At 41.0% G+C, this 144,179-nt stretch overlaps 3 protein-coding genes, 1 long non-coding RNA gene and 1 pseudogene across 7 annotated transcripts in view; all 5 read right to left on the minus strand.

Annotated features, from left to right (window-relative positions):
• Positions 1-6,779: 6,779 nt before the first annotated feature.
• On the minus strand, positions 6,780-19,208 carry LOC147800565 (bone morphogenetic protein 2-like). 2 transcript variants are annotated; one of them, XM_087145039.1, is made up of 3 exons: positions 18,680-19,208; positions 10,255-10,622; positions 6,780-9,884 (listed from the first exon to the last, which is right to left on the minus strand). In XM_087145039.1, exons 2-3 carry the CDS (start codon positions 10,613-10,615, stop codon positions 8,965-8,967), a joined length of 1,281 nt encoding a protein of 426 aa, XP_087001165.1. In that variant the 5' UTR covers positions 10,616-10,622; positions 18,680-19,208; the 3' UTR covers positions 6,780-8,964. The 2 variants fall into 2 exon arrangements, with proteins under 2 accessions (XP_087001165.1, XP_087001167.1); XM_087145041.1 differs by lacking the exon at positions 18,680-19,208 and having other exon boundaries at positions 10,255-10,939.
• A 9,032-nt stretch (positions 19,209-28,240) lies between these two features.
• On the minus strand, positions 28,241-32,363 carry LOC147800566 (univin-like). The gene is made up of 2 exons (XM_087146966.1): positions 31,495-32,363; positions 28,241-29,914 (listed from the first exon to the last, which is right to left on the minus strand). Exons 1-2 carry the CDS (start codon positions 31,811-31,813, stop codon positions 29,055-29,057), a joined length of 1,179 nt encoding a protein of 392 aa, XP_087003092.1. The 5' UTR covers positions 31,814-32,363; the 3' UTR covers positions 28,241-29,054.
• Positions 32,364-46,296: 13,933 nt separating this feature from the next.
• Positions 46,297-118,490, minus strand: LOC110978378 (uncharacterized). The gene is made up of 21 exons (XM_087141133.1): positions 118,013-118,490; positions 116,465-116,733; positions 88,748-88,816; positions 88,569-88,617; positions 85,011-85,183; positions 83,844-83,949; positions 83,219-83,314; positions 81,592-81,695; positions 80,264-80,338; positions 79,932-79,992; positions 78,175-78,222; positions 68,786-69,006; positions 64,682-64,738; positions 63,820-63,895; positions 62,822-63,047; positions 61,945-62,147; positions 59,588-59,802; positions 58,703-58,786; positions 56,793-57,007; positions 54,973-55,110; positions 46,297-53,830 (listed from the first exon to the last, which is right to left on the minus strand). Exons 2-21 carry the CDS (start codon positions 116,660-116,662, stop codon positions 53,350-53,352), a joined length of 2,895 nt encoding a protein of 964 aa, XP_086997259.1. The 5' UTR covers positions 116,663-116,733; positions 118,013-118,490; the 3' UTR covers positions 46,297-53,349.
• LOC147800567 (uncharacterized) lies at positions 69,016-78,168 on the minus strand. Of its 2 annotated transcripts, XR_015426421.1 has the most exons (6): positions 73,608-78,168; positions 73,251-73,332; positions 72,823-72,946; positions 72,305-72,384; positions 71,209-71,435; positions 69,016-70,896 (listed from the first exon to the last, which is right to left on the minus strand). It is a non-coding gene; the product is annotated as an uncharacterized LOC147800567 (long non-coding RNA). The 2 variants fall into 2 exon arrangements; XR_015426422.1 differs by lacking the exons at positions 69,016-70,896; positions 71,209-71,435 and having other exon boundaries at positions 71,457-72,384.
• Positions 118,491-134,091: 15,601 nt separating the features above from the next.
• Positions 134,092-144,179, minus strand: part of LOC147800568 (uncharacterized) — a 12,167-nt pseudogene continuing 2,079 nt past the window's right edge. Inside the window, exons 1-6 of the transcript XR_015424843.1 lie at positions 139,391-144,179; positions 139,036-139,336; positions 138,271-138,960; positions 137,153-138,060; positions 135,761-135,892; positions 134,092-135,648 (exon numbers count right to left, since the gene is read on the minus strand). The exon at positions 139,391-144,179 is cut by the window's right edge and continues 2,079 nt beyond it. The product of XR_015424843.1 is annotated as an uncharacterized LOC147800568 (transcript). The remainder of the gene's footprint in view (positions 135,649-135,760; positions 135,893-137,152; positions 138,061-138,270; positions 138,961-139,035; positions 139,337-139,390) is intronic.

The raw sequence follows: 144,179 nt of genomic DNA on the forward strand, positions 1-144,179 counted from the left end.
ATGACAATTGGTGTGGATCGCTGCTGCTACACCCATGCATTCGTACCGGTCAGACATTCCTGTTCCTAGATTGGTTTTGAAAAAAGTCGGAAAAATTCTTCACAATCTGCCTAATGTTTTTGGTCGCCACAAAAAATGATGATTCAAAAGCCCATTCCCCAGTCAAAAATGGAAGATATATACCTCCAACCCCAGGATCTTCACTCATGGTTTGAATTCCTTGACTTTGCGTATTGACAAACCATTTTCTCTGTGCATTTCTGCAATACATGGGTGTTGGGTCATGCGCCTTCGTGCCAGCCCAACCGATCTTACTTAAAGCTGTGATCATGCAGCTATGTTAAGATGCAGCAGTTTGATCATAAGCGAACTTAAGTGCAGGATTGACCTCCGTCACTCCACTGCCTTCAATTCAACTATACATGTACATTAGTTTGTCAAGTGCGCAGGTCAAAGGCATGCATATACCAAGATCTCATCTAGCTGGCCAAGGTATTTTTCACCTACAGATGTCTTGGATTAGGCATTTCTGTGGCAACTTATATGAGAATTACCAATGCCAGAAGGAAATCGCCTTTGGGTTTTTTTTTTATTCGACGTGGACAACAGAGACATTGCAGAGACGGCAGTTGCCGTATCTGGGTCGCATAGGAAAGTGGAAAAGGAAGAGGGCCTGGGGCCCATCACAGCTAGAAAGCCCCTAGGAAGAGGGTGTCGGGGCTAAACACGAAACAAGACCAAAAGAGGGATTGGTAATGAACTGAACCGAATAGCAGGTTAACAGTGAACTCATCACAGACTGAGAGGAAAGAGACGAAAATGCAGGACAGACTCGGGGCGTATCTTAACTAGACGGGCATGGGTCAAGGCTCCCCCTCCCCCTGCACCGCTGGTGCGCCACCCTACCCCACCCGGCCAGGTCAGACATTGGAGAAGACAAAAGAGAGCTTTACCCTTTGAAACATGGCGGAAATCTATTAACCCTTCTCAAGAATCATCAGGCCCGAAGTGCACCTTGTTCATCGGGCTATTTTTACGAAACAAGGAATTAACTGCACGATGTCAACAGAAAAGGTTTAAGGACTCAATAGATATTCGTCATTGTTCGGGCATTCTGTCCAAAGTTCTTCTTTGACCATTGAAAAAAATCCACAGCAAGTGTCGACATAGTGCCTTGCAAGGTCCCGATGGGCGGCCGCGAGATCTGATTCATCCTTTCAGCCTTCAAGGTGTCATTCGACTACCACAAGCATTTGTTTAAATTAGAGCAGATTATTTGTTTCAATACCAAGACAGGCCGCTTTTTGCTCTACTTATAGTTTTTGCCGGCCCATTTCAATTTTCAAAAACGTGATTTTCGTCAACACACATTTAGATTCATGCGGATATTTCAATTCTGTTCGTAAAGGTTTTCTTTCTCCCTATCACCTCATTCATTTTCGTTTTCCTGCACACAACAGTTTGGCTTCGACTTTTATAATAGGAAACTACGAGTCAGAAAGCGCATGCTGTACACGAACATAATGCAAGAACTTTTTACAGATTAATCTAATTCTTGATTAACTTCTTTCTAAAGCTCTAGACGAATTCCAATGAACTCATTCATCGAAAGAAAATGCTCATACAACAAACGTCAATGGGTTCTTCTGATGCTTAAACACTTATATGAAAGAGCGTTCAAATCTCAGTGGGCCTCGTGTTAAAATGAACGGTTTTCTGCTGAAATATGCCGCGAAAACATGTATTAGGGCATCCTTATCTCACAAAACACATTCATGTTGTGTATGAAACTGAGTCTCACTAGTGGTGCATCTGCTTATGGGCACAGTGGACTGGCAATATACCCTGGCTGAAATACCACCCTTTTGCCGAAGATATTAAGTTGTCTTCTTGTCCCTTGTTCTGTTCCATCACCAGCATTTTCTTCACCATTAAAGACCGACCTTGTCGATGTGACAAATCAAATCCAGCTAAATTTGTTAGGTCTGTGCCATTTTGTTTTCCGATTACTGTGCCCTATAGAAGGTTCCTGTTAAGTACATATCCATGAGCGATTGTGCTGGAGGATTTCTTTCCCTACTCTCGACATTATACTAAATAAAACCCTCTAAATTAGCGAGGCAATTAGGCCAGGAATCCTTGGATGGTCCTGGGGAGATCTCTCTTATGTCACGGGAATGAACAAAAAACCTTGCGGTGTCTTTTGAAAAGCTACGCTGGAAAAGAACAACACAGCAGCGGCTGTGGGCGTGTAAGCCGTGTGTGAGAGTCTCTTGAGAAAATAAAAGCTGGGGCCATCTGCACAACTTCAACTTAAAATCCCGCCCTTTTTTGCATTTTTTGGACGTAAGTCAACTTCGTGTACAGTGGAAGTGAGGCGGCAAAGACCACACACTGGGAAGGGGGACTCAGACAGAACCGTCGGTATGTGTGCGTTGATACAGGTAACAATGTAATAACAGCGGTGATCTTTCTTCAGAAATTCATCGTTAAGATTAAGAGCCAGCGTTGTAAGCATCTCCAGCTTGGCCATTCTGAGCTAGTGTAACATTTGTTACATTTATTATAGGAGATTACATTTTAAAATGACTGATGCATGACATGCATTCGCATTCAAATTATTTCCCTCATGAGTTGCATTCCTGGCCTATCATCCTTCCAGCCCCCCAGGGGACAGATACCGCATCAAAATCGGGGGATAAACCAAGTCAATCTCACAAAAGCGCCCGCGTAGTTTTCTTGTCAGCTTCGTGCCATTTGGCAGAGGTTAGTCACTTTGGTGGTGTCTGTTTTTACCCACTAAGGCTGGCCCCGTGCAACAGGCCTGTCAAGCGAACAAAGAACACCAGCACTAGTGTTGGTCTGATTAAGAGCTTAATGTTCGATTTACAGAGCCAGCAACCACATGGACAAAGGTCCGAGCCCAAGTCTCGCTTTCCTGGTTTCCTGGGTTGAATAGCCCCGTAATTACCGGCCCAATAGCTGAGCAAGAATCGCCCCAACTGTACTGTGCTTCGCCTGCGATTTAATTGGAGCATGGACCCAGATGGTCCAGAATGTTTTGGGAGAAAGCTTCCAAACTATGCTTTGTTCTTTTACCTGAAACAACAAAACTTCGCTCAACTCACTAAAGTCGTGGATGTTCCTACGAGTGGACGCTATCACAATATTAAAAAGGGAATTCGACACATTGCAAAGAGCAACTTGATCATAAACAACGAAGTCGACATACACGAGGTCTGGGTAAGCGACCTACGTAGTTGGCAAGTACATGTACTGTACATGTACATGTATATCAAATGTTATATTGGTGGCAAGAGAATAACAGTGCGCAAAGTGGATTTGAACTCCAGAGCCCTGAACACGTAAGATGTCCCTTTTCCACACTCTGAAAGGGTTATTCGGCGACCTGGTTGTGACAGTAAATTTGGCTTGGAATGTGACAGGTATTTGTAGGCGGTAAGGGGCCACGCTGTACACCTCTACCTTGCCTGCCCTGTAGTGGACCAATTAGTCCATGCCGAGTCTACCTGCTATGCATGGCAGACATTAGATCCCTTTTTTTTCAATACGCAGTCACAACAACCTTTAGTCATTGCTAAATGCAAACCTTCGCTGGTTGAGGAAACCGATGGTTGCTTGTGATGGATAAAGACCACAACAGTTAACTGCCTGCTCAACACAAAGGGATTTTGCTTCCCTGCATGTTGAAAGACAAAAATCATGAAGTTGTATCTGCCATAGGCCTATATACCAGAAATTCAATCATTTCACGCATGAATGTCTCCGTGTTGTTGAAATTAAGGTTTGGAAACAAAATTTGCATGATGGGGTGAAAAGCTTTCATATTCTATGTGCGGACAGTAAAAGACCGTAAACGTACGAATTTCGTTCAGAATACGTCACTCTCTCCCCTCTCTCTCTGTGTCGGGTGCTACCACAATGCTTTACTCTGCACTATTGTATTGGAAACCCTCCAGGTGATGACACCAAAGTGATACAAATTAAAAGGTCTCTTTATTTCAAACACATTCCTTCGCCTCCGAGTCTTCAATGTGCAAGTCAGAGGGTAAAGTTGCGTCCGAGAGATTCTTGCTAACCACCACGGCCTTTCTGCTGGCATTTATTATTTATCCGTATTCAAACATCACTTGCTTAATGCACAGTTGCTAAAGTATAGTAAAGTTAATAAAGAAGCCAAACCAATTGTATTCAATTAAGAGATAAAAGTTTCAGATAAAGGCCGCAAGAAACACTATCAGATGTTCAGGTACACAATGTGGTATGCGTATTTCAGGTGATTGGCCAAGTGTATGCATTTATTAAAATAATGAACGAAGAGAAACTAGGGCTTTTATGCGTGGTAATGCGGGGTGACTCCATGTTGCTTTTCAAATTGTACTCGGAAAGGCGTCGAAATCTGTTTGGTGATTTTGCAAAACAAACCTTAGATGAAACATTTTTTGTTCAGTTTTCAAACCTTATTTTTGATCAAGTCCACGTACTTCGGAAATATTGATATGTTTCATCAATTTACGTCTTCTTTGTGGTGTGAAATGAAGAAATATAAATCAAAAAATTCCAGATGACGCAGTACAGTTACTGTGTGTTCGTCCACAGTGATACGGTCAGTATACATACATGTACATGTACATCGCTTCACTGGATAAGTTTACAACATATTTGGTAAAACAATTTATGACCTGAGGGAACAGAATTGGTGTTACTGGGATTTTTCTTTATTAACTGTTCCATTCATGCCCAGCACTGTGTGACTTAATATCGTGTGACTCATCTGCAGTCACATTGGAGAAAGCAAGCTTTTGCAGTCTTTTCACAAGAAAAGTGCTCATGATCCTATTCGTTCTGAGCAACAAACAATAGCTGTGGACCCCTCTGTGAAACCCGTTTCCCCATGCAGGCACAACAAAGTGCCGCTTGTTGTTGGCCAACTAATCTGTGCCGCGCACTACCATTCAAATTAGCATCACTTTGCCCCAATCAATCAAAATATCATAGACTACACCAGTGACAAATCGTAAACAGGTTTACGACTTATTGTGGTCCCATGCGATCGGGAGAGGTCCGGGGTTAGTTTTGCGATGGGCCAAATTCTGGCTGGCCCCCTGGGGTCTTGTTGGTGGGGTGGGGTGTCCCGTAGATCGGGTCATTGATGCTTTTTCCACGTGGTCCGTGAAAAGAAAAGTGGAGACACTCTGCGTGTGATTGAAGTGGGTGCGGACAGGCTTCACGATGCAGTTTCAATTTCGGATTCGTTATAGTTCACGTCTCATGTCCATTCAGGATATTAGGTAAGATACAATGCACATTCAGTCAGCATTGATTTCAAGCCAGAGGTTTCTAAGGTGGCAAAGGCATTTAAATACACACTGTATGTTATTTTGCTCACCTACCTATACGAGAAGGCGGCATCACGTCAGCGGTTAACAGAATATTTGGAGGACTTCTCCTTTTCTACCGAAGCCATCAACCAAATTTCTATGGAGATGTCGATCTCACCATCTAAAAGTCGATTCTGGGGCATTCTTTCAAGATTCCAACAGACGAGAGGGAAAGAAATTGAGAGGGACTCCAAGCGGGGGAACCTTTGCCGAGAAAGAGAATAAATCACGCGGGGGATCTCTCTTCGCATGCCAAGTAGGGCAAAGCGGCATGGGCTTCGGCAGCCTTGCACTACATGGGGAAATATACTCCCGGTGTGACCTGGGTCATTGACCCTTCCCCACCCATCAAAAGGTATATATGCCAAGGTATTTGTTATGCTCGATTCACATATTTTAAAGGGATAATTGGAGAGGGAGCTTCAGTAAGTGGTCGCATCACGGAGGTAAGTTGTAGTCGACGGTCTGGCCTGGTTGCCCCACCCGATGTACCCTACCTCGTATTTTACTTGAAATCTGATGCCACGTGGAGAATAGGTTGCATATTACTTGGAACTCGCTAATACTAATAGAATACACTGCAGGGAAATATTATTTCGACGGTCAGTTGGTTTAAATTATCTCCCGTGTATGGTTTGGGTAAATTTCGTCCAACGTCTGGGAACGATTTGATGAAGAGTGACATCACTTGACGAAACAAGACTTTTTGTTACAAGAAAAAGGCTGGAGAAATCATTCCTAACCGAATTCGTTTACAACTGAAATGAAAGAAACTTGACAACACATTTAAAGGCCTGTGAAAAGTTCAACCAATTTCTCAAAGGAAATTTTGGAAATTCCATGCAAGCAAAAATTGAGAGGGACTGCAGCGTAACTTGATTTGATACTTTGGGAAATAGGCATACAATATTCCAGTAATATTTCCAACGCCGAAGAGGTCGTTAAGCTCACCCAATCTGTATGGGTCATGGTCAGTTCAGCATTTTATCGTGAACTTTTTTACACGTGTACGGAAGGCAAAATTATGCACAAAACACTCTTCCCAAATGTGGTGCATGCACAGCTGTTTTAGTTCGCTATATTCGACAAGGATTACAGATTTTGCTTTCAAAGAAAATTTGGTCGTATGTACACGTGTGCTGTTCTTTTTTTTTCCATTTGAAATTTGACCTCAGCGTGATGTATTGGAGGGATCTGGGCACATGGTACGTAAAACGTGACTTTCGAAATTTTGTAGCATCAGCCAAAGCTATAGGTAAGTCTTTCATCGCTTTGATAAACTATGAATGTAGTTTCACGCCAACCAACGGATTGCCCCATTCTGAGTTAATGTAGACAAAAGTAAATTGACAAATCAAGAGAGTGCCGACCCATGAGTTACTATGAACAGAATTTCTTTATGTGTTGTTCGTTTATTCTCAGTCTCTGACAGTTGTTTGAATACAGTTCTCTACAATAACTCAACAATACCAAACTTATGTTAGGCCTAGGCCTAAAAGTATTACTGTTCCCTGCTTATGGCGGTTTAGAAAAATACATTTAATTTAATGCCAACCCCAAAAAACTTAACGAAGAAAGATGTGATTTATAATGTTTCATGACAATGTTTTGTTCTCCACTATATGGATAACTTGTTACAAATGCTAATATATATTGATAACATTATACCAGCTTATACAAGTTTTTTTATGGTACATAAAAAGCACAGATGACTATGTACAAAAAGCATGCCCTTTCTTTAAAATACGGGCCAAATCTATGCCGTAACTTTACATTAAATAATATAAATTAAAAAATAATGTATTCAAATGCAATAAAATAACAGTAGGATACATGCTAAACCAATTCGTGAGGAACATCATCGTCGCATTCTTCTAATAAATAAAATCGAATACACTTTATGGAGAAACACGTGCACATTTCAATGTTACATGACCTACACAATTTATTAACAGCAAATACCAAGAATCCAAATGAAAAAAATCAGTGGACACTACAAAGTTGTCGGTGCTCCACCAAGCAAAATTGATCGTGAAGAGAGTGATTATGTTTTTTACCAAATTCTAACGCGTGCGACAAGTTTTTTTCGCGTACAAATTAAGGCCATATTTCTCCTTTTGACAACATTACTTCCTAAACTTTGTGGACACCCTGTTTAGTCGCAGGTTTACCCGCCTTGTGACTGAAGGATGTTCATTAAAATTCCTTTTTAGAAATATCGGGCGGTTTTCCCAAAGACAGTTATATCAGGTACTTGTTTTACCAGTTTGACTGTTCGACTTTAAGCAAGTTGGACATAAGATCGCAAGCAAAGTACTGTGCACATGTATACGCTGACATGAGAAGTTTGTCACCAAATAACCATCAAAGTTACATGACCCTACTTCCCCATCATGCACATGTACAGAAATATACAGAATGGGTGTTGTTAATAAATATTCCAAATAAATTCCTGGTAAAGGTTACTCCAACAAAAAAGCACAGACTTCCTATAAGTCTCATGATGCTATAGTTAAACGGATGTTATTGCTTGAAATGAAGCAAATCTGAAAATAGAAAAGGAACCAGTGTGTGACATTGACATAAATGTATTGATTAAAACCCGGAAGTGGTCGTGCTGAAATATGTGTCATTTGAGGACCATATTTCATTTCATCCTACAAACAAGAAACAGTAGTTAATATCAACTATGCATTTGTGCTCAAACATGTAAACAAGTCTCAGGCTTTTCAAGCACCATGTTTTCGTCAAGCAAATGTGCATTTGGAAGAGGACAAATTGAGGAAGACAATCGTAAAAAGTTTGCATTATTTCCCAATTAAATTCATAAAAACTATTTTGCATAGGTGTACCTTCCACTTCACAAAAAAAAATGTCGAGATAGATTATAACCAGAAGGTAAGCAACATTTGATGCCTTGCATAGCACTGCTTAAGATAATAAGCACACGCTGTCGATGTTGGGAGACACGCACGCCGCTTCCCATGTCATACATATCACTTCTTCATTAAAAATGACAGAGATATGAAACCTCCACTTGACTGCAGGCATTGAGCAACCAATCCTACGCATGCTGGCGTACCGTTCTCACATTTTTTTTAGCAAAACATCATTTTAGATCACCGGCAAGACGGCACGATTTGAGAAAGCTTGTGAATTCAAGGTAGGATCCATAGCCAAAACATTAAACATGAACAACGAGTGAATCCGTTGTGCATGTACCTTCAGAGCACGTGTTCATCAAAATGCCACAAACTACTTGAACAAAGATGCATGCAGCTTTAGAGTTATTTACAAGTATGTTGTTTTGTGTACCATAAAAGTTATCTTTATGCACGACATATTTGTATTTAGCTCTGGGGCTTGCGAACGAGCTGCACTTAATAGAATATAAGGCATATGAACTGTGAAATATAAATAACTTTATACATCATGTTAGATATTAAACATATCGACAAGTATAATACACTTAAAACTATACACCTGGGGAAACCTCACCTTCTGCTTATCAAACAATAAAAATGTGAGATTTCTTCAGGTTTATAATATAAAAAAACTCTATTTATCGGCAACCACAGCCTTCAACTACCATGTCCTGATAGTTCCTGAGAATGACTGAATCCGAGTCATCCAGGTAAAGCATGCTTATTGCACTCAAATCTGTGGGTACACAGCACGCCTTGGGTGCTAGCTGGGGACTAGCCGAGTTCACTAATGTCTGCACTATTGCATGGTTTGTAGCATTGAGGTGATCCACCAGCGGGAACGGGCATTCACCTTGGCAGTAGAATGCCTGGTAACCTGCTGGTGCTACGATCCAACTGTTCCAGCCCACGTCAGTGAAGTCCACGTACAAGGGGTGGCGACGGCAATTCGGCTTCAACTTCCTTTTTCTCTTGCCGCTCCGTTGTCGGCTGGAGCGCTTGGAAGTCGCCGCACGCTTTCGCCTGCCATCGTCTGTGTATGTTACGATAAGAGGCCGTTCTTCGAACCACGTCTCGTCCTCAGGCTCTTCGTTGTCGCTGACGGAACGCGCAATTCTCAAGTTCCTATGCGCGGTAATTGGCCGACCTCTGTGGTCGAGAACTTCCACCTCGATCCCGTGGTTGGCACGGTGCGATCTTCTCCAGTCTTTTAAAGCCGGTCGAACGTCAAAAGACTGCCAGCTTGCGTTACGAATATCCACCACTTTGGTGTCAATGAGTCGCTTAATGACATCTTTACTCTTCGGCAGGGGTTTAAGGATTTGGTACACATTGACCCTGTGCATGTGACTTCGCTCAGAATGTCTGGCTGAATCTTCCTCGTCCCTATCTGAGAGGTCTCTCTTTGAGACGGAATGGTGGTTCTTCCAAAATAAGCGCAATTCCGCCGCAGTGAGCACTTCGTTGTCTGCTATAGCAGAAACGTTGAAGGTGAGTCTGTGTGCGTGTCCATTTGGACTAGATTCATCCAGCAAACTAGTGTAATCGCCTCCCTGTTCTGAAAAGAAGAAAGACGCAGTACATTGCAACACTATGAAAGCCAGGGGGATTAGTGGTTTTTATACCGGCAGGGCGAACAATGAACTTGAATAGCCGAGTGTGTCAATAGTGAGTTCTCAGTGAGAAACCGACCATAGCCTGAGGCAAGAGCGTAAATGTTATAATAGCCTCACCTACTGCTTTAACTGCGCATAACAGTGGTGTTCCATGTAAAAAGGAATTACCTTACGGGTCTTAAGCTGCGGATACAAAACAACATAACCCGGGTGAACTATCAAGCTAGACACACTCGGCTGCTATGCTTTCTCTGTCCACGTTAATGGACTAATATTGTTGTAGGAATCAGAGCGAAGCCATGTTTGACTTACCTTGATGGTGAAAACTCCGCACTACATTGGTGTATCTGTTTGTTTTTCCCCGGACATTTATGTCCAGATTAGAGATGGGCGAGTCGGTCTGCGCATTGTAAAGATCCAACATGTATTGCGGCACGTGTATTTTCCTGCTGGGATTGGGTTTCGCTTTCAATCCAAACATGTTTAGTAGGTTCTTCTCAAAGGCCCGGATGACTTGGTCGCGGCTCCTGAGTTTTGTATCCCACTCCGGTGCGTCCGGGGAGGAGTCCTCGTCTTTGCCTCCTGCAGCTTGCGCTCCATGTGTACAACTCAGCAGAAGCAGGTAACACACAACCAGCATCAGCAGTCTGTTCATCACGGGGACACCCACCATAATGGATCTGTAAAACGGAACGAGAAATTAACACCCATGTCATGCTGAATTGCACACAGATGTAAGCACGAGATGAGCCGTCCGCTAACTGCCAATCCCCCGGCTCAATTAGTACGGCTCTGGCTCGGGTTTTTTTTTTATTATTATCGTGGGGGTATTTACGTGAGCTGCTGGTGTAAGGTGCATTGTGGTTGCCCTGTAAGTCATTTGCATGTTATTATGAATGGATGGATTCAGCCACAGAGAATGGAGACTATTGCGAAGAGGGCCCTCGACTTTAGTATAGCCAGAACATGACCACAGTCACTGTCTCACTGATTATGCAACGAGTATACAACTACGTACCCTTTCATTTTTGTTGGCAGCGGGATCTGATATGCCCTGGGTACGTGATTATAACTTATAATCCAATACTTGGTCCAAAGCTTAACTGTTTTCGATAAATAATGAAACGTGTATGTGTATGTATCTTTCTTTTCTCCGAACTGATCAATTATTTATGTCTGGAGTGATATCAGCTGGTCAATAGGGCTAGCTATTTCTTTGGTTATCTCAGGGGTTAGCTCCAGAGGTGAAGATCAGTTGCGGTCAAATGACAGCTGCTAAGTTTTAGAGGAGCTCCAGCTCCTTCCTCTGTTTACTTGCTCTATGGTGTGAACGATCTATTTGTTGGCAAAGCAACGGTTGCTGCAAGATGTTGGCCATCGGTGCCATTCTCACAAAATATCCTTTGCAAATACTACAGAATACAATGCCACGGGTGATATGGATCTATGATGGCTTCACGATCATGCACACAGATCATCATCTCAGCTCTTTCCAAAAAAAAGTCCATCTCGGACAAAACGTTCACAGAAACTACGTGTACTATCAAACAGTTCTTACGGGTACGCCGAGTCGAAACCATGAGCGTCTTAAACTTCAAACAAGGGCACGAATTCAGCGCAATGACACTTAACTGCAGTTCATCCCATTAAATTTCAGGGCGAGTAACAAACTTAAAACCCATTTTCTGTAACAACTTTCACAATTGGAAATCTAAAATGAGACTCTGCGGCCTAATCGGTTTTTGATCTCGAGATGACAGTCATTCACAAAAAGTAAAATAGAATTGAGCAGTATTTTAGCTGTCTAGCACAACCGTGAACAGGGAATGCAAGCATGCCTGGCGGCCTTGTGGGGACGGTTCAGTGACGCAACCAGGCGTGAACAGCGCCCTGCTTGAAAGCTCATCCCCTAGATTTCAAAAACTGACACATGGAGTTATCCTTAATCTCCACTAATAATCATAACAAGCCACGGGGGATTGTATTCACACAAAAAACACAAAACAGAGGCACATTTTCACACAATCACAAATAAGCAACTTCCGATCCGACTATTAAAGCGAATAATCCACCAAAATAAAGTCAATCATAAGGTATCGAGAGCAGTGAGTTACAAAAGGATAAGTGAACACAAATCAACAAAATGACAAAAATGCAAAAATGAAACTGCGAAAATCTTGGCAATAAATCAAACCGTCATCAATTTGCAAATTAAAGACTCACTTTTATTTGTCCATCCTAAAATCAACATCAAAATAAGCCTAAATCAGAATATGTGATGTTTGATTGATGAATTAGGTGGTTTTTTAAAAGATTTGTGTGATCAAAATGAGCTGTCGTTTCAGGTTGTGCCTGTCATTTGTAATACACATCGATCCAAATTCTCTATTATGTGGATATTCAATAATTAGTTGACATCCTTGTTTTTAATATCTGTTCTAGAAGATGTTACCGAAAAAGAGAAAGCTTGAGTTTAATAAAAGTCTGGACATTTAGAAGAATAAAACAAAACCCCTAAGAGTGAATTATGACTTTTCGCATTACCAAATCAGATAAGTCGAATTCAAACGTCCAAGTCACATGTTATTGTCAGATGTCGACCCGCTTCCGCCTCATCGCGTCTGTGGTGCCAGCCATGCCACCGACGGGGATAAGGGGGCTGAACTACCGACCAGTGCTGGCAGAGTTTGAAATGGGTTAGCAAAACAGTCGAAATCGTCCATAAATTATACCCGCAATTGATCTTAACTGACGGGCTCCTAAACATGCAGCCACCCAGACAACCGAGACGTCGCAGATCAGTGCCAAAACGGTAACCTGACAAGCTTCGCTATACCTGTGTAAAGTGTTGGAATGGTCATGCGGAGGAAGGAGAGAGGTTTCTGCCCCTTTTCCCCAAACAGCCAGTATTTTATTTGATGGACAGTAGTCTATAGTTTTGTCCCAATCAGAGGCGTGTAGCTGAAGCATAAATTCTCTAGCACGAAGGAAAGGTTTATGTAATTTACAAACGCAGATGAATGTATACACACAACAGGTTTCGACAAACGAGACACATGGATCGTATCACAAAGACACTGAACAAACATTTCATTTACAGAGAAGTCTCACAACTCTTTAGTATCCGGTGTATGTGTAAAAAGACCATTTCAGTATAAGTATTTCTTTCATCATTGTTGACAATGTTACAAGCTAGCTGTCCCTTTGGATTGGAACTCAGCAGTGGAAAAACAATGCAGCATAACTATCAGCTGTTGTTTGTCGTGTTGATAAAGGAAGGACAGAGCACTGTGTACTTGTGGCCAGGCTAATACAAGTTGGTACATCTCCCATGTGATCTGCCAATGGCAGGTTCATCGCGCTCCTCTGCCACGCATCTTGACAAAACTATAATAACGTATGTGACTGTATGATTCCCCCGACAGCATGGTTCACTATTGGGGGGCCAGGGGGCACCACATACCTCCACTGGTACCAATTTTCTGGGTCAACCATACTGTATAAATATAGGCAGGAAAGTAAACGACAAGTCAGTCACCCGAAGTGAGGATGAGCTTAAAGGGGTAGTAGGTTTCCCCTTGTCCGTTCCGATTTCGATCACATAATAGGAGAGTTGATCATCGACGTCTAGTAAAAAGACAAGTATCAACTGGGACGACAAAAAGGGGTTGATTTGAATTCGACCCGACAGAGTCTCACAGACATGATGATGGAGACATTTATCGAATTCATGATCTCTGCAACGGTCGCTCCTATGCCATATTCGCATGCGTTTGGATCGAGTCACTCAGGATTCGACTGTCATATCAAAACCATTCATTCGGCGAATCACCGTCCTAACAATGAGAATGTTGCATAGGTGACAGCAATTACAATGAAACTGCTCGGCGAAAAATCGCTATGCGTCCTTTCGTGGGGCAAATTCCATTTCACTGCCCATGGTTAGGTTTTCTATGTCACGAATTTCAATTTGCTCGCATTAAGCTAAATGTACCTAAATAAAGACATTTTCGGGTTCAAAAAGTAAACCAAGACAAGCCTAGCATGATGGGAACCAAGATTATGCTACTACCCTATAGGCCTACTCAATATTGATGATACCCTCCTGACATTCCTGTTTTTCTTTGATTTCACTGAATGACCGCGTCCCGCTACTGGTGTTTGAAAAAAGTTATGTTACAAATTTACAAGAGTTCTCAGTGTAGCGCATGCGCTCCGATCTTAGCAGAGGACTCGTCACCACGGGTTAAACAGCCGTGTCAGCCCACCGCCAGTGGATCCTTCGGTATTATGGTAGGTACAATAGTGGCCGTTGATTTATAATGACAGTGAGTTAAAGGTGTTCAGAATATATGATCTGCATCTTTACAATGCCAAAGGAGCAATATAATTATCCGCTCTGACATACGGGGAAGGATATTTCGAGCTGCACAGCAACGGTAACTTAATTTGTCATTCGGCACTTCACTTCTTGTAAGTGCCCAGACTTCTATTCGGGATGAATTAATTAGCCCGGTCATGGATTTCTCGCACAATGCTGCCGTGGTTTCGGTGTTTATTCGCTGGTAAATTAAGGGACAAGCCAGCACGTGAATATTCGAAGAAACGGGCCGTCTTACAGCTTCCGTTGCTTGAGGGGAGCAAGACCGAAATGTTTCAACCGAGCGCAGCTTAACAAACAACCCGGCCGTGATAGGGAGTGACTTGACCCGGCAGGGACGGGTGGCAAAATGCATGGTAGCCTGACACGAATGCCGCCGTATCGGTGTGTTGAAGGGAACCGAATTTGTCCTTCAAGATTTCCGCAAGCGCGTCCTCCTACTCAAAATGTGGTGTTTGGTAGGCCCCATTTTGGGCACAATCTGCCTCCAAGTTCCAAGAACCTTCAAAAAGGTTCAGACGTGAATCTGTAATGAATCATTCGACTGACTTCTATCTTCATTTCGTCGATTTCTAGACCATAAGTATTATGCTCGACCGGCAAATCGTAATGTCTAAACTGCAGTGAAGTCTGCGCATGTACTGAATTTCTAAATTTGGCAATGTACAAGCCTGCTTATTTCAAAGGTTCTTCTCATCGGAGTACACGTGGCATGTGATGAACTATGATAATTTCCCTGGACACTGCTTGTTTGAATGCACGAAACCAAGCGCGTTCTTTTTTGCTCTTTCTATCGTGTGATATTTTTGCCACGGAATTTGTCAAACAAGGTACTGTAGTGTCATTTTGTTCATCTTTTCGTTATAACATTCCATTGTGGATCGTTTGAAACAAGGATGCCGTGTAAATCGGGTTGAAGTTGATCTATTTGAATTTAGAAGTTGGCTGTAACTAGAACTATAGTACCAGTCGTCAAAGCTTCTGTTGTGTTAGATCATTGGCAAGTATAGTAAAGCTGTCAAGTAGCACCACATTAACTTCTTTCTCTTACGACTTCCATTCGCATTTCAGTGTAGATTAAAGCCCTTTCCATTGCTCGCCTCTGTGGAGTAATCGTTCCACAGAGTGGGCAAATTAACGACTAATGCGGGTTCCAAAATGCCTGCTTGATTACTTGTTGATGCACTTGATAAATAGGTAATTGGTTACTTAACACTGTACCAAGGGATATGTGCGAGGGAAATCGAAGGTGTCGACAGATTGCCTCAACCATGGAGCTTCGTTTTATAGTTCCTATGCAATGACTACTGCTTTATCCGGAGAGCTGTGTAATAAACCCTGGCGCTATAAAACGGATGGTAAAGCTATGCCTTTATTTGCTGTCCTTCCTACATGTTACTGTGCTATCCAGCGCAGTAAACATCGAGAAGAAACCTCGATTTCAGAGAGAATCTTGTTTGGAGTTTGAGTCGTGACGTCACGGTTCCGCAGTGTGTTTTGCTAAGCGATTATAGTCTTTCTTGGGGATCAATGTCTTCCATGTGGGTCGTCTATAGACGAGGGTAAGACTGCACGAGTGGGCAATGACTTCTTGTCGTAGGGGCAATTCTTTGGGGGTCCCCTGACTTATACTACCCCAGGAAGGAAATTTACAAAAAATAGGAAAAACTCTAAAGAGCATAATCAGAAAAGATCTCATTTTGACGAGAGAGGTGCAGGTTTATCATACCACCCCTCGTGCTTGTTTCTTCACCGTTCAGTGTTTTTTCCTATCCTGAGGCAGAACAGAGTAGCCTACATTATTACCATCTGCCTGACACTGCATGGGCCTTTGCCAAACGTGTCACCCTCCGTTTCAACTTGGCTTTCATTGGGCTAATTGTTGCGCCTTCATTTTCAGCTTGCAATAAGTGACCGTAGCAATGCTATTGCAATTAGTGACTGATACTACCGGAACCGTCGTCACAATGTAACAAGGTGTCACACACAATGTAAACGTACAAGATCACGACATGAAGGAAGGGATGAGGTTATCTATCCCCATACCAATAGGATCTTGCTATTAAGTGTTTACCCCTTCATGCCAATCCGGTTTCGCCATTAGATTTTGTTAACGCCCAATCAGTTAGAAATCCGAAGGCCCATTCAAACATGCATTGATCTTAGTGAGATTCCCTGGAATTCTTATATATTACCGGTGTAGCTTTATGTAATTATAATATTATAATTAATCCTCGAAAAGATGATCTTTACTTTTTATTAACTCGATGCTGTATATTTTTATCAATGCAGAACGATGATCTGGCTACGAGAACATATCTCGAGTGTGTAGGTTTCTTTCTCCCAATTACAACAATCACACACCATACTTAAATTACATGTCGCTTTCAGTACGAATGAACTTGAGGCAACTTGATTCATATACATGTACCACTTTTCAATTACTCCGTAAAGAGACTGAAATGTAGCCCCTCTGGCTGCAAATCAAAGCACGGGTTCTTGCAAAAGATTTAATATCACTAGTTTTATCGCCTGGTTCCCAGAGTCATATTTTATCCATTACTTTGAACCTTGGAAGTCAACTTAGCTCTTTGATTGGCTACTGTCACAAACGTGCCTTTGGTATTTATAGCCTTACGGCCAATCTGTCCTTAAACCGGCAACTTTCAGCAATCGGGCCACTTGGGTGTTGTGCGCATCGACTGCTTACAATTTGCCAACTATCGGGCCCATTTTATTTACCACGCCGAGTTGGATAAGTGTTTCTCCCAGGAGACAGGTCGGCAATGTACACAAGGCATTCTTGTAGACTTCCCTAACCTGTCGTTAACAGCGTTTGGTTGCCGTCACACCGGAGGCCCGGGCAGGCCGCTGATTGAGGGAGCAATGAAAGGGAAAATGAAATGTCAACGGATCACCTGCGGGACTTGTGTTACCAATTAAAGTCCGCTACGGCAATTTTTCCACCCGTGTGCCGACAGTAGAACCGCAGCTTGTTGTTGGGTAAAAGACCGAGACCCAGGGAAGGAGTGAGGGGGAAAAACAAGAAACCTTCGATGAAATTCCCTTAATTCTTAGTATCAAATAGAGTGATGAGAACACTGAAAAGCTTGCCCTGTTAGCATTCTTACGGGCCAGGAAATAAAGTTGGTCGATTCAGAGGCAGGTGGTGGCGATAGCTGCTCCCTTGAAGAGCGAGTGATTTACCGTGATCTGTCCGCGCGTTCTCCAGCTCCGCGTCAGCGCTGCCGGGACGAAACCTAGGCAATTTCAATCGCATTAGTAGGTATCAAGTAATCAAAATATGGAACTCCTGTGGTCTACCTGTATATGGTCATTAAACGCACAAGTAAGTCGATACGGCCTGGGTACTCTCCCGCGTTCAATTGCTACTTGCCGTGGTAGGGTAACAGGGCTTATTTTAGGCTGGGTAATTCTTTGACAATCAGCAGCAACTGAATGGTATTTAGGGTATGCTGCGACTGGTATTCCCCAATGCGTAAGTCAGTCTTGACATTGATTCCGCATACCGGCGCATAACCTTATGTTCAATCAGGTCTGGGCCATTTATTTACAATTTGGTCCCTGCCGTACAGCACGGAGAGTCATTTTTTTTTCACGCAGATATATTTTTAATATTAAGCTGCGGATTTTGTAATGCATAAAATACGGATGGCCGCTAATACCGAAGGTAATGGCGGCCTCTCTAACCTGTCAAGAACACTCACAGTGACTTTAGGGTTGGCATGAATGTAATGAAAAGAGGCGCATCTGCTGAGAAGGAAGTGATCTAACTGCAATGGATCATGTCGTTCTGGGCTGGCCAAGTTGACCTAGGGAATTCTGTAGATCAGTCTCAGTGTCAGGATAAGTGCAGTCGTCAGAACTATGAGTGCAAAGGACAAGTGTTAAGGTTAAATCACGGCGTAATATTATGAGTAAACTTAGGCCACACAACGGGCAAGTAATGCACGTTGTGAGCACACGGCGAAACATGCACGCCATCGAGTATCGTTCAAAAATCTGCGGGAAATCATGTCCTGTAGCGGGTTTTTTTCTCTGAACAGTATCTTTGGATTAAGTAGAGTACACTCTATTCAGGCTGTCTGTGATGAGAGTTGCTGCGGGTAAAAGTTCAAACTTCAAGTACAGTCCGTAGAAGCGGCAATTTCAGAAATCACTTTGTAAAAACCATGCATGCCAGGCTGTAACAGTGGTAAGTAATTCAGCAGGCGGCTGGAGAGAACGGGCAAATTGTTACACGGGCAAATTGTTACACGATCACTAGAAATGCAATGCAGTGGCAAGCTAACAATAGGTAAACTGGTGCTTGTTTTGTAGTTTTTTCTTACTTACTTTGAAGGCACGGTTGTGCCCAACCAAGTCCAGGGTAACACAGTTATGTTCCAAGAGGCCCGCCCGATGGAGCGGGCCAGACAGTTCTCGCTAGCTGATGAGGGCACTGACTCAGAGCCGGCCTGGAAGACGTTCAGTTGCTTGGCTATGCAATCAGTGAGGCTATCGCGGTAATCTCCCAAGTTAACTCCTGCCAGAAGAAGACAGGTGCAACCACTACCTGATACGTGTGAGATATTTCCATTTAATGTTTCAACATCACAACACTTGCGGCAAAGTCGTTAGAAAGAGCGGTGCAGGTGTGGGGCTAGACATGTGGCAAAGACATCTTATATAGGCAGGCCGCAGTGCGAGTGTTGTGTACCGAGGATGTCCGGCCGATCCCGTGTTTCGGCTTCCCCGATGCCAATCAGCTTCGGCCCAGCAGGCTTGCTCGCTTGGAAGTCCACTTATTACTGCTATCACCTATTAGCCAGCTTGCAATCTCCATGTGTGTGCAAGGTGTAGGTACAAGTTACACCGCGTTGGGGCTTGTGCTAGCCGGAGTGTGAGTGCTCGATCAAACGGCACGAACATCCGCGCTCGACTGTACAACACATGGCAGTCGTGTCAGCTCTGATCCAGCGGGAGCATGGCCAGGAAAAGACAGAGTAACTTTGATTTGATTGATCTTGTCCAGTAATTCCGACCCGTAGTGTGGCGTTGGTGGCAGTCGGGATCATCGGTAAGTTGACTTCCTTCAGGATCACGTCGCGGTTTGCTTTATACCGAAACCTGCCGCGCAAGTCCGCCCGATTTGGAAGCCTGGTAGCATGTTGGTTTGCACCCACTGAGCACCACGGAAGCGATTTTCCGACTGTTTTAGACCCGAGACTTCTCCGCCCCGCAGGTGCCTCACCGAGGACATACAGATGCAGATCTAGCAGGCGGACACTTCAGTGAAAGTCACTGGCGACGATATGTCACCCTCACGCAACTTCACCTGTACTGCCTTACCTGGTGCGCCATGAAAGGTAGAGGAAAAAAATCAACAGCGGGACTTACAGCCCCCGTCTCCCAATAGAAAGTTGTGAGATCGTGCGCGAGCTGTGATTGGCCAGCGGGCAATTTGTCCCTCCTCCTCGACTAGCCGGCCGACCTGCCAGTCATCGTTGGCCCCATGCGCTGCAGCTACTGCTGGCTCGAGATTACCATCTCTGTGTACTTTTCTAATGGTAAATCCAAACAGTGAAAGTGTTACACGGTCATGCGATGACAAACGGATCGTAACAAAGCTTTCAGGAAATGACGACCCCCTCTCCCCTCCGCGTCCCAACGGGCTAGAGGATTTTGAGCGCTGACTAAACAAGAGAAGAACCACGGGGGCGCTGTTCAACATTTACGACCTCATGGATATCGCAACCAACCAGGAGAGGGTATAACTGCAGAACGGTGCAACTAAGCGATTTAGACGAATATCATGAGATGAGTTACGTGTCATTAAAGGTGTACTCTTTAAAGCCCTGTAATTCCTGAAGTACGTGTCCCTGATTCGAACCTTTGCAGGTAACTAGACAGGAAAGCGTTATTAAATGAGCTGTTGTGACGATGAAGTCGTTCGATGACGGTTCACGTGACATTAAAGAAGCATTATATAAAGCATTGTTTGCCCTAAAATACGTGTCGTATTTGGATGAGTCTTTCCCAGATAGCTCAAAATGGAAGGTATGTAGCTGAAAATTGGCATATTTTGGATGATGATTTCATCAAGGGATAAGTCATGTGACATTAAAGGTGCCCCCTTTAATACCCTGTACATGTCTTAAAAAGTTAAATTAAATATCCGATTGGGTGAAATTTGACACAGTGCATATGCAAACATAGAAAGACATTAATTAGATTGGTTGTAGATGCGAAAAAGCCCTATGTCCCGTTGCAAACAGACATAGAACCTTTCGTCTTTTATTTTTTCGCAAAGAAAATGTCCCTGATGGGTGTTAACCCACTTTAACGCTTTTGGAGTCCGACTGGTAAGCATGTGCAAATAAATTGTGTAAATGCGAGAAGACTTTCCAAATCTGTGCGACAAATGTATATACGTACGCCATCAACAACTTCCAAAACCCGCAGATGTTGCCGCAGCGGTTGGGCTTTTTCCAGCAGTAATTACGAATCAGTGTCTCGGCTGGATTTCTCTGAAGTTTCCCGTCCTGAGCACGCCCATATGAGCATCGGAAACTAAAATACCCGTTAAATCAATACTGGGCTGTGGACAATAGCACAACAGCCTATGGGGTATTGCCACTCGCTGGTTCGCGCCGACCATGTTGCAGTCACCTGGATTGCCATGTTGGTTTCGGTCGCGCACTGGACCCGCGCAAACTTCACCTCGATCTGCGATCTTAAGGCTGGTACGTAATGCTCTATGCACAAATAACATGCATGCGGGGCGTGTAGACCGCCGATCATCGGGAATTTCTCGAATACTTTGAAAATCAGTAAGCACTTCCCGACGGAAGGACTTGGCCCATAAATTCAATATCACTTTGCTGTCAAGCATTACTTAGCAGAGACTAGTTGCGTTGGCCTTGGTAAGATGAAAACCAAGGGGGATGGGCTGCTTATTTCCCCATGGAGGGAGTTAGTCAAGAAATCAGTCGTGTTAGGGAAAGGTAATTTAGTTTCGTTTAACCCAAGTTGTAATTAATGCGATGAAGGCAACAGACTTCGGCACGATTTTCCAGGTTTTCGGTTATATAGACGTCAAGCTCTAGGGAAATACTGCTCGCCAGTCTCTGCTTTTAAGTTCATCCAGCACTCCCACAAATTTTGTCTGTCAAAACATCAACGACGAACCCTCGCTTACTTGACTTGAAAAATGAGGATAAATTGGGATCAGGGTCGCGCTATGCATCACAGAAATTGGGAACGGTTGCAGCGTGGAGTTCTCAGAAAATGCAGTTTTTAAAAATACGCGATGGGCTGGAGTCAACGTATAGTAAAGCTCATCTTATCTATTAAAATTAAACGCTAGTTGTGGGGCTTTTAACATAGGTCTCAAACTAGCTGTTCACATAGGTTTCTTAGATGCGTCATTGTTCACCATGATCGTAAAAATGGCCGAGGAAAGATGCAAACAAGGAAATGCTTTCCAAAATAGCTATCTGTGACCCTCCCCTCTACTGAATGTCACCTGTTGAACACAGATCAATCTTCTGCATATTTGGATTTTCTTTTAATATCGGTAGCGGGAGCGCAATCCAAGTTTTCGCGTTTAGCTGTGCTGCTTAGGCCTAAAGCTGCTCGTATCTACACGTATGTATGCGCATGCGATCTTTCTTCTCAATGTCACTCTTGCCATTTGACTAGTTTTCAAAGAAACACGCCTCGCTCGCCAAGTGGTATGGGGGACACATCTGAATATGTCATCATATCATCAGACATGTGGAGCAGTTTTGGTCACCGCTAGAGACCAATTTGAAAACCTTGATCTCAAGTCGTACCATCTGCCAACAGCGGTGACAAACGAAATCGTTGCACGTCAGTTTGATTGACTGGACTGGGACTTGCGTCTCATTGCAGCGAATTCTGGAACGTGGCGAAGATGTAGATGCGAGACGCAACAGTTGTCATTACAACTTCCATCCTTCAACCTGGGTCCGTTTCTAATAAGTTCGCAGTTACTTTTAGAAATTGTTTGCATAGTGACATTTAATAGTTGATGAGTCTTGCATCTCGGTTTGGATCTGTGAAGGGGCCAGAGGTAAAAACGTGCAAGATGCCATCGCGAAGATCAAAAAAAAAAACAAAACAAATCCTTACATAAAACAGCCCTCAAATAAAAAAGTGTTAATTACGTAAATGTAAATAAGATCCTCATTAACGAAATGTACGTCATAGACGGACGTCACTGTAGAGGGCGAACCCAGGGTGAAGTGGTTAAGGTCCTCATCAACGTGTACTTTCTTCGCAAGCCCATCTGACAAAAGTCATGAAATGTGGGTAGTAGCGCAAAACCATTAAATGGTTTTAATGGACTGTAACATGACTATTAATGTCGAGTAATATCAACACACCAATCTTCAGGCCAAGGCAGCCAGCTGCATTTCAACCACAAGGCCGCGTTTTAGTTCCCGTATATAGTAATGGACCCCACCATCCATTCTGAACACCACCATGCCGTAGATAGGAAATTACAAGAAAAGTCCTATAATCTCAAACCTCCGTGGAATATGCACGGATTCTCCATGTGATTAAATGGACAGGGGAGTCAGGTTGATGTAGGCCTAGTGGCTCTTTCCTCGCCTTCCGTGACCCCTGCCACCCCTGTTCGAATCCCACCTAGGCCAGCATGTGCACTGGGTTTTCAGTTCCTGCCTAACTTTGTGGCTTTTCCCTGGAATATTCTTCAGTGGTTTTCCTCCCACCCCTAAAACTGAACATTTCTTCATTGTCGTCTTGATTATCACTTCATTCTGTAATTGGCGCTAAATGTGCTGTAGGATGGACAGATATAACTAGAAATGAATAAATAGACAAAAGTCTAGTCAAAGCCGTTGAAATTATTTTTGGTGAAGCATTTCACAGAATGTCCCAAATGTATCGTTTGGCAACGATAGCCCGAACCGTCAGCTTACACATGTAGACGAAGAGATACAACTTCTTTCTGTCTGCTCAGTGACTCAAAGGACGCCCTCTGTTTGACATTTCCTCCTTCCTCCTTCGTTGGTACGGTTGCAATCATACTCCATGTTTTCGGAAATTGGCGAAGCAACGGTTGTGAATACGCGTGCTCCCAGGGAATTATTTTTCTATTCACAATTTCTGCGACTTACGATTCACAAAAGAAGGAAGTGTAGACAAGTACTGGAAAAGAAGAACATGGCGTCTATATAATACACGTATTCAGAGAGTAGAGAATGTGGATATGATAAGCCCCGTATCAACGGCAGAACGCAGATCAAACATTGTTGTAAGTCTGCTGTGGGTTTTGAGAGATTCAAAGAGCTTTCCAGTTACAGAAATCAAGCAGGTTAATTGGACATGTTGATTTGAATACATGACGTTTTAGAATTACATGTACTTTTAGACTGAAAGAACGTATATATTTGAAAGTATTTGAATATAAACAAGTAATTTTGAGCATGCACTTAAATTTATTTACTCTGTTTGTCGTTAAGATATTTTATGGAAATTTCCGCTCCTCTTAAGTCCCTTAAAAATTTTTTTGATCTGATATGGGTTAATCCAATAAATGGTTAATTTGATATTGCAAAGTGTAAGTTTTACACCTTTAAAAATTGGCCAATGCTTTTCCTGGCAAACAAGGGCAGTTTTACTGTGATGTCATTTCAGAAAGACAACTGTTCAAGGGGTCGGGGCTCTATTTAAATGTTGAATCCAAGTTTTTCTCTTGGATATGTGTGCGAATAGAGCTCTCAAAATAGTAAAAATTCTGGCGAATGTTGGTGCTCAGATAGGCGGAGCTAGACACAGTTTCTTTCTGAAATGAAATAATGTTTCTGCCCATAGCCTAGATAGCACAATATATAAACATACATACAGGAAAAACAAAATAACTAAATACCATTAAATGGCAAAAAATTGAAACTGAGGTTTAATGGGACACAGGGATATATACATGGACTGCATGGTGGACTGCCCTTTCATTCACTGCTAATTTCAGAGTGGCGTTTCAAATCATTGGTTTTGCGAACGTGCGCACACACCCTTACATTTGTATCCTTGTGGGGAATTTTCCTTGTCCTAGTTTAGTTTTCTAATTTCTTCCGTTTGGTCAGGATCATTTTTCTTGGCTGAAATTTGGACCAAGCGTCCTTTTTATGAAACACTTCAGTTTGCGATGTATAAGTGCATTTTTAAAATTCCTTGTGTTTGAATACATTCCAAATATCAGTTTTGTGAAATTCTTGTGAAACACCGTTTCAGTACCCCATAAATACAACGAATGTCCCCTGTGGGGTACGTCTATTGTCCTGGTACCCCACCAAGGTACCGCAAACACACACATTAAAAAGGAATCGAATACTCGCTTTCAGTTTATTGAACCAACTTACACCGCATTCAGTTGAGCTAATCCTTTAACCGCTCCTTGGATTAAATTAAAAGATGATAAATGTATATATGTTTTTTAGCATACGAGTATGCTAACCGAAACCATTAGGTTAAACTGAACAAACCTTGTCAGCATGCTTGAACCTGTTACAGATGGGAGTTGTTTTGGGACTTAATCGTATGCTTAGGCATACTCTCGGGTTAAGAGTCGCGCTAGTTGTTTTACATAGTGCCCACACTTTATTTGTTTTAGACTTTGTATACTGTGTATCCAGGAACCTCAAATTGACACAGTGGAGTGTGCAGAAATTAAGTGGCCTGCCCAAAATTGATCACAGCGCGGCCTCAAGATATGTGGGACTGTGCTGACAGGTACCATCGCCTATCCTCCAAAAACACCCTCGTCACAGCTAATTGCACTTTAATCACGTCCAAGTACACGAATTTATCGAGCGCAGCCGAAGACCAATAAACACACCTCGGACGGTGTCAAAGCCAACCGCTGGAGACCTATGGGGTTGGTCGCCCCCCGGCAGGTACAGGGGTTGGGCATGCAATTGTCTCCCCCCCCCCCCCCATCTTGGATGGCAGTGATTGGCACGGTTTCGGACTCGCTGTTCCCATGTCTGTTTGCGTGAAGATAGCTGAGTGCCATTCGGGGCACTATGCTTGTTGCTTTTAAACATACTGTACCGCGCATATTTCAAACAAAAATATGTCCTCAAACCTATTAGTTTTCACGCGTGTTCCTTTGCTTTTAGCATCAATTCATCTTCATCTTTGTCATCAACCAAAATTACTGATTGCCTACTTCATCAAAGTCTTGTTTCATGCCGTTTCCAGCTCCATTACTCACTTGTGAAGAAAATGATACAATTATTCCCACTTCCCATGTATCATACAATAAAACGTAGCTCCGCTCTTCACTTACCATGAAAAAGTCTTGAAAGAACCGTTTAGTGACAAAGTGAAACGTTAGTATACGGTTTATGTATTCCAAGAGTCAACCTTGAATCCTTCCCAGCTGACAAATGTCCAGGGTAATTTTTCTCAAAAAGAAAGCTCTGTCCCAGTCATTGACAGATATTATTACATTTTCACATCCAGAAACCTCCCGTGTTGCATTTTGCGTTTTACTTGAGCCTCAGCATCAGCCATGGCACATTTATATCTTTTTTTACATTCTTCAATGTGGTGGAACGAATATTTCATTGTACATGTGACGCTTTCTATTGGATGGGAAAGTGTAAATCGACAGACTCAGACAACTACATGTATTAGTAACGATGCAAGTCCACAAGGATTTTCAGCCCAAATTAACCTTACAAGTTACATGGACGATACAGTCGAATTTAACACAAAAGAGCTAATTTCTGAGACACATATTTTTGAGATATTATATCGGACGCACTGATGTACTCCTTATTGGTTTTTGTTGTTATTTTTGGCGTGTTTTGCGGGGGGGGGTTATTCGCAGTAGGCCTAATAGTATCCATTTTTCCCTTGATGACTTCAGTGCGTCGTTAAAAGTACCAGTAATAAAAGCATTTTGGGAGTACGCTCTTTAAAACAAAACTGGAAATGTTCTCTTAAAACCGGATGTACTTATTTTCAACTCCCAAAATAATCCAAGGTAAAAGGGGTGGATTGTCAAAATAACTTCGTGGCAACCCCAACTTACATTTGACGACAAATGTAGCTTCGAAGAAAGTTGTCCTTTTAAATTAAATATCAAGATCATTGCATATTTTGGGCAAAGGCTTACGATTTCAAACCCAAATGAAAAGCCTTCTTATTAAGTAATAAGAATAGAATAATTCAAGATGTATCGCTATCTGTCGACAATTAAACGACGAGATCCCACTTCCATTCTCGTAAATGGAACCAATCTGAGATGGAAGACTAAAGCATGTGTCGGACGAGGAAAAAAACTCAGGTGACAAAAAGGTAAAATGGCTGCATGATTTTGCATAACTTGGTTGAAAGGAGCTTTATTGGCTGGCTTCGGTAACTTCAACAGCCAGAGGCAACACACACCTACCTTTCTATGGAAGTGCCTGAAGCCGCTACCGGTAGCTAGCTACCGGCTGCCTTATACATGTATATGTATAGGTGGTACACATGTTATTTTTGGCTGCTACCGGAACTTTCAGACACGGCTTAAAAGTAGAACAAATTATTCAGCACGACGTGAGGAAACGTCTCCATTTTACCAATACCTCATCGTGATCATTTGTAATCAGCAAAGGGTAAGTTCGAAAAGCATTCGGGTTTGATTGAGCAGCGAGTCAATCACAGGCATGCGGCTCCTGGTGGTCAGCAAGAGGAGGTCCAGGGGCGCGGATGCCGACTTTGACAGGCTCGTCTCCCCATGCGCCCCAACCCCAGTACGGATGATTGAACTTTTGCGAGGTCCCATGCTGGGCATGCACTTTTTGGTATTGCGTGACATGAGGGGAGCAACACATGTGGAAAACATATTTAGAAGAAAACAGCAACTTATCATGATATGGAAATATTGCACAGTATAATTATGTGCAATCCCCTAACAAATCGAAGAAAACTTTTTCAATGTCTCTTTGACAGATTTTCGTTATCTTCTCGTGCTGTTCAACTGTGTTCAAACTGTATTCGCAAAGTCAGGCCGTTTAATTCACGGAGGATCGAACACAGTCCCCACTTTTTTATAAATGCGTCCCCTCTAGTCGTTGATAAAAAAATTGTTCACGAAAAGGTCATAATGCTACCGGTTCGAGAGTAAACCTAACAGACACAAAATATTATTCAAAATTAATTAAACAAACGGCATAGTTGAAGCGCGTTAGGCTGGACCATTGAGAGCATGGGAACTCTCTGCAAAGAGCGAGAGAACAAGTATCTTCAGTCCAATCTTGACTCGTCAACATTGTTTGGAACCGATGGGAAGTGGTGACAGTGTGTTCATTTCATTTCAATCATTTTAAAAAACTCACCTCATATTACGACATGACAAATGTAAAAAGGTGAAATGCATTTGCATTCAACTCACTCTTAAACCCCCCCCCAGGATGATACAAATAATGTAATTCACTTAATGACGTTTGAGTATAAACTGCTCGATACTGGCGTGAATGCTTTCATTGCAATTGTTTGCAGTCCAAATAAAGTACCAATAAATCCACTTTCTATTTTTTTAATGTTCTCAATATGTTTGGCATTGTAGTTGCCTGTTTTTAACAAGTGGGACATTTCTCTCGTGCACATCTAACTCAAACTGGCGTGAAACCCAGGTCCTAATGACCTTACTCTCCGATATTGAACTGCAATTGTATACATGAGACCATCAGTATTTGACCAAAATCCGAAAAGAAACATTCAAGCAAAGCGAACAAAGAACACCAATGGAGAAAAATTATACATGTACTGGTAAATGGAAATCTAACGATTGGATAATTACTAGAAAGTTCTGAGTACTTGCGTTCAAAGCAAGATGGCAATTCAGCAGCTCAACTGAAAATCGAAGCAATGTTTCCAAGTTCCTTCACGTATTCCATTCATTTTATTTACACTTTCATTCAATCACTGTACAGACGAAATACATCCGTTGATACACAGAGGCATACTTTACACAAAAACAATTGCAACATCATTGAAATATGGGGATGAATTCAATTATTTCATGTCTCATACGTTAGTTGGAATTTTTTATGTTCTTGCTCTCAGTTTACTTAAACAGAAACTTTTTAAATTGTCCAAATTCACTGAAATTTGTCAAGCTTTCACACTAAACCGAGAAACAACAGTTGTAATATTCATAGGCCTAACATCAAATCGGGGAAATATCATATGAACCTGCCAATTTGTTGATTTTTTTAATATTAGTAACCCGAGGACTTTGTTTGGTCTTCTGTTTTTAATGGCCATGTCGTGTGCTCAAAGATGATGTATATCCATTTAAACTTTTTGACTCGTATTTACAATTGAACACATTAAATAATTGATTTCATAATTTACATGCATTTGAGCATATCTGTACAGTATACGAGTATAAGAAATAACATATAAAACATTTCTAGAAGATCGCTTAGCGTGTCTAATAATATTCATTTCATGATAAACAGAGTCCAAAATGTTTTGAACTGACACGAATATCTCCATCAGAAGTTAGCATGAGCTTAAAAAATGCACACTGAGATGATTTGATCTGGGGAACTTTCATCACGGGAATACTTTCTTTTTTTACGAAGGGCTTTGACCTTAAAACTTCTCCATGGAGTCAGATTCTCAACATTGCAAACTCTGTTTAATACTGATATATTTAACGGCTTTTTAATTATGTTCATTAGTGACATCCGCAAGACTCAACTACCATATCTTCGTACTGTCTTAGGACCACATTGTCTTCATTGTCAAAGTACAACATTGAGATCGCCGAGAGCTTGGTCGGCGCACAGCAGACCTTTGGGGCCGACTCCGGACTGTTCGAGTTGACCATCGACTGGATGATGGCGTGGTTCGTGCCGTTCAGCCTGCTGTCTAATGGGAAGGGGCAATCCCCACCGCAATAGTACGACTGATAGCCCATGGGCGCGATGATCCAATCTTGCCAACCCACATCACGGAAGCTGACGTACAGGCGGCGTCTCTGGCAGTCATTTGGGTGAGGCACGGGGCGGGCAGTCCCCTCCTCCTCGTCAGCGCTCCTTCGGAAGCGGTTCCGGCACTTCTCGCCGTCCACCGACACCACCACCAGCGTTGCCGTCCTCCGTCGAAGTTTACCCAGCTTCTTGGCCAAGATGGCGTTGGCCTTCCTCTTAGGCAGGCCCTCGGTCTTCTGAATGTCCATGGCTACGTACAGTCCGGTGTTTCCATTCAGGCCCGCCCTCCATTCCTGTACCACGGGCAACATGTCGATTGTCTCCGGTGAAGCCTGCGATACGTCAATGACCAGCGATGCTAGCAAACGGAACGAACTCCTGGTGCCTTCGACGCTGGCTGACCTCATCTCATCCACAGCCTGCGTGATCTGGTAGAGTTTCAGGTGGACTGTCGAAGAAGGTCTCACTTTTCTAACCACGTCCAGAAACTCCAACCTCAGATGTGCCCCCGTGATAGTCTCCGAGGAAGGGATGAATGACAAGTTGAAGTGCAGGATTTGACGGAAGCGCCGGTCGGATTTTGCCAAAGCCTTAAGTTTTGTACCTAAAAAGAAACAAAAAACGAGAAATAAAGTGGTTAAGTTTTTAGTTACTCTTTAATCAAGTGGAAAATTACAACACTGATTTCCCGGTAAATACACTTAGCAAGCAGACATTTTAGCCCAGTCAATAAACCTGAGGAAACAGCACCTACTTTGAAAAAGAAAATGTTGAAATATTTGATAAAAAAACACACACAAATACCCATTCCCAAATTAGCCTAATTCTCAGATAGATCGTTTTCCTATCCATATGAATTACTTGATCTCTTAATCAAAGTGTTTGGCCAGAAGATTAGCTCCTGATAACCCAACAAACATTTCACAGTGAGTAAGCAGGAATTACCTAAGGTGATAAAACCATTAACAGGATGATCCAAAGGTGTTAAAAGCCAAAGGGCGCTACCGCACACCTGTAACTTTGCATAGCATAAAAAAGAGCAGAAGAGAGCTGGCAATGTGGCAAGCGTTTTTACACCGCATTCTAGTACCGGTTAAATACCTCTCGTTTAAGTTAACAAAAGCAAACCCAAATCCCCTAAAAAGCTCGCTGGATCTGCAAGATTTGGCAAATCACGTTTGGAATGACAGGGTCAACCTTTTTGAGAGGGGAGCACACGTACGTGTGGTGATAAAGAACGCACTGGCAATATCATGCATTGGTAATCCGCAGTTGTAAGAAAGCGTTAGGGGCATCGATGGTTTAAGTATATACATGTAGCGGGGACTGAAAATCCTCTCTACAAGGCATCGCTTTCAGGAAAAATCCCTAGGGGAAAGTAATAGTAAAACAAAAAATCAAAATAAAAGTTTTAAAAATGGGTTTAATGATTTCAAGTGAAAGTGGTGCAGATACATGTATATGCAATGAGCAGCATCCAAGCAACAGCCTAATTAAAAGTCACGTGATAAAACCGGAAACCACGTTTAGCTAATTTCTCAGAGGTCAGATGTCGACGACTGCGCGCCACAAAACGATAACATTGACTCTGTGGAAGGGCTGAACGGCCGCCCTCCCGGACAGATATTTCAACATGCTTGTTAGTGCCTGGGACTTTTAAAAGGAGGATTGGTCTGAGCTGGAGCAGTGTTTTGTTTTTGTCTGCCGGCAGCTCATTACTCATCCTACATCGGTAAAGTGCAGTCTAAATAAACGACAGCGGCATGAGGTTGGTGCTTGCCTTGACACTGGGTGATCTGCCCTCATGGAATGTCAGTCAATTCCCTGCTGAAATTGCTCAATATCTAGGGGTTGCGTCACTATGTGGCAATTTGTGAGTCAGCGATATTTTGACGTTCTCAAAACTCTCACAGTAAAGTAAAATATCTGCACGCGTGCTCTAACCGAGTTAAAATACTAAGTTCCCTTTCTGCACAGAAAATAAAATCAATAAAAATATAACTATTCAAAACGTCTTCAGAACGTATTAGCAATCTTTAGCAGAAACGATGAAAAAGATCAGTTATTGGGTTTTTATATTCTTGCGTAACATATCCTTGCACTGTTTATTCCACGTGGAGTCAAACTTTAGAATTACGATGACGAATAATTTTTTCTAGATTTTGAAAGAGAGAGGATGTTTACCTGCATTTGGGACACTGCGGACGATGTTGCCGGGGAAGGCTGGGTCGGGAAATGAACATCGTCCGGCTGTATGTTCCGAGTTCGACCTGTTCTGCAATTTGTCGTACAGGTCCAACATGAACTGCGGAGCGGTGGCGTTGGGTCGCGGTCTGGGCCTCTCGCTTAAGCCTAGCATGCTGAGAATCTTGCTCTCCATCCGCGAGCTGAGGGGCGTAGGCTGAGTATTGCTGCTGGTGCTGCTGCTAATGTCAGCCCCGAGAATGACTTGGGTAGCTGCTAAATAAGCAAGAACGAGGACGAGGCCCGGAATAGTCGTCATGGTTAGTTCTGGTATGAAAGCTGTCAGGGGGTTGTATCTTCAGTTGTTGGCCCACTGGCCACGATCAGTCTGTCAGGAGGCAGGTGCGAATGTCCACACAAAGTAGGTTTCCTTTAAGAACCAGTTGGGAATGCGTTTAGCTCGGGGTGAGGAAACGGGGAAGACGGAGACGTTGAAACTTGCGAATGGACTGCGAAGCACGTCTTCCTCTGCAACTTGACGAGAGAAGTTCGCGATGCGGTTCACTCAAGGACAAACCACCAGGGGCGTTCAAGGGCTGTGTCAGGAAATAACCTGGTGTGAGGTTGCCAAATCGAGTGAAGTTCGCTGACGACTACGGAAGGTCCAATGAGTCTAGTGTTTGCTTTGGGAAATGACAGATCGTAGACTGAGCTCATGGTGTGCGCACTGCCACCAATTATAACGCGACTCGTCTAGTCGGGCTAATTGGTAGGGTGGAGCGCGGGTTGGGTAGCTCCCATGCATCCAGACACGTTTAATTAATGACACAATTACCTTCACTCAGAGTTTGACTACAGTGATATCCGGGCACTGGCCTCGCTGTGCAAACAGGTCTGATCATGTACACTGGTCGGGGTGGAACCATCCAAGCGTGCGGGTCTTCTCTTGACCAATGTGGGCAGTCGGCTATTGTTATGTTAAGTGCATCTGCCTTAGAGATGCTGCGTTAACATCTGCTTTTGTTCCCACTGCGTATACGTCCCGACTCAAGTTCATTTGCGAGCATGGCTACCTGACTTGAAACAAGAAATTTTCCCTCCGAGTATGGGTCGAAACATTCAGCATTTTTTTATTATGCAATGAAACCATGATGGATAGAGAAACTCATAGGGGATTCATACGAGTGAAAGGGTAAATCGGTTCGGTTCTCCAGCCGTAACAATATAGGAAACAGACCAATTACGTCGTCTGCTCTTCTACTGTCTATGACTGAGACCGATTATATTGATTCTATTCACCGAACGCTAATTTCTGGCCCGTTAACCGTCGGGATGGGGGGTGTGAAGCCATATACGTGCAAGACAAAAATCTTCGCACTGAAACCGACATCAAAACGTGCCTGATTTTAGAGAGCTGCTAATGTCTAGACCTCATATAAGCTTTATTGCCAAGTTGTCGCCCAATTTAGGATAAATGTTCCAACTGTAGTGTAACCAAATGCCTGTGCAGTGTGCGGTGTATTTGAAAAAAAGACTTTAATTAAATAGATTTTATGAATTTTGGAGAGAGCTGGGGTAATTTTTGTCAGCGAATTCTTGGCCTGTTATCTAATATTAAGAGATGGCAAATCTTTTGTAAAATTTAGTAAATCATACAAATGATCGGTTGATGTCGAAAATATACCACTAACTAATAAATTATGGTGACAAGTTGGATAGGGCCGTGGGTTTATGATGGCGACATATTTTGAAGGCTGGAACAAAAAATGATTTAAACCATGAAAAGCAAACTCTAAATGATGTACAATGAAAATATCCCGGCTTCCACAAACATCAGAAAATGATCCAGAGCTTCTTACGAGGGAGCTGAAAAACACGTCATTTAGAGCTTAATACTTGTAGGGTTTCGGAAGACCATTGGAAAGACGGTGGCAACTCTCCTGAAACAAAATTCTGGCTTTTAAAAAGATTCCACTGGATCGAGGTAAAAGCCTATCTTTTGCATAAAAGTAACACGAAGGACAAAGTGCATCTGTTGCCCCGCCTTCCTGTAGCATTGAGGAGATGTTACAGACTCCAAAAATAAAGCCATGAAGTGAGTTGGAATAGAAAGGAAGGACACTTCCCTTCTTAACCTCGACAACAAATCACTTGGTCTCAAAATGGATTTGAGTCACACAATGTCGATTTCAACTTTCAACTGACTGACTTCGTGTAAGTCATGGTATAAGGAAACAATTTCCTACACTCTCTTACGACTATGATCACGTGCAAGGAACGGATAGTTGGATTGGATTCACCGTTAATACCGCATGTCAAAGCTGAATAAGCATATTATTCCTTCCAGACAGACAAGCCAACATAAACACGTTAATTAAAGGTGTTGACCACAGTAAGTGTCTCAATGATCAAGTTGGATGCTTGTTTCTAAACACTTGGCTACATCTTCTGTGCCCGCTGAGGTTGAGTGAGCAACACACGGTCGCGGAATGACCGTTTAACAGACGTAGTGATACAGTGTAACCTATACTGTAGACGCACCAATTTGGCCTGCAGAACGCACACAATGGTGTTTGTTACGCTACAAATTAGACGCATGTCTGGGGGAGGGGGACCCATAGAGGCGACTGATTACCCTCGGGCAGGATTCAACACGTTCGTAAACTGTAATGCCGTTTAAATAAACGTTTTCATGCATTCCAGAAAAAAATGAGTATTTTGAACTGTTTCTTGAAGACAAAGTTATACACTAAAGTTGGTAATACCGACGCAGGGAAAATCTAACAATATAAAACCACCCAGATATGAATGATTCTTTACTTTGGTTTGTCATTACATATTTTTTCTTATAATGTAGCCACGTATCATATAATGCAGCGCACAGTCATAGTTTATTGCTGTGTCCTTATTTATACTTGCTGGCTTAATTTAAAAGCCCATTGAATTTCAGATTTTTTTGCCTTTTGTAGCTACTTTTTTAATGCTGTATTGATTCTGTACAAAGTTAGGTTGGCGGATTTTGCTTATCTCTCACGTCTGTTGTTCGCAAAATGTTTAAGTCATTTCTTCGGAGGTTCCTCTTGCTCTTGCATTTTGGTCTTCACATCAGCTCCCTCTCTCAATGAAAAGTATTCATTTGATATGTTATTTTTGTTCAAAGGGATAGGCTGGAGACTGTAGAGAAGGGTGGATGACAATTTCAGATTTTGGCAGTCTACCAACTCGGAGGGTGGTGCTTGCCAAAATTCACTGGAATCTGCGCTAGGGCACTGGCGACTAAATGAACTTGTCGAAGCCCCCCCCACCACACCCCACCTCTCGATTTATCATGAACCCACCCCCAGTGGAGAGTCAGGAACGAGGCCGAATGCTATACCTCCCCTCCTTGTTTTGCTCCATGCTCCCTTAGCCTAAGTCCCCTGGTTAAAATTGTTGAAGAAGCTGCGTTTGTTTCAGTAAATGCAGACACCTATTCAGCTCAACTGGTCTTGCAGGGTCATCAAAATAATGGCTTGAATGGCATGCCAGTTCCCGTCTGATGTTTTAGAACACTGAGTACGAGCATAGTCTGGGTATACCGCGGTTAATCTTCTAAGGGAAGTTTGTGTGAAATATGCGGATTTAGCCTCTTCCCAATATATAGCCAATTAGCTGAAGTGATTTCCAGCTTTGCGTCTTAGGCTTATGTCACTCAACGGATCTATTTACACAAGTTCATAATAGCGTCAACTGCAGTTGTGTGCATTGCCAAGTGAGCTAATTGTCGGATTAAAGGGCCCATGTCAATAATTTTGTACACCTACGTTTTGTTTGAATTTTCGACGCCCATTAGCACTTTCCGATTCCGGCTTGTACAAATCAGGGCCACGCTTTTTTTTTTTATTTCTCAAACTTCATCAGTGGTGTTTAAGAAAGAGGGATGTATAAGTTAAAATTGTTTTGCTCGAAATCATGTAATTTCCCCATCATAAGTCATACTAATAAAAGGTGCAGCTTCGAGGTGCAACCCTCACATCCGATCCGACTACCTACCGCAGTTAATGTACACGAAGATGTTCAATGCCGGCCAGAAAAGCATTATAATAGGCACATGAATTGCACTTGTAGCTTCAGATTATCATATGTCGTGGGTACAAAAGATGGAAGAGGGGATTCGCTCGAGCTGGTTTACGTAGTGTAGTGCATAAGTGAAAGGATTAACGTTCAGAATCTCCGTGGTCCAAATCCTAGAGGATAATGTTTTCTTCTTTTTCAGTCAGTTTCCTGTTCGAAGAGATCAAATTTTAAAGTTCACTTAATTTGCTGCACCAATTTGTAGCCTTATATTTTTTTGCAACAGTACAGCTTTGATTCGGGTTGCGCTTCGGCTCTTATGAGGCAACTATCCGCTGAACACATATGTGCAGAAACCGCTGAGTTGGTGTTAACATGAACTTGAACTTACATTTGAAATTTTCTTTCTTTTGCATGTTCTCATCTTCTGTATCCATGCGCGGCCCACGTTTTGCTAACGGCCAAGGTGATGCGGTGTAGGAGGCCATTAGTTGAAAACTTGGAAATGTTTGGGTTTTTTTCTGACTTGGTATGTATTAATGTTACTAGCTCAGGAAAAATCTTCCCACCTCATCCACATAATAAAATAACAGTTGCGAAGGAGCACTTCCACAGCAAGTTTAAGTTTTTTCCCAACGTACAAATGGTTAGATAAATTAAAAGGTAACGCAGCTCGTGTCACTTGTAAATCACCACAGCTACCAATTAACATAAACAGAATTGTTTCAGATAGAACACGTTTCGATGGGTTGACGTTTAGCTAAACTTTGGGAAGTGGCTGTAAGTGGTTAAAGTGGCGGTCTAAGCAGCCAGCATCGACACTGTGTATATTAACTCGGCAATAAATCAGCGTGAAGGGCAGGCTAGGGGATATTTACACTGCAAACAAAGTAACATGCCGGCTGCTTAAATGGAGCGGCCTCTGAGGCCGAAAAGAGTAGGCTTTTGGGTTGTGGTTGCTATGGCAAAACAAACCGTGACAATCTATTGAGGGAATGTGAAGAGCAGAGGGGTCTACACCGGACCACGGTAGCCCTGGAGAGTAACATGTCCGTCGATGAGGAATGTTTTAGAGAAATCGGTGGATGTGCTGCCTACATATCTACTTCTCCACACCTCAAGTGTGAAAATTGTGCTGAGCACACTAGACAGTCACTTGCAAAAGTTTAAGACCACCTGGAATTTTACTGGACTGTCACTGGGCCATTGAATCAGTATAGTGCTGTATACCCATTTGAATTAATTTTTTTGGGGGGGGGGCAAAGGCAGGTCTTGTATGACATTTTGTATGTAAGACAACATGGGTTAAAAAGCAAGTCTAAGTAATCAGAAATAAAGGAGAGCTCACTAATTATTGGGCTGTTAACTTTTCAAATCATGGAAAGGTAGTCAATTAGCTATGTAACCAAGATACAAAGGTTACACGTTGAAAATAAACATGAGTTGCCATAATTGATTGCTTTAAGTTTGGTTTTTCTTCATTTTGTACTGGCGGTTCTTAACTTTTGCATGTGACTGTAGTTCAACCATTTTAATCTTGAATTCTGGGGCACGTCGCCATGATATTTTCCCTTTTATTTAGCATGGATTGATGCATGACTACGCAAAGGGGGACATAAGGTAGAATTTTTTAATACATTGGTTCAATTCGCCTTATTTTACAACTGCAACCACGAAACGGGGCCGTTAGGCTGTATTTTGTACCATAACACAAGTTTGGTACATGCCCGGGTCCGGCGTCCTACATAGCATTGTGTCTTAAGCATGAATTCGTCACGTACCAAGTATGCGACACGTTCGTCGATATACAAGTATATGCAGGTTACATTCACCCGCTCTGCATGTGTCCAAAGCGGTCCCAATGGACCGGGCTTAAATTTGGTGGACGGACGGGAGTGGAACCAACTCTTACCAAGGTGGGATTCAGTGATGGTTTCTGGATTTTTTGTTTGTTGTTGTTGTTGTTGTTGGTGTTGTTGTTGTTGTTGTTGTTGTTGTTGTTGTTGTTGTTGTTGTTGTTGTTGTTGTTGTTGTTGTTGTTGTTGTTGTTGTTGTTGTTGTTGTTACTTTTTCTCAATATGAGTCGGTGAATTTCCTATATTAGCATCAAACTACATGCAGTTGGAATCTTTTCGTTTTTTCCTGTTTATAAAATTATGCAGTATCGTAACTAAGGCGAGGGCGTACCCTTAGGGTGCACAATTTTTTTTTTCAAGAGGGCAGAGAAAGTCAATTAACTTTACATTGCAGCCGGTGTGTACATTTCAAACTTTGAAAAGGGGACCCTGGGGGAGACGGGAGACGTCCACTGGGGGAGGGGCACGTGCGGGGAGGGGACTAACACCACATGGCACCATAGGGGATGATACTCATGAGACACAGATGTACATGTATTACATTCCTGCAGAATCTCACATCACTGAGAACAGCATGTTCAGGACTTTTTTCTCCCTTCTTTTTTGAGTGCTAGGCCTATTGAATATGTTGTGATTGTTGTGAAGTCCAAAAAGAAATTTGTGGGCAGAGGGATGATTCAATAGGCTCGTCTTACCCCCAAAGAAAGAGGGGATAATATATACACCCCCATTCCCAGGGATATAAGCCCATGCATGGTTCCTGGGCCAGAAACAAAATAGCCGAATGGGGCCGAAGCGGCAGTAGCCGGGTTCAAAGCCGAGTTTTGGGAAAGGCTCCAAGGTTGCCCCCAGGTACGTGACACACCTTGCCCTTACCTTGATAATATATTCTACGTTTTGGGAGCTTGTTGAACACGTTGCCCTCTGCCATCTCGATTAAAACGTTAAAACCCATGCAGCTTCTTTCCTTCTCACGGCCGAACCACGTGACAGTCGCAATGAAGCTAGCGTTGCATGCTATCATTCTTAGCGTACTGTTGTTCTAATTGCTAAACCAAGGGATATCGTTATCAACAGAATACGTCCACTGATATTTGTTCTGCCAATTAGAAAACAAGGAGTAACATCTGTAAACCAAATTAATGGAGTGGATGCCCTAAAAAAGTGATTTTCGTTGCTTTTTTATAGTTTACATGAACCATCGGCGAGAGTGCAAAATAAAATAGATTAAAGGAAACAGGAAACATTGGATTTAAGCAGACTGATTTAATAATTTATTTTATCACTTTGCTGTGGTTTTATCTTGTTAATCTATTTGATCTTTTTCCCTTTTCGAGCGAAAGAAAATTTCCTGAAGTTGAAAAGTTGGCTCGGAAACCTTCGCACTAAGCAATGTGTGTTTTTCCTCCGTGAATTCTTGTGTAAGCGATTCCCCAGTGATCTGACGTGCGTTATCGTTGCAGGGCCGGGTCAGGCAAACAGGTCAGTAGTGTTTGCGTAGTGATTTGCGACAGGACGGGGTGCAAATTGGCCAACACCCGAGCGGATTGCTGGAAGAGTTATCGTTGCAGGGTGTTAAATGCTCGCTCGGAGCGTTTAACGCATTAATTACCTGGGCGAGGTTGCCACTCAACTACGCTTTCGGCGCTTTCCACAGACCGAGTCGTTCCGTGACAACAGAGGGCAGTAATCGAATCAAATGGTCAGAGCTGTTGGCAAGTGACTAGTCGCTCAAAATTCTAAGGCAGGCCCCCAAAACTGCATCATACAAGCAACAAATTCATACAGCAGTCATTGATATTAATTTTTATTTCAATATTTTCAAAAGCTGAAAACAACTGAACCGTTTACGACTTGTACTCCCAGAATGAGGAATGTTTTCATGTTGGGCACTCCCCCACCCCCACCACTAAATGAGAGCAAGTCATGTCAAAGCCACCTTTTTATTTGTTCCTGCCAGAAGTAATATACTTTCAATCCACTGCAGCAGAGAACTCTGACGTATTTATGATCTGAAAAATGTGCAGCGTGTCGCGCAAAATTGCCTCATATTTGTCCTCGAATGGCAAACTCTTATAAAATGCATTTGGGAATTGTAGGCATACCACCGTGCCGTTGTGGAATCTTGTGTCATGGCCAACAGCTCAAACGAACCAGATTGAAAGAAGGCAGTGAGATGTTATAACAGGGACAACCAATCACAGCCGATGTCAGAAAATACTGAAACTTCCTCCTCACGGGGTTCTACATTATATAGAATGCAGCTAGGCCTAGTGGTGATCAGTGAATGAATTACTCCGACTATCGATCATAACGGTAAATAGAAGAACTCTTAAGTATTGTGTTAATACCGAGCTCGTTGTGCACAATTGCGTGTTGAGAAATTCGCCCTTTAATTTTTATGCGCCAAGAGTTAAAGTCGTGGCTCGTTAATAATGCACATTCCTGTCTCTTCCGAAGTTTGCAAAATAATCACCTCACTCTCCAAAGAAGTGGGGCGATGACAACTCGGCACAGGTGTGACACCTCAAGTCCAAAAAACGGAGGAGAAAGCGAGAGTGATCGGAGAAGGGGGGGAGGAAACCAACCTCTGGCCAAACAAAGAAACGTCACGCACATGAGGCAGGCTCGGTAATGCCATAAACACGTCGGCAACTACTTGCGGGGGAAAAGATTTACCGGGTCCTCCGGCAGCGCGGTAAAGAACAAACGTGGCCGGGGGAGACAGCGCCGAAACGGGCGCTTTGGGTGGGCGATGAGGCCGACGATTGTATAACGTTAGGTCGTCAATATGAATTGCAATGTTGCAGTGATGATTTTCACAATTCGTTTACTTGAGGCAGGGGAAAGGACTTTTGCAAACTCTACTTTTTAATGCAATGCTCAGAGGTATAGAGATAGCGCCCTCGGTGTCTTTCTCATCAAGCGTATAGGGCAAGGGTTATTAGACCGGTAACAAATATCAAAATTGTGGCCATCCTTTGACACTCAGACAGTGGCGAATCCTGATCTTGGTTCGGAGGGGGGTGCCAATTTTTTTGTCTTAAAACGACAGTCCACTTTTTCCATTACCGGTACTCAAAGAAACAGACCCCTTGCACACACAAAAACAAAGCAAAACAAACAAACAAACAAACAGATCGTTCCTGAAATGCTTGTGGTTTCGATTCATTATAGAAGAACTTCAACATGTCTCCAGGGAAGAACTTTGCTGCCAAAGATATAAAATCCGGGAAACCGTTTAACTTTGGTTCAGAATAGTATGACCCAGACACTCTGGAATCTTTATAAAGAACAATTGGTATGTAAGTAAAGTGATGCCGTCCAGCCCAAGTGAAGAAACGTTGCCGTTGAAGGAGAGTCGCGGGGTTAAAGGTCAGGAGGTTGGTATCTTGGGGGTAAGGTATCCTGACTAGCTTGACCCTGGCGGGGAACCAGCTGGTTACAATATACGGGAGTTGGCTGTGAAGGGATGCGGCCTCACATCAAAGAAACTCGGATGCCTGCCAGGCTTCAACCTCAAGGTATGTTTGGACGGTGGTGTCGTGAGAAATATTTCAATTTAGTCCCTTTTCCTCTTCAACTCGGTTAATGTGGGAGATGCTGGAATCAGCCCACGTCAATTATAGCGTGTAACTGGATAGGAAACACAACTAGTGTTGAGTGAAGTTTCTATCAGTCTCAATCTGAAATAACTTTAACATTTGAATACATCAATTCGGGTGAGTCTGTTTACAAAACTTGGAATTATCAAAGTGGTTTGGCGCTGTCCCCAAGTAAATTTGGCGTTTAGCAGGAATGGCAAATCAGTACACCTGTTTGTTTGCGCATCATATTTCGGTGTAAAGAGGAATCTGGCCAGAAATTTCGTATCGGCGCATGATAAGAGAATAGATAAAAGACGTCAGATGATTTACGTCCACGGATTTTATATGAGAAACCTCTCGGTCTCTTAAAATAGGCTCGTTTTATTTCCAGCCCTTCCTGACATATTTACGACGTTCGTCTTTGCTGAGAACTGAACGATCAATTTTTCTTTCTCAAACAAGAAATATATCTGACCGTTAAGCTTGATGTTTCCCTATCATATCCAGACAAGGGTCAATGTCAAAAGCAGTGTAAATGGCATGTCCTGTTTTTTCGAACACATATACTACTTCCAAACAGATTAGAAACGAGTATCGTCCTCAAAAATTTCTGTGGGTTCAGTTTCCCCGCCAGTTCAGCGGAAGTGAACGTCCCGTAGTTCACTTTCAAGTGCGTGTAGAGCCTGGGTGGTCAACAATAAACACGGGCAGTAATGATGATGATGAGCAAGCAAGGTACAGTTTCGATGGGGCCCTATTGGGGCAGGTTTCTTGTTCTTGTTGCTAGTGTTTTTGTCGACCGATAATACTGCTCTTTCGTCACTACGTGCAGGGCCTGGGCTGATGGATTAGACGGCTGTTTTGTGTCCCAAGGGGAAAACGCTTGGATGATGCCGAAACATCTTAATCTGTTTTAATAACGTGGTTGGAAACTGTGGTGTTCTATTTAAATGAAGGAAGTACCATATAGGCCTACCAAAAGTGAAAGTGGGAATTCTAATCGCTTTCAACAAACTACAACCATTTTATTTGAATCAAGTTCTGAGTTTATCAGCATTAATTTGTTCGAGATGTCGTATTTCCTGTAGCAATGAGATGCCTTCTTGTCGCATCGGTTTTTAAATACAACTCGATGATGCCTCTCAACCCGTTTAATTTTAATTTGCTTAGCTGCACCCATGTACGGTACTGATTCATTCCTTGTGAGTTTCCGTTCTGCCTAATCCGGCCTTGCGAACGCTGGTTTAAAGCGCCTGTATTTCTTTGCTTTTAGTCTGGGTTAAGCAATGAAAACGCGCACAATGATGGGATGTAGTCCATGGCTCCGATCCAGGGCATCGGTAATTCTGGACCACGCCGCCTGATGGGGTCAGGTAGACAGAATTGAACTTGCAAATATCTAAGAACTACGTCCGTAAGTCTAAGCTTAGCTACGGACAAAATTACGTGTGTCTATGGAACTGGTCAGCAGATAGGGGTTTCGGCCACTTCCTACAGTCGCATGCAATCTTGGCGGCTCTAACCAAACTTTTCGGAAGCAAATTAGCACTGAGTGTTGAATGAAATTTGCTCTCCATCAAAACTGACTTTCTGACAATGAGGTAAAAGACAAGATTTCGGACTCGTACCTTTCACAACACCGCCCCCCAAAAGGCATCCAACTCGGTACAATTGAATATAAAGAGGATCTGATACATCTAGGCGCAAAGGGAAGTTGCGCTTGATGATTACCTCGCTATGGATTAACCTCAACCGCGAGCTCGTGAATTTCCCCAGAGCCCGCCGCGAGATACAGACCCTGAAGCACGAGGGACGGGGGGGGGGGTAGTCTACACGCACGATCATGTACCGCACCACGCCGCGAGAACCTGCTCAGTAATTGCACACACCTGTACCTCTGGAGGTCAGGGATGGGGTCAGTGCTGTCGTGTTTTGACGGTCTGGTAATGATGAAGAATTGCTCCCAAATTCAAATGCCGTTTTCATCTGCCAACTCGAGGAAATAAACAACTTGTACCTGGCCCCGTAATTGGATGCAGTTTGGAGAAACAACTCACGAACAACCAACAAGCTCCAGTGTTTCAACATTTCCAGCTCGATGTGATACATTTGAAACAAATATTGGATGACCTTCACCATGCTTTCCAAGGAAAAACAAAAGGACAAATCTAATTTCGGTCAACAGCTCCAAGTTCTTGAATTGAAAGTTCTGGCAATTTGACAATAACCAGAGACACTTCTTATGATGTAAATACGTGCATTGGAATAGAATAACTGGGTACGGATCCTCTTCACTTCAAGTCACATCTCCAACAATTATTTTCGGGTCGTACGTTTAATGCCAGGCCATGAGTATGACGAGCATACGGATGAGTATTTCAGGTATACAGGGCTTCTGTTTTAGCCATAAGCGCGCCAGCCGTAACCAAAGACACGGCTTGTTAGCAAACATTACGGAACCAGGAGGTTTGTGGGAAGTAGCTGATGTCGTTGCATGTACTGTCCCTTAAATTTAAAAGCTGGCTTACCATGATAATTTTCCAATTAGAGTTTGTGCGCTAGTTTCAAAGGACAGTCCTGTAGGATCCTTCACACACTGTATCGTGTAGCATTTTGCTTGCATTCCATCATCCACAGCACTGCTGTTTGCGAGTGATGCGCTCACGGACATTATAGATGTCGGTACAGGAACGTATGGGCGTCAATCAGTGGGGGCGGGGGATGTATGTATTTTGCACCCTCTACTGTTTTCCCATACTCTGAATAAAAAATGTATAGGGTGAGTAGGCCTACATTTGGTTCATATTTCAGATAAAAATTATATTTAAATGAATAAACAATATTAGTTAAGTGATCAGAAATTGCCTCAGATCGCACCACAAACATCTAGAATCCAAACTTCCCCGGACCCCACGTTGTAAGGACTTCGTGCTTCGCACTCGCTGTAAGTTCTCATCAAGGTGATCTCCTCCCCCCTCCCCCAAGCACAAAGTTTTAAAAAAACGATTGACGCTCATGCAGGAAAGTGAAAGTACAAACCAACATGATTCCAACAGAGGTTTATAAGCGATAGCCTGTTCGTTCTTGCCTGCCGTGAGTCATGAGCATTTTCGTCTCGCTGGGAGAGCTTCTAATTGTTGAGGTAACATGGAAACTTGAGGAGTCCTACATTTTGAGACTATCCCAGTAATTTTAAATGTCACGACCGGCCTAGATTGCATGTGAGGATCGGGTTTGTGTCACCTCGTTAATTTTGACTTCGTCACCGCGGTGCGGCGACCTCGAAGACGTAATCGCACAAAGGCCGCCTTTCCCGTGCACCTGTTAATTAGGCCACGTCCAAATTACTGGACTGCGGCCGACAATCACACACGCTTCCAAGTAGTTGTGGTCGCTAGTGGCGGCTCCTATAAGCACACTAGCTATTTCCACCTTCAGCCAAATATCGACGCTAGACTTGTATTGGGGTTCAAGTAAGCATGAAGTAACTCATAGACCCAAACCAAAAATACTGCGCGCCAAGCGGTCTGCCAGCAAACATGGGTCAATAATTATTCTCCCACACCCTGCTTGCGATACGAGGGATATACAAAAGTGACAGGTTGCAAGGCAACAAGGTTGCAGATCATCCCCAGTTGGAACGACCCCGGTATTAGTCTGCCCTATCTATTCCGTGCAAGCACGAGAGATGGTGCGCTTTTACAGGACAGGGAAACTTTTGATATCTATATTGCAGCGACCTGGCAGCGATGTCTCTTTAATGGGAACTCATACGCACGCGCACATGCTCATGCGCTCTTGGCGAGAAACGTGCCACACATCAGGCGAATGTGAATTAAAGCAAAGCAAATTTGACGTCACGAAAGATTTGCAAAATTTCACTCGAGTTGACATGTGTTCAAGTTTTGCTAATTGACCTGACGTCACATTTTGTGTTTGCTTTCGCGCCATGTATGAACCGGCCTTACGGCGCGCGACCAGTTACCGTCTTCATGCACGCTGTCTCGTGCACAAACTTCGTTCATGGAGCTATAGCTCCATGCTTCGTTGAAAAAAAATCAGTCTCTCTTTTTAAATGTCTTTGTCGATGAGGAGGTGCTTTTTGTCACATCATGTTCTTGCATTGGGATATGCGAGCTATTTGGGGAGCGGTATAAGACGCGTTTAGTCTCTTTTGAATTTCTTTGCCAGCAAAATGATGTAACAACTTTACAGGTCGGGATGGTTTTTGGTGTACGTTCCCTAGCTATCATGTCTTTGACAGCCCTCTTCATTGATGACATTATAGGTGGCCTGCTTGTGGTTTGCACAGGTGAGGCGAGCTGGGACAGGTGCAGGTGTCAGCCCTGTCAGGCTGTACCATGACTGACTGTTCAGGGTCCCCCCACACCATGCGTTAAAGACTCATGCTGAGACCCGAGTCAGCAGACAGACACAGCCAATTCAAGACTGATTATGTCATCCATTAAGGGGTACAGTAAATTCATCCTCGTGTCTGTTTACATTGAGCATTTCGACAGCGGCGTCTGGCTCCAAAAATAATATCCTCGCATTTGATGCAACATAAAATATCCTTCATGCGATATGCCACAACTTCACCGGGGCTGAAGGAATACTATACGTACACTTTGCAGACATTCTCCTTTTTCATTCCGTAGTGCGCTTCCAAAACCATCATCTAAGCAAGTACGCCTGTATATCACTGAACGAATGAATTATAAAAAGACTTTGGAAACTTTATCAGAAATGGAAAGTTGTACACGCAACAGACGTCGGGTACGTCTACGGTCCTCAATCTTCAAGTTGTGGGGAATCCGACTAACGAAACCGATCCCAGTGATTTATTCTGTACGGACTTTGCTCGTTATTTTGCATTAAATGCCAAGAAATGTTCCCCATCAAAATGAAAGTGTTTCAGGCACAACCTGCAGGGGAGGAGGCGTCGAATAAATGATTGATACCGGCAGGTAAACTGATGGTCACCTGCAGGCACCTGCAACGAGGTGCCCGGACCACGCCTACATTTCACTGACTTGCTAGTCTCATTCCAGTCGCGAGGTGGACCATGTTCCACTGGATTTGACTCGATCCCGCGACTTCGCCCACGAGACATGATGTTTTGGTTTACACCGGGTGTCTTCTGAACCATCCAAGTGGATGTACACGCTGTGTGATAAAGTTTCTTTTATCAAGAAGTGCCTCCAGTGTTGTGAATAAGAAACACTAATTATTATGCTAATCATTTTATGATATTACCAATAGGGTTTATACGTTTATACAAAAAAGGATTCCAAATAAACAAATCGTGAGTTATTACTTAGCACTGGTAATAGATATTTATTTCTATGTGTTTTACATGTTAATACATGATGTAAATACACATTCAAGTTATATTTACAAGAGCTTTTCAGCCCCTAAATAGAACTTTTACTCCTACACTGACATCAATTCCAATTCATTAAAAACCACAGTGATCTTTCATTCCCTACTTTCTAAGACACGTAATACAAATGTAACTGTCATGACCTGCATAACAGCATTGAAATTGCAAAAAAATGGAAGTACTTTTAACGGTCAACTGAAAACAAAAACTGCGTTAATAATAATTCAGGCATGTATATAATTGTTCTTACACAAAGTGTTATCACAACGCTTTACACATTAGTGTTTTTATAATCCCTGGCGGATCCAGGAGGAGGGGACCCCTGGGGCTATCTCACCAAGGGGGGGGGTTCTTGTTTCTTTTTTTTAAATACAAGTCATATATAGTGAAAGAACGGCGATTTTGGCGACTTTTTTAATTTCTCTTCCTTCTCAAAAATGTGTTTATAGAAGCACACCAAAATTCGACCGCACTCCAAGAAAGGCCACAAAATAAAGAAATTTGCAAGTTTGGCATCCCCCCATGTACATAGATTACACAAAATTACGCATCGCGCGTAGGATGAGTCTTCCGGACTGAGGTATAGCGTCAACTGAAAATTCCCCGCCAAGATGTACCGTCCACAGAACTTTTCTGCGAGGCTACATTTGCCAGAGAAGCATAGTCGAGAGCTTAGCTTTCGGGGAGGGGCAGGCGGTTTATTCTGCAGGCCCCGTTCGATTGGCGGTTACTTGCCAAACTGCTGAATTTCAAACAGCTCATTGGATTAAGAATGTCAGATGGGGAGAGTGACTCCCGAAAGTCATCGATCACCCAAAAAGCATACATCAACCATGATGCTGTTATCAGTGTTTAACTACAGCCGACATGACAGGTTTACAGATGGATATATTACAAATTGAATATTTCCCAAAGGATTACGTTTCCTCACGAAAGGTGCGAACAAATAAATGAAAGACGGGAATAGATTGGTTTCCCTCATCGGTGGAATTTATTCAAAACATCCTGTGTTTTTACAGTTGTGACTCATTAACCAACCTCTATCATAATATCGTGCGTTTGCTAATGATGACGGACAGGCCCAAGCTTGGGGGATTAACGTGCCAAATCGTATTAAAAAGCAGATCTGAAAAGTACTTCTAATAGAAAAATGAGTTTTCCGGCATGCCGTAAGAAGAGACTGCTGTTTGCAAGACACTTGCGGAGAGCCAAGACTTGGAAGAGCCTTGACTATCAACCGATCTGCTACAGGACAGGGTGGTGTACTGTCAAACGTACAGATCCACGAGTTCTCGGATGCGAGTGAAATTTGGCAGGCCCGAAAACACGCAGGGCCCTCTTCCTGGGTCTCTTTTCCCGGGTGAAATGGACAAAATTGATACTAAAACCATGGGCAGCAACTGCTGCCCGTAGGACAAGTTTTTTAGGCACAAGGGACGGAGCGTATAATTTGGACTGTATTGGCATAGGGTGGCTTCTTGTAGATGGTTGCTAAAATTTGGGATACTTTCAGGTTAGACGATCTGAATGAAAAGATCGGTATTGTCATCAGTCGAAACTTAAAACTGAAACAAGATTAAAACGTCTTCTGTGGTTTGTAAATGCCAGGGACTGTTAAGCACACGGAAAGAATACCCACAGTTTCCACTTTGTCATCAGCCCGTAGAGCTAAAGTAAAAGGTGATCTATTTAGTCTTATCCGCAGCAGTCTATAACTACATGAACTGCATGTACTACAAAAACAAATACTAGACTGCAGGGTACACTTGGTAAAGAGCCTGAAAGTTTACCCCTGATGGCGCGCTTCTGGAACCCTTGGATAGGAAAAATAACGTGCTGAAATTTAGGAATTTGTAATATTTTTTTCGTTCAGTTTCTTCTTAAAAACGGTACTCTTAAAAAGGCCTTTTGTCAAATATTTGCTAGCATATGAATTTATGGAAACTGAAAAATGACGTGACCTATAAGAGAAACATCCTGCCAAAAACTGACCAGTCACTTCCGAAAATCCAAAATACATCAAGAACAGTGCAATTCGCTGGTCTCGTACGCATATGAACAATTACGCAATCACAGATTATGATAGTCTTTCGGTAAAAGCCAAAGTAAAAATAGACCAAAATATCTTAAGAATTTTGAAATTTATAAAGAAATAAACTTAAAGCAATAACATGCTTTTACGAAAGATTCTGGTGTATTGTATTAGTACCCTTTGCTGACAAGAACTGCGTCACTTCGACTCAACGGAATCTGGAACCCATCGACCGCAGGTAGGTAAATCTTTGCAAAGTTCTACAGTCTCGTTTCCACATCAGCACGGGGAATGAAAACAAACATGCATGAACAAGGAGACCTAGGAACGACACTGCCGGAAGCAAAAGGTCGTTAATGAAGTTCTTTTTTATCCATCTCCATGTGACTTTTCCTAAATATTATTTGAGGAGGACCGAGGAAAAATTCCAACATGAGTATTTCTTGGGGTGATTTCAGTTCGAAATCATTCTCCAAAAATAATCGGATGGGATATGACGGCCCATGTAACATCCCCACAGACGGACCGCGCGAGGGTCCCGGAAGCTTGCTGCGTGACCTTTTACTTTCAGGCTCTATTGAAAGAAGTCCCAAGTACGTGGGCCGGGTGAACTTTTTTTTTAGTTAAATAAGAACCTATTAGTTCACATCCGGGGTTGCAACTCTCCCTGCCAGACTTTGCATTGCTTGATTCATCGCTACAATCAGCTTTTACCCACCAGCGAGCAAATTAAGTTTAACAACGGCGTCCATAGAAACACTAATTAGTTGAAATTAGTTCATTCATGGCAGACCACGTGCACCCTCGTTACCTACTACGGCATCTACTTTGCTGACACACGACTTCACTGACTAAGAGACTGACCAAACGACTACACGCTGGACAGCTGTATTATTTCTGGTTATTTTTGAACGATGAGTGACGAAGTGATGCAACCCAAACTTCAATGAAAATGTGGAGCGGCCCACGTGCAGAACATGTTTTCCAGGAAACTTGAGGTGCCATGGTGCCGTCTATTGGGTAAAGTGTGTTAGTAATGGCAATTTTTTTTCACCAAACCCGAATGTAATTTGTAGGTCCCCGAAATAAAATTAGGGAACTTCCGTGCATTTGCAGCCGGTTAGATAACGTAACTCACAGACGAGTCTCATTAATTCAACTGTCCAGGGTGCTGGGATATAAACCGGGTCCCTGGCACGGAAACAAGTGAAACGTGGATCATAGAGCCTGGATTGAATAGAGCACGGAGCGACAATCCTGGACAAATTTCGTCGGAACATGCCTCCCCTCACCAATGTTGTTTCTCATTAGGTAAGCTGGGCTTAATCTTGGTCCAATAAATGACTGCAACATTGTATGGGGAGGGGGGGTCTTTTCACCGTGCTTCCCACATGGTGTTCCAACTATTTTGTCCAGGATTGTAGATGACAAGATTACTACGCCGGAAACGCTCGTGTGGATTCTGGTCATTCGGACAAGAACTAGGTCCTGTCAGTTGAAAATCGACGAGTTCTGTTGTCATGCTGACAAGATATTGACAACTTTGTAGTTACGCTATATCGATTAGAACCAAATCGAGTGGTATAACGTCTGCGATAGTAAGCAGGAGATCTGAGGTTTGACCCCCCCCCTTCTCAGGCAAGATTTCTTTGTGTGTCTTAATCACTCGAAAACACGGTGGGGTGGGGACAGGTTGCTGATTATGTCACTGGGAGGCTACGACAAAATATTTTTACCTGAAGATTCGGGTCCAGTCTTTCTGGAACATGGGTGGCAGCATACTTTCCAGCAAAATGTGTCAAAATAAGGGCGCAACATGTTTCATGGTTTGACCCTCTAGGGGCTCAGAAAGCAGTTCAGGAGTCGTGGCAATCCATATCAATTTCCAAGCTCTCGTTGTTTCAACTAAACTGGCTCCAGTGAACATGTGGCACAAAACTGTTTTGGGACAAACAGAGGAAACGCTGTGCAAGGCTTTTACCCAAAGTGGTAGAGATTCAGATGAGCTACTTCACACGCAAAACTACTGAATTTTTATAGGTTTGACCCCTTAGGGGCTTAGAAACCAGTTCAAGAGTCTTCGCAATCCATATCAATTTTCAAGCTCTCGTATTTACAACTTAACTGTCTCCAGTGAACATGTGGAATAAAACTGTTTTGGGACAAACGGGAAACTCTGCAGGGCTTTTAGCCAAAGTGGTAGTGGTACCAATTTAAGATGACGCATTTTCAGGTACTTGTAATTGGTATTAATGATCTCAACAACTTTACTAGAGGTTTCCATCTCACGCCGATCAGGGCGTCGATGTTAACGTGAGGAACTGGAAGGCGTCAGCGGCTCACTGCCTTCGGGGAATACTTCTTTTCTCAGGAAGAAAAGGCAAGAAGCGTGAAAAAAATGTATCTAGAAAGGCCAGTAGAGAGATCAGGTGGTATGATAAAGGTGAAAGCATTTAGGTGCTTATTTATCAGAATATTTCACACAGAGTTGAACGCTTCTCTTTTTTATACAAGCATAGAAATACGAGAATTACTGCGGCATAAAAATTAATCGTTATACATCGAGATTAATGAGTTCTCCGTTAAGACAGTTACTGTTTTTCAAAAGCCGCAAGGACAAATTTTAGGAAGGGAATTCGTTGATGCACGCCTCCTTTTTGTTTTAATAATTTCAATAATTGTCTTCAGCAATGAGTCTCTGAAAGAGCAAGCATGAATCACAGAGCAACTGGAACTGCAACTTTTTCACTGGTCATCAACTGACTCAGGACTCCACGCTGTTTGGGATTCACTGGACAGTACACTGCACACAAATCGTACCTTAGATCCTGTCACATGGCCTTTTAGGTTCCATTTCCCCTTTTAAAAATCTTGGATCCCCCACACGCCCAAAAATTACTGAAATAAATCAATTTACAGAAGACTTGACATACTTTGTCGTAAAAACTGCCTGCAACAAAACAAAATGTCCTGGCTGCTGTGATAAATTTCACTGGCCTAGAATGGTCAGGTGATTTACTATATCGGGCAATCTCTCGTGTCCGGTGGGAATCCTGTCAGTATTCAAAGTCTACACTGCGATGATTTAAACTGTATTTTACTTTTGAAGTATATCTATTAAAGTACATATTGACTGACTGCTATATGACACTTTTTTTCTCCATGAAGATCCAGGGCAAGTGAAGCAAAGTACTAAAAGTCAAGGGTGAAAGTGCCCTAGGTGTATAAAAAGGTTGATCTCTCAATACCATAGCAGTCAGTAATTACGACATAATGTAGACTGTACGAGGAACTAGTTCATGCACAGATCAGACACTCAGACACTACACACACAATATTACTTAATTAAGAAAACATGTGGTCTTGTCACAGTACAAGAGGATACTACTGTATGATGAAATATTTGATAGAGTACCATGAGCAAAATTGTTTATCTGTGGTCAGAAAAAACTCTCATTTTCCATCCTCCACAGAATTTTTTGTAGTCTCTTCCCCTATGAAATAATGTCCAACTGCAGCCGAAATGTTTGAATTGGTTGGACCCCTCCAATGACGTATGCTGACAGGGAAGTAATGAGCCCCAAGCTGGACCATGAGAGGGTGCAAGTTTCTTATCAACAGAGGCATGTTTGGTCAGAAATTGAACTTCACTGGTTCAGAACGACTAGGAAATGCACGTGTGATAGCTGTGTGGCTACCAACAAAATGAACACTCAGACCAACATGGCTCTTTACAACCAATGAGGGGGTGCTTCTGCTCAAGACAGATTGCCTTCTTGATTTACAGGGTATACAGTGTATGTATAAACATTCAAGAAACACTGCTTGAGCGCACATTGAAACTTTCACAGATTTAAAGACGAGTCAATGCTGTCTTTTCAAAAAACAAACAGGGTGGCCAAAGGAAAAACACGAGGACACTGTACTGCTTCTCAAAGCTTGGAAACCCTGGCCTGGTGTGCTATCCGCACTCAGTCTGGGTGGAGTTTAACAGTGAGACTACGTATGGGTCCAGTCCACTAATTCAAGCCCCATTGAAAACAGTGTAAAATCAGTACCGTTCAGGGCCCAATAGCATGCACGCCAACATCCCTGAGATTTCTGAAACACAAATGAAATTCTTGTCTGGTCACTTATCTTTCAATTTCTTTTCATTTTTTTGTGGGTTAACCAATTACATTTTTAATTATTCCCACAAAACAAAATCACCCCCCAAAAAGTGATTTTTCCGAAGTCTGATTGCAGCCATTTTTTAAGTGGCAACCCTCAACTTTCTCGGGCACTTAGGACCATTTTTCAACCGTAGTTTTCAGCCCTTCTGCCCTCATATGAAAGCTCAAAGACCCAGGGAGTTGATTCTAGCAACGATTTACACAATCTCACCATTTTGGGGGCCAAACAATCTCCTTTTTCAAAAGATACTGTGGGGGCACTTTTAATGCTAATGAGCTGGTCAGAAATTCTCACTTGAATTAGTGGTCTGCACCCGTATGGTACACTCTGCGTGTTCCACCAACTAGAGGGCGCTGTGCTATCTACTCAGGAGAATTTTTGCAATTTTCCAAATTTCAGCTGAGACTCTGGTTCGGCTCGTGCTTAAGCACCAGAATCAAACCTTTTCTTTTGAAACAGCATGAAAACACTCCCCAAACCAAGCTGTATACATTGAAAGTACATAACTGGTGTGGACATTCCTTTTCATGAGGAAACTCAGAGAAAACACTAAATTTTCTTGCAAACTAAAAGTGGAACTGTTTGCTGAAAGAAAAGAACCCAGAAAGAAAGGAACCAAGAAATTGCCAATCAATCTCTTGTCCCATTAACTTGATTCTCAAAAAAAATTTCAGTGTCTTCTATGCTCTTCCTTTCAAGGAAACTCAAAGATCCCGTTGGAATGCACTGTTTTACTTTTTTGTCACACTTTTGCCAACATGTTACTAACACCTACATGAGGGGGATGTCCTCCATGTTTGTGTTGTGACTGCTGTACACGTAATCGCTACCCAGACCAGAATCTCTCTTCTGTAGCTGACCCCCAGTATCCTTGATTTGGCTCAAGGAGCCACTGGCATCGTCGCCCTCGTCAGTACCCAGCATGGGTTCCAGTTCTACAAAAACCTCCTCGGGTGTGCTGGCCAGTACCGTCACATCGTCTTCGCTGCTTTCTATGCTCACCATGGGGATAACCTCAGGTCTGGCCCTGGAGGACATTGCCGTGTCACTGCCTTTGTCTCCCACTTCCTCCTGCTCCTCCTCCGAATCCCACTCTTCTGATATCTCGAAGAATGGGTAGTGCTTGTAGTTCTGGCAGAAGTCCAAGTAAGGGGTGTCCTCCTCGAGTAGAGCTTCCAGCTTGTGGCGGAGATCGGTGAAGGTGGGGCGGTCCTCTGGGAAATGATGCCAGCAAGCAATCATGATGGCATAGCTAGTGGGTAAATGCAAAGCAAACATGTTGTTACTGTAATCCAGCGGTCATTTCAGTATAAATTTAAAGGGTAGCTGCGATGGAATTTGTGAAATGGAAACCTTCAAAATGCACCTTTGTGTCTCTGTCAACCTCATTTTCAGGTTTTTGCTTCACTCAATCAAAGGGTCACTGCCTTTTGGTTTTATGCCAACTAATATTTCCTTATTCATGAGCGAAATTGTGACATCATCTTAGCAAGAAAGTCCCAGTGTAACACTGGTTTGTAACAAAACAAACCAAAAAACATCCTGTATGTTATAGCTTTTCTGGACTGAAGTTTCTGTTCTCTGGTAATTTTGTTGCTTGTACACAGCAATAAGAAAGAAGTCAGCCTTTTCTAAGAACTTTTGTCAGCGAGTAAATTCTGGGTTCCCACTTCGGACAGAAAAACCTGCATAATGAATGATGTCTTCCTAAGATGACACCGCAGGAATAGTGCAATCAGTCATCCAGGAAAAATTTTATAATTTTAAGGTTCTAATCATACCTTGCCCTGATAAGATTCTAACACCTGATTGTGGATTCTAAAGTAATCTTTTTTTAGCACCGAGGTTTTATCTGACTCCAGGACTCACAGAATCAGCAATCACTGACTGTGGAAGTGCATCTGAAGTTACTTACAACTTTCAAAACTGAATGATAAAGCATGTCTAGGTAAACTCTGGCATAGACCCAAGATAAAATCAATCAAGCGTTGAGCCTTTTCTCCCGTAGTCTTAACTGACCTGGATTTAAATTAAAGCCTACTGTTGTTTGTAGACTTAATTTTTTTGCATCAGGATGTTACATATTAAACATGTTTCCCTGTAGTGCCCCCTGCTAATTTGCTTTCTACTGGCCAGCCAACTGTGTCGAGGTTCTGTGATTTATGGCAAAAATACCCGACATAAAAGTCTAACACTGTTCTCTTACTGACTGAGACTTGCATCAAGACGAGTCTGCTACGTTGGCTTTGCAGCCACTGTTTATTACCACGGAAGAAAAAGCACTTGCTTCCATCTGCTTGATTAAGAATCTTGGTTGCTTATGTTAAGTTGCTTATGAACACAAACTTGCAAGATTTCCCACAATAGCCATCATGCTAGTACTGTTCTACTTACAGAACTTCCGAGCAGTTTTCTGGTCTCACTATGCGGTACCCTCCTTTCAGCATGCCAAGGATGTCTTCATTCTGAATGCCAGGATAAGGTGAGGCACCCAGGGTCACTATCTCAAACAGCAGCACACCAAAGGACCAGCTGAAATGAAATGTAACAGCTGTCCATTGAAATGGCATATCTGGTTAAGTCTCTCAAGTAGTGTTTCCATCAAGGCTCACTCAAGTAAGAGTGGTCGTGGAAAGATTTTTAAAAAACTAAAAGAGAATAGCCAGCAAATCGTTTATATGCCTCCATGGAGGGGATCGCAATGTAGAATTTGGGACAAAAGCAAAACTGCCAAAAAAATTTAGGAAGCAAACTTTCCCCTTCCTCTCTTGCTTTCAGGAGCTGCACTCCAGAAACTCCAATCACGAGTGTCTTTAAGCCAGCACACACTCAACAATGCTGATTGCTGAGATGTGATGCTGAGTATGGTGTTCCATGTGTGCCATCTGGTCGCATTTTTCGACTGGGCGTCGCATTTTTCGACCAGTGTCGCATTTTTCAACGGGCGCCGCATTTTTCGACCGGCGTCGCATTTTTAAACTGGCGTCGCATTTTTCGACCGGGCGTCGCATTTTTCGACCAGCGTCGCATTTTCAGTCGGCGTCGCATTTTTCAGCCGGCGTCGCATTTTTCATTACTTGATCGGAAAGACCTATGGAGGCCAGGATCTCGTCCATCACCGGTACCGCCAGCTTATTATAAAGCACTCAAAAACTAGTCTAATAAAGAACGAAGTTATCTATTGTGGAGATTCTCACACGTACGGCAACATTTGTCACATAAAAAAGACAGATTAGACAGAAAGGCATGTACATGTACGTGTAACCCCAGGGTCGATCAAGAAGCAGCAGCTACGACGAAACAGCCTTTTCAAACAGTGACACTTTTCAAACCCAAATCCACATGCAGTCCTCAAGACCTTGGGAAGTCATTTCATTGAGTAATAAACACAAGGCCCCCCCAACAAAGAAAGATAAATGATCTCAACAGCCTCCACCGGGGGAATGACTGAACCACGGACCATTGCCTGAACAACTTCCAATGTGTGAAATACCTTTCTACTACTGTAATGAAAAAATAAGATCAGTCTTGGCTTCCTCTGGGCAGATTTTTATGGTTCAAAAAGTGTTTTCGGAAAACTTTGCGTGATGCAAAGAAAACATGATGCAAGAAAACGTAAAATTTCTCAAAGTCATGGTGCATGACATTTCTTCGCCAAGAGTAGTTACATTTTAAATTATATACCGTGCTGCGATAAACGCTCCCTCGTGAAGCATGTCTGCAAGATGGCAAATACCATACCAATCAGAGTGAACAATGGGCCTACTATTCTGGGTTCGATTTTTGTGGCAACTAGTAATCATCAGTACGGGGACATTTTTCACTCAAAAAGCTTGCCGAAGTGAGAAACCAAATTGAGCGAGGTGAACTTCCACGACTAATAGGGTTCATTAAAGGGCTGTTAATTTATTGACATACAGTTAATCGACGCATACATGATAATTTAGCCGTTTCCATAATCATTAAAAATGTGTATGCACACTTTTAGCATCCAAGTCAACAACGTCAGGTCCGGCTGGACCAAGGTTGACCATTGATGATTGGCTCATTCACACTGAAAGACGACGCCCGTCGAAAATACGACGCCCGTTGAAAAATGCGACGCCGGTTGAAAAATGCGACGCCCGTTGAAAAATGCGACGCCGGATGGCACATATGGAACACAATAGCTGAGACTATGTATATCAAAATTTTTCTATTTTGGCTGTACTTACACATCATTGTAGGTGGTGAAGACTTGATCGTTAAGAGCCTCGACAGACATCCACTTGATGGGTAGCTTGCCCCCTCTCCTGTGCACATAAATTTTGTCATCATAGACGTACCTGGTCAGCCCAAAGTCACCGATCTTGACCGTTTTGTCTTCAGCTACCATGACATTCCTCGCTGCCAGGTCACGGTGCACAAAGCCTTTCTGAGACAGATACTCCTAAACAGATAGAGGACAAAGCAGCACGCATATTGTACCAGTAAGGATTCTCATCCACTTGGAAATAGGTCAAGAACAACGGTATCCATCCAACAAGTCAGCAGAGTACTGCGTATAGCAATAATTGAGATGACCAGAACATTGCACTGCTATAAACTGTGTTCAGAAATTGATGGGAATGTACAGGATATGAAGGAACCACCCCATTTTAGTATTATCACAACCCCTTTTTTATCATGCCAAGCCTTCAGGAGTTTTCATGCTGACATACTGTTGTCATTCTGATACCAATTAATGAACATCAAACCTACTGTTCTCATGAAATGCTCATTATTTTCCAGACAGCTACGTGTAAAAATGGTAATTTTTCTCATCTGCATCTGCTTAAATGATCCAGGAAATCGAAATATTTTATAAATTATACTAAAACCTTCTTGATATTGCATCTTTCAATTAACCTGATTTTAAATCTTTTTTTTGCAATTTTAACCCATATTTTGATGCTTTTTGTTTTATGCAAATGCTATTTGTATATTCATGAGCAGAACTATAATGTCATCCAAGGCACTGGATCTCAATGTTGCACTGATCTGTGCACAGAAAATTTCTAGATTTTTGTAACCATTGCTATGGCAGATTTTTTTGGTTGGCAATTTATTGCTGTGTAAGTATATGGCAATAATCCAGCAAAAATCCTTTTCACAGAAATGTTCCCAGATAGCAAATTTGGGATTCACAATTTGAACATGAAAACATGCAATCTGAACCATGTCTTCCTGGATTTACATCAAAGCAAAAGCGCCCTCACTTGTCCAGAAATGCTTGGTCATTTTTTTTTAATGTTTGAAAAAGAGCACCGTTTGGTTCACGTCTCCATACAGACTTCATACATGGAAGAAGAGTACAGAGACACACAAAAAGTGATTCTGAGAAAAATTCATTTTCTGGTTCCGTTAAGGCACAGGCGAACGTGTGAGAGGGTGAACCTGTAAATGACTTAACTGAAACTTTGCACATGCTCATAGACGGATTTCACATTAGCACCGTCTGCGCATATCTGCATCGAAACCGAGGCTGTGTTGAACTTCATCGCGCGCGCCCGCGGAGTCCACACAGTACATGGAGTATCCGGTTCGTAAGTGTGACGCCACTTCAGTTTAAACCACACCCACTGCACAAGATACACGACCATCGCAGGTACGTTAGTTCGCGGTCAATTGTCGTTATTTTTCTTTGGACTTTACGTGTCGAATCATCCTGAAAGATTCTTCCACAAAAATTCTCAGCCTGAAAAGTCTGAATTTAACATACCTTTATGTATTTTATGTCTTGAATCCTTACTTTCAATCGTCTGATCGTATTAAGAATTGAAGTTGACACATACAGCCTCGTTTTCAAACGCGGAAGTGCGCAGATTGACGCTAAAAGCGTCGTATTGGGATCCCTCTATTGTGTCTTTACTTGGATGTTAAGTTTCAAGAAAACTGGTCATGGGACTAGCCAGATATTATAGCGGCCATTTAGGGTTAACCTACAAACTCCAAATCATTGACTCACTGTTTTGCAGACAGGGAGGAAGACAGAGGAAAATGACCACAGTGAGACCTGAAACCATTATCTTGAGAACATCCCAAAAGTACACTATGGCTTGAACAAAAATCGGAAAATTTTCAGAAGCGGAACTGAGATACGTACCATACCTCGTGCAATCTGTCGTGCAAATGACAACAAGTCCTTGGGCATCAAAGGGTCTGATTCTGTTCCATCCGCTTTCTCAGCCTTTTCATTTTGTATGTTACATGAAAAATGATGACAATAAGGACAACAAATTCATCTTTGATAACATTAATGTCCACTCTATGCAATTAAAACAAATCACAAGTTGAAAAGACAAGATTAGATGAAGGCATGATGAGAACTGGTAAAAAGTTTTTGGGGTACACCTCAATAAGAAAAGACAACACTTGCACTCATAAAGGGAAATATGAAATTAGAGTAAAGGTGCATGAATAAGAGAGAGGGTCATACAACTGAGGTTCAAACTACAAACTCTAATGTGAGAAAGGACTAATTAGCCAACCTAGTCAAGAGAGGAAGGCAGTTTTTTAGAACCATATTTTAGCACTCTGTAGGTTTGGAGTCATTCCACAGTTTGTATCTTATGTATTTGTAAACAGGCATTTAGTTCATTACATGATTAGTGAGTTAATACGGGCGATTCACAATAGTGCGCCACCAAGAGTTTGCAACACGTCGGCCAATCATAACGCACGAAATTTGTCGACCTTTTCCAAACGTGCATTGCGTTGACAAATTCCAAATTGTGATTAACCAATGCATTGCAAACTCTTGTTGGCGCACTATTGTTAATCAGAGCTGTGAGCAACTGACACATGCTTTGTGCATGCTTGGTCTTTATCAGATGCCAACATTTCAAGTATCCAATTATTCAATTTGACATTTGTCCTTTTGATAGGTTAACTCAATCATTTATGTGCATTATGTTCATTTGATGAAAAAAAATGTGTCTTAAGGCGCATTGTTGGAAATGGCTTTCAAAAATGTTAGGCAAAACAATACCATCCGAAAATGGTCAAATCTCTCCATCGGTCCTCGCTTGGCTCTCAGGTACTGAAGCAGGTCACCATGGCAACAGTGCTCCACAATGAGACAGAGGGGTGTGGCGTCAGTGCTGCAGCAGCCGAGCAGGCTGACCAGGTTGCTATGGTGACCAATGTCCTTCATCAGTTTCATCTCATGGCGAAACTCCTGCCTTTGCCATTCATCTGCATCCCCTGCATTAACATTGGCAAGAAAAATGTCATGAAACTTCAGCCATTTTATCATCAGAATTTTGTGTTCACCCTCTCATTGAAACTTACAACTTCCCTGGAATCCTTTCTTATGTAAATCTTCCACGTGTTACCACTTGGACCAAAACATCTTTTGGTAGGGCACCGGTCAACTCGGTCCGTAACCAACTTGGTCCGAGTCAACTCAGTCCCAAGTCAACTCGGTCCCAAGTCAACTCGGTCCCAAGTCAACTCGGTCCCAAGTCAACTCAGTCCCAAGTCAACTCGGTCCCAAGTCAACTCGGTCCCAAGTCAACTCGGTCCCAAGTCAACTCAGTCCCAAGTCAACTCGGTCCCTTTCAACTCAGTCCCAAGTCAACTCGGTCCCAAGTCAACTCGGTCCCAAGTCAACTCAGTCATTCATTATATTCATTATGTGTACTTTAGAACTAATGTTGATCATGTATGGAATTCGGATTTGATGTGCTAACCATAAAAAATTTCCTTTCAGATGTTGCGTCTCATTCACCCCCGGTTTCGTTTATTACTGAACGTGATAAAAGTGAAGACCAAAAATTATATAAAATGAAAGAAAAAACCAACAACTGAATTACACATGATCGACATTTCAAGATAATCCTTTTTGTCAGCCGACAGTTTCAATTTATTTTGTCATTTTGATATACCAATTCCGTTAAAACAAGGTTCAAATGTCTAAAACTAAACAGGAGCCACTTTGCAGAGAATTGCATGTCTTTCTGAAAAATTTGGGCCTTTCAAAGTTCTCATCATCAATTTGCAGCGCGCTCTGAATAGACCCATGGTTGATGAAAAGCAAAAACCCAGTGCATTCAAATGGCATATTAGTATGCTTGGTCTTCTCAATTACAGAGGGTTGGAAATCTGGAGCAGAAGAATGCCGCCGACGTCTGAGACTTAATCTTTCGATTGGTGCAGGCTAGCATCCGTGTGAAGCACCGAACCGCTCTGGCCTTTGACGGATTGGGTCAGTCACATCTACGCTGTGCTTGGAAGTAGCATTCTCGGTTGCAACTCCGGCTCTAAATGAGACCGAGTTGATTTGGGACTGAGTTGAATTGGGACCGAGTTGACTTGGGACTGAGTTGACTTGGGACCGAGTTGACTCGGTCTGAGTTGGTTACGGACAGAGTTGACCGTAAAGCTTTTGGTAGCAGTGTTACAAAACCTGGTCGGTTTTCTCACCATTTGAATAAATCTGCCACGATATTATAGAAGTAAAAGACAGAACTACCTTGATGGAAATGTGAAATGTGCCACACCATGGAGAATGTATGCAAGTGCATATATCGGTACTCGGTATCTATCAGTATTATATCATGGAGGGGTCAGGGAACCATTCTTCACACCAAATAAATTACAGCACACTACTTCCGGTCTGATTAATCTGGGGCCAACTGTGGTCTGCAGAAAGTTTGCGCAAACCACTTTCGAAGTGCAAGAGCTATGTCAAACCAGCAGGGCTGCCCATTCTTCATTCTCAGAGGACTTTGTTCCCCCTGCCATGGTAGTTTCATGAGTCATTTACCCTCAGTTTTGCCAACCTAAAAGGCAGATTAACATTTCCTTCCGTGGACCTTTAATTAAGATCACCTCTTTGCAGCCAATTTCACGAAACATAATTAGCGTTCGATTTCATGAGAAACTGAAAAGCTGTGCCACATTTTCATAATATTAAATTTCTTAAACCATGACAAAATGGCTTTTGCAACAGCTGTTCCTTTCCAATATAACAACAGTCATCAAACCGTCGTTAAATCATCTCCACCCACCTTTTCGAAAACGTTTCTGTCTTTTCTTCATCGGAACCAGATAAATGTCTCACAGTTAACAACAAAGTTATACATTTCTTAAGTTCAACGATGATGAAGCTTAAACGAACACAATAAGCTAGTCAAACTACCTAAAATGAGTACGTAAGTTACGCCATAATTTGTTGAATAATCTTACGCCATTGCGTAAAGTTTCGTGAAATTGGCAGCTGGTCCCTGTCACTGTGCTGCACTTTGAAACATCATCCAGCTTCTTTATTTTACGTATACGTGTAGTCCAAATACAATGCCACACTGGAAATGGGAATTAACAAGCTTATAATTATGCTCCTACCGTGCAGCATCTTGACAGCCACCTGGACATCGTATCGTTTGATGGAGTCTCTGAAGAGACTGGAACCAGACGTGTAGTGCGTGGACAGCTTGCCGGGTATGAAGGCCTTCATCACTATGCCAAACTGGCCTTTGCCAAGCATCTCCCCCATCTCCAGTCGGTCAAATGGTATCTCCCATCGGTCTGGTATAGGTGGATCGGGACTAAGTGAAAAAAATAATTATTATATTGGGAGGATTTCTTGACGTTTTACTTTTGGACTATTCAACCATTCTGTCAGGAAGTTAACTTTTCAAGTGGAACTCACATCCAATAAAAAATCAGAAAACAATTTCATCCCAGTTTAAAGCCTCAAGGCAAGTTCTGTATGAAATTTTGATATTTTGGACAACAAAACTTTTGTAATTACTGTTTTCTAAACTTCAAGCACCATTTAAAGGACAAACTATCACTAATATCAGCAATACTATTAGTACAACAATTCTAGATGTATTCACGCGGCCAACTTTTTCCATGGCTTCAGATCTAATAATGATGCTGACCCGTGGAGGTCATTTGTTCAAGATTTGTGCAACTTTTTTACTACATCTTTGCGTTTTGAAAACTTATGGCTGATTGATATTTGCTAGCCATGTGGCACTCAGCCACAGCTTAAGGGCTCCACATATGCTCAACCTCCATGGACGAGTTTGATCTTCCAGAAAACAGGCAAAGGAAATCTCTGTATTTGTGGTTGATAATTCAGTAAATTATGATCAGTTAGTTGCAAATGATGGAAACTATACTCTGAGGGCCTAAGGGGGCTACTTGAACAACACTGATAGGGGAAGGCTTCAGTCCCTTGACCCTTCCTAGTCAAACGATTGTTTTGACTGACTTGTCTGCAGACGGTGTGATGGTGTACACGTTGGGCATGCTCTCCTCATCCCTTCGGAGCCTCGTTTTAGACATGCGAGATTCCATCTGCCGAAGGCGACACCTCCACACCACCGCAAGCATCATGCACAAGGCAAAGACGCAGAGGAGGGAGGAGGCAACGATCAGGATGATTGTCAAGGTAGGCTGCTCGTCGGGTAGAGGGGTGCTGTGACTGCTGTTGACAGCTGTATTCAGAGTTACAAGGAAAGACCACTTTCACTGGCTTGAAAATCAGCTTTCAACCCATGGCCAATGCTGACTATGCAAAGTAGCATTACTGTGAAAGTTCACCACAAGACCCCAAGTCACAAGTGAAGTCACAAACTATTCGAACAAACTGTAACAAAGGCATTCTCCTTTGTTACTCTTCATCTTGTTGCCTGTAACCCAACCTATGAATGGGCTTGATAGTTCTGTAAATCTGAGATGGACTGAACGCTGGCTAAAACATGACATAGGCCTATTGTTCAAGTCACAATTTGCTTATTACCGGTAAATTTTCAAACTGTATATGCACCACATGGAGTACCGAAGTGAAAACATCACATGCACATTATCTTTTTAAAAGTCATTAGCACTAGAACCAGTGTGTAAACCAACACATGGAGGAAGTATATTTGTTTGCACTATACATTTCTCGATTTAATTTAAAAGACGTCATGCTCTGGTAGTACATGGTTTCATTCAGACGAAAGAAATAGTCAACAAAATGTGCAGAAAATAGGCACATGCATTTTACCACTTTCAGCATCAGGATGAAGCTCTGTTTAGACTGGTGGTTTAGTAATTTTGTTTCTCTCAATAAGCAAAGCTTCAATTTTAACTAAAAGCAACAACTGCTATTAAGAGAAGATAATGAGATGAAAGGCAATTTAATATGGAAGGAGGACAAACATGGAGAAATCAGAAGGAAACCAAAATGACTTTACATTACTAACTGAAACAAATGAATCTGACCTTCAAGGCTTATCTCAAATGAATAAGTGGGTACCGTGGCTAAATTGGTTTCTGCTCCAGTGATATTGATTGCAACCTGTAACATTAAAAAACAAAAGAGAAAGCTGTTCCAAACCAAATGTCTTTCTTCAAATCATTTGCTTTTGTGTCATGGATTTCGCATTTAATTTGCTGCAGTGGTACCTCTACTTAATGTGGGGATTTCACAATTCAATTTGCCACAAAGAGGTTGCCATCGACCGAGAAGCCATTTTTCAAGTTTACGGCCAAATTGCCACATTTTTCATTTGACAGATGTCCTAAGCATAGTGACTGGTCAGATTCTTGTATTTGCATGAAGCATGACTCGGAATTCAGAGTATGTGCCAAGGAATGGTTGGTTGAATAGTAATTCAAAATTGTGTGAGATATAAAAGGTATACGGACATACTGGCCTCATATAGTTCTCCTGAGTAATCTCAACACACCACCCAACTTTCTCGTACTCACCTTCTTCCTTATTACCGGTAACGCATTTCACCAGCAGCATACCTTTGGTAAATTTTTAGGGGGGCCAACCATTTTTTGGTGGGGGCACAGGAAGCTGATGATGAAAGGCTTGTACATAGGTTGTGTACATTTTAACATTTCAAATGTGATGGGGGAGGGAAAAGAGCCCCACCGAGGGCATCTTCCAGTAGTTATGTGTCTGCATTTCAGAAGTTAGAAACTTAACCAAAAAAAAGTATTCTCAACTGTGGTATAATTGGCATTTCGGGGGGTCACATCTCCAGTTCAAATGGGTCTGGCAACACAAAACTAAACATGATAAAAAACCAGTAGGCCCTACCGCCATTAAAAAGAGTCATAATATTACTCTTACCCTAACGCCATAAAGGATGTCTGCCTCTAACCCTGTCAACCAGACATAGTTGTTCTTCTACAGTAAAAAAAATAGTCAATATTCCTGATCAGTTTAATGTAATGCAAATATGGATGGCGTGTATACCAGATGTTAATGGCCTGCACAGCAATGATGTAAGTCATGAGATCTGGTCTCGGTTGATCTTGATCCTGAGCCTCAGTCAAAGCTCAGTCTAAGTCTGTGGTCTCAGCTCAAGACCTCAATGAGATTGCACAGGAGTGCATTGCTTTGCCTCTAAAGCACAGCAACATGAAATTTACACAGAGTTGGAAAACTCGTACTTGAACTCGAATACAATTTGAGTACCAATAAGTACTTGGCCCGTATTTGATCGTATTAAAGCATTCCAAAAAGTACACGGCATGTACTCATAATTTTGTACTCGACCTCGTCCCTAAACTTGACAAATTCTACTAGTTAGCTTGATCCCAGTCGCGCAGTACTCGAAAAGAAATTGGGATTTTTTTGGATACTAATTTTTTGATTTTTGATACTAACTTTCACTAAAAATTTCAGATAGTGTAAGCTACACTTTACAAGTCACGCCGTGCTTTTATCGTCGAGTATTCGAGAATGGGTGTTGGCACGTGGCAGCGCTCGTAGTATCCCTGATGTACATTAATGCAAATTTCTATATTGTTCAAGTTTTTCAATATACTCGGATGTACTCGATTATCTTTGTACTCATACTCAGCCCATACTCAGACTCTGATAAACTCGAACTCTGATTTTGGCCCAGGACTTGATTAGAAGTACTCAGACTCAGCCCTTACTCGGTACTGTGTGTACTTGGAAAACTTGGTGCTCGAGATTTGATACTTGACTACTCACTGAATTTACATGATGAAAATAAGAATGGTCTACATTGCACTCAGTTCAATTTCTTGACAAACCCACGGAGGTAAGCTATTTCACATTCACATTAGTCTTGCATGAAAGACAGACTCAGTCAAAGCAATAATGGAGAGACCAGGAAGCATTCTGCCAGGTGCTGGGCCTTCAAGTCCCTTCAATACAACCAAGATCCAGCAGTGGGAGATTACATCCGGCAGCTGATGTCCCCACAGTTCCTGCCTGCCACGCATATCGACGAGGCCTTCAGCTACCTTCAGGCCCAAGCCTCATGACCTCCTCCAACTACTCTGTCAGTACATTGAGGCAACGTAGCTACAGCACAGTACTTGGAACCCAGCAAACTGGTCTGTCTTCAGGAGGGCCATACGCACCAACAACGATGTCGAGGGGCGGCATCGTCGGCTGAACTGGAGGGCAGGCCTCCACTGTGCCCAGTTTTACACAGTGGTTACGCTGCTTCACAGCGAGGCAACCATGGTCAAGATCCAGATGCAGCCACTGAAGGCATCCAAGCTACGATGATACCAGCAGAAGAAGGTCAAGACATTCCAAGGGCGGGGCGGGAGGTGAAGGCCGCCACTTTACATGTGTCCAGTTTTACACAGTGGTTGCGCTGCTTCACAGCAAGGCAACCATGGTCAAGATCCAGATGCAGCTACTGAAGGCAGCCAAGCTACGATGATACCAGCAGAAGAAGGTCAAGACATTCCAAGGGCGGGGCGGGAGGTGAAGGCCGCCACTTTACATGTGTCCAGTTTTACACAGTGGTTGCGCTGCTTCACAGCGAGGCAACCATGGTCAAGATCCAGATGCAGCTACTGAAGGCAGCCAAGCTACGATGATACCAGCAGAAGAAAGTCAAGACATTCCAAGGGCGGGTGTTCAAGCTATGGGAGCGGTACAAGAACGGCAACCTGACGATATCCGGCTTTACTGGCTGCATACCTTACTGGACCAGCACTACAAACAGCAGGGGGACTGCAACTACAAACCAAAACTTGGTTTTGCCGACTGTCGATGATAATACGTGCATATTTCAAATTAAAACAGGATTTATCAAACATCAGCAAATACAGCTATCGCATAGCCAATTACGTCTTTTCAGAGAGACAAATTTTTATAACAGTGCAGGAAAAAATCATTACCAGTCAGTGTTTGTCCAAGGATGGATTTTCACCACGGACCACTGAGCTTGCCATCCTATCCTTGGAAATAGTTGTTCGTGCTACCCACTGCTACATCTACAGACTCAACCAGTCAGCCGACACCGGCAAACATGGAGTTCAAGTGGTTAAGCCGTCTGCACTAGTAAGCAGGAGGTCGTTGGTTCGAGTTCCACCCGAGTACGCTTTTGAGTTTTCTCACAAGCCGGGGGCAAACACTGAGTATACAGTGTTGTAATAACTCAAATAGCCTCAATGTAGTCTCAAATTGCAAATTTCATTTTAAGTTGTTTGACTTGTTCACAATTTGTTCGTCTTAATAATTCCATCAATTCAGATGTTATTGTTTCTAGTACTGGAGCTCCACAGGGTACGGTTTCAGCACCATTTCTTTTTACTGTGTATACAGCAGACTTTCGCTCCACGGATGTGAGCTGTCCATTTGTAAAATATGCAGATGATACCGCCCTTATTGGTTCAATACAAAAAACGAGTCTATTTATATTGAGCAAATTGGTAGATTTGTAGAATACTGCAGAAGCAACTTCTTGGTATTGAATGTGGCAAAGACAAAAGAAATGTTGGTTGACTTTTGCAAAGTCTATATAGTGGTACCAGACCCGTTAATAATTGATGGATATGAAATAGAAAGTGTTGATGAGTATACACATCTTGGAGTTGTTTTTGATAATAACTTGGACTGGAGTAATCATGTTGTCATTTGGGGAAGAAACTGAACTCAAGAATGTACTGCCTTAGGAAACTGAATTCGTTTTAATGTCTGAAAGGAACTTAAAATGACATTATTTGTAGTGTATGGACCTACTGTCTGATATATTGGGCTGGTAATGCGGATAAGAAAGTGAAACAGATAATGACATTGTCAAACGTGCTAGTAGGATAATCGGTGTGTGCTTGCCGTCGGTGGACACAGTTTACGGTCATTTGCTACATGGTAAGCTCCAGCTGGTGTGGGGAGATGCTGGTTATCCTCTTCACAGTTGGTTTGAGGTTAAAACTATTCCACGCAGCGGTAGACTGAGACCAATGGCTGCACACACAAACCGATATCCTTCTGTTTTTTACAGGAAGGGCCATAAATTGTTTTAATGAGAATTTTAAAAGATCATTTATTATCATTTTTATCTGAAGGACTGTTTTCTGGTAAGAAATACTTAAGAAATAAGGAGTGCTTATTTGTGTGTATTTTTGTATGACTATTTAATTTCTAATTTAGGTTTTCATTTTTGGGGCGTTCTTCTTTTAAACTGAGTTGGAAATTATCTTATTTATTTTTGTTTACGGTTATGTGAAATTGTTTGCTTAAATGAGCGACGACAGCAATGTAATTTTCCAGTTTTGGATTTTAACAAAGTTTATCTTATCTTACCTCATCTTAAAATCTTTTCCTGAGTGTATTCTGGTTCGAACTGATAAAGCAATATTTCTTGTGCCTTATCAGCTCCTTCAATGTTACTTTGTTAAAATGAATGAGAAACATGACAGCTGAACGCTGCCATGATCAGAAAAAGTATCAATGCTGGAATTATCGTCGCTTGAGTCTGACATGATGGCACACGCTAACGCTGCTGCATTGCGTACACGTTGACGCGTCGTTACATAACAGTAAACAGTCGCCTGATAAAGGACTCCATCCTATGATGTCAAGATTCTTGGGAATTTCTTCAGACAACTTTTGGTACTCGACGGCTGTTGTTAAGCTTTTGCTCTGAGAAGGGAGTGAAATAGGGTCGTGAAAACTTAGATTTTTAACATACTTCCGTGCATTTTGAAATTATACAGACGTGTTTTCTTGTTATGTGTATGTTTGTAAGTGCTAATGCTTGTTTTACAAAATATCTTCCCAGCACGGTCCATCCTTTTTAAGGTCTTGTGTGTGTCTACGCACCTTTAATGGGTTCCAACCACAACAATGTTGCACATTTTAGAGAAAACCTTCAGGAGACTGGTCCGAAACCATGACTGTCATTGACTGGCACAAAATGTTAGTGTTTTGGATCAAACTGGCTCAAATGATACCTACCACTCCAGGAATGCTGATGTCGGTGATGGTCTCTGGGTACAAGTTTAAAATTGGAAGTAGCTGGTTAGAGCTGTTATCATTTCTTATAACTTTCCCCCACTGAACAATGTAGCCATTCACATTTGGGCTAGGATCCACAGCGTGCCACTGGACCATGGCAGACTTGTTGTGAGGGTAGCGGATCGCACTGACCGAGGTTAACTGCAGCCTGGGAGATGAACCTGACAGTGAAGTGACATAAAATAAATGAGCAGCAGTTATAATGAATATCAGTCAGTCATCGTTTGGTAATCTAAATCAGTCATCTTGCAAAAGTGGCATCAAAGGCATCAACAGGAACCCAAAACTAAAGAAACAATTAGGATTTAATTGTCATCAGCAGTTATTAACCCGATGTTAGAACTGATACCTGTTATGTGACCCCAAATAGGCATCAGGTGTGGAAAATATAAGGTATCAAAGAGGTATTACGACTGATGCCCAATTCCAAGAGTCATAGGAATCTGGGATCCTAGAGTCAACAGAGTCATCATCAGCTACAATTAGGCATCAGGGTCATCAGATCAGGCATAAAAGAATCATTAGATCAGGCATCAAAACGTCATCAGATCAGGCATAAAAACGTCATAAGATCAGGCATTAAACTATTGATAGCAATATGCACTTACTCATTAAAAGGCATCCAAAATGGACCAAAGGCACTAAAAGGTAAAGAATGAAGCAATCTACAGGCATTTAATTGATATTGAGAAGTTCAGCTCTGGCTGCTTCCTTTATTACATGATAGATATTTAGTGCTGCATCAATGGGGGTTATCCCCTCCTGGTGTGCGTTAAATTTGGAGTCGGCTTATTACATGAAATGAGGTGGGCTTGGTCCCAGTGGATGTGGTGGTCTTCCGAGTGGGAATGCTTGACTATGACTACGCCGACTTCTCGTAGTCTCCCTTTCTGCCGTGAGCTTGGTGTTCTTTGAGTCTGGGGGAGAGGTCCCTACCAGTCTCGCCAATATTCACTTAGCCGCATTGGCAAGGGATCTTGTACGCCCCTTGTTGGTGGTGCAGATCTTGTCAGTCTTTGTGGGATGTCAGCATGCCACGGATCTTGATGCCATGATGCCATGCTTACTCAGGATACGCTGAGTAGTGGGAAGTACAACCTAGGTAGGAGAGAGTAACAGAATTAGGGGCCTTATCTAATTGTCTTTGGGTATAGGAGACCCTTCGACCAGGAGGGGATCTAGGTCTTGGGTCTTGATCTGCTGGGGCTGTAGCCGTTTCGTTTAAGTGCCGTAGAGATGTGGTACAGTTCTTTAGTGAGGTGATATGGATGGTCTTGTCTTGGTGTAGAAACTTGATGGCTGACCGATCTTCTCTGGAGATTTTGGGCTTGGGTGTCTTGTGCTTCCGGAGGGCTTGGTTGATCTCGAGACGGATCTCATCAGCAGTGGACTTGCCAAGGCGACGGAGAGTGGGCTCTGTGGCTTGGATAATCTCTTCCGTAGGTAAGGACTGAGGGGCTAGCGCAAAGTTCAGGCCCAGGGCAAGAGATTTCTCCTCGTTGGAAGAGAGGGTGCGTTGACTCATGTTGACGACCGTAGGCTTGGTGAAGGAGTCCTTGGATCGAAGATGGGGCGAAGATACTCCGAAACGTTGAGTATACTCCCAGTTCTTTTCAGAACCACGCGTACTCATAAGAGAAATATATTCCTTCGCAAGGTGCTACCGCAAGCCTTTCCACCTAAATTCCTCAAAGATTATAATAACCTTAAAGATGATGATAAAGAACAAAATAAAGACTTTTAAATCAACTTTGAGTCTTAAAATTGCTAGAAATCAGAAGCAATTTAGTAATTGTAGAGCTTACAACCTAGATACCAGTAAACAGAATGTAATTTCAACAAGATGTAGATGTTTCTTATGGGGATGTTTAAATTGTTAAATGCAGAAGAAGTTGATCCAAAGGGATTTCTTTTGGGGGTGGGGATTACTCAGCTGAATTCTTCTTTGATGGACATCTAGCGCTGTAGCAGGCACTGTTAATAATTCGCGTCACTTCTGCATTTTTCAATTAGGGTGATGTTGCAATCAATTGCCAGTTGGTGGATGAAGCCTGAAAGAGGAATAAACACAAATAAGCAAAAGAGTTCTGGAAGTTTTCTTAAAATATACACAGAACCTTACAAAAACCCTGTTTTGAATTTTATTGCATTATTGTCTTTTGTGTTCTAGAAACAAGTCCCATGTGTTGAGATTGTCAAAACTGGGTCTACATTTCACAGTTTACATGACAGAACAAATAAGATTTTTCCATCAGAAATGCAATGGCAAATGATCACTAAGATGGAAGCATTCTAACGAAAGACAAGGTGACGACCCTGTTTAGAATGGGGTGCAAACCGATTCTAGTTTATGAAACACAAACCATAATACTCTTTGAAGCTCAGGACAGCTACTTCGGGAAGAGCTGAGCGCCTGTCATCTTTGCCTTTGTGCCGGCCTTAGCAACATGATCATTGCCAACTCTTCCCGAGAGAAGAGAGCCAAGAGGAGGTGCCTCAAGACGACCTTTAGTCCATAATTTCATTTGATGTCAAGGAACCCTTTGTAGAATCCAGCTGTTTGGTTGTCAGGTATACTCTGGATGAAACTCTACCTTCGCAGTGCCAGGGTGCAGATGAAAAACCATAATTAAACATAGTATTACAAAAATCAGTATGAAAAAGTTGAATGAAGGCTCTTGAATAAGCTTTATTTTGTTCTCCAGGCTTTTTTACCCTCATCAGTTCCCCACATTTATCCACACAACTGGAAATTAATTTTAAAAAGGGGTGAACTCCAAACCACATAAGAGATTTTACAATTTGTTTGAATGGCATTTAGGGAGAGTAAAAGAAGGAAATCATTGCATGTTTAAAATACTGCATGCCTGCATATTAGCTGGTTTCTGAACAAAGTCTGAGAAATGTTGAACACGGCGGGAAAAACTAAGTAAATAGAACACAAGAACTACCAAACACAATCACAAGTACATGGGTAATTCCAGAAATTAGGGGTCCAAAAATGTGACATTTTCGTGTCCGTTATATCTGACCTTTGTTATTTGACATGGAAATACTACCAGAACTGATTTCAAACTATTACTATTTGTTTGGCAAGTACTCTGCATTAATTCATCACTGTTTGAAATTGAAAAAAGTGTTCTAAAAATGTGACCGGGACATAAAAAAATGGACGCCTAATTCTGGAATTACCCACATACATCAGTTTCTCTGCACCAATGCCATCTACCGGTATCAGCTTTGGAACTTGAGGGTATGGGAAGCCTCCTCTTTGACTCGGGATACCCCCTCTGGCACCAATGTTGGCACGTATCATAAATTTGAATGTGCATGTCCAAAAGCTCTAAGAATTTTAAATTCTACTTACTGTATGCAAATGTAGGTGATGGGTAATTGATGGACATACAAGGGCAAAAACTAGATATCCATTATCAGCCTTAGTCACCTAAAATTGCATACCTACCATCCTACCATAGTAACTTCTCCCTCCAAGAACCCTAATTGGTCCTCCATAAATATGACCCTCCTTGGTGTCACATCTGTAATAAATAATGAGATACAAGCAAATTTTAAAGAATCTTCAGACTAATACAAGGCACAACATATATCCTTTTCATCAGGCTTTAACTCAACTAGGTACCAAATGGTAACAGCATTTCTGATCAAATTCAGCCTTGTTACACAGTATGTACAGTCTGTTTATGAGATTTGTATGTTTGTAAGATTTATGCAGTTTTGGTTTTCAATAGAACTGTTGAATAACAAGAAGACAGGAGGAAATAAGTTGTTCAGCTAAACAGTTTCATGCCTATACCATTCCTATGGTTTATAAATAATACATGTTTTACATAATGGATGCTTTACATTATCCCTGGGTAGAGCAGTCTGTGGATAGCAGTCAAAATATGTCTACTTAACCAGGCCCTGATTGAAAAGGTCCTGAGATGTAGAACTTATTGATGAGACTGAAATCTCACTCAGTCCAGCTCCAGAGTTGGATGGTGTTGCTGCAAACATCTCTTCCAGCTGACAGTTTTTCTTCCTCTCTTCCTCCAGCTCTCTCCTCAATTGTGTGTTTTCCTCCTGGCATTCTTGATAGGCCTGGTAAAGGTAATGGTTACCGGAAGTTGAGTGAAATAGCCGTTGGGGTAGGTGGGCGTTGGCTGGAGCAATGGTGCCTACTATTTGTCATTCATCTGCATATGAAATAAATATAAGGAAAACTTTGCGTAACTTCGTCCCACTCTATATGCAAGCTGTGCTAAACTCACGCAGCCTACTTAGACAACTCAAAAACATGTTTTGAGTTGACCTCAACAGGAATGTTCTAAAGTACAGATTCACAACTAGACCACATTAAACACGTTTTCATAACCACGACTTGACAATGTAAATGTCAATTGACCTGCCTGTGGTGAATGCGGACTGTAGACATTGCTCAGCAATTGCCTAGCTGATTTGCCTTGTGCATTTTTTATCTGGGAAAGCTGTATAAACACAAAGAAGAGATAAAACATAAAGATTTTGTTAAGTCTGTCTAGTCAAGCTGAATGAAAATGGGGAAAAAAGAATTGTGAAACCTACATGTAGCGTAATGAGGATTAAACAGAAATACAAAAATTACCCACTCAATGCAAGAAAATTATTTTTGCTTAAGCCCAACTAATCATATTTCTTCCACTTGAAAAATTGATAATCTTACTACTGGTTGGTTGTGGTTTGGAAGCCAAACTTTCCAATATCCTCTCACACATTTTCTTACTTGCATCCAACTTTGAGGTGGTCATTTTGCTTCAGTGGAAACCCAGATGATGAGTTAGCCTTCTCAGTGGTCTGGGCTGCCTTGAGGGCGATACAAATGGCCCCATCAATCTGCATTCACACTTTTTGCAAGGCATCTTAAAGCTTCTCTTAAGAGTATAAAAATAAAAATTGTCACATTATATTACTAATAAATGTATATACATTTAATATGCCACACTTGTTTACTGTTTTAGCTTTTACTATTATAACTTTGGACTGTAAATAAATATGATTGGTCAATACGGGATGAATGAGCTTCAGATCATAATTCTGATTGGTAAATTCTGATTGGCCCGATCCATGAAGGGCCTACATGTAGCTCATCCCTCAACAAGGCCTTTGGTTGTGGTTTGGCAGTGCTAAAATACGACAAAACCAGAGTGCAAAGTGTCTACTTCACGAACTCAAAGTCACTACTCCGTGCGACTGTGAGCCAATGTAGTTTACACGGAGTCGAAATGCTACAGGCTTTAACTCAAACTTGAGAGATAAATGACAGCTTGAAAAAGCTTTCCCATCAAATTCTCCCGTTAGAGCAAGCTTGAGGTATCTATAGCTCTTGAAAATGCTTATGCGTGAGATTCAAAGCATGAGACTGCATTTTCTGGAAAAAAATGAGATTTTTACTCACCAATCTCTCGCTTCCACCCAACGACAATCGTACCATTTGTGTTTTTCCATAGAGCTAAAAACTTGAGGACTAATTTCTCATTCATTGAGAAGCAGGCACAAACAAAGATTTTAAAAGAGCCACAGCCGGAATTATTTTTTTTTTAAAACAACCATATGAACATGTATATTTGACCATTCCAGTTTCAATGCGTCTGTATAGTACTGTATGCCCAGTTAATTTGACAGTTCGGTAAAACCATGTTAGAATTATGTGATACAATTCTAATACTAAAGCCAAACACGTTTGTTGTTTAGTGTAAATATATATAGCACTGCTTGTGTGAGGATATGTATGATGTTAGGTCAAACATACATGGCAAACTACGGTGACAGAAAGCATCCTTTATCGTGATTACAAAACATCTTTTTTCAGTTTATGACTCAATGAGGTCCGTCAAATTTAGTGTGAATTAACATAATTAATATTGCAGGAGTCCTGTCCTAAAATGAGAATGAAAGATCAATTTTTTTTGTTTATTTTTATTTATTGTTTTCATTTGCAGGTTAAAAATTGCTCTTCATGACAATACTGTGGACTCTCTCCCAACCAACCGCTCTTCTCTGAGTTATCAGCAAGAGGCATTGAGAACCAACAACAGAGTATACATTTGTGAAGATGGTAAGAATTAAGTTTTTGTTATATTACATCCCAACTAAAAGAAAAAAGAAAACCTGATATGCAAACACACTTACTACTCTCGAGAATTGTTTAAAAAGAGTCTTCCTTCTAGGTCACCCAACCACAATTTTGATGCATGTATTAATATCTTAAATGTGAAACATATGTGTATATAGACAGTTGGGGCAAAACGTTTACATACACTTGGTAGAAAAACAATTTTCTTCACGTTTTCGGTGTTTGAAAGAGTTTTGTCAATTTTTTTCTTCTCAATTTAATATTCACAGTGTGTACTTCAATTGAACATACTCAGAGATTTCTAAACGGAATGCATTACTGGCATTAACATTTGCACTCAGGCATAAATTGTCTGGAGAGTGTTTAAATGATTTATTACAGCTCATTGAATTGCACTCTCCTTTGCAAAACTCACGTGACACCTCACTGTATTTGCTCATAAATAATCTAAATGGGCTGAAACTTTTGTCCCTTAGGTGTCACAGATTTTCAGTACATGTACATGTACCAAATATATAGTAGCACACTTTCTCGAAATCCCCTTATTGGATCAATTGAATGACATGTTCAAACTATCAAGATCTGCTTCACAGGTTCCAGACTGAAACCAAATCCTCCAGTGCACTTTTTGACACATACGATGAGTCACTATACCAAAAGCATTTCTCTGATTTTATCTTCACTTTATCAGAGGCTACAAGCAATGGCTACTGTTTGACATGCACAAGGGTTTATCCACAACAAACACAAGGCTAGGGTTCCCCTCGTTTTCTCTGTTTTCTCAAAATGACGCAATCTACATTCAGCATGTTCAGAATTGGCATCTTGGCATGAACAGAAAAAAAAGCTTTTTAGCTTGTTGTAGTTGAGCTCCGAAGACAAATGACTCCGCGTTCGATGTGGATGCTTCCGTATTTATTTGAACAGATAATATCAGAGAAAACATGTTTTTCTTTGAGTTGGTCTTTAATATGCACTAGCTCTTAAACTTGCCTGATGTACTGTACAGACTTTTGGACCACTGTGCATTTGAGTGAAAATGTACAGTTGTTTTGCCTTAGAGATTCTTAATAGGGAGTTATGGAAATTGGTCCATGGTGCCAAAAAGCCTGTGTGTCAGATTGTAAATGCAGTCACACTGTGACATGCTGCGCATTCCAGAGTTAGGCGACAGACTAATGCCCAATTTAAAGGCTGCATTTCTGATGGCGTGGCACAAAACATCAAAGTGCTGTTCAAATCGAGCCCAAGATTTTGCTCGGGAAACTGAAGAGAAGTAAACATGAAGAATACCGCAACGCAGTTACCCGTACTAGCACAGAGACTGTTGGTGCATCAGGTTTCTATCTGGTTTCTCCCTTTTAGGAGTGCGGGTCAATAACAGGCTTGTTTGCAGCTCTCAGTTCATTGCTCTGAGGAGCAGGGATTGCTGGATGATGGAAGTTAAGCAAGAGATGAGATATTCCTCAAACGTGCTTGAGGGTGTTTTCATCCGTGCCACTGTGGAAGTAAAAGATCGAGATGTTTTGCTCTTATAGATGACAAAAATGTATGTTGTGCAGTTTGATGAGGTTGGAGTGTGCTCTAATAAACTGACTGACATATCTCCTTCCTTTCCAATTGGTCCAGAGCAAGGTCGATCAATTAGGATGTGCAGTTGTCATTAATATCAGGTGGCAATGACATTACGTTTTTAGTACAGGTAAAATCAAATGGCTCTTTGAAATGAAATCCATATATTAGATGTAAGAGATCTTTTATAAAGGATGCATGAACAGTTCTAGTGTAGGGTTGTGAGAAAAAAGGCCATCCAAATTTAAACAGATTATTGATCATATCAATAAGTTGAGGTGCGTGAACTAACGACAGACAGCACAGTCTGTTCTCTGGTGCAGTTGACAATTACAGTAGTACCGGCTTGTGCACATATGTACCACATGTATGTGCATTGCATTGCATTGAGCAACTTGCATGCATAATAACAGATTTGATGTGAAGTGTTATTACATGTATGTAATTATGTATTAGAACTTCATTTTTTTATCCAGCGATGAAAACATTAATTCAATATGCAAAGCAAAAAATTGAGACTCTCTTCGTGTTATCACCTGTGCATTTTTAGAATACGTTATTAAAACACCATCTAAGCTCAATTCCCCTGAGTTATGGATACTTTGATTTGTTTCCAAATATGGATGCTTTCTCAGCAGTCTTTGTGTCATGATAAATAAAGGTTAAGATGTGAGTCTGTAAATCTTGTGTAAGTCTTTAATTTCAGGTTTGCCTGTAATAAAAATCCCCAATTTGACGGCCATGCCTGATGTATTGAATCTCAATTTTGTTTTTGCACAATTTTTATCAAATGTAAATGTCACGTACATACATGTATGTCATTGTATCCATCCATTATATTTCAACTGTAAAGTGTTTATGTAATTTCAAAGTCCACTAATGCCTCTTTGATAACAAAAACTCACATTTTTTGAGGACTTGGTGCCTCTTTCTGAGAGCATTTCTCTCTTATGTAATCCATTGTGATGACTGTGATGCTGGTTTTTGATGAGCACTGATGCCTCATGATGACTGTTGTTTCACAAATCCTGTTTGATGCCTTATGATGGCATGGTTAATGCTACGAGATGACTGTTGATGCCTTATGATAACCTTTTGATGACTTTTCAGTTCGTGTGCTGACGACCCGTGATGCCTATAATGATGACTGAATGATGCCCAATTGTGCTAATGATGTCCAAATTATGACTAATTTTTCTAATAGGGGATCATTATAATGACTATGACCTGGCAATCAAAATTAGAAGTGTATAATGCTGTGCCACGTATATGCTCTTGGAAGTGCTACAAAGGCAGTAATTGCTTCAACAGACGACAGCAGCACCGATAATCCACCAAATGCAGCCAACCTACTCAAGCATGGCTTTTTATCGATGTATGGTGATAGATAGAAGTGACATTAAATTTTGGTTCTTTTGGGAAGCAACCAAAATGAAAAAGTCCCACAAAATCACTTTTCTTACATTTTATCTCAAACCAAACAAAATGTGCTCAACGGGGCAAGGTCTCCACCAATCCAACAATGGGGAGTAATCAAATTGGGACCTTGCTTCGTCATTAGTTCTATATCAATATGAATTTCAGGAACTTTAAGCACACTCCAGAGATATCATTGGCTTGGGATTCAAATGAGAACTGCACTCACCTTGACGTAGACAATTTTGAGAATCATCTCTAAAAATTTCTTGACAAACTACGAGAAAGGAATGAATAAAAGGCAAACACAAATCATGAAATATCCTTTCAATGGGGAGACAATAATTCTTTCAGATTTTAAAGGACTTTTAAACAATTCTGTTCTCGAGAATTTCAACGTAAAAAACACTCTCAATAGAAAGCCATGAGAAAAAGACACTACTAAAAGACACACAACACAAACAAACCATTTTCTCTTTATATACTGAATAATTAAACAGTGTTAATAACAGTTCAAGACTGTGACACAAAATAGTCAAACGCAAATTACACAGAAGAAATTTGCAACAGCAGAAATCCTACAACAAAGACGCTAGAGTGACAACAGACCCAAATTCCCCCCTCTCTGGGATGTGTCACATCAATTTAACTACAAGCCCTCGCGCCAGGCAAACCTCATCAAACGCCTCAAGCTTACCACGCTAAAGAATGTTCAATTTTTGCCCAAAACCAAGTCATTAATTATGTTTTGAGCTTTCGAGTCTGTGCCTTTTGATGACTTTCTGCCAATTCTGAATGAAAAATCCTACAAGATTGTTAGTTGTTTCTGTACCAAAAGGGGCCTTTCAAATTCAAAAATGCACCACTTTTGGACAGTTATGGGCCGAAATGCTATGATGCATCGTATACGATGAACTCCTACAAAGCAATTGTGATTCTACACATACAATTTCACATTATTAGTTCTGTTCCTTTTTCTTTATACGTTATAGTTTGTTTCTTTTTCTTGTCAATTTGTCTAAAATATACCTTTTATTCAACCGCAATTTTAAGTTTTCCAAAAACAACGCCGGAAAGCAAAAGCACTTGGAATATGCAAATACACAACTATGAACCAATTCACACAACAGTGGCTAAATCTTGTTGCGCCCCACCCACTAGCCCCATGTCAATGTTGGGTCTCAATGCGCGATCTGCGCTCCAGCTCAAGATGACATTTACCAGGGAAGTGGGGGACCTGCAAAGGGTGAGGCTAAAAAAACGTGTCCCACAATTTTGTCCTGGGCTGTAGCTTCCATGAGTTATACACAGTTTAAAAACTGAAAGACTGGACACGACTAATGCCCAAGCATGGGCGAGGGCATTGTCAGCGTCAAGTCTTCCGAGTCCGTTTTAAACGTTATTAAGACCGAAGCCAAGCACATATTTATTCCCAATCATTGATACCTTTTCAGTCGGAGAGTCAAAAAGAAGTCGATATATGATAGATTTCCGGCGATTTTGTGCTACAATTTTACTTTCAGTTTCCAAAACACACCCGTCCATTTTATGGAATATTCCTTGTGAAAATTGTCCAATTGGCATGCTCGTGGCGAGCCGCTTACACACAGAGATACCGTGCACGATATAAGGCCGATGGGTACCCCCCCCATGTCCAATCCCTAAACACACTCTAGACTATTGTTACCCAACACATCCCCCTAAAAGTCTGTAAATATTTTTAAGGCATTTAATGACGGACCCACTACGGACCCTGTAGCATTTAGTCAAGATCATCAATGTGATCCTTGAAATATGGTAAATGAAGGCATCAGTATCAGGCTTTGAAAGGCACCCACTCGTCGTTGGTTTAGCAATATTATTGTCATGTCACGTGCATTATATAACCCTGCTTATATGACCCTGCTTGCCTTGACTAAAGGCTAAAGATATATACTTCTGTTCGCGTACCAGAGGGGTTGCCACCAATAAATAACTTGAACCTACCATACCGATACTTGAACTTCACTGGCTGAATATTATAGCAGGCGCCAAATGTTCCTTGAACCTTCAAACAGGAGTGAATCAAAAGGAACTCCATGAGATGCCACAAGTCTTGAAGTGAAATGACAATTCAGGGGGCAGGACTATTTTTTTTAATTATTTTTATTTATTATTTAATTTTTTATTATTATTATTTTATTATTATTTTTTTTATTTATTTTCAATTTTTCCAGCAGCCAAAATATGTATAACAAGCACTGGTAAATGGCACCCTGTTTGCAGTGGGGTCGGGGAGGGCAAAGAAGTCGACAAACTTTGGATTATAGTCAACTTACCTCATATGTAACTTCGCAGTCTCCCCGGGCTAGATCAAGATCTTCGTTATCTAGACTAACTTCTCCATTTCTTATCTGCTCCAAATTTAAATAAGACTAGATTTAACTTTTATAGTATGTCACAGGAGAACAGAATCTCCCGGTGATTAATAAGCTATACATATCCTCTTTTAGCACCAGACTAAGTGTTCCACCTGTACTTGTAGGACAGAAAAGCTGGGGGGGTATAGGTCCTCAGCAACAACTAACCTTTCATGATGGAAGACAGTGTTAATTCCAAGATGCTGTATTTTCATGCAAAGTGGCGATTTCCGTACCCTTTCCTACTTTTTGCTTCATTTCGCTTATGGCGCAAGTAGCCTTGTGGTTACAGAGTCGGGACGGGTGCTGATTACAATGTGTGACCTTGTATATTACTGAGTGAAATCACTTTACCCCCACTTGCTTCCCTCTGCCAATTGGTACAAATGATTATGTACCCTTGAGGGCAGAAATAGTTCTGAAATGCCAGCATCGAGCTGTAGCTCCCTTGCTAAGAAGGTCCTTTAGATGTTCATGGGTCAGTTGATGATCAGATAAATATATTGTGTTCCTTGATCAGTTTCAGGACAAATGTACATTAGTCGATATAATGATATTACTTCCGATTTTGTTTTAATTTTTACATTTTCATCAGGGAAAAGCAAGTGCCCCGTTGCCCCCCCCCACGTGAATGCCAAACCTAAACCTCAAGTGTCTCAATTGTGATCTATTAGGACGCCATTGGGTAGGTATAAATGGATCAATCTACAGCTGGGGTGGGGTGCTGGGCCTTTTGTTATTCTTTCATCTTGGCAAGAATGGTGCCATTTAGTATGCGATTACGTCCATTCCTATCCATGTATGTCCCACAATACAAAGTTCAACAGTAAAGTATTCCTTCAAGGTCATGAACTTCTGGTCTGAGGAGTGCTGAATGTCCACAATAGTCCATTGCTCTTTGCTGCACATAGCAAAGACAACAGCATAATAAACAGACTGTATTCATATGTCGGCCATCTTGAATTGAAAGTGAGGTACAACATTTAATTTGGGGAACCCGAGAGTAACACTATCAATGACGCAGTACAAGTCCGTTTAATTCATGCTGGTTTTTGTATAGAAAAATCTAACATATGTAATAAATTATACCTAAATGTTTTAAGACACATTAAACAAACTGAAACCGAACTTTGGAAACCACTACAGTTTAGCACCAACCCATTTAACAGATTACACCAAATATGATAGATTCAGGGAACAACATAAAATTGGCTTCCCATGAATAAGGTCTAATGTTTAGTACTCACACGTAGACGACTTGAATTATTCATGATTTGGGCATTAGTTGGTTGTCTTTTACATCGAGGATGAGTCAGAGTTACCAAGTAGAAATGAACATTAGGAATCCATCCTGCCAAAACAGGCAAAAGTCACATATCGTGGTAAATTCAGAAACAAATTCACAGGAATTTCAGAGAGAAATTTAACCTTGCTGATCAGTTCAGAAATGCGTTAAGAAGGTCACTCAATTTTATTAAACTAGCAAATAACATCAACATTTATTAAACACTCTGAGGGACCTGTCTCTTGAAAACTGAAGGGAACCTGATCATCAGGTAACACTAATGACACTAATGGCATATTGAATAATTAACTGTATTTTCCGGCCAGCTGCATAGCCAGGGTTTTATTTTCCCTGCAATATAACTCATCTGCCCTTTAAGCAACCACTGTCCCAATTTTGCATTGTGAGAGCAGATGGAATTCCCTTTTCATGGGGGAAATTATAATGAAGTCATGTTTACCGGGCCAATGGTTGGGATGGTTTAACCCTCTTATCAGTGTGCTACATAATTCTACATGGTGTAGGCCCATGTATGGCTAAAAAAATTCTCCCATCCCTAAATCAGCACATCTTCATGTAGTTCAACTGAAAATAGGAAAAGTGTCCAAGAAAACTGATGATTTTGCAAACAAAAGCGTTCACTGAGATCACTCAGTTCACTGAGACTTGAAAGAGGAAAACTAACAGTTGAAAAAGTTGTTTCAACAATTAATTTGGCAACTGAACAGTGGTGTACTATATACAGCGTGGGGGCAACGAATTCTTTCTTTCTTTTTTTTTTTACAAAGAATACTTCATAGGTGAGTGGTGTGGCGAAACAGGGTAGAGGTATACTTGTATCAAGATCGAGGCTACCAATAATTCATGCCCGTTCAGATTATGCATTATGCATGGCGCGGCAGCAAGTGCACAGTATCTGAGGTCTGGCCCATTGTTGGGGGTACTTTGTGAGCTGGTGGCGATTTGTTGAGAGCCAGCTGATGTGCCAGGTGACAACTGCAGGAGATCGGGAGAACTCCAGTACGATCGGTCAGTATAGATTTAGCATGTTCTCTGTTATTTGGAACTGTCAGTTATTAAGATCTCATTTATGATTTGAGTTGGATTTTTGAGAGACAATTTGGACTATTTAAGAAGTATTGGATTATATTAGTGATAACCGGGTGATCTAGTCATTGGGAATCAGCGAAGATGAGACTTTAAGGATTGCCGCAGTGCCACTTGCGCCATGTGTATTGGCGTAGCTGCGGTTGAGTGCAGCCCTGGTCTATGAGCTTGCTCTCCCCGCTGAGGCTTAATACTGGGCATACAGGATCCAATGAGGACTATTATAATCACCCCGCTATTCTGTGTACAAGAATGTGAAGTGTGTAAGGATTACTTATAAGTTTGTGGTGCATGCAGATGACATGAGGATCACTTAGGCCTATCATAAGTTTGTAGTGCAGTTGACCACGTGAGGATAATCACAAGTGAGGAATACAGCTGAGGCTGCAACTGAGGACTCTTTGGGAAGGTTATAAATTCATTGGTTCTTCTAAGGATCTGCCAATGCAATTGCACTCTTACATACTTTTGCGGGATTTTACCTGACACAGTTTCCCAAGATAACCTGAGCTTGAAGGAAAACAAACGTCGGTTAGCCCTGGCCGTCAAACTGCTGTCCTTAATGACCGGTATAGGTTCTGCATTGCAAAACGTGAGATTTAACAATAGTTAACAGGTCTATACAGGTCAAGTAAGTGGGAGGTCAAGGGTATGGATCCCACTCAAGCAAGCTTTTCAAGTGTGTCAAGCAATTTCTCAGAAAGCAGTGAACATATACAGCCATTGATTTTGGTGGACAAAACCCAAATAAAAAAAGGGCCACGACATATTCTAAATTTTCATTTCTCCTCTTCAAAGGTATTTTGATGACTTAATGCAATGTCATATTGAAATTTTTTATTGAGCACAAATATGATGCCAATTTGAGGAAAAATCCTCAATGTTATAGCCAAAAGTACCAGAACTTACCAGAAGGTTTTAATCAACATAACAATTTCAAAAAGGGATGACCAAAAGTGTTCATAAACATAAGAGAAGTAAAAAAAACTGCATAAAATACGTTCCCAAAGTTAAGTTTATGTAATGGTTTTCAAATGATACAATTTAAACTTCGAAAGGAACTACTAAAATCTTGAATGAACTAAACCTCTGTAACAAAATATTCACCGAGCATTTTCATATCGCTAGATGGGCTTGCTCCAAACTCGCTGACTAATGCAATCTGGAAGAACTTGGCACACACATCTTCCAAATCCATGACGAATGTCTGGTTCTGTAACAGGATCAATCCAATTAACATCAAGTGAATTCATTCATTACTTCAGCTACGTGTTCCGTGTTTGGAAGCACGATTCTACATGTAGTCCTTCCGCCTGGATCCCTGTAATGGATCCACTGTGGAAAGTACAAGTACAAGTAAAAGTGTTTCTCCCTCTCGTGCAGCTAACACTTTAGAATTAATTTCCTGTTACTTACCCTTTAGCCCACGTCTTGCAAAGCTTCAAGAGCGTAAATCCATATCTTGTACATGCCCGGACTTACAGTTGATTGTTAAGTTACCAAATTTATCAGAGCACAAATAGCTCAATGCCCATACACCTCCAATTAAAAAAAATTGTGACCTTTTTATGTACTGGACTGAACAACTATTATAAAGGACAAGGCTGACTTCATTTTTTTGATCATCTTAAAGTAAGAAGCAGCACTACTTTAACTCAATTTCTAAACTTTCCTTTGCTGTTTTTCACTCTGTTGAAAAGAATGTTTTTGTAAGATATGTTGACCTTGAAGCCTTCAGCGTCTTTGAATCTAGACATGTCAAAGAAACACATGACCGCACGGTATCAGGTTTTAGCAACTGTATGCCATCCGTTGTAAACTACGGTAGGCCTTTTTTCACCTAAAATAACCAATTTGAATTCCTTTATCAAATGGCACAGTGGCATTTTGCTGCATGAACTGTTTCCATTTTAGCACTAATTTAGAAAGATCGTGGATTCCATTTGTAATCAGCGCCTACGCAGTGGCATAATGTCTGAGGGAGGCACCTGGGGGTGCACACGTTTTCAAGAAGGTACCATAAGAAAATAAGCTGCAGGTGCATTTTGAAGGAGATTATTCACAGCTTTCAAATGGGAGGGTGGGGCATCTAGGGGTACGGGCATCCGTGGGGGGTTTCCCCTCCCCCCCCCCGTAGTTGCGCTAACGAGCGAGTTGGGCATCGTTATATGTTAAAAAGCAGCACGCCATTTCTTGTTCCTGTATTGAGCGGCTAGCCCTACAGTCTTAACACTGCAATTAATATAAGTTCCAGTTCATTGTTTCCATACTTACTTCTGTCTGTATTTCATAACTCCACTCGTCATGGTGGGCCCTGTAGCGGATAATGCTCACCAGCTCTTGGTCCCAATGGTGACAAGTTGTGCAGTTGGCACGATGCCACCTCAGTGACAAATGATTGTCAGCCAACTGCGGTTTACCAAGTACAGGTTTCTCTAGCAACGAATCTAACAACAAAATGAAAAGAGACCGGAGGAAATCACGCTAATGATCAGTATGAATGTTGTCCACTTTCACAGACTTCATACTATTTTTGACAAATTGTATTGTAGAAGTCTTCCAGTCACAAGTGACAAAGTAGAAGGACCAAGCAACTCCACTGACACTGATGATTTCCCCATGTTTGGTTGCGAGTGTTATTTGTATTTTTCATGCAATGGGTGTTTTTGTGCAATTTATCAAACACCTAATAGTTTCAGGTGACAAGAATATAGAATAAGAATAACATGATCGTTCATCTTACAAAATTAATAGGCCTATAATCAAAGTGCGTCAAATAAAGTTCCATACAAGGGTATCAGGCCCCCCCCCATCTCAGATCAGATGGACAGGCTTACAGGGCTGATTGTTTTACTGTAACTAGATACTGACCATCACTGTTATAATTTTTTACAGTTTCTAGCCATAAGAAATGAAGCAAGGATGATTAATAGCAGGACAGAACTCAACTGTGGTGTTGAAAATGGCTTACGCTTGGACACCCATCACTGTGCTTAGAATTTCACACTAGCACAGCACATCAAAGAGTTATGGGGCTGACATGTTTGCCAAGGAAAACAATATCTGGCTTCAATTAAGAAATAGCAAGTACACACCTTACATTTTGAGGATGGGATTGTTTAAATGTTTAAAATTAGGGGGAAAAGGGGTGTGTTCAAACATTTCTTCCAAACGTATAAATAGAACAATTTTTAAAAATTGTTCCTTGTTCTTACTATTTTTTTTAATAACGGGAACATCTGTTTATACTGGGTATGGAGGTTGCTATGTTTTATATTTCTGGTGTGCCACCACAGCAAAGATCACTGCTCACGTACTTCATCTCCGGTACGTGACTGACTGCTGGCTTCAAGTTACATAGCGTGTGAATATGGTGCCAGAAATTTAGCAAATTCAACTTAGATTCCCACCCTAACTGCTCATATTCTATTCCAAGAAAACGAAAAAAAAAACCGGACTCGTTTTCTGTCGTAGATGGAGAACGCATGATTCCACGAAGCTTTTAAATCTTATCTTCCGTGGAATTTTGCAGCCGACAATTTTTTACCTGCTACAGCCTTATTATATTAAAATGTACACTTTCCATAAGATTCATTTCAATCATTTTAAATTAAACCTCCTCAGCAAACTAGTGAAATTCGAAGTATTTGGGATCAACACAGCCAACAACGTATAGCATCAAAATGAAAAGTACAAACAAAAGAAAATCACCATAAAAGCCTAATCATTTTGATCAGTTGATTTATTCACAACTTTTCCAAAAACATATGAGAATGCTATATTATACAATATATTTCGTTTCAGACTCAAAGCAAACTCTCCAACAAGGAGGTAACGTAGCGGGGGATTATGGCAACTTAAAGGGATCAATGAGTACAACTGCAAGGGGAGGCGTTTATAAACCATGATTCCAATGTGTGTGGAGTGCAGCATGCTTGACCAGTTCTTATGTACATGTACCATCTTGCTCGGCCCCTGGCATCTAGTTTAGCCACTTCTTACTCAAACTTCAATTTTTTATAACACTCTGGGGCCTGCACCGTCACGAAGCAAGATTTGCTCAATCTACAGCAATCGAGTTCAAGAAACTGATCACTTCCACCAAGCCTCCACAGACTTATGAAACTGTGGGTGTGAAAACAAATGGGGGGGGGTTATCCACAGTTGCAAAGACAAGACAGAGCTAGGGGGCGTCCTGTTCACGTGCCCAGCTCACACATTATAATATTACAATGTTCACAGGAATTCGTCGCATGGGTGCATAAAGTTGTGCATGAACATGGTTAGTTCCCATTAAACTGTTGTTTATTCTGCAAAGAACAAGCACTTATTCCCACTCTAGGTGGACACTGACCGTACGTGCAAACAAGTTTAGCCCACTGATAGAGCTCGATGCTTTAGCCATAAAACCTCAAATGTGAGGTTGTTTCAGCAAGTCCTTTTGGGCGACATGGTGTACGCCAGGGCCTGTCATATATCATGTCTAGCAGGCTGGCGGCTCTCTCTCTCTCTCTCTCTCTGATGTGTTCAGACAGAGTCACTGACAGGCGGTTGGGAGGGAGGATGCCTGTAGCTTGGCAGTCGATGGTTGACCAAGGCTTGGTCTGTAGCCCCCCCCCCCACCGAAAAAACTGTAGTCAGGGGAAATCAATTTATACATGTACATAAAACTTTCCTGTCAGTGCTCCAAAGAGGGCGCTGTCATTACAGTTGTCTTGTTTGGTGCGTGCGTTACAAAAAGCTTTGTAAATGTGCTCATATGACTGTACTCTTGAATGGATATGGCGGACGACGCGCCGATACAAGAAAGGCAATGTTAAATCAATTTTCTTGTTACTTCATTGATTTCTCAGTGACGTAAGTTTTTCACAAACAAAAAATTCAGGGGAAATAAAAGTACTCTGCCTTACTCTCTGACCTCTCTCTGTGGATTTTATTAGTTGCAGGGGCGAGAAGACACCTACGGAGCAATCCATTAAAATAGAGCAGATTTTGTTATACTGATATAAAGAACGTCATATCCGGTAGAGACCGTGCATGACTTCAAAATAGTTTGGTTACGTAACTGCTTCGCAGGGTTTTAACCTTCAAATAATCTCATGCTTTTCCTGATACACGAGGATGCTGCTGTTATGTAATTAAGGAGAATGTGCATTGGCGTAAAAATTTTAAGAGCACCATGTAGGCTTACCCCTAAAACGTTAAAAATAAAATTGAACATGTTAAACGGATGCAAAGCTACATTTTAAAAGAAATGTATTAAGTACAATTATACTGCATGGGGTTCTAAAAAGTGGCAATTTCGTCAGCCTGGTGTACACGAAGGCAAAATCCACTATTAATCATGGAGGGAGTTTACACTGCACCAGTGGAACAATAAACGGTGTGACAAACGACAAATAAATCAGTTTCATTGTGTGTTGGAAACTTGGTTTTGTGTAGAACACGTTGAAAAAATCGGAGAGATTTACGAAACAGGAATTAAGCTATGAATGCAATGGTGCATCATTTAGTATTGAAGGAAAAGTACTGAGATGTAGTTGTTCACGTGATGCCTATGAAGCCAAAAAGCGAAAGCTTGTTTATATTATTTGCATGTCTGTTTTGCTGGTTTTGTCAGACAAAACGCCTATAAAGGCATCTTTATTAATCTTTATCACTCTTTCCAAACCTAGGCCCCATTTCAACAGTAAAGAGACGGAAACATACTTTTTATCATCAAGGTTAGACTGGTGGTAAGGTTGCTCCATATTGCCTACTCTGCCGTGGGTCTATTTCATTGTAAATCTTTCTAACTATAACTTTTAATTTAAAAAAAACATTTTGGTTTACCTGAACCTCTTGTTAAGTTGTCACATGATGCCCAGCAGTCCACTGTTTTCTGTAATTTAAAGTCAAATGCTTGATTTAAAGGAAAGCGAATTTAAAGCCTGATGTTAATCTCACTAACAACGACAATCATTTGAAAACTTCAGTACACTTGAAATAATTCATAATTACAAAGGACTTACACAAATTTCAGTCAGCCATGTACTGTTGAAGTAGTCGCAAATATGAGTACATTCTCTTCCACGGGCCACCTATAAAAGCAATAAAACAAAAGAAACTGTGCACCAGCTCGTAAACATCCGCAAAGTTGGTATTATCAACTTACACTTTAGACACGCCTCATTATTCAGTATCATGCCATTTCACATCTCTGTCTAAAATCTTCAATAAAAAAAAGAATCTTTCAAGGGTTTCATAACTACGTATACATGTATATACTGTTTTTATTCATCCATACAACTGATCAGCAATTCAACAAGCAATTCAGTAATTAAACGAATTCTTTCTGTTGAGTAAATACGTCAGTGTTTGAGTTGTTCAATATTATCATCATGCAGGGGCGTTTGTTTGTTTGTTTGTTTTTAAGAAGTCAACAATATCGAATGCTACTGCCTGACCGGGCTCTAGTCTCTTGAATCACGCAAGTATATTCTTACCATCTGTACATTTGGTATTACGCAGCAAATGAGTAATGAAACTAGCTGTTATATAGGCCCCTATTCAGCGATTTACTATGTTTCTTGTCATTTGCAGTTCATCCTTTTAATGCCAAATATGAATGTTATTTCTGCAGTCAAATCATCACGCTTGTCATTGATGTGAAAAAAAGCTTTGGACTGAGATATAACTACGGGGGGAAAGGAGAAAATGCACATGGAGCAGAGGAATCTAGAAGGGATGAGGTTAACAATGATCCTAAAACGATTCACTCTGAATGGTCTGATATGTGTAATTCTGAGCCTGATTTAAAATGCGGAGATTTTGAGGAATCTACGCAGGGTCTACGCAGGGTGAAAACGAAGATTTCAAAGAAGATGATTGGACATTTGATACGGTGGTAGAGAATGTTTTGTCGTTGAATGAAGATGAGTTCCGAACTGGAAGACAATATCGCCTATTTAGAATAGAAAGCAGGCTAAGGAAGCCACTGGAAAGAATGGAGTGAAAAATATAAAAAGTACGTTGACAAGGATATGGATAAAGATCAAGTAGAAGAAACTGCCAGACGGATTTTTGGCAATTGTTTCTGTGTCTATAAGAACCATGTTTGAGCCATTTGAAATAGCTACTTGATGCTCTAGTAAGATGTTTCGTTTGTTTAGTTTTATCCGTGCACTGAAACATTCAAAGAGTTACTGTATACAACTGCCATTTCTGTTGACTCCGAGGTCCCTTGGTCTGCGATAATTCAAGCTATCACCCTAACAGTGACGAGTAAGGCCAGTGGTAACGTTGTACCATGCAATGCAGATTCCCAAATAACGTAGGCGGGTGTATACGCATATAAACCATGCAAGAGTGCCCAAACACTATTGCGTTGTGAGACAACATCCCCTCCCCAGAGTTAGCCCTGCACAGTGGCGTGGCTAGGATTTTACTAGTGGGGGCACATAGGGGCACTTGCTTCTTATGGGGGCACCAGCTTTCAGTGGTGTGGCTTTTGGGAGCAGATTTGTTTAACCTTGTTTAATATCCATTCATCCGTTTTTCAGTGGGGGGGGCACCTGGGGCATCAGGAATTTGTGGGGGGGGGGCACGTGCCACTGCCCCCCGGCTACGCCACTGCCCCTGCATCTGGCACATAATTTCACATCACACTAATTGAAACACCTTTAAAACCGTAGTTCTTTGTCCTAAGTGCCATAATGTATTGTTAAACATGATCTACGAAAATTAGCAGATTCTTTGAAAAGGGGGAGAAACAGCATAATACTCTTGATAATAATCTATGCATAATCATTTGCGGAAATCCAATTTAAGTAATATTATGTGGATAATGTTGATGAGCCAGATGACTTAATGAGCATTGATAAACTCAAAGATGGTGTCAGTAGTAATAAACTGCATCATATTACCGAAATGTAGGCGTGATGTTTTTGAAAAGTATTTCATGTGTATGGGCGATTACAACATTTGCTGAAAGGTTGACCAGGTGTAAATGCAAATGCATACAGATTTCCCATATTAATGTTAGGAGTTTGTTCTCCAAAATGGATGAAATTTGATTTCTGATCAAAAAGCTTGATGTTGATGTGTTATGCATATCCGAAACTTGGCTTGAATATTTCAGTAGGATCCTTGACGTCATAGACAAAGCTTCCATTGAAAACAAAGAGATCATTTCATTGGGCGATTTTAATATTGACTATGAAATTGATGAACCTTAAGCAATTATCCTATTCATATGATTGAAAGTATATGTTCTTAGTGAACTGGTTACTAAACCTACACGGGTCTGAAATGAATGTCTAAGTGTATCATTCTTATCTTAAGCCCATACATACCATTGAGAAACATACCATTTGTGATGTGGCTCAGATAACCCTTAGCATGGAGCTATTGTACACAAGGAGTAAGCACATGCAGAGGTCAAAAGAGTCAATGACGGCCACCGCCAGCACTGCACGTGCTGTAAGGACAAAACAAATCACGCGCCACTTGCGGGCTTTAAGGAATGCTCGGGGTTGCATTATTTTGCAAAGGAGCGTAGGTACCGCGCATGCGTGTCCTTAACACTTCTGGTGTTCAACATGGCCACCTTGATACGGTTATCATGTCCTGCTTCGATACATGTCATTGATATCATTGTCTTTGACACGATTTGGGGAAACCTGATGAAATTTTACATACAATAAATAATAAACACAATAATACTAAACGTTTAGCATGCAATTTTTAAAGGGTCGGCGCAGTGCATTTTTAATATAGTCCTTGATAATACACCTTTGTGTGTCAGGGGATGTTATTCTTAACATTTTTTCTTCTTTGAAGGGTACACTTTTTATGGGAAATTATTACTTTATAAAACTTGTAACATTTTATTCAAATATTCATGAGGAAAACTCTCTCATTCCAGGAATAAAATCTCAAAATTACTTGTGCATTTATGTGTGCACCCACAAACAAAAACAAAAATAAAACTTCAAAAATTTTTGATATGTTGTCCTGCGTATTTTTTTGTTGTTGTTGGTGATTTATTGCTGCATGAGTGCATTACAATAAACGACACGCAACCCTTTCTCAGACTTTTAAGCGAACAAATTGTGGGTTCTACCTTGAACAGGAAACATGCAAACTAAACAGTATCATCGCCCGAATGACGTCAGAGTAACAGCACTCTCAGTTGTCAGGAAGCATGGACGATTTCATTCTTTTTAAAAATGCATTTCTCACTACACCCAGTCTCAAAGGAATGTCAAATAGTTTTCATACACAGACAAGGAGTATAAGAGTGACACAGAAGTGCACGTAAGAACAGGCAGGGATCCTTTAACCTAAAAAAAAATTAAACTTCAGAAATCGTATGTATTACTTGAGGCTGGTCATACATGAAAAAAATTAATAACAACTCAACTTAAATCAGTTATGTCGTGTGTTTATAAACCTTCTGGGCCAATCATTCATACGATGCTGGAGGAAAGTTTGAGGACTGAAGAGCAGCGTTCTGGACACGATTCCGTAGTAACTGAGCCGACTTAAAAACACACTGGTTCCCTTTTGAATAAACAGAAGGTTCCTTTAACAGGAAAACTACCATCAGCCAAGATTCGAGGCTTAGAAGGACTCGAGTTAATTATTGGCCATCTCTCAACAATCAAGATCAGCAAGTGCGGAGGCGAGAATGCCTTCGTGCAATAAATGCAACCACCCATCCCTACCTATCCTTTCTGATCTCTCTCGGTGTTTGGATCAACAAGCCCATGAATGGCCACCTGACTTGGCCAACTTCCTCTTCTCACGCTGAAGGGCTCGCAAAAGGTTTCAGGGCACGTTCTGTTATTTCTCCCAAGAAAATATCCGCTACGTATATATGTGAATTATGAATAATCTATTACATCGACCGGATTTCGATGTAATCTCGAAACTCCTTACAGTATGCCTTGTAATTCAAACAGAAACTCGCATTTAACCAGAAACTAGGTTGCTGAAGGGCTTGCAAAAGGTTTCAGGGCACGTTTTGTTGTTTCTCCCAAGAAAATATCCGCCACGTATAGGCCTATATGTGAATTATGAATAATCTATTACATCGACCGGCTTTCGATGGAATCTCGAAACTCCTTACAGCATGCCTTGTAATTCAAAAAGAAACTAGAATAGGGCATTTTTGTAGTTGGTTATAAGTCAATTGTTAATGTCTTGGAAAATTATCGATAATATAGAAAACTTATACTTCGTGGAAAACACTATACGAAAAGTCGACCTCGTAGACTTGACTCTTCAAAAAGATTTTGCAGCATTGGTTGTAAGGAAAGTGATGTTCTTTTCTTTAACAAAATGGCAAGTGATTTCCATTTAAGGTCCCATTTGGGACTATTAAGAACCCTTAGTTTACGTATTAGGCTATTTGATAAATGAAATGAAGCCAAATGCAGGAGTCTACAAAGCAATTCAGCAGAACAAAAGTAAAAATGTGTGACACAGAAATCGCTGTTCTTTACGAAGTTACAATAACGTCCACCTTCATTCTCGCCTTTTACAATAATTCATGTATTTTTAATGCTAACAAAAAGCCACCGATATTGATGTAAAATACAGTTTAAAGAAGAGTTAAGCTTAAACATTTTAGCCTGAATGTTTTTTAGGTTGACCCTGTAAAATCTTCACTCCTCTCGATTCTGATAATGAGAGAAACTGGAAACTTTTGTTAAAATTAGCAGACAGCAAACTCTTCAGTGAACATTGATGCTTGAAGAAACCAGAGAAGTGATTTCCGCCTGTCGCCCCTGGCTGTATGCAGAAGATCCCCTTTCAATCTGGACATTTGTGATTATTACAAGAAAGGAATTTGTTTCAACTGTAGGCTGAAAAAGCGGCCAGATTGACAAAGAAGGGGCAGCAGCAATATATATATATATATAAAATCTTTCCATTTTGCAAATAGGTTTTACAAAGCTCTTTAAAAATTATGTCACAGCATCCATCCAACAATGTAGGTCTATTTGAAGTATCTTGGGGGTTGATTTCTGTCATTTTTTTGCCAACGACAATATTGAGGGTTTGTATCTTGTTAATGGCAGATTATTTAACCTCACAATTACAATGGGAGTGCAAACTGAAGTTGCTGAAGACACAACGAATCTTTAATAAGACGTGGACAGTATTCATGTAATTCGAATACTGCACTCTCCTTTACACCGCCATTTACTTTTTTTAATTTTCGAAATATTTTGGGATGTCGTCAAGGTTTCACTGTAAATTAAATGCTGTCCTAATTTAAACATATTTTCTTAATAAATAACCACTGATTTAACCGGATAAATGTATATCACCCAAGTTATGTTTTTGTTGTTTTTCAACATTTTTCAAATTCTCCAGAAAATACGTTGTTCCCTAAAGCACTAAATGCCCCGAAACAAAAGTTTACTCAGCATCCAACTTTAAGATTTGCTGATCCCAATCATTCTTTTGCTTTCCCTAAGGCTGTTACTACATGTATATACGTATTTTATTACACTATAACTTCAACCGTCATTCAATCAGCAATCTGTGACTACACTCCGGATAAACCTGCTTGATGTGAGCATTTGTGTATCTGGACTTCTGAAACATAAGAAATTGTCCAGAACTTTCAATTTTGCACACTGGAATTGCTGAAGATTTGATTGAATACCTTTGAACTTCATTTAATGTAAATTTCGTGAACGCCTGAAAGTAATCGTGCTACGCACACTTTATCAGATTCCAATCAAATCCAAACATGTAATCTGTCGGGGTGAGTCACTGTTCTGAATTTTGATCAGTCATGTTTTAACCGCCCTGCGCTGATGGTTACATCCCGGTTCTGGCAGGCGTTATGGGTGTACGCAAAGACCATACATTCCGGAATAAATTCACTGCATGTACTCTGCGTGCTCCGCGCCAAAAGCGCATAAACCTACGCGTCTACGTGGTGAGTTGGTAGGGCCTACCATTGATCTCCATTATAGAATGGATAGGACATCGCGCATTGTTTGTGCACAAAATGCGCCCCCGAACTATGGCGGCGCTTCAGGAGGGTAAATGTGGTGCTGTATGCTGTGCATTTCTGGTCAACATAACCTTTTCCTCATGAGATGATGGCTAAGCCCTCGGCCTCCCTCCCCAAAACAAATGATATGAAATGATAATGTTAATTCATTTTTACACCTATTGTCGTGTGTAAAACTGAGAGAATTCCACCAGGACATGCAATAGGTTTTGTCAGTAAATATGATGTCCAAACTGTCCATGTGTTTTTGGTTTCGATGAGCCAACACTGAAAAAAACCATCAATAAAATGATTTTAATTTTACACACTCTCAGGAAAAATTGAACTAAATAAAATTCATTTATATATTGAGGAACTTTTATTAAAAACGGGCATACGGAAGTGTGAGAATCATTTCTGTGAACACAAAGTGAGCGCAGCTTTAAATGAGCGACCAAACTAACTTACTGCCGTTTTTAAAACACTGAGACACTTATTAATCAGCTTCAAAAGTTGAGTTCACAACCTGTCTTAAAGGTTTACATTTAACAACTACTTTTCGGCATAAAAAGGTCAGTTTTAACTGAGAAAGAATAATTTTGTTATGCAAAGTTTCTGTCATTGCGTTGACCTTGAATTGCCTTGTTTGTAGCTTCATTCAACAGAAACGTCAACATTCTGCTTCTCACTTTGGTTTTATCTCTGCGCCGAAGAAGAATTCTGTCAGTCATATCACATTGTCTGTCACACGATTTGGGTTCAATGTGTCTGTAGATCCGACGAACACAAATCTTGGCTGTCTTGGAGATTTTTCTGGTGAAATCTGGGGCAAACGACAAATGAGTAATTCAGTTTTTGAAACCACATTTAATTTTGCCAATAAGTAACATTTCAGACGGTCCCAACTTTGAGATAGTGAAGTTTCATATACAAAGCCTGATAGGCTAGATAGACTGTCATAAATTTCTTACTAGGCCTGTACAGTCTTAAAGTTAAGCATTATAAAGTACAACTTGAGAAACTTTCTGAAACTAAAAAAGTGCGACTCACATTTCCTTCTGTTCCTTCTTCCAAACTTGACATTGATCTTCGGTAATTCACTGCTGCGTAAACCTCAACCATTATTCTTTCCAAATTTATCGATTCCAAGTGCAGAATTCAGTTTTTCTTCGAAATCTGACGATTGAAGCACAAAAACTTCAACCGTTTTTTTAAAAACTCCATTTGAAAGTACACGCAACAAAACTCGCAACGTTCGTTATTTACCCTGGTGAGAATACGCATACACGGGGCGCATTTTGGACGCGATGTCCTATCCAGTCTATACAATGGAGATCAATGGGTTCAATCTGTCGTGCCATGTTGGTTCCTACCATGCCTTGTGCGATCTAACCCCTGGTATGATATAATTTAAATATTCTACTATTTGGGATTTTAAATTAGGCCTTCATTCAGTGACGCAGATTTACGCATGCGTGACAGGGCGCGAGCGTGTAGCTTTTGAAATACGCGTGTGATTCACTTTACGTTAATTTAATCATCCTGAATAGGTCAGCGTCATTTTCGAATTCCACACGGCCAGGGGCTAGTGAAGGAACGGACATGCAGCCTATGGAGTCGAGGTTGGTACCAAACGGACCGTCAATTTCATTAACAAACACGCTCTCTTTTGTTCTGCTCAGAGTGAATCATTTGGACAAACAACAAACTTCCTATAACCACCTTTCGGAAATCTCTAAAACCACCTTTCTGTAAAGAAGTTTTAAAATGGCATGCCTCAAGCAGTTTACTGATCCGTGTATTCAGAAAATAATTACCCTCCTCGTAAATGATTTCCAAGATCCAATAAAACAAAAGACTAATAACAGTCCACACACCAACGAAATAGCCTGAAAAAAGCGGCATGGACTAACACACTGCATGCAGTGAGCAGGACCAAAGCTATCCCGAGCAAAGCGCATTTTCCAGTATAACCTGTGAATCTTGGGAAGATTCATATAAATCTCATCCAGGCATCTACTGTAGTACCGCAAAAGCAATTTGCAAATCAAATACATGTGACCCTTTAATAATGTGAAGAAAATGCAACCCTGTACGGCTGTTTTCCTGCTACTCATGGTAAATACTTCCTATTAATGGTTATGGTATTAAAACTATAGTTTATAAAATCATGAAATGTAATACATGAAGGTATGTATTAAAAAGTCAATTATGCACAGAGATTACCACGCACAAAAAATAAAAAAGCAGGGCTACTGTAACATGATGTGTCTGATTTTTTTTCAGCCCTTTGCAATTAAACCCCAGGATTTTTTCAGTCTCCTCCCCCACACAAAAGTAGCTCACTGTCAATTTTCATGACCCATATGAACTTCATTTACCCATAAGACTGGTCAATCCTTTACTAAGCTGTATCTTCACATGGAGTCAACATTTTAATACATTGGATGCTTATCTCTCACTAACCTGTAACTATTCACAATCGGCATGTATATCAACATGGAGCCGTTTCTTTTTGAGAAGAGTTCAGGAAGGTTCAAAGATCAAGTCAATGTTCTACAGTTAGATTTGATAGTCCGTTTAACCCGTTAAGCCACATTTTTCACATAGGTCGTGTCGCAAACTGCCCGTAGATAAGACTGTTCCAACGTTATTTGGTTGATTAGATAAGTAAATAAGTTCCAGAAGATTTTTGTCGAAAGTTAGAATAGGCATATTTGCCGATGACGTCTTGACTTAAGTGTGCACTTCCTATGGGCGCCATCATCGAGACTGCTACCGGGGAACCCATAAGCTGACGCAGTGATACTTCATCTCCCTGTGTTAGCCCTAGTTTATTGATCATGTGTATGACGAAAAATCACACTACAGCTACAGAGGTAACGCTTCAACGGTCCACATCTCTTCTTTACCTCTTCTGACCTTTTCTATGCCATTTCTATGAGTTCCACTATAATCAAGTTTACATGTACTTTGGCCTGAACAAAAATGTCACAACTTCTTTACCCCGCCCGAAAAGTTGGCAGAAGGTACTTCGCATTTCCCGGCTGGGTAGTTCTTCTCTGTAACACGCTAAATCAAGACAGCAGCGTACAAAAATTGTGTGCTTGCGGTATGCGGAAATGTCATCCACTAATTGCTGCCGTTCTCAGGATAATGTGCTCCTAGTTCTCCTTTAAATCTATCACTCGGCACCGAAGTCGTCGAGGCGACTTAGCGATGAAAATAGCTAATGCTCATATTGAAAGGATACCTCATTTATCAGGTAATATGTCATTTTGAAAATAAGGCCATGTCCAGATCGTCTGGTTTGGCTGGAAGCAATTCAAAGGTCTGTGGGAAAATAACTGCAGCCTGTTAGAAACTTGCGTAGGCACAAGTGTTATATCTAGCCAGCGCCATGACAATGGAGCCCAAGATCAAAGAAGCGCAGCTGATTAAAGAGACAGGGAGATGTGTTATGGGGGTCATTCCCCACCCCCTTTCCCAGAAACAGTCAGTATAGGTCTAGAGCACAACTTGGAACAAGGTACACACCTTTGTTGAACAATATTTTAGCGACCCCTACATCTAGTAATCTTGAGCCCCTAATCTCCTATCCCCTGAAGTTCCATTTCGATTTTTCCCATGGTCAGTGACTTAATTTTAAGTTAGTAACCCCTTCCTTTCCCCGTCCTGAAGCGAATTTAGGCATTTTATTATCCCCACATCAAAATTCCACACAACATTTAAAACACAACACTTTAAAAAACGGAAAATATACCGCCAAAAACATCAAGGGCAAATCTCATGAGTTACTCGTAATCCTGCAAGAATGAAATCTTCTCTATGGACAAACCATGCTCAAATGGATGTTGATGGATGTGATGAGAAATATCTCAGGGCAGGCAAGCCCTCCCTTGGTGCTCATGTGATGGACAGAAAATGGCTGATGGCCACGACGAGCCTGCATGTTCAGAGGATCTAGAAGTCCATTAGAACCACACAGATTTCAACAAAAAAAGAGGAACAACAAAAGCATGAAATGATGCACCCTGAAGACATTTTGACATTCGCTAGGATTAGCTTTTATCCAGCCTGGGAAAATTGCAGACATCTGTAAAGCTGTTGTTTTCACGGTAGAAAGAGTTTTCGTGTGATGTGTAGGTGGGTTCCAATCAATTTGTTTGAGAGACCATGTCATGCTGTAGTCTTCTGATACCCATCCGACTTTGAATTTGGCAGCAAAACAGTTTGCCAGTACAAGCCTGCTTTACTGTGAGTGGGTGCGTCTGGTCAAGAGCAAGCTAGGCTAACTTTAGGATACAATTTTGAACAAATAATTTAACAAAGCACCAAGAGACTAATCCAAATACTATGTGCTGTACATGTATATTTTGTCGGATGATGCACGTTTGGTCTTACACTTTTATTTAGAACTTCCGGGGGTTATTTGCTTTCTTCCCGAGAGCAGGATAGGCCTACATGACTTTTCTTCTTCCGAAAATTCACCCTCAAATCAGCACCATTAAGATTTACATTCATTTTCGATCACTCGCAGGACCAGGAACACCTTATTAAAAAACCACACATGCACCTAGAAGCGTTGTATATGATGAAACCAGGTGTGGTTTAGTTTTTCAGCTTTATGTGATACAGTAATCTTTGTAAAAAAGTATTAAAGGTGGCCTAAAAAACACCAAGACGCAGTTTGAAGAATTAAATGTAATGATGCACTTAACCATCCATCCACTGGTGGATAAATCGACTCTTCATCATTTTAGCTTGAGTTGAACCTGGATCTGCCTGCAAAACTGAAAGGCATATATACACACAGAGCTACACCAAATCAAATTGAATTAGTGTTCTTCCACTTCTAAAACAGTGGTTGAAGATTGAAACTCATAATAATTAAACTTTTATTGATGAACGTGGAAGAATTCCGTCTACTTGTTTAGTTTCTAACTACAAACGGCAGAATTATTTTCCCTGTCCCCAGACATAATTAATAGAGGACACGCACAGTATTAATCTCAATCAGAGACACGATGAGACAAAGTAGCCAAAAGAGAGCAGGCACACTTAATTCAGGTGGGTATTTCCATTTTCACATCAGAAAGACCCCCCTTTCCGACATTTCATTATGTCGTATCTCCCGAGACAATTTCGAACAATCAGCACAGGTAATCTTCACAGACTGGGCGTTACATAGGCCGGTGTAATTGAAGATGACTCGGCTTTCCTCCCGTCTGGCAAGTTCTTAGTTTTCAGTGCCTTTAACTGGTGCATACACAGCTCAGGGTAACCTGGCAGTGCTGATATGCATGAACACTAAACCCAAAGAAGCCTACCAGCATTATTCTCACTAACAACCGACATGAAACAGTCAGTTTACTTGGATAAAACCTTACCCCTTCGGACTAAGTAAAGCCATGATGGCCTATTGCCCAACTTTTTTGGGGGTGGGGGTATTCAGCCAGCAAAAATGGACCTGTCTTCCATCTGATGAACGCCCAATATAACAGACAGTGAAGTCTTTCCAATAGGCTACTTCCATAAACAACGAGTGGGGGATTGTGGGGGGAGGTAAATTCACATGAGACACTGAAGTAAGAAGGTTCAATGTTGTGATCCAAGAAGATTTGAGGCAGCAGGATTCTAGTTTATGAGAAGAAAATAAATGGAGATGACCACACTAACACTCACAAAGTAAAACAAACAACAATCAACACCAGGATGATCTATTGTGTAAGTAATCACAGTTGTTAATTATTATCCAGTCAAAATGTCTGGTGTTGTAAATTTTCACAATTTGTCCAGCTAGGCCTACAGGTCAAGCCACTTGGCAACCCGCTTTGCGGCTGATTTTTCATTCGATAAATATGCATGAAATGCAACAATTTTTGATTGGCTGCCATCATTTGGCGTAAGAGGGAGCATCAGAACAATAGGCTGTCACTTACGGATGGAGCAGGCAAAATCTAGTGAGAAAATAACTGTCTTTTCTGGGAACTTAGGTACTGCAATCCCACTACAAAGACTTAGAAGAATACACATTCAATGCAACAGATCAGTGCACTGCTACCTTTCTTACTAGAGCGATTCACTAATACATCAAAGGTCAAATGTATGTACGCATGGCAAACAGCTTGAACGGCTCGTTTACGTAACTTTTACTTTACATATACATGGTACTTATTTACCTGTCTTACCTTTTAATCCGAGGAATGAATTTTACACTGGACGTTAAAGTGTGTACCACAAAACTTGAAATGAATAATAAATAAAAGAGGGGTTTGGGGAGTTCGGTATAAAGAAGATATTTCTTTCGTTCCATGGATACGAGGTCAATAGAAATCAGAGTGCTCCCTCTGCACAAGCTTAAATATCAACGGTGTGATACGTCAGAGTACCATGCACCATTTAAAACTGACCTGAATCTAGGGACATCACATATCAAATCTGCACTCGCAATACCTTTGTACCGATTAAGGCCACCGGCGATCCTTTTACTGTGCAGAATACAGAGGTGATTGGCCAGCTGTCCATTGTAACTATTCATGCCAACGAATGAATATGGTTAGCAAACGGCGAGCAAGCTTTCATACTACATTTGCATTCGGCATGGTAAGATAGCGCCGGTAACTACAGTGACCATCGTGTGATGATTAAGGGCATTACGGGTCCAGATGTTTTATATGAAATCCATGCCTGGATCGCAAACAAATGAGGATTTCCTAATCTCCGGTCATCATTCAAATTGGGTTGTAATTTCTGATTTTAAGTTTGAAGCTAAATAAAAGTTAGTGTTTTGCTTCAACAAAAATAAACAGTTTCCTAATGTCCCCAAAAGGAAAAAAATATTTTCATTATTTTCCACCACTACATGCCTGGAAGCGGTATATGTATCTCGGTGATGAAACCTAGAAACAGCGACGAAAGTGTGATTAAGAAATGAGGCTGGTCTTTTGCACGATTACAATAGTGGTGCAGGATGCCAGAGTTAAGACCGGTTCATACTCGCTGCGTATTCACTGTGTACGCAGCGCAAAGGTCTATTTTGAGGTGTCTGCAGTGCGTGAACGAAAGCGCAGTGCGTGATGAAAATGCGTGCCCTTGCACATAATGAATAGTGCGTACGCACCAAATGTATGCGTATTTGGACAAATTAAAAACTGTTAATTTTCGTCGGATACGCACACGCAGCCGAGACTTGAGAAAACAAGAAAGTATGAACATCAAATGCGGCGTTCACATTACGCGCTGCGTGTGTGCAAACGCAGAGTGAACCAGCCCTCAGGCCTCTTTATTTGTACACACTCTGCAAGGAGGCTTGTTTTCGCAAAGCCAAAGCAAGGTTGTGATTCTTTATTTCGTGCATCACAAAATACTCCTAGACAGGCTATCACGACATTAGAGGGTCCCCTGAAGACGCACGTGAAAAAAATTGGAGACTCTTAGAGTTTGTGCCCGAGTACGTTTTCAAGGGGCCGCTCACGCGTTTTGCTGACCATGGCAATGTATGCGCATGCGTGCATAAATTTGAATTTATTAGTGAAATAGTCTCTTGATGATCTATTCATCAGCTATCGAATTCATTTGTATACCCGTGACTCCCTTAAGTCCATTTACATATCTGCTAGTATCTTGCAAGTGGATAAAACGTATGGTTTATGATGGAAGTTCATCTACCCAAATTTGCAATACTATCAGTTACCCTGGATAGTCTTTCATTTCGACAGTGTGTGATAGTGCAACTCAACCTAAGATGTCATCATCTCTGACTTCAGAGACATACAAAAAGATATAGTTACAAAAAAGTAAATGAGAAAAGCAATTGGCTTTCAAAACAGAGCGATACTGAGGGAAAAAAGCTTACTCAGAAAATAAGGTTAATGAATCACAATGAAATGCTAGAATGACCAGCTGTAGCTTAACTACAGGAAGTACTGAATACTCAATGAAAGGTGTGCAAGAACGACTCCTGTGAAAATACCAGCATCCAGGCTTGTCAAGGTTGAATTTCAAATCAACTGGATGAAGAACATTGCACTCAAAGCTTGCTTCACCTAGGAGTACAATTTCCCAAGAAAATTTTAAAAAGATACAATCCAAGTGTTTCAAATTAGGTTTTCATTCCGTAAGCACGGGAATCAGTACAGGCTTTGAGATTCTCTCTCCAATTCCTCCACAAATTAATATTGATGCCAACTGATCAAACAAATGTCAATCTATGTGACAGCACGGAAAGTTTCTATTTCATTTACCCTGTTACTTTCACCGAATATAAAGTTTCTTTATAGTGTTCTCATATCCAGATATTCCGGAACATTTGAACTGTGATAGAACACCTGTAATGGCTTCATGGATATTTTGTGTGCCTTTACATTGATGTCTTTTATCTGAATGACAGCAAGACAACCCCACGTGGTTACTTTTCCAGGGGTTGCCCTAACAAATTGGCTGCGATCGTTAACCTGTCTCCAGAAACATGTGCTTTTCCTGCCTCTCGAAGTAACGACATTAACGACATATGTTACATTTTCCAGCGTTCATACATTCCACTGCTCGTTATTTAACGTTTCATAATACTCCTTTATGGTTGACGGGAGTAATATTGTACGGCCTCCAGCAAAAAACAACCTAGATAATTCCCATTTCTTACTTGGACGTGTTCCCGTGAAGAAATCTGATAGATTTACATGCAGTATAAAAGGCTTTTTCTGTCATCAAATTACAACTGAATCCTCCTAAATCTGGTCTCATTTGTATGCAAATTAATAGCATAATGAACTTCAAAAATGGCTTTACATTAGGGCTACATCACAATGGTCGGGTGATTACAATGCACTTTTATAATCAGTCAATATTGTACCAGTTGATGTTCATGCGATGTTGGTATACATTGTGACGCACTTGGACGTTTACTTCGTCTTTCCTTCCTTATGCATTTTCGCCAAAATTAATTTTTGAGGAACTTCAAATTCATTACCTTTTTGAACAATTTCAACGTCATGAAATTTAGTCCAAAATTCAAAATCGATGGCTTCCGAAATTAGGCACAATTCAGCAGAGTGTTCTGTAACGTGGCGCACTGGAACAAATCTAAAAAGTCCCACATTAACAAAATTATAATAATTTTTTATCATGGTTGATAAGTTCGGATAATAATCATAGCCTCAATTGAAATACCCAACTTCAAGTTTGTAAAAAAAATTGCTTTCTTACTTTGGGCGCATTTTAAAAGAATTCGTTGTCCATTTCGAAGAAAATCGGAAAATCAGGCCAAAATACAATTTCACTAGAACTTCGTGGCAGGTATAAATAAACACAGGTTTAATGAACGAGAATGTTGAGAGCTTGGGGAAATTTCACTTATTGTGTAAATTGGAGTAAAACATATATACTCTTCAAAGGCACTGCTGAAGGCGAAATATCAAAGCGCGCCAAGTTGGGGGCCGTGCCGCAACGTTCTGGGCCTGGCCAGATGAGCTGGCACCCTTCCAACTTACAAACTTACCAGAAAACTGACAATGAAATCAATATCACCACGGTTTGAAAACCCCTTAAATCTAACAGCAGGTTTTATCACATTTAGTGCAAAGTGTGCGAGATCGTTACACCGACTAAACAATCCAAAATGAATAGAAATAATCAGCCATTCTTGGCTTTGGCTTTTCAATATCCCTCGACAATTAACTCCGTTAAATACCCACATATGTACATTCATCTGAAAATTATTCAATGATGATTATAGTTTCCTAAATTTATATATTTATCTATATTATATATTTATTTATTATTCTTATTTATACACATTAAATATGAATGTATGTAAATCTAATCTGAGAAATGGATATCTAGCAACTTAAAATAGAAGATTTTATACTTACTAAAAACAAATCAAAAACTGCAATTAAAAAATTAGGTCAAAATCACATACATTCGAAAACATTAGGATGACACTTCTCATTAGACACTTCTGGCCCTTGACATGCATTTGAAGCCATTAACGCTGTCTGCAGTCTGTATGTCATGATTTAGTGAGTTCCAAGTCTGAGCACCTGTGTAACACAAACTCCGTATGAGGGAGTCCGTTTTGGGCATTGGTAAAGACAATGATTGACTGCTTCGTCTGAGGTCATTACCAGTGCTTGTATGTTTAAATTTGTTTTTTAAGGACTTTGGTGCAAGGTGCATCTCATGGTGCATCACGTATCGCGCATCTCGAGCTAGTTAACCTGTAGTTTAGAACACTTTTGTTTAGATTTCAAGAGCACGCTCCATGCTTCTGCTAGCCAACAGTGTGCTTTCTGTTGTATACGTGCTTCTTGTCCTGTTTGTCAGGTCTTGGAATGTTTAATGGCAGCCAAACCACAGTAATTAATGAAGTGTCAAAATAAAGCCTGGAAAAGTAAGTTGTTGCTGACCCCCAAAAAATCAATTATCAGCACAATTGTTTTATACGCCAAAAATGTCACTTGTTTTTACAATAGATGTGGCAGCAACAAGATATCAAAATGAAAATAATATGTGAATACCTTTTCACCAAGTATTTGCTTCCCATTGACAAAACCTTTAATATGGTGTTTTGTATCTGCCTTCTTGCATCTCGCTTTCAGAATGTCGCGTTACGACTCGTATAAATCTCGCATCTCCTAATTTGCATCTCATATGTGCCATCCCATATCTCAAATCTCGCGATAGCAAACAGGTAATTTGATACACTGTTGTTAAGACTACAAACGCATGTCTACATGCGTCTGTAATTGCCACGTTGTGGCCAACTGTGTGCTTCCTGTTGCGTATGCCTACTCTGTCATTGATGTATAAGTGTTTGCTGAGCAAGTTGTTGCTGATCAAGTTGTGGCCGATCATTTCGCAGTTCCGACGTAAGTAACTCTTCTTTTTTAGCATAAAAATAATTTTTAAATAGAGTCTTCATAGTATTACGAGTTATAGTGAAAATGTCTCAAATTGCCAAATCAGTCGTCCAGAGATGTTTCGAGAAGCTCTGAAGCTATTAGTTCCAAGTGAACCTAACTGGTAGGACCATAGGTAGGACAATGGAAGAAAGACAACAACTAACAAAGTGGGCCAAACTGACCTTCACAGACTGACCAGTAACATTTTCTTGACGGTACAGAACTCCAAACAACTTGGTTTGATTTCTGCTCCTGATGCTTGAATGTCAGTAGCAAATTGTGTCTCCCTGGAATTTGTATACAATTCGTGTCTGCTTATGACTTAATGAGTGTAATGCCTTACTATAGATTTCTCAACACACTCTAGGCTATAATGAGATGGATCGGGGGGGGAGGAGTTGTTGGAGGTCGACACCCGACCCCGTTCGGACCCCTAAATAAAACAGTAATAAGAAATATTACAAGATTAAAATATTGGTTTCAAAGATGGCCTCCAGCAAGAGTCATCATTTTTAATCCATTATTAACAATGATACGTATTATCTATTTCACTGAAAGGCTAACACCCCCCCCCCAATTTCTACGTCAGCCCCTGGTGAGGGTGCAAATAAAGAAAATTTTCCTTCCTCCGTGATTTCAGAATTCATATCTTAGGTGGAAAGACCTCCAGTAAAGCCTATCCATTTTACATGATTGTGTTTTGTTTACATTACGGGAAGGACCCCAATCTAGTGGTACGGTCTCGAACCCCAGATTCCGAGCTTACCCGTGCATTTCAAAATATTGATTTTTCTGAACGAAATTTCGAAGGTGTGTGATGCCCCCGAATGCATGACTATGCTTATTTGTACCTGTAGGCTGCTGTGCAGTTTTGTCCTACACGCGCAACAGCTTCTGAGAGAAGTGCTGTTACTGTACATCTACTGTGGCCAGCTAGTACACGGAAATTTAGTTATGTTGATTGCATTCGCAAAACGCATGTGCACTAAACTTTCCCTTAATTTGAATTCGGAACAGGATGCCCCATATACTTCACGAATTAAAGGTATAAGTTAGTTAGTTATGGTGAATCGATTTTTCCCCAATATTACCTCATTTCAAAAGCTCCAAACAGATGAATGCAGCCTAAGGAAATTATCAGTTCAATCTGAAACTTTTAACTTTAAAGCATAATCACTAGTTTATGACCTTCAATTGTGCAGGCTTGGAGGGATGCGCATCGTTATCTATGACGGCATTTTGAGTCACTTTTCCCTTCTCCTTTGCATCTCTAGCTGCAGTTCCTGATTTGTCTTTGAGTGTTGATTTCTTTCATTTTTAATGTCAATTTTTTAAATTCATTTTGTTTCTGTAAATGGTGAATCAAAAACGATTCATATCCAATCACTGGTTTGTCTCATGTTTATCCGTTTGCATGTGCTCCCTTGATCAAAGAGTTAACAGACTCATTTCGAGTGACTTCATTGACTCACAAAACTCGATGAGAGAGTCACCACACGAACAAAACATTGACTCACTAAAATGAGTTTTTAGACTCATCAATAATTTTTAGTAATGTCAAGAATTCTTTTGAGACATCCAGGGGGATGTTTTCGGCAACAATAGTCTAGAGTGTATAGTGGGTATGAATGGGGAAGGGGGTACCCCTCTCTCACATGTCGAGGTGGGTATAACAAATTTAGCGAGTTGTCAATTTGTAAGTGGGGAAACCAAACTGTCCTTGAATGTTGTTAAAACTGATTATCATCGAGTCAGTAAGAATGTAAGATTACACAGAATTCACACAGTTGACATGATATATTTTTTAACCATCGCATTACGTATTGCTTAATGTTTATCGATTGATAGGCCATCTTTGAAAAAAAGTAGTTTAGATTAATTTTGTTCTAGGAAGTAGCTCTAGTCTAAGAGGTGTACAGACTTGTACTTGAAAGTAATAAAGGATTCCCCATTGCAACATTTTCATATTATGCATCGAATTTTTCCATACTAAGCATGACGTGACGCATGACGTGTATAACACTCGAGGCCATATCTTTGGAGGTACGAGCATAACACCTGAGGTATTTGCATGTGAAAAGAGACTTAATTCTGAAGAGATTGTTCTTACCTTTCATGGATGTTGAAATATTGAAAATAATATTTGTTGTTCTGAGCAATATGGTGCTGTAATAAAGTATGAAAATCTGCATAGGCCCCACTATTGAAAAACACTGTAAGTTTATGTTTCAGCGTTTGTACCAGATATGTACGTGCATTTAGTCGCAAGTCTACGAACGTTTGCAGCGAACGGTAATTGTGGTAAATATGAGCTTACATTTGATTTCATTAAACATCTCTGTGGAACCAACACAAATCAATCTATAAAGTGCGCTAGGCGATCTCGAAATATTTTCAATTCCAGTTGAATTGTGAATTCGTTGCATTTTTTTGCAATCAAAATCCAACAATAAAAAATAATGTCTTGGTTCATAATGCGTACCTTTCACTTTGTTCACCATTTTGAACATCTTTTAAAGAGATAATCATGACACAAAAAGTAAACATAAATAACTATGGGCACTTGCAAAGCGCATTGTATCTGACAAATGTTTCCAAGCCAATTAAGTTAAGTAAAAATTTCAGGCGCGGACAAACCAGACAGTGTTATGCACCAACAAATATAAATAATTCTACATTAGCAGGTCAAGGAGTGTGAAATGATCTTTGCAGCACAGATGTTAACGGGGCAGTATCTCCCGGAGTCACGAAGTTGAGTTTTTCCCCTTCCAAAATAAACACATGTACAAACAAGCAAAAAATATCAATTGTGTGTTGCGTTTAAACATGACATGCACGACACGTAAAGCCAAATCTTTACATTCTAAACTATTTTCTTTGATTTCCTGTTTACTCCCAATAAAGAGAAGAGGGCTTTAAAGGTATGGCTTCATCTTAAAGAATCCAATGCGAAGTTTAGCCTTATTAGATAAACATTTAAAAACCATGGCCATTAGTGTTTCAATCTTTGAGCATAGTTTTTTTGTTTCTGCAAACAACTTGAAATGTTTGATAGTATGTCAGTGTTTAACAGAGCTGTTGCAATCAACTTGAAACCATGCAAAAGATACTCAAAATACTCATAAAGAGGCTAAAGAGCTTAAAACTAAGATTATGATTTGTTATTAGTTCATCTCTGACCAATAAAATTCAATCTTAGGAATAAGCCCTTTCCACCCGGAACTACATAAAACTCATTGGACTGTGTCTGAAGAACTAAAGGGATCGTTTCCTCATACGCCGTTTTTAAATAAAAACAAGATGAAAACTGATGTGACCGCAGACAGCTACGTGCGTGTGACTCCGGAAAAGCTGCACTTGTGCACGTTTTACTGATTAACCCAAGCCTCGGGCCACAATCGCATCTGTAAATCTTCCGGGCATTTGAGCGCTCATTCCACTCTGTTCCAAATAAATATGGCCAAGATGTTTGTGAAGTCTTCCAGTTCATCCTGCTGAGAGCAGTACAGCTCTCAAGTGCTGTTTGGGAAGATTTTCCTGGGTACAGATGTACGATCCTAAATAACCTGTATTTGCTGCAAGATATATTAATCTCTCAGTTGTATTGCATGTCCAGATAATTCTTTATTGCAGTTCCATCAATTTTTCGCAGTTCCGATGGAGGTTCTACGACGTATGAAACTTGGCTTGAAGCCAAGACTCTTTCCTTTTTCGCCGAAATCCAACACCACGCTGTAGGCAGCACCCAATGGCACATTCTCTGATCAATCAATTAATACTAAGACATCAAGCATCGAGTAAAGGAATCATGGCACGGCTCCACAAAGCCCTCAATCCAGACAAATTATGCAAACCTCTCAGAACATGTATTTCTAACTGTCAGGTTCAATTCGTTGTTCCAAGAAATAAGACGACTACCAAAGACAAATGCTTGCACAATGGTCAAAAGGGGTTTAATTAAGATCCAAAATCATCAATGAATATACTGGTACCATTGAAAATGGTGCCTTTTTAACCGTTGGAATTTACCACAAAAGTCATTTCCAGCACATAAACTAAAACAAACTGTATAACCTTGTATCTATGTGGAAGGTTAATGAATTATTTACACCCTAGCTTTGGACTTGGTTTCAAATACAAAAGCCTGGGGTAATTCGTGGGTCGTATCCGAATGATCGATTTTACCAATCCTCGATCGGCAAACGAGGCCAAGCAGCAAATGCGTTTTTGCTGTATTCGTTTGCCCCTTTTCACAAACCTTGGAATCTGGACAGGATATCACTCGTGCAACAGACCAGATTGACCAAGCATTTGACAACGCACTCATGTACATGTACAAACTCGTGTTTGTCGTGGACTCCGCTGTTTTAATGAGCCGCCCGTCACTATATTTGTCACGAAATCTTCTGACGTCAAGAAGCCGGCACAATCTTCTGACGTCAAGCCAAGATGAATTTCCATCTCCAAAACGCATGATTAATTACTGTTTACATGGCGTAAACTCTGAATTGATTTTTTTTTCACTATTTTCATCAGTTTTTAATGCATAAATAGCCTTGTAGAGTTTTGCCTTTATGAATCACACGTCTTAGGATCTCCTAAACATGTCTGAAATTACAAGACCTTTTCAATAATATATATGAAAAAGCAGGCTTGAGAAAACTGAAAAAAATTGGTAAAATACTGAATTCAGACACATTGGTTAAGTCGTCAAATTCACGCCTTTAATACAAGACAATTTTGTCATTCGATTGTGTCTAATTTTGTCCAACAAATTAGTGTCCCTCTAAGCACCTAAACTGCCAAGAGGGAATTTTATATTTTTAAAAAGGTTAGAAACAGCTTTAGATGATTAATCAAGTAAACACCTTGTGGAGTTCACGGGGAAAATAAAGCATTGCACCAGTACTACGCAATGTAGTGATTCATAAGGGATATTAAATTAACGTGCATATGCTAATAGTAATGAATTAATATTGTGAATGGTTTGCTGAGTAGCCAGCAGGGACCTCAATGCATAATTCACGAAATCAAACTCTTACACTTCTGATCAATAACCAATTATGGGTTTCCTACTGCAAAATACCCGCGGGCATCTTGAGTGTGGTTTTCGAAATCAGCAAATGACTTGCTGGAGAAAGAAATGACGAAACCAAAACACAAAAATATGCACTACTATGTGGAAATGTTATAGCGCCGCTTAAAAGCAAAAGCACCAATTAATAGAAACGAATCAAATATGACAAATCAATACGTCACTGAATTAAGAAGAATTACGATCTCTTGCAAGTAATCTGGTGAGATTCTTCGGCACACGACGACTGATTTGAAATTCTCTGAAACAGCTTTCAGTTTATACATGTAAACCTATACTGTGCCGCTCCGAGAACTAATGTGTAGGTGTGTGCAAGAAGCTGCTCTAAATCAATCTAGCGTAAAAATCGCGGACTATATCCTTCAGCAATTTTCTTTTTGAGAAGCGCCAATCAATGGCGTGGATAGCAAGGGCAGCCCAAAGCACTTCTCAGGATGGACGACTTCAGTGAATTAAACACCCCCACCTGAAAGACCTGTTAATGGACGAATGAAGAGGCGGTCTGGATACGGTAATACTGGACGAGCATGTTTTTGCGCTCCAATTGAAAGCAACGAAGGTAAAGTATGGAGCAGAAAAGAGACCATGCACTAGGTACGCTTAGGATAACAAATGGTTTGGCTCCTTTGATCACTGAACACTTCATTTCCCAAATTAGGAAGACGATCGTTGTGCTTCACAAAGAAGGTTTGACGTTAACGTGTATAATTCAAGGAAAGCCAGACTGCACTACTCTTACTAGTCTTAGTGCAAAAGGGGGATTTCAAAATCTTAAAGGTTAAAAAAAGGTCGAGGAAGAGGTGACAGTGCTTATTCATCATAAACTAAATGTAATTCTGGAGGCACTTATGGGTGCAAAACAATGCCTTTATTCTTTTCGTGCCAGCATCTGAATTTTAAAGGTTTTTCTGTTTTCAATCAGGTTATTTCAAACTTTGTTGATATAAATAAAATTCTTAAAGCAGAAATGAGTTCAGTCAGGGTACGGCATATCTGAGTAAAATATCTCTGATGAGCACGTAGTTGTGAGAATGTGAAAAAAAATCCCATGCCTCATTACAGGGAGGCATGATCTTGGCATATTTCTCGTGAATTCAACTCAACCATCTCATTTAACCATGTCATCTTTTTCATTAAAATTCTGGATCTTCACATGAGTGAGTTTCCATGATGACCGCAGTTACGCAAGCAGAAGAGGTGAAAACAAAAGCTCAATGGAAAAAGATCTGATAACTTATGACTTAAATTATGGTGTGTGCATCACATGCACTTAAGACCACCTGGCGTCGGGCAAAGAAAGAAGAGGAAATTAATCAAGATAGACCGATCTGTAAGGGCTGGATCGTGCTTCGTGCGTGTGCAACGGGAACTTGACGCCACAAAATATTTATTGCGAAACTCGCCTTATTCGAAATGGCCAAATTGTCGCAATGAGTACAAAGTCGCTGTGAACACAGTAAAATAGCCGTTTTGCAGTCACAACGGGCAGGGTCACTGTAAGCATATTAATTTCAGTAGGCTAATCTTCAAAAGCACAACCCAGAATTAGCATTTACGCGTAAATTTATATTTTCACGATGAAAAAAGCACCATATACTAGGCTTATCGCACCTGAGATTTCTTGATTGATTCTTGGGATATGATTTTCAAAGCTTATTTCTAGACTTGCATCAAGTCAATTATGGTCTGAACTGAAAATCACATTATGCTTTAGAGTGCAATGCATGTATTACTTGTGGCACAGTTTGTACAAAGCATGAACAGGGCTTGATTACATGCTAGTGATAAACTTTTTTTGTGTTTTGCTTTGGCGCTTTCAATTGAGCTGTGGATTTTGTCATTGACTCCATCACCGTTATAACTGTCATTCCTTATAAATGAATGAGATTCGATCACAATGTTTACAACTGGACAGGCATGTCCACTGGTGAGAACATACTGGTAACGGGCACGTCCAGTCATAAAAATAGTATGTAAATGAATGAACACATAGGTATGAGCATTTCATATGCACTCGTGCCTCTTTGTAGTTAACTTGAAATAATTGTTTCTGAAATAAGAGTGAACACAACTGCAAGTTCCTAGATGAATAAAACATTATAATGTGTGCGGGAAGGTGTGAGTACTCATTCCACTCCCAAATAAATTATCACCTCATATAGGTAAATATTCACTGGTAAAGAAAAACTGTGTTAAGTCTCCACCCATGCCTTTGGAGTATGCACAGGACATGAAATATTTATGAATTATTTTTGGCGTCACGACAGAAAAAATGTGGGATGATCAAGTTACAGGACATGGTACAGTTCTCACTTCGTAATTTAAAGAAATACAGGGCAACAGGGCACAGACCAACGTGTCAAGGCTGTGACTCAATCGCAGCAACACCTCTTGACACTAACGTTCCCAAAGCTGCAGCCTTTTTACCTTGTGTGTCTTCTGGGAATATGTCTAACAAACATAGCTTACATTACCACATCTATCTTACTTCAGGAATAAACTCTAAACTCTGAAGGAGACAGAGAACAGGACACGAACTTGGGGGAGTTTAAATGAGAAATTCCGCCGATTTGAGGAATGGTGGCAACCTTGGTTAAATTCACGTACATGTATAAAAAGAGGAAAGATGCGAAACCGCAACACAAAAAACTTTAAACCCTTGCAAGTAAAGACATGTATTAATGAATGTAAAAAGGGTGTTATGTTTTTTTGTCAGGTCACTTTGGCTAAATGCAAAACTACGACGTTGCTGCAATTGCCCCTAATCAATAAAACAAATCTGATCCAATCTAAGATCTAATCCTTGAATATGGTGGGGATGGTATTCCATCTAAATGTTTTCTCTGAGAACAAGCCAAAGTGAACTCCAGGGGTACAGTGTCACTGTGGTTAAGGTCAATAATGCATTTGTGAGTAGCGATCGGGAAGTGGAATTCTTACTAACAACTGTACAGTCAGGTTATTGTTTTGCTTCTGTAGTTCTCCCACACCAGACAGTAGACTGTTAGATGTGCCTCCAATAGGCCTACAAACTGGCCTTGGGTAAGTTTATCCAAAGGTGTCTTGAAAATTGCAACTGTGCAAAATTTGGCTTTCCCAATTTGAGGAGGTTCATGTTAACACATTTTCATCCTCATCTCCATTGTAGGTTACATTTAACCCGTGCAATTTTTCAACACAAGCTTTGACTTCATTCCTCTCTGTGAGTGAACTGAAACGTTTGGGTAGAGGGCAGGAAGCGAAAGTGGAATGCTGCGTTGGAACCCACCCGAGGAGTTTCATGGATGCGGAAAAAATCGTAATCCTTCTAAGTGAAAACTGAAATTGTAAGAAGCCTGGCGCCTTGCAGTTGCCACAACCGTCTCGGATAATGAAATTCTGCAAATACTTTCAATCTGTCATTTCTAAATCGCTGGCATCCCACGACATGAGAAGTATATTCAGGGTCACAAGGCATGTATTCGAACTGAAAGGTGACACCAACACTTTGTATGACAAGCTAACCCACCTCGTACATTGCAATATATACTATACCTTGCGGCAAACCATACGCTTTCAATTTCTCCCACAGATTAGTCCTAAGACCAAGTTAATGAACAAATATTGACGGCGTGTGAAAAAAGAGTCTAATCTAATTCAATCTTTAAATCTCCAGTAGCGTGGTGCAGCCCTGCATCCTATGGTTTGCCCAGAAATTGGGAGATCGGTCATTCCACATTCAACTTCACTCGGCAAATGCAAAGCGAATTGCAAAACCACGTTGGATTAGCTGCGGTTATAAGCTTAAGGTCTACATTGCATTCTCAATTGTGACCAACTGACATGAATTCTAAAAAATCCCCATCCACTTGCAAGGAGCAGAAAATTAGACAAGCACTACAATTTTATTAAAAGCTTTGGTTTCCATCGACCTAAAATGCATGCCAAGCAATTTTGGTGATTTACACTCTGGACATCTGTAGGCTACACAATCAAAGTTCAAGTAAACTCTGAACACTTAAACATATGCAATCCCAAAAAGTCCAACGATGGTTTAGAATCCAACCTATGAGCAAGACTCGGAAGTTTTATGTAAAGGCTCCTGTCCCAGTTTGTGTTGTCACTCGCCACTATGGTTAAATAATAGTTTCGCACCATAATTATCCGTGTCCTGCATCACGCGTACTCTCAGGATAACAATTAATTTTAACAAATACATTTATGTCTCGCTGACTGTAGTTGCAATTCGAAAGGCCACAACTTCATCCAAAGCAAGCGTCGGGACTGACCCCTCGGTAGAGGGTGCGGCCTCTTTTGGCGAGTCCATTGCAGCTAATTAACGTTTAATTTGTTTTTTCGTCCAAATGCAACGACTATTTATCATATCCTACCCCAGTACATGCTGAAAAACCTGGTTTAGTCACTTCACAGCCAGGGCCTCCCCTTGCCAGAAAAAAAATTTAAAAATCCAGCCGGCCTTCAGCCAGCCTCCAGCCAATTCCCATAGGACTGAGTGCTAAGTGGTCCCTTGTGTACAATCTAATGGGTTGTTTACAAAACGGTGCCTGGGGCAGACAGTGGAATGTGTTTATCAGTGACGGCTGTCTGGAACTTGTCAGAGGCCTCTTTCGGCTGTCTTTGAAGTGTTATTTTGGTTGGGGTGTTGTGGTGGTGGTGTGGCTTGGCTGGCGCGTGGCGAGGGCCCCCTCAAATGGGGACAGCCTGGGAAAAGCCCCCTCACGGTACTGTGATGTGCTTTTTGGGGGGGTTAAGAGCTGTAGAGGCTAGGGGACAACCACTGAAGCATTAATATACCTTTAGGACAGACTCAGGGCTCTGCAACCCTGAAAAATGAAACGGACTCAACGGAATAGTCCGCTCCCGAGGCCGTGTGAGAAAAAATTCATACAGCGTCGCATGGTTAAGACATGTGGAAGATAAGCCAGAGGTCACAGGGGTTCAAGTAAAACCTAAGCACATTTCCCATCAGATTTACATATAATCTTAAGATTTATGAGGTTACAGTTGCCAAGGAAAACGTTTGAAGAAAATCGATGCCGCACGTTCATAAAAAGTGACTTATTAAAACTTCAGACATTCAGCTGTGTGCTAGTCCATCTTGACATGAATTCATAATTAAGACGGTTTACCCATTCGTATGGGTCGAGAGCCCATCACGTTGCCGGTCTTAAACGGTTTATAAAACACCAGCCAGCAAAGGAAGTGTCCCCTACATGGCATACATGTACATGTCCCTTCGTTAGAAACATCGACAATTTAGGGACTTTTAATCACAACTGAAGACTTTCCTTTTTAAATGATTTTAACTGAGATTATTTAGTTTTATTTACTATAACGGTTGTATTTGGAGTGTTGACGTATAATCTAACTTGATTTTAAATTTAACAGTTATGTATGTATCGTACCTATATATTTACTAATTAACCATGTATTATTTTTTCAAAATAGTTTGTGAAACTATTATCATTAATTTTTTACTGCGTTTAATTAACGATTCATTTAAATGGTCTTATTATTCTCATTGTCCAAGTTTGGCCTCTGGTCTTTATTACGACTTCCAAGGTCTAGCCAGTCGGAAACATAGTTGTTTAAGAATTTATTCCCGGATTAAAAATATGCGCAAGTTGAACTTACACCCAATGCAATTGGTGGTATACTTCCCATTTTGTGAATTTTGGCGAGTTAGTTGCATGCTACTTTCTATTGTGCCTGTGGCAGAGTTGACGGTACTCACCGTGTTATTGTTGGAGAGGCATTTGGCTAGGCATCTCGCTCGACACAAGACGTCCGCCCTAAATGGGTCCAGAGGGGAAGTGTCCCTCCCGAAGGGATGCTCAGCCTGGCTTTCGGCACTGTGGGGGTATTCACTTGGTGCACGTCTTGTCTCACAATGCAGAGGCAATACGATAATAAACCACACAAGTAGTACCATGACTGGAGGACAGGCCGTGGGGACTGAATCCCAACTGGAACTATTGGGCCTACCGGCACTTGACTCGCTTTCTGTGTAAGCAAAAATGTAATAATGTTTTATTAGCCCAGTTTGTGTAAATTTCATGATGACGCGTTTAGGCTTCAGGTGTTTGTTACCTTGATACAGTCTGCCATCTTTTTGTAAGTAATACAGGTATTTTTTTCTGCTACACTATGGTTACTGCTTTTAGATCAAAAACAGTGTTGGAGTTAATAGCTGTACATCACTAGTGCTTGACACGAAGCCGTGTAAAATGTATGCCTACATATTTTTCGATGATATTCTCTTGGCCACAAGCGTGAAATTGTGAAAAGCATGTAGTAGAAAAGAATGCCCATATCAAACACGGACTGTCATGAAAGACTCATAGAAGAGGTTAATGGAAGATAGGTGAGTGCAAATGATCATTTCCATACAATTATTCGACTCCGAGGATTATGGAGTCGGTCCTGATGGCACCATTTTTTGCCAAGAGCCCTGCTGAAATCTTATAAACTCCTTGTATAAATGAAATAGTTGACTTTCAGTTCTTTTAAATGCTTAAAGCATTTTTTCTTTTGGGAAGGTGAACAAGTGTTAAACCATCTACGGGCTATAATTTTAAGAAAATTGCTTTTGCACGAAACAGTGGTAGCCCAGAGGCCCGACACTTCAGAACAGGTGTTAAAAGGAATATCCATCCAACCAATCCGAAAATATCTAAATACTACTATTTTACTTCGCATGATAAGTACAAAACAATTCTCTCCACAAAGACTGGCATAGGATACGCTATGACGCTGTAGGAAAGGCATGATGTGTTCAAACTCATTCCAATGAAGTGACAGTTTTTCCTATATTCATATGGAATCAAAACCTGATGCAAACATCATGTAAATTAAGCTGAACAAAATAAAATACAGGTCGTACAGGGAACAAGTGCTTCAACCAAAAAACTCAGTGTAATGAAACAGATATCAATTCTAAACTAATTAAAGAGCACCTCTGAGAAAAATGTGTTTTCCCTGATTTTATCTGTTCAAATAAATATGGAAGCATCCAAATCAAACGCAGTCATTTGTCTTCAGAACTCAACTATCACAGAGTGAACAGAGAAAACATGTTTTCCTTAGAGGTGCTCTCTAAAGCCTTATTACACTTTCAACTGTAATTAATTTCATTATTTTAAAAAGCCTAGCCCCACATTTGTTTCACAAGTATTCCTGCTCTCAGAAACAATGTGATAAAAATTGCCCTTTGGTTTGGTTGAGCGCTACCCGACATTCTCTGAACAATTGTTTTCCAGGTCTGAATAAAACTGATACTCACGTAGAAAAATCCAGTTCCTTGTAACCACAAGCGCATTAGTCGGTCGGAAAACACGCCATGGCTGTCCGAACACCGACGCTGGAGAAAATAAGCATCTGATGCAAGAAGCAAACCTGCCTGAGATTTATGATCCACTGAGGGAAAGGCAGATGGTTTGTAATCCTCATCGCGTCACCCAGAAACCTGTTGAAGACTGTACGTTGCTGCACACATCATCAGCGTCTCAGAAACTCGGTGTAGATTGGCTGATGGAGACGATTCATGTTATTATGCGGGGGGAGTGATTGGACCGCACCAACGATTGACTTGTTGGCCCAGGATTGTGCAAACTGTTGTGTTTCACAGCCAAACTTATCATTGTTGTAGATGTTGAAAGAGAGAGAAAAGTATTGGTGATGTTGTTAATCAGCCATGTGGGCAATTCCTTCCTCCATGATGAGAATAAGGCATATAGCTAGAAAACGATGGGTGGAGCTTAAGGGGTGAGAGTCACGCGCCAACTCAAGGTGTATATTTGCTATTGGCCTCTTGGCTGCGGCGGATGATCGGATGCTTGTCAGTACAGGGTTCTCTGTAACCCAATTTGTTGCAAGTTGACTCACGCACTGACGGATTGTCACAAGTACATGTACCCTAGGCCTACAGTACATATACTGCCCGCAAAGAATGCTCCAACCTGAGCTGCCGTGGTTAAAAACGAAATCACAACGAGCAAACACCTCAATATATACCCAATACATTTTGCGAATTGGAACAAAATAACTGGAAAGTGAAATGTAAAAACAGAATGAATTATAGAAAACAGGTTAGGTCAAGGGTTGGAAAAGAAAATGACCTCCTTTCTGTAGAAGCGCTCATTTGAACGTAAATAAGGTGGAAAGTCGTAATTTCGCAGCAAACTCTGACGTGTTTTACAAGGCATGCTATTTATTGTAATAGTAGCATATTCTCAGTGCTGAGGGGCCAAAACTCAGGAAATAATAAATTTTTCCGATATCTTTTCAAGTGCCTTTCCAAAAAGTCTAATAAATTCCTTTCACATATTAATTTATTTAAAAGACTAAAACAACTTCAGCTGCATGTACATGCACATAAAGAACAGTACATGTACTTACAGCAAAAGAACACTGCGAGGATTTCTATCCTGATTTACTTGGGTAACACTTTTAACTACTTCAACTACTTCAGTTCTAGGTTACTCAAGTTTATCAAAACACTTAGCGGCCACTAAGCCCGAGTCCATGTAGTGACACTTCCTTTCAAATGTGATTGGAACAAATGGACTGTATACAACTGTATAAACTCAGACAATGTGACTGTCCTGTAACGGTAATGCGCGGTCCATTTTCCTGCTTTTTATTCACAAGACTGGGGGATGCAACGTGACAACTGATTCGCCGGAAAGTGGACTATAGCGCAAGTTATGTCCTGCTAAAGCAGAGTAGTCAATTAATCAATTATGCGACGGGTCGGATGTGACATGATTCATGAAACAAGCTACTCAGAAATGGAACAGATTACAAAAACAATTTTTTTCCCAGTGAAACCAAAGCAGTATGAATTACACATGTAGTGTCTGAAAAAAAGTAGGTTTAACTAAATAGCTGCACAATTTCAATTAAAGTGTGAAAAATATCAAAGCCCACTTTATAAGAGTCAATACAATACCATATGATATTAAAGGAATCTGGGAATAGAAATATATATTTATAAAATTTCACTAAAAACCCTTTAAATTGCATCTTTGTGTTTCAGTTAACTTTATTTTAAATTTTTGTTTTCCTATTGTAACCAATACTTTGATGCTTTTTGTTTTATGCTAATGTAATTTGCATATTCATGAGCAGAACTATGATGTTATCCAAGGTACTGAAATCTCAATGTTGCACTGATTTGTGCACAAAATAAATTCTAGATTTTTGTAACCATTGCTAAAGCAGATTTCATTTTTCTTTGGATATTTATTGCTGTGTAAGTATATGGCAATATTCCAGCAAAAATCCTTTCCTCAGAAATGTTCCAAGATAGCAACTTTGGGGTTCACAATTTGAATATAAGAACATGCAACCTGAACCATGACCGTTTTCCAATACTCAACTTCGGCTCCGTCTCAGGCTTCAGCTGTTTATTTTTTTTTTACTACCTGACTTTGAAGCTAGAAGCGCAATAATTAGTCTAATGGTGCCGCAAAACATCAAATATGATGCAAGAGGGCCAAAAATCACAGAAATCCAATTTCATTGAAACGCCTCAGGCCCACAATCGGGGATTGGTTTCGGGGAAGAAGCCTGAGACGGAGACAAAGTTGAGTATTGGAAAACCGCCCATGTCTTCCTGGATTTACATCACAGCAAAAGCGCCCTCACTTGTCCAGAAATGCCTGATCAATTTTTAATGTTTGAAAAAGTGAACCGTTCAGTTCACGTAACTCAGAAAGATGTCAAACAGTCTTCATACGTAGAAAAAGAGTACAGAGATACACAACAGGTGATTCTAAGAAAAAATCATTTCCTTGATCCTTTAACTGCGTATTCTTAGTATGAACAAGATACCGCCAGACTGTTGGGTGGTAATTTATCATGTAATTTTATTGCAGTTTTATTTTGTAAGCCTACTTTATGTTTGAATCCCTTCCTATTACTGGCAGTTTACTATTGCTGGTTGGTGATAATAAATAGCCTTTATATAAATAGATGTTACAGAGGAGTCTAAATACACTCGGCTGCCATTCACCGTTTGCACAGACTGCAGTACTAGAACCAAAAGAGTCCATTTAGATAGTTAACTCTAGTGCAGCCTCCCTTTCAATCCGCTACAAAAGTTCTCCAATGAAGGGCATAAAAAGAAAGACTTGCACTTGCGAAATTCCTCCCAAGTCCCAGTCATAAGAATCTATTTAGGCGGTGCTCTGTTAAAAAAAAACGTTGGTTTCTTTAGAAGCCCGTCAAACGAATAAACCAAACAGTCCGACAACAAAAACAAATTAGGCCGACTGGTCTATCAACAAAACATTTTAGAATGTATACAGTTTGTAGGATCCTAAATTTCACTATTTTCCCATCTGACTTTCAAACAACTTTATTATAGCACCCAAGATTTCAGGAAAAACTCAGTGAGTTCAGAAAATACAAATTTTAGAAAACAAATCACTCTACATCTCTTCACAAAAAGTATTGTCTCTTTTTGGTTTGTCACGAGAGAATTCAGTGTTTCTTCACGTCAATTCCTCGTTTCTGCAACAAAAGCCTCATTGTACTACAAACATTCCCTTCAACATGCCTCTTTCCCGTACGGTCGTTTATTCCTTGTCTTATTGTTTCCTTTGTCACTTATCGATAACAAGTCTGTATTAGGTTGCACTTCTTGAATCTTAACTGGGGTCAGCGTCCACATAAATAACGATAGGATATCCCCTGGCTTTGTAACCTTGCGCCAGAGTCTGATTTGAATTCATATCCGATTGCGTCTGTTTGGACAGTGAAATGCAAAGATATGATTTTTTGACATCAATCATTTGATGTATTTATTAAGATGAAAAAGGACGAAACTGAAAGATGACTCGAACTTAAACTAAATCTGAAAAGCTTAACAGAAGAAAAAGGACCAACAAGCGCGTACCATAGACGTTAAGAAAAAATGAAACCATAAGGACCCTTTCTAATAAGATGCCTGTTCATCATTAGGTGATGCAGGCATTCAGACATTGTAATAACATCCTGCAATGCCAGACAAGCCTGAACCACTTTGAGTAAAAGTCAAGTACCGAAAGGCAATATGTCTGGGAAGAAAGAAGTCCTGTGCGTTTCCTTCCAGCTTAGCATTCTGAATTGACATTTAGAACCTAGCAAATAAAGTTTTATTCAGCTCATACTTAATAAAAGTATAAGCGTGAAATTCTGAATTGAGATTACGCGTATCACCGAAAATGCTGTTTAAAAATGAGACTGCATGGTTGGGTCCAGTGACCGGTGAGTAATTGCTGATTATCGGAAGTTGAGACCTGCTGATAAGTGAAATGACTTTTGAAAAAACACCTTGTGAAATTATTCGGTTTTCTTGACGACTATCTGGAGGAATACCGAATGTTACCATGGTTTTCTCGGCTAATTCCCGGAAATGTGTAAATGAATTAGTAATAGCTTTCGTTTTTGAGCGACATAGAACGAACATTCATATCCCCGTTTCTATTTAACAAATAAGAATCAACGTTCAATTTCCCGATATCGCACAAAATTGAATACACCTCTGCAACCCTGAATTCATTTTAATTTGAACTTATTTTTGCAACATATGCAGGCAATTTCGCGCGAAGTGTTATTTAAAGTATGCCTGGTCAAGAATTGGAATCCGTTTGTGTGCTAACAGAAGTTACATTCTTAGAAGGGTTTAGTTGATTCGTTAAATGTTGGAATATTTGTGATTGAAATAAGCCATTCATGCTGTCTTTGGAAAGACAAATGTACGAATCCTGTATGAACATCGACGCTGGTGGAACCTTCCTTCTTGTGCTACGTTTTTGTCACGATCGTATCGTAGAGATGCACAGGTTTATACAGGCGTTCTTGCCATGGCTGAACGGGAAGATACAGATTAATGATTAAGACCTTAATTGTGTAGTTTGATAACATACACACTGTAATGCTTATTCATCATTATCAAAAAGGTGTCATACATGATTCGTGTAACCTTAAATATTCTTATCAAATTGAACGTATATTTTGCGAATTTGATTTACAGCAAATGAAAATGAATGCACATTTATGCACGTTTTCTACTTCCACCCATGCAGATAAAAATCCAGTACTGTATCAAATACTCTCGGCTTGACTTTCGGCTCAACATGCTACGAAGTCATACAGATTTGATGAAGAAAAATTGTACGTGGGTTCATTTCACCACTTCAATGTGTAAAATTCAGTACCGTTCAATAATATTAATATCAAATAACATATTACATTTTGAAGCTAAGATATCTTCTTCCAGGTGATTTACAAAATTTTTTGTGTGAACAATGTGAAAAAAAATGTTTCGGATAAAAATACGGTATCCGTATGCTTCAAGCAACGAAGTAGGTTCCCCTGTGGAGAGTTAACTTAAAAAGAAAAAGGTTGTGAATAATGTACGGGTCAATTTCAATACAATGGTACAATGGTGAATACGACAACTAATGAGCACGTTCTCTTCAAGTAACGCAAAGGCTTTCACATGAAGCTAACCTCTGATTTTAAAAAAATCAAAGTACACGAAATATTTGATACATATATTTGCTCATAGGTTCAAATTTTCCCTAGATGAAATCTTTTAGCAAGTAAGCGACAACGAATGAGGAGTACATGGACAGACACAGAATCCCCCAACAAAAGGCACGAGGTTTGGGGGTTTTTTTTTGTTAATCAAGGATTATTGTGTCTACACTTTAGAATAGACACATTTTCCTCCGGGCAGGCCGCGGCAAAAACAACGCTCAAGCTCTACACACATTAATGTAACCGCAAAACAGAAAAATCTGCGGTTTCTTCTTGAGCAATCAACGGGATTAGGTTTTTCCCAAAGAGCACGTTCTGAAATGAGATTTCTTTGAGTGCAAGAGATAAATTTTCTCATTAAAGTCGGGCTCTATGGGTGTACTACCATTGTTAATCTAAAAGTGCACTTTTCCCAAGGATGTTCAACCGTAGAAGAATCCAATCCTTGTAGCAACACTTACAAACTCAGCACATCACATCACTGTTGAAATGTTCCTTAGAGCACAAAATGTAAATTGCAATTTTAAAGTATCTGTAACTTATCTTCTAAGTAACATACGAACTCTGGTCTGCACGAAAGTTGAGAACTGTGGCACAGATGTTTCGTTTAAGCACATGAAAGGAATATTCTGCGGTGAGGACGAATCTTTTTCATAATGTATTCTAGTTAACAGAGGGTATGTTGAATTAGAGGTTTAGTGTATACCACTTCTTTGAGGTACATTCCCTAACCCTATGTGGACCATAAGGTACGCTATGCAGAGAGTGACGCCATGAGGCAATTTTGATTTTAGTTTGAATTCTCCTTTGCGGGTAATTATTTTTTTAGAGAACTATACGAGTCTTTTAAATCCAGTTTCTGACATTAGCATCGCCTTATTGGACCAGAAGAACTGCGCGGAATGAGGAGTACACAAATCAAGGCAAACATTTACATCAGCTGTAAACACTGCTGACTTGTAGCATTAACGTATTGACCATTCTGAAAGGTGTAAATTTCTCATGTTGTATCTATAATTTGCTTTTTGTTTTTTTGGCAAGCATATATTTTGATAGTTAAATAAAATATTTAAAGTACTGCAACAGCAATACTTATGTCAGCCTAACTCCACCTCGAAAGCTCTTCACCAACTTTTCAGCATTTTTTCTCAGTTGTTTCTCCCTTATAAATTCGAAAATGTGGGCTATAAATAACTATAAATAAGTGTACATCATATGCGACGAAAAGGTGGCTTACACTTACGATTGTGCCGGGAATGAAAAATCTTGGTCATTATCCTCCGTACTTCATCTGGCGCAATCAAGAAACATGAACCACGGCGATGAAAAATGGAACTTAATTACATGGTAATGACAGCCGGCTGATACGCTTTACTACACACCTTCATGAAGGCCTACTTTTTCTTGTAAAACTGACTATGCAGAAATCAGAAAATAGCGTTCGAAAAAAAGATCACAGTAATTAAACTGTTATGATTCATCAGTCAGATGAGGTTATTATTCTTTTTATAATGGAAATCGCCAGTGCAGGCCTATTATCATATGGGATGTTCCGTCCTAAACATGGACGAAGGAAAAAAGAAAAACGACGTTATTACCAGGAATTGGTTTTTGTTACTGCGATGCTTTGAACGTGAAATGCCTCTTGATCAGACTGAGAAAATGCCAAATGGAACAAAGAACTTTTCGGAGGTCTTACCATTTGTCCCAGTTAATGTTTTGTTTCGGTAACTGTTCAGAAATTACCAAATATTTAGTGATAATCGGGCATTGCATTAATCGACGTTGATCTATTCAATTCATGAGTGCTATTTTTTCGTGCTATTCGTTGCCTCAGAAAGGCCGATGATTTCGCTTCTTTATGAGGAAGGCCGATTAATAATTACGACCTAATGGTAGCATAAGTACACTTTCCAACAGATCTCACTAGTGGTAGATCCATTTAGGGAAAAGAGAGATAGGTGAAGTTTTGATAGTGCTTAGAATAAATTGTTTCTCTTCATTTGCAACACTTTCGAAGTAAGAAAATGGAAAAAAAATATGATCATGATGAGCACCACGTACCACTCAAAAGGTACTTCCATCAAGTGTCAAATAGGTGCATATATCCTGAAGTATGGGAAAAGGACTGTACTCGTTTCTCCAATAAAAAGTTTCACTTCACAATTCTGATTGCAAAATGAACATGTCCCTAAAATAACACTATTACTCCATGTGGTGATTTTCTTCTCCATGTGATGATTTTGTCTCCAGGTCAGTCCCCGGTCATGCCTGAGCCTGTACGACTGTTTTATGGTAACAAATGCATCCCTCAAGTCCCTTCCACGACTACATTTCACTATGCCACTGAAAGTAGCCACGCCCCCAAAATAACTCTGAGCAGCGAGGTGGATGTTTCTTACTACCATGCCATTTACCGGTCATATGGGCATCTTGAGAATACTGATCTTCAACACTCCTTACTCTGCAGTGGTTGGGGTCTGGCCAATGGAGTCTACAGGCTTGTGGTGTATGCCTAAGGGGAGGATTACAGACAGAAATATCGTGAATTAGACTTTTTCGGTCAGTTGAAATTGGTTGACAACAGAATCTAAGGGCAGCTGCAATGCAATTTTCTTAGACACAAATTTTCTGCAACTCTGCACTCTTCCTGAAAGTATGAACAGTCTTTTACAATCCTTTTGGTTAAATGCACTGAACGGTGCACTTTTCAAGCACTTCAAAATACCTGTACTTTCCTGGACAACTGAAATGTCATTCAAGGAAGACACAGTTCATTGCATAGGGTTTTCTACCGGCAGTGTGAACAAGAATTTAATAACTGAAAACATTTCTGAGAAAAGCACTGGCGCCCACTTATCGCCATGAACATAAACAATGATTAAGCAAAGAAAAGAAACTTAAGGTCAACAGAATCTACAAAAATGCATAACTTTTTAATATACAAACCAATTTAACGCGTAAGCTTTCTTCCTAAGATGACGTTACAGTTTTGCTCAGGAACATGAAAATTTCATTAACATAAACAAAAAAGGCAGTAATATACCCGAGGCTCACAAAGGTGCTTTTAATTGTATTCAAACATACTGATTGCAGCAACCCTTCAAACAAAAAGTGCACACACTCAGCCCTCGTCCCATCATAGTCAAATGAGAAGTGGTTTCTTCTACTCACGCGGACGATGGAATATTTACTCTTTATAAGCTACTATAAGCTATAAGCTACTAGCAATGATATCAGTAAACACAAGGTCAGCTGCCAACCAATACATTCGTCCCATGCACATTAAGGGTACCCTCGGGGTACCCCCACCGATAGGCATAAATCAAGTTGAGAGGCGTGCGGTTTAATACCCCCCCCATTTCCAAGGGAGTGGGGCATTTTGTCACACACACCCACACATCCACCCATACCTGTTTTACATACGAAGTGTGGACATTCCTTTAATTTCTTGAGGTTAAGGAAACTAGGGGGAAATGCTCCTTTTTCCACCAATAGGACAACTTCTTCGAGCCGGGTTTTTGATGATTTCCTGGAAGTTCCTCTTCAATTTGCCACTGATAAAACTGACACCCAAAATGCCTCTGAAGCCTTTTTCAGAGAGGGGAAAGCATTGTGTAGACGTGTGCGAGTCCACACAATGCCATCGTACCCGGAATTATGTGGACTTCTTTTGTGCAGAGGTCCACACTATGTATACCACGCCTGCACGTATGTTTGTATGCCTTACGTGGACATTCGTTTGTTTTCATGGTAAGAAAACTCGAAAGAAAAGCTGAAATTTCGCCCTATTGGCCTATTCCTTTGAGCTGCATTTTTGATTTCCTAGACCATTTCTCTACATTTTGCAACAACCATGACCTGCAAATGCCTTTAAAACTGTTTTTCAGAGAGTGGAAAACTGTATGGACGTGTGCGTGATCACATGGACTTCATCAGCTAGGAGGTCCGCATTTTATATACATATATACGATGATGCGAAACACTATTTGCTTACTTTCCCAATTTGTAATGGCCCATCAGCCAGATTTTCCAACAAAGTTGTTTAATTAACCCAAGGACAGAGGACACACTCTTTAAAAGTACTGTTCCCGTGTAATGTTACGGCAAAACTTACGGCTCGTTACTGTAATGAACAGTGTTCCTTGTTAATAAGATGTCCACCCCTTTGGAATTTCCATGGCCGGACAATTTAAGGAATTTGGCATCCCATCAACCAAATCGCCGCCAAGATTGCACCCCTCCAGAAACCGCACAGCTGCTGAACGAGACCCTTGAAACACAGTATCATCATCAGCATAGTGACAATCGCGTTTTCCTTTTCACTTCAACACAAACAGAATTGTCTCAAGTAAACACAAATGAGACAGGCCTACTTTCAAAACAAGGTTTGATGCAATTCTTATTCAACTTCGGTACGAAGCAGCATTTCAAAATTTCAACAAGTATCATCACCGATTAAAGATGTTTCTTATTTCATACAACATAATTGAAAACTTTAACAAGGCGCCAATTTCTGTTTTAGAGCTCTCCCCTTACCCCACGTTTCAAGATCACCGTTCAGTTTCAACATAACCTACATCTACATCTACATCAAAAAGCCAATCCTAACGCATATTTCAACAAAATGTTGTGCATGTAATGGACTCATGGCCCTGCCAGAAACATAATCAGGACCCTGACAACTCCTCTGTTAACAGCTGGACTGGATTTCACCAAACCACACGCTGTGGCACTCTTGTGTTACCCCACCATATGCATGAAAATACTACTCGCACCACATGAATAGATTGAAATCATACATGTTGTAAGACAGAATGCAAAACGAGTGGTGTTGATGAATAGCGACAACTGAAAACAAGCAGGTACACAAAGGTACTTATTTTGGTTTTAAACTGGCACTCTCAAATCGATAACATCCACATTTAATTAGACTGTATATTGTACTTTTTCATATCGTTACTTCCAAAATTACTTCCTCCCAGGACAAATGCTTGACGTACTTAGCATTTTTCCTGGGATGATATTTCACGTTTTCCATCTGCTGGTGGGCCTTGTATTAAAGCCCCTCATCATAAGGGTCTTGCCCAACTTCCTCACATTCATAAACTCTTCAACCTGCCTGCAGAAGTAAGAGCGCATCCTTTCTGAAAAAGCACATTCACAGGTTGCTGGTGAAAGTTTTTTCCAGAACCACAGACAGGATGCGAACAACGTGTGACAAGCATGACAAGATCATCTGATTGCCCCAAAACAACGACTTCCTTCCTGCATCTGTTTTTTTGCTCAGAGCAATATTAACCTTTAATCAATTCAAATGTGATAAAAATTCAGACAGCCATGTATGGTTGCTATACGAGGCATTCTTGCCCTCAATCTCTGGCAAGAAAGATCTCTGATTCAGAACATTATTTATAAACCGACACAAGATCTTTTAAAGATCTAGTCCCCGTCTCTATCAGATGTTGCAATGAAGAGTTTTCCTTTGAACGAAACTGACCTGGGGGAGGAGAGAAAAGAAATCGCACAGATTCCTTCTCCACAGCTGTGATAATTACGAAGAGGGGCAGACAATTTCTGTGCAGTTAATCGCATCAATAGGCTTAATCACCCCTTGAATGTTAAATCCATTCACACGCTGGAATTTTAGAAAAGTTACCTCTAACAGTGTCTTCGAATCTGTCCATAAAGTTTCGATAAGAAAACGAATGGGTTTTACCGTTTGCATTTTTATTTTTAATCTGTTTGCATTCTTACATAATTCATGTAGTGACCAAAGTCTGAGCATACCTACCGAAAGGCTCAGAAAATAGGGTCCCTGCTCAGAACTCTCCGAATCTCGGAGAGATTTTTTTAGAGGTTTATTACACATACATGTGTAACCAAAAACTCTTAACTATTATTGACGCCATTACTGAAAATATCAATGTTGGTACTTCTACATTCAGTCATGAGTTGCCACGATATTGGCAGTGAGTATAGAAATTCTCACGCATTTAGCAACAAAAGCAAAGTTGGTTCAACTTCGTGTTCAATGCACCCTGCTATGTACATACCACGTACAGCAATACAAAATGCACACCCTTCAATACCGCACTATGCTGTTGCAGTGAAGTATATATCTTTGCAAAGTGCGAGTACATAGCACATGATCAAGTCCTGCAAGTAAAACCAACTCCGAATTTGGTATTTATTTCTTTAGTGGTTAAATAGACCCAAATTCAACAGGAACAAAAGTCAGTTTGGCCCATGTGTATGCCATAGGCCCTACTCTAATAAGATTGCGTTTAAAAAGTTGGCGGCCGCACGTACACAAGTCATATAATACAAGCGTATGTGGAAGTTTTTTCCCCCTCTTCCTTTTTAGCTAAACCGTTGCTCACATCTTAATGTATAGACAAAATCAGCTCAGGCAAAAGACTTTGAACGTAACTCCATCTCACTTTGGTAACCTGGTCAAAACATGAATGTTAACGGATTCCACTTTGGATGTAAACCTGAAACGTAAAACCAATGCAGGTGACAAATGTATAAAAACCCGACTAGACCTGGCGACTTATGTCAAGTCAAAACCGAGATTATTCAGGCAGGTAGCTGTGTCATTTATTATGCAAGCACTTTAGCTTTGTAGGTTTTCCTTCGTCAAGGATATGCAGTTTAGGGTATCATTTACATTCTTGATGAAACGAAATACAGTCGCTGAATCAGGTGACTGTCACATCCTTCCGTTTAGTTGACGGATTAAAAAAAGTTACCGATCTGTCTATTACTTTCTTGAAGCAAAATTGCCGACCTACTGGCCCTGAAAACGATAATGCAAGAGATATATTACCTGCAATAGTGTCAAGAGATGCAAGCAGTGTCATGCATAAGCCAATTCTGTATTCCAACTGTGCATGTACGCATCAATATTTGAGAGAAGATAACCGAATCCACAGATTGCTATTTGCTCTTGCCAAGCGCGATCAAAAAGCCATCAGCTAAAAAGTAGGGACAAGAAAGGACTAATACTCAACACAGTCTCTTGTTTTTGAAACTTCGTTACATGTTTCAATTTCCTTCATACCCCCAACAATTTTGCAACGTGTCTCCAAGAGAGCAACTTCCCTCTACCCGCTGGAGAAGCCACTGTTTTGAAGACAAACCTCATCTTTGATGATGCTCAATACCGGCTTTTCATTTGAAATGCCCTTTTTCTTTTAAGCCCTTCCACATTTCTGAACTTCATTATGCTTGGCCCTTCCTTCCACGAGCATTGCCTCTTTCTTCCACTTCATCTTAATACGTTCGACTCAATTCCCATGTCCTTCAGTTCCTTTGCCCTCCTCTTCTTGCTTGCCCTTCATTTTAATTAACTGCCCATCATCTTTAGTGCCCATCAACGCAAATTCTTAAACTAGAGCGCCCCCAAGTGGCTTTTGTCTTCCGTGCCCTTTATCTTGTTCGTGCACTTCATCTTCCGTCCAACACGTATGTGCCAATAATCCTTTAACTTGATCTTTCATGTTCTTTATATTTCTTGTCCTTAATCTCGCATACTCTTTATCTAATACATACCCTTCATTTTGCATGTTCATCTTCCCTTTCATTCATTTCGTTAATTCTTCTTCTTGCATGTCCATTGTTCTTTGCCCTTCATAGAATATAGGCCCTTCCTCTAGGTATCGCAGCGCCCTCATCTTTCATTCCATTCATCTTCGAATTTCTTCTTCTATTCTGTGCACTTCTACTATGCCCATCAATTTCTGTGCCCCTGATTTTGTATGCCCATCATCTTGCGTGCCCATCTTGCTCGATCATTGACTTTTTGAACGCCCTAAACCATGCGTGAACTTCATTTTCCCTGCCTTCAATTTTGCGCGCCCTTGAACTCGTAAAATTTTCTTGAATGCCCCTCATCGTGCGTGCCCTTTATCCTACACTTGCTTTATCTATCACCTCATCTTTATGCCTCTCATCTCGCATACCATGTTTTCTTCAGTTCACTTCCTTTGCATGTCCTTAATTTTTCATGTTTTTCATCTTGCAAGTATTTCATTTTCTGTGCTCTTTAGCTTGTGCGCCCTTCACCTTGAGAGCCCTTTGCCTATCATGCCCGGTATCTTGTATGTCATTCATGCAATTCATTTTCAAACCCTTGGTCCTAGGTGCCCAGCACCTTGTGTGCCCTTCAATACCCTCTGTCTTCAGTGTATTTCATCTTGCTTGCACTTCCTCTCGCTCACCCTTTATCTTGTTGCGTGAAGTTCGTTTCCATGCCTTCATTTGGAGTGCCCTTACCTTACCCAACATCTCTGTCATTTGTCCTGCTCCGTCTTCATTTTGCATGATCATTTCGTATACCCATCAGTCCCCTTCCTTGCCATCTTTTGTTGAGGACGCTTCGTCAAGAGTTGGCACATAGAAACGGTGCTCAGAGAAAATTCTGCCAAGAACCTGCTCCATCGCCGCCAAATAGAAAGACCATCGTGCCATACCTCCTCTGGAAAACGATGGCCTTTTAACTGCTCCAGGACACAAAACAATCCCAGACAACACCCACAACTCTGGGGAGTGTCTGCATTTTGATCCGAGACAACGCTCGATCCAAAATCGTCAAGCTCTCGTCCAAGAGGGTGGGGTGCAAGAAAGTTTAGTGTCCATCTCGCTGACTAAGTCGAGAGTCTTGCTAGCCCTTCATCTTAAGAGACCTTCTTATTTAAAAACTGTCTTCCAAGCCTCACTTCGTGAGCTCTTCCTCTTCCAAGCACTTCATCTTGCTAGCCTTGGTCTTTCAAGCCCTTCATTTAGCGAGCCCTTCTCTGCGATCCCTTTCTCTTGCGAGCCCTTAAACTTGCGAGCCCTTTGTCTTGCAATCCGTTATGAAGACAAGATGAAAGGCAAGTAAAATCATGTTACAAGGTCTTCATCTTCCAAACACTGCATCTCGCTAGCCCTTCATCTTGCGAACTTCGTCTTGCGAGTCTTTCATCTTGCAAGACCTTCTTTGTCAAAACCTTGCAAGGACTTTATCTTGTGAGCCCTTAGTTTAGCAAGTCTTTTACTTCCTAGCCCTTCAAATTGCGAGCCCTTCGTCTCCTGAGCCCCTTGTCTACTTTCTCCTTATGCTACATGCCCTTCTTATTTTGAAAAATTTATCCGGTGAGCCCTTCACTCTACAAGTCCTTTGTCTTGTAAGCCCTTTACCATGCAAGTATTTCGTCTTCTCGGCTCTTAATCTTGCAGGTCCTTCATGCTGCACGCCTTTCATTTTCCAGGGCCTTTGTCGTGTGAGCCCTTCACCTTAAGAGGCCTTCATCTTCTAGTGAGTCCTTCATGTTGCATACCCTTCATCCTTGCAACCTTTTTCCTGCAAACCTATAATTTTAATGACCCTCATCTTGAAAGTCCTTCATCTTCAAAACATTTTATCATACGTGCCCGTACTTCCAAAGACCTTCATTTTGTTAGCTCTTTATCTTGCGAGCCCTTCCTCTTGCAAGCCTTTCATTTCATGTGCCCTTGTTTTGTTTTGTTCGTATTGCGAGCCTTTGAGTTTCTCTCATACCTTCTCACCTTACAAGTCATTCACCTTCAAAACCAAGCGCCTTGCAAGCCCTTCGTCCTCCATGCCCTTGTACTGCATGCATTTTGTCTTATGAGCCATTCATCTTACGAGCCCTTCGTTTCACGCGAAATTCTTTCTGGCCTCTCCTCTGGTGAAGTCCTTCATGTGTACCCGTCGTAATGCATGCAATTTGTGTTGCGAGTCATTAGCAAGATGTGAACCTTTCATCTTCTAAAACCTTTGTCTTGAGAGCCGTTTATCTTGCAAGACCTTACTATTACAAACCCTTTGTCTAGCAAGCCCTTCATCTTGGGAGCCCTTCGTCTTATGAGCACTTCAACTTTCCAGCGTTCGTCTTGCGAGCAGTTCATCTTACAAGCCCTTTTGTCATGAGAGCCGATCATCTTGCTAGGCATTCCTCTTGAAAACTGCAAACTCTTCTGCACACGGCTGTCGCAAAGGGCTAAAAAAGAGTGTCTTGTTTGAGTTTAGATCATACATATTCATGATTATTCCAGGGACCTGGACAGGCCAGATGAATAACAGCACGCCCTCTATAGTTGGACAGTTACTTAACACGTGCTTTTGTCATCCACCTGTGTCTATGCAGTTTACAGAAAGTAAAGATCAGCAGTTGTCACGTATCAGGATATACGTGTAAGGACAGTTTTCAAGCACAGTGGTCGACTTAACAGTTACATAGTTCTCCGCTTGTAATTTCTGTTAGACTATTAATTTTACTTCCTCAAACATGCAAGTTAACTGTAATTTCTATGTCATGTTCTTTTTTCTTTCAGATCAAATAAAAATAAATTATACGATAAGCAAGATTTCTTCTGCTTACCCTTTAATTTGTGCTCTCCGGCGTACGGTCCAATGATTAAGCGTATTAATTTGACCGTTTTTGTAGGGTTGAATGAAGCCTTAAAAGCGCTCCATTTCTGTTGGGCAGTCTTATAAACAACATCATACAAATATGAACATATTTCCACAAATACTAATGAATATTTCAAAAATTATTTGGTTGGTATACAAGTGTTGGAAGTGATCTTTAGAAACGGAAGACGGGTACCAGCCTTTGCCAGATTTTTCTCTGGTGCGGTGTGGGTCTTTATCCGTTCCATGTATTTTTTTAAATTCAGTGGTTTTCCAACAAGCAGTCCCTCAGATTTGTTGTAAGTATCCTTTACAGGCAGTTTTAAGAGCATTCGTGGGACAGTCTTCATAATTTTAGTTTCAGCATCGGGCTACATTGAGCATGTACACGTGGGTTTACATACAGTACATGCAAATGTATGTACTCGTACATGTACATCACGTGCATTTTATAAAAATATGATGATGCTATTGGCGCACACATGTACTTGCTATTTTTGGTTTACATTACATGTACATACAAACGCTGCGGTTTTTAACGCATTATTATACCTGGAATGTAGCCACACAGACTGACATGACAAATTTAGGCCTAAAGCTGTGTGATCTGAAAAAAATGAAATTACCCATCTTTTTGGAAACACAGAGGCCTACTTTAATGTTAAATGATCTAAGCTAATCTGCTTTTGAAATTATTTTTTGTTAATTTCTCAAGAATACCTACGCAATCTGTCCCAAAGGCAGTGTTATGTGGATGTTGCGTGCAAAACCCACGGAACAAATTAGGCCTATACCAACCATATTATTGTACGTTATACACGTAGACTACCATAAATGTACATGTATAATACACGACGTACATTGTACAGGTGCGGTGATGTAACCATGTAAATGATGTGGTTAAATTCATGTAGCCCTGCAGCCACATTTCCAGTCGGCCCTAAACACACGAGATGTGAAAGCAAAATAATGTACTTGTACCTTCACATCCCCGTTATAGTTCACTCACACAAACATGTATGCAGTGTCCACAGTGAAACCTTTAATTTTCTCATTTGCTGGACACCCATCAGCGTGTACAACACGTATGCAGACTGTGAAGGCACATATCTGTTATGTGTAACATTCGAAATACGTGTAAGCATATATAAAATTGACTTTTTGATCCAATTTTTCTGCAACAGAGAAGCCATTTTACATACCCGGTATGTATCATCATGTAACCCACCATGTAGTTTCAGGCATGAGATATTTCAGACATTTCTCTGAATTCAGATTTTTGAATCCAATAGAAGCATTATTGGTATTCATGTATAAAGAAATGCATCTGACAGACTCTTAATACACAGTTTCAGATATTTTTCAAAACTGACAATTTCATCCCTGTAGTTTCGTACACGAGAAATTTTACCATAGACAACGTAACTTCAGAGGTTGTGCTGACATGATGAAGCCTCATGGCTGTCATCAACCGCTCAACATCATTTTTCATGCCGTGGACTACTTGGCCTATTTTATAAACCTCAGAGTGGATGACCATGCCACCTTGTTCATTGAGAAGGCCAAAACCTGCTCTGAACTGACGCAGTTGGTCAACACTGTAATCGTGCAGTCGGTGGAGATTTAGAGTGACGTTTTCACCAAGGAAAATTCGTCGATAGCTGGTTAACTGCTCCTTCTTAGCCACTTCTACAAAATGAAGGAATGGTACCACTGAGCGCTTAAAGATGTCACTCATTGATGTATGCTGGTGTAGTTACCTGTACAATGGATGTCATTGCCACTGACTGGGTGGGTGTGGTTGATGCAAATGTTGACATCTTCAAATTTCATGAGAATTTCACAAAAATACTCAACAGTTGTAGCATTCCGCTGTAGCCTTTCTTGTGTGCCTAAGGACATGTTGTCTGTCAGGTGTCTTTCAGTTGCATCTAATGGAGCTCTGGTGGGGCCTCTATCACTTCAAGCTATTTGAAAATACAAGTGGTACACGTTAAATCTTATTTGCCCCAGGAATTTGATCTACTTTTGTTTGGTTATGAATTATTGTATCGGTCTGTTATACATGACAGTACTTACGGACATAATTGCCTACAAAGGCTTTGCCAAGGTACACCTGTCTCTGAACACTGAACTCATTGAGTATCTTATCAAGGGAGCTAACCACAGGCCCAGTTGCATATGCAGCTGTGGTTTTTCAGCTTCTTTTTCCTACAAAACACAATGGTAAGAAAAACGTATTAACACACTAACTTGTTTTGTCTAAAGCCAAATTAAAAAGAAGTTCCTAACTGAATGATCATACAAGCGTGGGGATTGAAAGCTTTAAAGAGAGTTCATGTAAATGATTAGTGCACATGTAAATGTATTCTCTACTTGTGACGTTTCTATTTGCCACCACAGTATGATTGTGTTTTCCTCTTTTATAAAAGCAGACGTTTCGCCAATTTCAAGAGCAATTTGCTGTAAAAGGAGAAACAGATATTCCAACCAAATTCTGATTGTCATTCCACGTATAGCAGAAGTTCTTCTTCAGCACATTCAAGTGCAGCATTCTTGTCGAAGGGTTGCTCTTGGATACTGCTGAGCCTCTCTATTGCACGAGCAATATGATTAATAAGGTTGGTTGGATGCATGTTGTTCTGGGTTATGACACACAGATGGAAAATTTCTGCGTCAAGATTGTGGATGTCTCTCTAAAACGGTCGGACAGCTTCTTGTACACACCAAGAGAAATGGGAATGGTGGGTACAACAATCCCAAAACTTAAATACGTTGAACTATTATTAAATGCTAACACTCAAGTACATTTAGCAAGATGCTGTTTGCAAAATGATGCCGTGCAATGAACATGGCGTGAAAGCTTCAGGTTGGGTAGTGTTTACTCTGTCAGTGTTGTGCATTGTATTTAACTGTAACACTTTACACAAACGTTGGCCTCCTCGTAAAAGTTACAACTGCATATTAATCTCACTTAGCCAAACAAGTCAATGTTGGCGGTTTTGCTCGATGGCTCATTCAAATTTGTTCTAAACATCACAGGGCACAGATACGTTTAGGTATTTTTAATACAATGTAGTTTCATATATGCACATGATCAACTTCAACTGGTACTAACGGTCTGTTCAACAAATTTAAAGAGACTCCTTTGGCATATGGTTGCCTTGATTCATTCTGCAGAAATTGGTGATAGTGCTTTCTGATGTTTGACAGAGTACGTGGCTGGCTCTGTTCTCATTCACTGACCCGCTGTTACAGGACGATTTTGCTGGCCAGGCAGTAGATGCAACAGTAACAGGATGCAAATGGCACGAGAAAGATAGTCACACTATTTAGCATAATTCTTGCTTTTCTGGTATATGATGAAAGGACAGTTCAAGGAAGTCTTACAAACAACCTTACCCCGAGAGACTTCAGATTTCATTACCCATGTAAGTAATCAGTAGTATAATTTCAAAACTTTCTGCTTACCACTGCAGCCATATTAGTCCATACATCTTATTCAGCAATTCGTGACCTCCAAAGCAGAAGACTCATATAGATGCACAATCCACAAGAGCATGTGTGCTATTTCAGATGAGGATGGGGATGTAATTGGAAGTCTGAACACATTAAAAGTGACACATATTCATTAGCACACTTCCCACTCATTTCTAAGGACCCAAAATAATACCACCTGAATGTTATAACTAACTACATGTAGCATGTTAAGAATTGCGTGAAATAAATAGTTAATATTATTACATTTCTTTATGTTTCTTCTTAATTTCAATCTGACTGGAAGCCTGTGATTCAATAAAACGATTCCAGAAACAACTTAAGTCCATTTTGTAGAGGTAGGTCTTGAAATCTGTTCAAAAGGAGGGGGAGGGGGACCTGCTCGTTCAATATTGGCCACTGAATCCATTGCCTCAATGCATGAAAACACATTGGTATTTTGTAGGGCGGTGGGGCGTTCCATGTTGACGATTTAAAAGTCCATCTTGGAGGAGTTCCCTCCTTAATCCCCTCCCATCTTGATCCACACTATGCTCTTGGGGGCTATACCATTGTGTAGCGTGAGTGCATCATAACTGCAGAGGTAGAGGAATAACATTTGAAGAAACTTTCATCTTGAAATGAATAGAATTACATAAGCCTATGTCTGATTTTAATCAAATAATGAATTACCATTCAAGTCGGTACATGCAGTCCAATATCATGGCAAGCACATCTTTAACAAAGACAAATGGAACTTCCCTTATACCGTAGCCATTTATGCCATCAGCCTTGTTACTGTTAAAAAGCAGCTCCTGGCCTGCCAGACAGCTTTATAGCAACTGCTTCTGTTGTTTCCGGATAGCGCACCCGAGGGGATCATCTTGCTGTTATTTAGAAATCTATAAGTTAGAAACAAGTAAAGAGGGTACTATTAGAAGGTAGTTCATAATTAAGTGCGAATGCCAGGAATATTTGCACAAATTTGAATTCCTGTTTCAGGAAATGCCGTGTTCTTTAATTGCTTTTGTGGAGTGTTGTCTATAAGATCAAAGATTTAAAATTGTTTTATATATTTCTCTCTCTCTCTGTATATATGGCATTTCAGGCACCTCCAGTTTTCTGAGTTGATCCCGTGCTAGACGACAGTCTCTCATCGTTGCCGTGGATTTCTCTACAAGAATAGTCCTCTGTTCACATTGGATTTCACTACAGGTTGGTGCAGTCAACACTACAGGGTGGCCCATCGAACTTCGAAGACTTTGTTTATCACTGGATGTATGCTGGCGGCAAATTTGATATATTTTGTGAATATTGTAAATTTTTGCAAAAAAATATTGGAATAAATATTTTGGAATACCTTGAATAAGTAAAAATTGATGTTTTTGCTCCATTGTAGTAATGTGTATCAGCTTCATCAAACTCTGTATTTGCTCGACTTTACTGTTGATGCACAGTACAGTACAATATATGTACAGAAATTGATTACATGTAGGTGTTGTAGTGCCAACCTATTCAGGCCTGGTTTAAACATCATTCTACAATCTTACTGGGTTTTGACATGAAACTTTTGTTTGCATATAATTTTTAAGAACACCATCTCAACCTGATTTTAAAACAGTTTCAAATTTGACACCACAAATAGAGATTTAGAAGTCTCTGCTTACCCAACCTTTTGTTTTGAGGGAAGGTATTTCAACCATCACGTTTTAATTTCAGCCTAGTTCATCTGTCAGTGACCTCTTCTACCTCCCTTGGTATAAGTGTTCCAGGTTGATGACATTTTGCAAGGTATCTGAGGACTCAGGTTACACTTTTTATCTTGTCTGCAAGTGAAACTGCAGTCTCATGCAGAGGCAGAGTATTGTGACTTTAGGGTTGGGGTATAACTGGGGAGCATGAGCAGTGAACCTGTTGCTTGAGTCCCTTGTTGCACGTATGACAAACTATGAAATTGTGAAGATGAACAGTTACCACTCGTGGACTCTTAGTGTTCTCAGTGTAACTTACTTTTGAACCGCACACTGGACATTTTAAGTGATCAGTTTGAGTGCTTGAAACAGAAGAAAGACACAAGGCACAGAAGTTATGTTCGCAGGGCATCTGCACAGTACAGTAGGTCTACTTAAGATGCACTGGCATACACAATGGATGAAAATACTATCCTCTCCCTTGTGACTATGAGGTCCAAATCAACTGACACTGTACATACGGTCATGCCCAAATGTTTACATAGCTGCAGGGTGCTGAAAAAGTGTATCATTCCATGTGTTCACGCTAATAACGTATGATTTCCTTCCTGAAATCGCTACATAACAATGGACTACATGTTTTTTTACTCCTTGATGAATTCGGTTTGTGCAAATTCTACAAACTTTCCCTGGGGAAATCTGATGAAACTTAAAACTTGTTTCTCTAATAAAAGGATAATAAAGTATGTGCATGTATATCCAGCTTCGAAGTGTCGAGTTTGACTTGTAAATAAACATACAATTTTGTACTGCACACCTTGATATTCTGGTTCTCACATGTTCCTCGAAACACTATGCTAAAACCAACGCACCAACGACAACTTCGTAATTTGAACGACTGCTGCGTAAATTTTTTCAGTTTTGTTCTTGTTTGTATATTTGTCCATTGCCTGTCCTGGAAAAATGACGAAAATCATTAATTGTAAAAGGTATTACGCTGCCGTTTTCATTTATCAGTGTTATTCAAACTACCAGCACTTGGCTGTTGAAGCAGAAAATATCTATTCGTTTTCGCGCAGATGCACGAGGATAAGACATGAACTTCACAACACAAAATTCACAAAAAATACATTATAAAAAAGGCACTTTTGATGAGCATTTCTCAAAATACTTGCACAAATTCATATTCATTGCACGATAGGAAACTATTTATCTGATGAATATTATGTTCAAATTTTAGCTTCACTGTCGTGACAAAGACAAGGGATCCCACTTGCGAAAAGCACCAGGTTGTGCTATGATGTCATCGAAGACACAAGTTAGAAATTCCAAACATTCCAAACACACGCACACTGTATACTTTAATAATACATGCATGATGCAATTGAAACGGCTGTGTGCAGGCCCTTTGTTTTAAAATCCCTTCGTGTTCCATGCCCTTCATCTTAAGAGGGCCTTTGTTGTGTGAGCCCTTCACCTTACATGGCCGTCGTCTTGCAAGTCCTTCATCTTCCAAGCATTTCATCATGCGAGCCCTTCATCTTGATAGGCCTTTGTCTTGCAAGCCCTTCAAGTTACAAGCCATTCCCCCTCCAAACACGACATCTTGCTAGCCCTCAATCTTGCAAGCCCTCCGTCCTCTGAGCCAATGGTCTTCCTTCCCTTTATGCTGCATGCTCCTCCTCTTTTGAGACCTTTGTCCAATGAGCCCTTCACCTTACATGACCCTCACCTTGGAAGTCCTCTTTCTTGTGAGCCCGCCACCCTCTGTTTCAGTTCTAGCTTACTGCTTGCACTTCATCTTCATGCGTCTTAAGAGCCCATCAGTCCCCTTAGTCTTTTGAATGGAGAGCCATTCCTTTTAATACATGCCCTTCATCTTGCAATTCCTTTGTCTTGCAATCACTTCATTTTACATGCCCTTCTTCTTGTAAGCCCTTCGTCTTGCGAACCCTGCATCTTTTACACCCTTCATCCTTTAAGCCCTTTACTTGACAAAATTTGCATCTTGCAAATCCTTCATCATGCGAGCATTTCAGATTGTGGGCACTTCATCTTGCTAGTTTTTATATTCCAAGCCCTTCATCTTCAGAGCCCTTCATCTTGCAAGCCCTTTGTCCTACATGGCCTCGACAACCCTTCATCTTGACAGCCCTTTATCTAGCAAGCCCTTTATCTTGCTAGCCCTTTGTCGTGTGAACTCTTCTTCTTACAGGCTTTTGTCTTACCAGCCCTTCAGGTTCAATGGGCTTTATCTTCCTTTTTCATGAGAGACCCTCACCTTAAGTGAACCTCAGTCTTGCAAGTCCTTCATCTTCCAAAAAAATTCATTGTGTAAGAGCATCATGTTGCGAGACCTTTACTTCGTGATCAATACATCTTGCCAACCCTTCTTTTTCCTAGCGCTTTGTCTTGCAAGCCTTTCATCTAGATATAGAACTTCCTTTTGCAAACCTTTATCTTGAAGACCCTTTGTCTTGCATACTCTTCATCTTCCAAGGCCTTTGTTGTGAGCCTTTCACCTTGCATGGCCTTCACTTTGCCAGTCCTTCACCTTTCACGCCTTTTATCAGGTTAGCCCTTTTTCTTCTGAGACATTTATATTGTGAGTACTTCATCTTGCAAGCCCACCATATTTTGAGACCATCATTTAACATGCCTTTTATCTTGTCAGCCCTGTATCTTGCAAGATCCTCTATTCCAAACCCTTTCTGTTGCAAGACCTTCATCTTGTGAGCCTTCTTTTGAAAAAACTCTCTTGCGAGCCCTTCATCTTCAAGAACTATCTTCATTTTACACGCCCGCCTTATTCATGTTGGAATTTGTCTTGCTGGCCCTTTTCAAAAGTTGAAAAATTTCACGTTCCATACCTGCTGTCTTACTAGCCCAAGCAGATCCTCTTGCGATCCCTTTTGCGGGTGAGCCCTTCATCTTGAGGGGCTCCATCTTCCTTGCACATCTTCTTGCAAACAGTTCCTCTTGAGAACCCTTCTCTTGAAGTCCTTTATCTTCCAAGCAAGTCCTTAAACCCTTCACCTTCTGAGACCTTCATCTTCTTAGCCCTTCATCCAGCAAGTCCTTCATCTTCTTCGACCTTTGTCTTCCAAGCCCTCCATCTTCCTAGCCTTTCATCTTGTAGGTAGTTCCTTTTGCGAACCCTTCTTGCAAAACCTGCATCTTCTTAGACCTTCATCTTGCGAGCCCTTGATCCTGTTAGCACTTCTTCTTGTGACAACCTCCTCTTCCAAACCCTTCATCTAAGTCTAACAAGCCCTTCTCTTGCAAGCCTTGTCTCTTCCAAGCTTTTTATCTTCCAAGCCCTATGTCTTGCAAGACCTTTGTCTTGCGTGCCCTTTGTATTTACATGCCCTTTCTCGCGCGTGCGAGTCATCAATTTGAGAGCCCTTCATCTCCAAAAGTCTTTGACTTGAGAGCCCTTTATCTTGCCAGACCTTAATATTTCAATCCCTTTGGCTTGCATGGCCTTTATGTGAGCCCTTGGTCATGCGAACTCTTTATCTTGCGTGCCCTTTGTAGTGCATGCCCTTTGTGTTGTGAGACATCATCTTGTGAGCCCTACTTCTTCCAAAGCCATTGTCTTGAAAGCCCTTTACCTTGCCAGACCTTCCTACTCCGAACCATTTGGTTTGCGAGCCCTTCATCTTGTAAGCCCTTCCGTTTTCAAGCCCTTCATTTTGTGAGCCGTTCGTCTTCCGAGCCCTTTATCTTGCAAGTGCTTCATGTTACTTGCTGGCCCTTTCTGTTGTATGCCTTTGTCTTGTGAGCAAGTTGTCTTCTGATCTGTACACGAGCATGAAACTCTTTGCTTCAGTGTACTGGGCGTTTCTATAATACTCCACTTCAAGCAATGACGACAACATCTGATGGTTGATATAAAAAAATTAAAATAATGGTTAACAAAAATAATTATCTCGGTAGAATCAAAATAAATCACAGTTCTGTATGCCCCCCAAGTCTTTGGAGGGAAGCACACAATACAATTGAGTCCATTTAATTTTGCTAAGCCTTGAGTGACTGGAGAGCCAGTACATGTAATAGCAAAAGAAAGTGAAACAGATCAGCAGAAAACATGGTAACAAGTTGAACAACAAAAGTTCATGGCGGGGCCCCTGTAATAAAGTCATGCTGGTGGCTTAACATGTGAAGGAGAGCAATGCCTGGTGGGTGCTGGTAACTGAGGAGCGGAAGCCAGGGCATCTACTGGGGCAGCGGTGGGCTGTTCCTTTAGACCTGGGGCGTTGTATGGCATGAGGGCTTGCAAAGCTTGAGGGTTCTGGCCAGCAGTCCCCGGGCCTTGGCCGACTGTGCATAGGGGGAAGTTGAGGAGGGTGGGGTCCATGCAGCCGGTGATGTCGTCGGGACTGGCAGGCTATCTTAAGTTGGGGGTGGCTCCAAGAGGGGCAGTCCGGGCTGGCTCCAAGAGGGGCGGTTGGGGCATAGTGGGTGGTGATGTAGGGCTGCGAGGAGTGGTGGGCTTGTACACCTGGACTGGCGGTGGGGAGTCTGCCATGGTGGCAGCCAGAGGGGTTTATGTCAGGTTTGTGGAACAAAATTGCAAGTGGGCCAGGTGCCATCGTGAGAGATGCATGGGGAACGACGGGCAGGTGTTTGCATAGGAATTTTCTGTTGCGCAGTGTGACGCGTCCGGAGCCGTGAACTCTCACCACATATTGGTCAAATTGGCATACTGCAATGACGATCCTGGTCTTGTCCCACTTGGTGGGATGGGGATCACTCTGGTTCTGGATGCAAACACAATCCCCAATGGTAGGCTGGAGGAGAGTACAAGTATGTTCGGAGAGTCATTCGGCAGCAAGCAGTGTGTTACAGTTCCACAATGCCTCTTCCCATGATAGAAAGGTTTCACGCCATGTTGTTTGTGGCTGATACTTGCCCGTATAGACTGTCCGAAGATGCACATGGCAGGAGAGAGGTGTGTGTGGCAACAGGAGCATTGCCGTATTGAAGCAGGGCTCGTTGACTACAGGACAGGGCCATCCGACTGATAACAGAGACTTGTGTTGAGTGAATACTGGAGGGGGTGTTACTCCACTGAAACCACATAGCCTTGGGAGTATGCCCTCCGAATCAGTGTTGTCTGTGAGGAAACATTTCACAGTTTTCACACGGCATTTGCAACCGATGATATGTGGTGCTTGACGCCCAGAACTCGGAGAAATGTGGTCGTCTTGATCGATGTGAACTCAGAGCCGCCATTTAAAGTGAGCTTACGGCTGATGCCGTAAGTAACAAAGATGCGACGCAGGGTGGCAAAGAGCCCAGCAGAACCATTGGCCACTTTCTCCACA

Source organism: Acanthaster planci, linkage group LG01, assembly GCF_054643075.1.
Source record: "Acanthaster planci isolate LZ-2023a linkage group LG01, COTS_SCS, whole genome shotgun sequence".
Taxonomy (NCBI): Eukaryota; Metazoa; Echinodermata; class Asteroidea; order Valvatida; family Acanthasteridae; genus Acanthaster; species Acanthaster planci.

What these genes read in the sequence shown, in the direction of transcription:
- LOC147800565 (XM_087145039.1), bottom strand. Translation starts at nt 10,615, where the DNA reads ATGGTGGGTGTCCCCGTGATGAACAGACTGCTGATGCTGGTTGTGTGT. An exon ending in GCGGAGTTTTCACCATCAAG is followed by an intron (nt 9,885 to 10,254) that starts GTAAGTCAAACA and finishes TCTTCTTTTCAG; the next exon opens with AACAGGGAGGCGATTACACT.
- LOC147800566 (XM_087146966.1), bottom strand. Translation starts at nt 31,813, where the DNA reads ATGACGACTATTCCGGGCCTCGTCCTCGTTCTTGCTTATTTAGCAGCT. An exon ending in CCGCAGTGTCCCAAATGCAG is followed by an intron (nt 29,915 to 31,494) that starts GTAAACATCCTC and finishes GTTTCTTTTTAG; the next exon opens with GTACAAAACTTAAGGCTTTG.
- LOC110978378 (XM_087141133.1), bottom strand. Translation starts at nt 116,662, where the DNA reads ATGGTACTACTTGTGTGGTTTATTATCGTATTGCCTCTGCATTGTGAG. An exon ending in ATCACACCGTCTGCAGACAA is followed by an intron (nt 62,148 to 62,821) that starts GTCAGTCAAAAC and finishes TTTTTCACTTAG; the next exon opens with TCCCGATCCACCTATACCAG. An exon ending in TTCACCACCTACAATGATGT is followed by an intron (nt 55,111 to 56,792) that starts GTAAGTACAGCC and finishes ATTTCATTTCAG; the next exon opens with CTGGTCCTTTGGTGTGCTGC.